Genomic DNA, 144179 nt, shown 5'->3' with positions numbered 1-144179 from the left:
AAAGTGCTTAATCTAGTATATTATTGTTGCTTAATTAGCCAACCTCCAATTTGGTTTTGACCGTCTAAATCAATTCAAAATAATATATTTTTTTTGCATGAATGTTTAAAATTAAAAACAGGATTAAATAAATACTTGTTACACCTTAAAAATGATCGAGTGTCTTCGATCATTGTGTATACGAATCTTAGCTATACGAGTACCGAATAACTTGATGTAGAAACATGCTAATCCATGAGTTGGTTATACTTGAAATCTCCCCAACACGTCTAACTTTTAAGACGTGATATTAATTATTTTTGGCAAGCTATTATACTTCTCGTTTTTGAGTATAAATCCTACCAAAGCCAACCCTAATTAACCACATGTGTAAGTATAAAATTCTACGGAGTTTAAATGTTTACGGGTAAAGTTAAAATAGAAAGGGAGACAAAAATGAGAAGTGTGAGAAATATTTGTAGCTACAAAAAAAATCCATTAAAAATTCAAAAAAATAATAAAAAATCATAACTCAATATATAAATAAAAAAACAAAAAAAATTAAAAACCAAAATGTTTCCCCCGTCATTCTCGTTCCAAAAAAAAAACAAAAAAAAACAAACCGACGAAAAGACACAATGCCAAGAAAAAAGACACAATGACGAAAATGAACAAACAACACAATGATAAACAAAAAAAAGACACAATAGATCGAAAAATATAACACAACGCCGAACAAAATATACCACAATGTTAAGTAATTTAACACAATATCAATAAATAATGCCACAATGTCAAGGAAAAAAAGACACAATCAACGACGAAAATAGGCACAAAACACAATGACAAACAAAAGGCCGCAATGATCTTTTCACTCAACATTGTGTCTTTTTCGATTTTTTTTTTGTTTGAGAACTAGGAAAACGGTGGAAACATTTTTGTGTTTTTACATTTTTCGTTTTTTTATTAAAATTTGTGTTATGATTTTTTTATTAATTTTTCATTATTTTTTTAAAGTTTTTTTATGGCTACAAATCTTTCTTATTTTTGTTCCTTTTTGGAGAATAACCTGACCCAATGTTTACAACATTAGAGAACCTATACAATATGTTTGTTCAAATAAATTTTAGAGTAACTGTCATTTTCATCTCCGTGGCTTGGTTGGTTTCGTCGTTTTCACCCATTTTTTTCACCCCTAAGGTCTTTAAAACTTGTTATTTTCGTCTAATTCACTCTAATTTTTTGTGAGTGCCTAAGAAATAGAAAAAATAAAACAAAATTAAGTGTTGTTAGAGGTAACAATGATGTAGTCATGTATATTATACTAATGAATGCTCTTATATGTTGAATTGGCATGACTATCGTGCAAAGTAGATTATGCAACACCCTAATCGAATAACCCTCATCACATGTATCTAAATTCCGTATTTTGTAAAATGGTCGAAGATATAGCATACATTCCACACAACATGTGTTACACCTTTGAATTTCATGTCATATATATTAGATAATTCAATAATACAACTTGTAAGATGTTCTTAAAAAATCATAAATTTCAAACGAACCTACGAGTTTTTAACAAACTAGTGTAGTTGGTAAAATTATTGATCAAAATAGTGTACTTTAAAACTTAATTACCAAAATGGGTATTTTAGTGGGACCCACCACCCACTTCATCTTCTTCCCTAAACCCATTTTCCCTCTCTCTACCTTGACCATCCCCAACTCCGATCATTAACATATTTTAGTTTGTTTAATAGCTGGATTTCTGACCCAATTGTCTGCTTCATCATTAACACCATCACTTTCTTTCCGCGCGCTTTCTTTTCCGTTTTCATTAACCACACCTAACTAGCTAGCTTCATTCAAATCACTCATACCAACATCCACAAGATTTAACAAAAACCACACACCAACCATGACTCCGGTGGTGGTGACACCTACCTCTAACTACACAGCCGGTCAGTTTGGTGACACAACTTACAGAAAAGCCTTTGTTGGTGGGTTGGCTTGGGAGACACAAAAAGATACCATGAAAACTTACTTTGAGCAGTTTGGTGAGATCTTGGAATCACGGATAAGACCACTGGCATACGAAAACGTACTTTTAAAACGTAGATCGAGATAGTTACCTGTTAATTATCCAAACAAGTATAATACAAATACGTAGATCAAGATAGTTACTTGTTTGGAGAACTTCGGTGACGGACTGACGGTGGCTAACAGAGTATGGTAACCGGGGGAAGATTATTGGTGGTCGCAGGATTATTTAATCGGCGTTGGTGGTGGTCAAGATAGAGAGAGGAAAAATGGGTTTAGAGGCAAGAAAATAAAGTGGGTGGTGGGTCCCATTAAAATACTCATTTTAGTAATTAAGTTTCAAAGTATACTACTTTGGTAAATAATTTTGTCAACTACACTAGTTTAGTAAAAACTAGTGGTAAATTTTTTTTTTTTCAAACGTAAACGAACCTACAACTTAAGTGGTAAATTTCATGTCCCTTTTAAATAAAGCAATTACCCTTTCAAATACATACTTGGATTTGCCTCCTACTTTATAAAAAGAAAAGGAAAAGCGATTCTAATTGGTCAAAACATAATTTTATTTGGCTCCAAATATAGTAGGATGTGTGTTATATGTGGTGAGTGTCATTGTCCACACTTTAATACCTATCACATGGGACAGTCCTTGTCAAATTCTGGCACGTGCCACTAATGGCCCGCAAATAATATACCTTACTCTCAAAAGAAGTAGGTGCTTTTTGCATCTTTAAAAAGTCCATAAGTCATTGTTACATCAAACCCACAATATGTGGCTTTACTCAATATATTTGAATCAAACCAAAATTTAAGGATTTGGTTTTGGGTTTTAAATTAATTATAACTTTTTATTTAGGATTATGACGATATAAAAGATGAATCAAATCAATTGAAATTGATATAGTATTGTGTTTATTAACCAATATAATATGTTAAAGATCGTGATAATAGCATACAGGATGGGGCCAACTTAAGAAGATTTTGAGATATATGATAAATATCGAAGGAAGAAACAACTTAGTCAAAGAATAACGATTATGGGGTTGAAGCAAAAGAGGACACATCATTAAAGAGTACACGGCGGGAATAAACAACTTGCTTGGTGTAAAGATGATTATATGGATAACCAAATAAACACAAGTTTTTTTAAGAGTTAAACTTTATGGTAAACATATATCGATAGAAAATGCATCTAAAGATACGATGGCGGGAGTAAGATAACGTTTTGTTTAATAATATATTGAAGGAAATGTTACTGCCGATTGATGTGGAGGGAATACTGCTAAGAAGATATTTACTCATTGGGTGAAATACGTGCTGGAATTAAAAGTGTTATATCGTATTATTAATGGCGCAAGCAATGTTTTGTAACTTGCTATTTTGTCGCTTCGTATAAGGACACGGAAATGAAATTAAATTCTTCGTCATACAGGATAGCATGTAGATTTTATCCGCCGTATTACGTGGTTTGTTTTACATTTTTGTTTTTAATATTTATATATGTCTATTTGGATTTTAATTTTATTTATTGTAAGAAAGTTAATAATTAATATACTTGAGGTTTGATGATTAAATGGTTTCACAAATAGATTATATATTATAATCCGGTTTAAAAGCTATCTGGGTTTAGTGATACTCATTACCCGTTTATTTTCTTTATTATAAAATTATTTCTTAATTATAAATAATATCTTTTTTTAAATAAAATAGGATATTAATTTTTAGTATATCCCTGTTTTATAGGATTTTCATATTAAATATTTTATGAGATTAATTTTTAATATAATGAAATGTTATAACCTGTTTAAGAGCTATCTGGGTTTGGTGAGACCTTTACACGTGAATTCGGCTCAAATGCGTGAGAAACCTTCATTTACAAATAAAACAATCTGAGAGCTTGAGAGAATGGTTGTTTTACATTTTTCATTTTTTAATATTTATTTTTGGGATTTTAATTTTCTTTATTGTAAGAAAGTTAATAATATACTTATGGTTTGATGATGAAAGAGTTTCATAAATAAATGATATGTTATAACCCGTTTAAAAGTTATCTGGATTTGGTGACCCATGACCCGCTTATGTTTTTTTACTATAAAATCGTTTATTAATTATAAATAATATCTTTTTCTTTTTAAATTGGATATTAAATTTTAGTATATCCCTATTTTATAGGATTTTCACATCAAATAATTGGTAAGATTAATTTTTAATTTAATGAGATGTTATAACCCGTTTAAGAGCTATCTGGATTTGGTAAGACCCATACCCATGAATTTGGGTTAAATCAATGAGAGGTCTCCATTTAAAAATTAAGCAATCTGGTGGCTTCCATAAAAGGAGGGAACGACCACATCGCGACACATAGGATTTTAGGGTTTTGGTTTATATAGATTATGGATATACCAATAATACTTGAAACAGTTATATTATAAGACACTATAAAACGAGGCATCCGATCTCTAACTCCTTTCATTATATGGAGAACACTAAACACGTTAATAAATAATAATTAACAATTATGTAGGATTGTTACTGGTATGATTCAGGAAAAAAAAAGACGAAACAATTAAAAAAGAAAATATGATTAGTAGGCCATTGCCCATTAGTAAGTTTATTGAGTATCCCCAATTGTGGCCTAATAGTAAGAGTGCTTGGGTTCTCCAGTAGAAACTTAAGTTCGAATCCCACTTGTGTCATATTTTGGTGGATATTGGCAATGATGGATTAGAGCTAGGCCTTATGCAAAGGTTGTCAGTTCGAGTTCTGAGCCCACCCGGGTTTTCGTCTCACCGTGTGTTACGCCAGAGAGTTCTGCTCTTGTGGTGGCACAACGGCTGTCAAGTGGCTACCGGCAGTATGGTTTCCCGGGGGAACGCCCAAGCCAAATTCTGAAGCCAGCGTGGACCCGGTTAAGACAACATAGTCTGGCCAGAGTGGGGCATCGAGGCTCTCCAAATTTGAAGAGTGTTGTAACCTAAATATAAGAAAGTCGCTGTCACACCCCGCCTTCGGGCCTAGGCGTGTGACCCGCAGTTGGTACCACTTTTGTCAATTTATCAAAGTTTGCAGCGGAAAATATTATTTTAAAATATTTACTTTCATAACATAGGGAATTGAATACCCATGTTTTACTTGTTTAAAAACACGCCTCAATACAAAATTTGGTGAGCCACCAGGCACCAGCTGTAAACTATGCCTGGTGTTCTTCTATCTTCACTGGCATATCCATCACTATTCCTTACTCCTGATTACCTGAAAATAGTTTCAAAATACGTCAGCTATATGCTGGTGAATACGCTGACTCAATAAAACATTTTCACAATTCATAATGACACAACACCAATAGTGTTCAACGACTCAGTGGGTCTAAATCCCATCTCATCGGAACTAAACATACGCACAAACAATATAATCGGACATCACTCACCCTAGAGACAGTCACTTGCCTCATGGTCAGTACGTCTGTAGTGTGCCCACTACAGTACATATATGTAAGGATCCAGACACATGTGTATTTTAGCCTGAGTGTTTAGTACTACGTTGTATTAAAAAGTTTTAGAGGATTTGAACCAATCCTCATGCAAATATTTCCATAACTCTTTTACATATGGATAACAGTCCATAGTTTCAAAGAGTAAATATCTTTTCAAAATATACAGTACATAGACGTATTCACGTCATAAAACATTTCACACTATAAAAAGGTTTGGACGTATTCACCTTTTGTTGATTTCAAGATTTCTCACCAATAGATGTCTGATCTTTATCTCAGACCTATAGTACGAGAATAACACTCTATAAATAACTAGATCTACAATCTAGCTATAGACTTTAAGTCTATTTGTATAGCCTTTACCTTGATATTCATTTCATTTTGTAAAACATTTATATGATACGTTTCTTCATCATGAAGAAACGTATATATCAAGTTTCTTCTTTCATAAGTAATATCTTTATAAAAATAAAGGCAACATTTCATCAATAATCTTATCTTATGAAAGCTTATATTTCACTTACTTACTTGATCAAGGTATAGACTATACCCTTGACTAGGGTCTAAGCTATATAAAATAATAATAACTTAAGCAGAATCCCTACCTTACGCGGGTATTTTGATTTGTCTAAGCCTTGTTCAAGTAGCACTTCTACTTAAACCGTCAGAACCTTGTTTTAAACTCGCTTAATCACTAGACGAAGCGTCAGAACTTCAATTCATACACGTTTTACGAGAAATCGGGACCACGGAACTTCACAATGGTCGGGCACGTTCCCCAAGGTTATGTTTGTGTAAAGAAAGGTGTTTTTGGGATGAGAATGCTTCAAACCCGTAGCCCCCTTTTATAGGCAAAGTTTTGGGAACCGTCGCGTAGCGCGATGTCGCAATTCACAAGACCTTGCCACATGTTGACACGTGGTTGATCCGGTTACTTAACCGGGTCATCGCGTAGCACGATACCCCATTCCTTCTAGACCATCGCTTAGCGCGACGCCCCTTTTTCTAAACTCATGGGAAACTGCATCGCGTAGCGTGATGATCTAGTCTATATACCCGTCGCGTAGCGCGATGGGTTTGGAAATCAGAATTTTTATTTTTAGTCCTTGAACTTTAGTATCTTGTTACTTCTTGGTCGATCTTCCATAGTTCAAAAATACTAAAGCGGCCCTAATGCGGCTCGCGACGATGCGATCGTGCGAAGTGCGCTATCAAAACGCCACATTACGCCCATCGCCCGAGTCCGAGTCCGTGTCCGAGTCCGAGTCTGTGCGCGTCGAGCACCCTCCGCTAGGACTAGTGAGAGTGGTTAGCCCCATAAGAACATTACCATGGAAAACTCCTTCCTTATAAAGTGTTTTTATTTCTTTCCCACTTTCCATGTAGGATGGAGTTTCCTTACTTAGTCCCTTAACATAATATGGTTTCTTTTCTTTATCAAACTTTTTTCCATTATCTTTCTCATAATTAATTTTTGGTCATTTATCTTTATAAATTTGTCAAAATTGGACCTAAACTTTGTGGGTGTTACATCCTCCCTACCTTGGAATGAATCTCGTCCTCGAGATTCGCTAGAACAGATGTGGATACTTCTTTCTCATTTCCGATTCTAATTCCCAAGTAAATTCTGGTCCTCTTCGGGAGTTCCATCTTATCTTCACTAATTTCAGCTTTCGTTGTTTAAGTCTCTTTACTTGGAAATCTTCAACTTGTAGAGATTGTTCTACAAATTTTAGATTCTCATTGATTTCAACATCCTTTAAAGGCATAGCTAAAGTTTCGTCAGCTAGACACTTTCGTAAGTTAGAAACATGAAATACATCATGTATTCCTTTCATCTCTTCTGGCAGTCGAAAGCGATAAGCAACAATATCGATTCGTTCTAACACTTCAAATGGTCCAACAAAACGCGGACTTAGTTTTCCTTTCTTGCCGAATCGTATAACACCTTTCCAGGGTGAAACTTTTAATAAAACTTTATCGTCTACATGAAATTCTAACGGTTTACGGCGTACATCAGCATAATTCTTTTGTCGGTCTCTTGCCGTCTTAAGTCGTTCACGGATTTGTAATATCTTATCTGTTGTTTCTTGGACTATCTCAGTCCAGACATTTGATTATCTCCAGTTTCAGACCAACACACCGGAGTTCTACATTTCCGCCCATATAATGCTTCAAAAGGTGCGGCTTGAATACTCGTGTGATAGCTATTATTATACGAGAATTCCATCAAAGGAAGATAATCATCCCAACTTCCTCCTAAATCAATCACACAAGCTCGGAGCATATCTTCAAGAGTTTGAATTGTTCTCTCACTGCCTATCAGTTTGAGGATGATAAGCAGTGCTAAGATTCACTTGAGTTCCTAACGCTTGTTGGAAACTTTTCCAAAAATGTGAAGTAAATTTACTATCCCGATCAAATATGATAGATAATGGCACACCATGTAATGATACTATGTTGTTCACGTATATTCATGCAAATCTATCCATCGAGTAAGATTCATTGATAGGTATGAAATGAGCAGACTTGGTTAACCTATCAATTACGACCCAAATAGCATTATGTTGTCGGGTAGTCTTAGGGAGTTTTGTAATAAAATCCATTGTTATCATCTCCCATTTCCATACAGGTAATTCAGGTTGTTGTAGCAACCCTAAAGGTTTCTGATGCTCAGCCTTAACTTGCAAACATGTTAAACAATTGGCTACGAACAAAGCAATATCTTTTTTCATCCCGTTTCACCAGTAGTTTGGTTTAAGATTTTGATACATTTTATCACTACCGGGATGCATCATATACTTTGATCGATGAGCTTCATTCATAATCCTTTCACATAAATCCTCAATCTTTGGTACCCAGATTCTAGTTCCAAGTCTGAGTATCTCATTATCTCCTTTAACTAAAGAGTCGATTGTACCATTCCATTTTTCTTCAGAGATTTGGTTTTCTTCTACTGCTTTCTTTTGAGCCTCCTTGATTTGTGCAATTAAATCTATTTGTAGTTCCAGTCTTAAGGCTCTAACTCTCTTGGGTTTTTCATGTTCTTTACGACTCAATGCGTCAGCTACTACATTTGTTTTTCCTTCATGATAGATGATTTCACAATCATAGTCATTTAGGGTTTCCATCCATCTTCTTTGACGCATGTTAAGTTCCTTTTGATCAAAGATGTGTTTTAAACTTTTATGATCAGTGTACACGATAAACTTTACTCCATATAAATAGTGTCTCCATAACTTCAAGGCGAATATTATGGCACCTAACTCCAAATCATGAGTTGTATAATTCTTTTCATGTACTTTTAATTGTCGAGAAGCATAATCTATTACTTTGTTTCGTTGCTTTAGTACACAACCCATACCTGCATGAGATGCATCACTAAATACAACAAAATCTTCTGTACCTTCTGGCAAGGCCAGTATAGGTGCATTAGTAAGCTTTTGTTTAAGTAAGTCAAATGCTTCTTGTTGTTTGGTTCCCCATTCATACTTAACATTCTTCCGAGTTAAAGAAGTTAAGGGAACTGCTATACGGGAGAAATTTTCGATAAATCTTCTATAGTATCCAGCCAAACCTAGAAAATTTCGAACTTCAGTTGGCGATCTAGGAGTCTCCCATTTAGGTATCGCTTCAATCTTGGCGAGATCTATTTGGATTCCATTTGCATTAATAACATGACGAAGAAATTGTACCTCATGTAACCAAAATTCACACTTAGAAAACTTAGCATACAATTTCTCATTCCGAAGTAGTTCAAGCAAAATCCTGAGATGAACCTTATAATCCTCTTCCGATTTAGAATAAATAAGTATATCGTCGATGAATACGATTGCAAATTTATCTAAATAGGGCTTACAAATTCTGTTCATCATGTCCATGAATGCTGCGGGAGCATTTGTAAGTCCAAATGGCATAACAGTGAATTCAAAATGTCCATATCTGGTTCTAAATGCAGTCTTTGGAATATCTTCTTCTTGGACTTTTAATTGATGATAACCTGAACGTAAATCGATTTTTGAAAAACAACTTTCTCCTTGTAGTTGATCAAACAAATCATCGATTCTTGGGAGCGGGTATTTGTTCTTGATTGTTACTTTATTCAACTCACGATAATCGATGCATATTCTCATCGAACCATCCTTCTTTTTCACAAATAAGATCGGAGCTCCCCAAGGTGAAGAACTCGGTCTTATAAATCATTTCTCTAACAGTTCATCTAACTGTTTCTTTAATTCTTTCATTTCCGTTGGAGCTAGTCTATACGGGGACTTAGCTATTAGAGCGGTTCCAGGTACTAAGTCTATTCTAAATTCAACATCACGCTCCAGTGGTATTCCCGGTAATTCTTCTGGGAAAACATCAGGAAATTCTGAGACAATTGATACGTCTTCTAATTTCTTTTCTTTAGGTTCTTCCGTTACATACACCATGAATCCTAAACATCCTTTACGTAGACATTTATTAGCTTTAATAATCGAGATTAAGTGTAACATCCAACTTTTGTTAAATAAATAACAGAAAGTTTTGTTAATATTTGTGTGTCGTTAAAGTAGTCTTGTGTTAAGTGTTTGGGAAGTAGGAAATTGGGAATGGGTGGTGGGACCCATGAAACCCCCTCTATATATATAACCCAACCACGTCTTCCTTTTCTTTTCCTTTCTCATCCAAACACACACACACTCAAGAAACACACACATACTTTCTCTCTAGCACTCGGATTTAAAATCCAAGCCAAAGAAGGGTGGAATCTCGTATTTAACATCGTCAAGCAACAAGAATCACGTCCAGATCTACGTATTGTCCAGATCTGAACTCGAACCCAAAGCAAAAAGTGGGTTTCGGTTTAAATGGTTAAGTTTTATGGTTAAAATCGTCATGCAAACAGATATAATGATAGATCGGGTTGTAAAATTTAAGAAAAATATAAACTTGGTAAGTTATAACCTCTTGGGTGCACTTTAAGATGAGAAGGTGGCGTTGGGTTATGAGGGATATGGGTTCAGGATCAGGTGCATGGGGTCAGAATGTATCGAAAGATGGCTTTAAAATAGTAAAAACGACGAAAGGCAGGAATTTCGCATCGCACAGCCATGCGAAGCAAAATCAATAATTTCGCATCGCATGACCACGCGAAGCGAAACAGTTTCATGTGAAGCGAAACACTTCCATGCGAAGCGAAACAGTTCCATGCGAAGCGAGACGCTTCCATGCGAAGCGAAACAGTTTTCATACGAAGCGAAACAGTTTTCATGCGAAGCGAAACACTTCTATGCGAAGCGAAACAGTTTCATGCGAAGCGAAATTCTTCCATGCGAAATTTTATAAAATTCATTTTCTGATGCATTTTTTTGTTAAAGGACTGTTAATGAAAATAAAATTTTTCCGAGCTGACCTGGTAGCTCAACCCCAGCCAGGGGCTCTGCCCCTTAGACCCTGCTAGGGGCTGCCGCCCCTAGACCCCGCTACCAGGGGCGCTGCCCCCGGACCCCCGTTAGTTGAGGGTGTCTTTGACTTAGATATAAGCAGTAGTAGTAATGGATATTTGACACTCGTAATGCGTATTACAGTTAGCCGTGCACAACTAAATAAGGGCATTACTATTAACGGCGAGAGAAACCGACTTCAGTGAGTTTCTAGCCCCTTTATCCGTTATGTTTTTGGGACTGTGTGCATACTCCTTTGTGATAGTTGTTAATACACTTAACTTAAGTGGTAAGTGTATGATATGTGTATGTTATATGTATGACTAAGTATTGAATGTTATTATGGAATGTTTATACGAATGAATATGTACATATACGTATACACATGACCAGAAGATATGTATAGTATGCATGAATGAAAATGAATGTATGATCGAGTGACGTGACAGGTATGGTTATTGGAGACAAAGGGACCATACCGTAATAATATCTGAGATAGAAGGGACCAGACCCTGATAATATCTGAGACAGAAGGGACCAGACCCTGATAATATTTGAGACAGAAGGGACCAGACCCTAATAATATATGTGACGGTAGAGATAGAATAGCCTATGGTAAATCACAAGGCCTTACGAAAGAAAGTATGTAAGCGCGTGTGCATATATATAAAGTTTGTATGAAAGAAGTAAGAGTAAATAAGGTATGAATACGTATCTTCGGATGTGTATGAGTAAGGATATGAATGTATTGTGTGTTAAATGATTAACTAGAACTCACTCAGCGTAGCTGACTTTTAGTATGCACGCAGGCAAATAGATTGAGGCAGCTGGCTTGAGGAGGGACACATGGCATGGACAGAAGAGATTGGCATCTACGAAGAAGTGTCAAGATTGATTTAATTAATCACGATTTGTATGTTAAGACAAGAATGAATGTTTTGTAATGTGATGTATGAAGTTTTAAATTATTCCGCGAAAGTTTTTAATTAACTCTGATTTTAGAACTGTATTTATGAGTAAATCCAACACCAAAGTAGGGTTACCGGGAACGGGGCATTACATTAAGCTAACATGACCTCCATCTTTGTCTCCGGCTATTTGAATTGTCTTCCCGTTTGCACGAATTTCAATTGCTTTCTTATCACATAAGATACGGGCTTGATTATCAGATAACCAGTCCATACCTAAGACAATATCAAAGCCTGCCAATTTCATGGGTAACAGCTGGACAGGTATGACATGTCCTGCTAATAGAATTTTACCTCTATTCAAAACTTCAGATATTCTAACTTGATTACCGTCAGCCGTTTCTACCATGAGGGATTTGTCTAACTTAACAAAGGGTTCGTTTAATATGCTACAAAATTTCTTATCTATAAAACTTTGGTTTGCACCTGAGTCAAACAAAACTCTAGCATAAACATTATTAACGAGAAACATACCGGTTATGACTTCCGGCATTTCAGCTGCCTTCTCAGTGTTGAGCACAAAAGCACGTGCATTTCCTTTCCTACCTTCATTCTTGGTGCCACTACCACTTGCACCTTTTCCTCCAGTTTGCTTCTTCGGACATTCATTTTGAAAATGTCCCATTTCACTACAACCATAACAAACAATCTTATTTTTCCAGCAATCGGTTGTTGCATGACCCACTTGTTTACAGTTAGTACAGGTAAGTGACTGATTGAACCTGCACCTTCCAAAGTGTCTTCGGTTACATATCTTACATAACGGGATTGATGATTGAGAACTCTTCTTCTCCCCACGATATGGTTTCTTGTTTTCCCTTTCATTCTTCTTAAACATAACTTCCTTCTTGAATACATTCTCTTTCTTTTCTTCTTCACGGGTTCTGATTAATCCATTCATCATATATCTAGCCAACTCCATGGTTGAATCAATGGTTTGAGGCAAAGATGATCTAACCATGTCTCTAATCTCTTTTGGAAAACCCCAGATATAACGAGTGACCTTGTTATTTTCTGGCGTTACCAAGTGTGGTACTATCCTACAATAATCCAAGAACTTAGAATTGTAGTCCTTAAGATTTGTCCGAACAACTCTATGATTTAAAAACTTAATTTGAATTTCATCTTTTTCGTTCATCGGGCAAAACTTCCTGGTTACAAGATCCTTGAATTCTTCCCAACTCAGCTAGTACATATTTAATCTACCCTTAGCTTGAATAAGGGTATTCCACCATTGTAGAGCTTCGCCTTTGAATGATTGGGAGGAATACTGAATTGCTTCTTCCTCAGAGCACTTACTAATGACATTAATGGCTTCCATTTCTTCAAGCCATCCCAGTGCAGCAATAACACCATCGCTTCCATCAAAATTCTTGGGCTTAAACATCTAGTATGTCTTGTAACTACAACCTTTCTTAGTCTTTTGTTTCTTGGTTTTCTTCTCCTTATAATCGCTATCAGCGTTAGAGCTGACATGTTCTTCTTCTCGCTTAAACTTATCAGATTTCTCATTGCTCGATTTTTCCTTCTTTCTCATAATCTCGAGCATAGCGGGAAAAGCTTCGGCAATTCCTCTTGCAATCAGTTCTTGCATATCTTCTTTTCTCACGAATTGATCATCAGCAGGAGGGGTAACATTCACTTCCTAATTTTCAACAACTTGGTTCTCGACATTTTTCTTCAGTCTCCCTCTCGTGTTTCTTGAGCGTCCACTATTGACTTAAACATTCGAATTTCCTCTTTTCGACATTCTATAGACGAGAAAATAGGAGATAACTATTAGTTACTATTTCTAAGATTTTACCAAAGGCATATATCTTATCCGTACTTTCATGTACTTAAATTGGTTAAAGCCTAAGTACTTTATCAAATACTTAATTCGCTAAAACCGATGGCTCTGATACCAACTTGTCACACCCCGCCTTCGGGCCTAGGCGTGTGACCCACAGTTGGTACCACTTTTGTCAATTTATCAAAGTTTGCAGCGGAAAATGTTATTTTAAAATATTTACTTTCATAACATAGGGAATTAAATACCCATGTTTGTTTTACTTGTTTAAAAACACGCCTCAATACAAAATTTGCTGAGCCACCAGGCACCAGCTATAAACTATGCCTAGTGTTCTTCTATCTTCACTGGCATATCCATCACTATTCCTTACTCCTGATTACCTGAAAACAGTTTCAAAATACGTCAGCTATATGCTGGTGAATACGCTGACTCAATAAAACATTTTCACAATTCGTAATGACACAACACCAATAGTGTTCAACGACTCAGTGGGTCTCAATCCCATCTCATCGGAACTAAACATACGCACAAACAACATAATCGGACTTCACTCACCCTATAGACAGTCACTTGCCTCATGGTCAGTACGTCTGTAGTGTGCCCACTACAGTACATATATGTAAGTATCCAGACACATGTGTATTTTAGCCTGAGTGTTTAGTACTACGTTGTATCAAAAATTTTTAGAGGATTTGAACCAATCCTCATGCAAATATTTCCATAACTCTTTTACATATGGATAACAGTCCATAGTTTCAAAGAGTATATATCTTTTCAAAATATACAGTACATAGACGTATTCACGTCATAAAACATTCACAGTATAAAAAGGTTTGGACGTATTCACCTTTTGTTGATTTCAAGATTTCTTACCAACAGATGTCTGATCTTTATCTCGGACCTACAGTACGAGAATAACATTCTATAAATAACTAGATCTACAATCTAGCTATAGACCTTAAGTCTATTTGTATAACCTTTACCTTGATATTCATTTCATTTTGTAAAACATTTATATGCTACGTTTCTTCATCATGAAGAAACGTATATATCAAGTTTCTTCTTTCATAAGTAATATCTTTATAAAAATAAAGGGCAACATTTCATCAATAATCTTATCTTATGAAAGCTTATATTTCACTTACTTACTTGATCAAGGTATAGACTATACCCTTGACTAGGGTCTAAGCTATATAAAATAATAATAACTTAAGCAGAATCCCTACCTTACGCGGGTATTTTGATTTGCCTAAGCCTTGTACAAGTAGCACTTCTACTTAAACCGTCAGAACCTTGTTTCAAATCGCTTAATCACTCGATGAAGCGTTAGAACTTCAATTCATACACGTTTTACGAGAAATCGGGACCACGGAACTTCACAATGGTCGGGCATATTCCCCAAGGTTATGTGTGTGTAAAGAAAGGTGTTTTTGGGATGAGAATGCTTTAAACCCGTAGCCCTCTTTTATAGGCAAAGTTTTGGGGACCGTCGCGTAGCGCGACGCCCTTTTACTTGGGCCGTCGCGTAGCGTGACGCCGCAATTCACAAGACCTTGCCACATGTTGACACGTGGTTGATCCAGTTACTTAACCGGGTCATCGCGTAGCGCGATACCCCCTTCCTTCTGGACCATCGCGTAGCGCGACGCCCCTTTTTCTAAACTCATGGGAAACTGCATCGCATAGGCGATGATCTAGTCTGTATACCCGTCGCGTAGCGCGATGGGTCTGTAAATCAGAATTTTTATTTTTAGTATCTTGTTACTTCTTGGTCGATCTTCCATAGTTCAAAAATACTAAAGCGGCCCTTATGCGGCTCGCGACGATGCGAGCGTGCGAAGTGCGCCATCAAAACGCCACATTTCGCCCATCGCCTGAGTCCGAGTCCGAGTCCGAGTCTGTGCGCGTCGAGCACCCTCCGCTAGGACTAGTGAGAGTGGTTAGCCCCATAAGAACATTACCATGGAAAACTCATTCCGTATAAAGTGCTTTTATTTTTTTCTCACTTTCCATGTGGGGTAGAGTTTCCTTACTTAGTCCCTTAACATAATATGGTTTCTTTTCTTTATCATACTTTTTCCCATTATCTTTCTCATAATTAAGTTTTGGTCATTTATCTTTGTAAATCTGTCAAAATTTGACCTAAACTTTGTGGGTGTTACAGTCACCGTTCTAAAAAAAAGTTTATTGAGTCTCAAGACCTATTAATGGGCCTGGCCTCATAAATATCACCGATTCACGTCTCTCAAAATTCAAATGACTCCTTTAGCCCTTTTGCAGTTTGCACTATCATATTTTTGGTATTAATTCCTTCAAACACAATTTCATGTAATCTTAGGAAAAAGTGTTTTAAACATTGAGGAGGAATTGAAGATTTTATTTTCTTTCGTCTACTTATATTTCTAATAATACGATGAGTACTTAAAAATGAATAAAGTAGAAGTGAAGAGTTTTGCTTTCTTTTAAAATTTTCAAAAAAATATTATTTGCATTTGTTGATATTGATACTATCGACGACTCACTATTAAGAATGAAGCAAGTTAGTATTATACAAATTTGACCAATTTGATTTGATTACCATCTAAACCAGTAATTTAATAAACTTTATTTCCCTATCAAGTAATGGCCCCAATTAAGAATTGCCGAAGTGGACAGGTCGGACGGTTCTAATTCCAGGTCAATACATGTTCAAGTCAGAAACTTTTAGGTAGTGTTTGTTTTTTCTCTGAAGATCTTCCTGGCCTCTTATATCTGCAGCGCGCATACCACGCGCAGATGTTATGGTCTGAAGATTGTTTGTTTTTCATAAGACATTTCATTAAAAAACGTCTGCGCGCCATTTTCTTGGAGAAGACTTGGACCATCAGCTTCTAACATCTTCCCATATCTTCTCATCAAACCCTTCCATCAACCCTAGCAACTCCTCCACCCCTCTCCTCTCTTCTCCAACATCGCCCCCTTTCCGGCCACCCCACACCTCCGCCGCCCCCTTTCCGGTCACCCCACACCTCCGCTGCCCCCCTTTCCGGCCACCCCACACTTCCGCCGCCACACCCCTGCTGCCGCTATCCCCTATCCAGCCACCCTACACCTTCGTCGTCCCTCCCCTGCCACCGCCGCCTTCTGTCCGACCACCCCATATCTCCACCGCCCTTCGACTGCTGCAGGTCCGCCGTCTCCGCCGCCCACTGCCACACATCCACAACTCTAGTCCGGGTATTATTGTTTTGTTGATTTGTGTACTTTACCTATATTTGTATGATTTGTGATGTAAACGGTTTGAATTTATGTATTGGATTATACTATTGAAAGTTTATAAGATTGGAATTTGTTGAAATCAGGTTTAATTGATGTTCGTCGAGTGATTATTGATGTCGTGTATATCAATTTAGGTTTATTTTGTGTAAACGAGCTTGAGCTTTGCTCGTTTTGACTTACGAGAGCTTGAGAGTTATTTTTCAATTATTGTTGAATTTTTATTAGTTTTTTTTAAAGAAATTGATTTGTAGAATTTGATTTGTTGAATTATTATTAGTTTTTGTTCAATTATTAGTTTGTATAATTGTCCAATTATCATTAGTTTTTTGTTTAAAAAAGTTTGTAGAAAGTTTAGGTTTAATGAAGATCTTGTTACATTATGTTTGCATAAAGTTTAAGTCGTTTGAAGACCTTTTTTATGTTTAAAATTCGGTTTATTTACATTTCTATTAATTTTAACAGTTTGCAGACGTGTTAAAAAACAAACAGTCTTTTTTTTGCAGACTGCAGAGGTTTGGTCCACCTCTTCTGCTACAGATGTCTGTAAATGTGATCCGCAGACTGCAGACATTTTACCTCTTAAAAAACAAACAGCACCTTAGGCAATAACAATTCATATTAGTGGAAAAAAAGAAAGTATTCACCTATTCTCAACCCATTTTTTTAAACGACTATCCTCAACCCATATGGGTTAAAATGATTCATTTTAGGAAAAAAAAACAAAACAAAAAACGCACCCTACCCTAGTTTAAAAAATTGTTGGCGTGGCAATGGTTGTGATGGTGATAATGGAATGTCGTTAACTAATTTAGGTTAATCCAGGTGAACTTTTTTACTAATTTAAGACTGACTCATTTTGACTCATTTAATATATAATCTAAATAAACATATAAATAATATAATTTTACTCAAATTAACTCATTATTTCAACAGATGTAAAAAGTGTGTTTATTGTACTTGGGCGGTCAACTTTATCGTGCAGGGCCATTGATCCTAAGCTCAAATGGTTGAAACGAGGCACTCAAATACTTTATTTTAACGATGAAATGTCTTGACTTCAAGTCCTACCCGAGAAAAAAAAAAACAGGGGGGTTTTCAGATTGGGCCTGTGGGCTTACTCCTAAACGTGGAATGAAAATAATCGGGTCATCCGAGCGGATTCGTGTACCCTAAAACCCTAACCAACAATCAATTAATCCTATAGAATTTGGATTCAATTTGTGACAATAATTTTCATTGGCGATGGCTTCCTGATGCTGCAGGTTCATGAAGAAAGCTTCAATTTCAAATCTGAAATCCGCATTTATTAAGCCCAAATCTCCCGCTTCCTCCCATACTAAATTCCCACTTCCATCCGCCTCCTCACCGCTTCCTCGCTTCTCACTCTCTAGGTATTATTATTCATTTCATATTTACAATTGATGTGTGTAAGCAAAAATAGGCAATTTCAGAAATTAGGTATTGGTTCCTATAAATGTGTACTATTGCTCATATTCATTATGCAACGTTTCACTTTCTTTTTAGTTACGGATTAATATTTTGTTTTGTTATTAATGAGTTTGTTGTAATTTACGCGTTAGGTGCCCGTCGGAACTCGGGTGTGTGCAGTCGATGCTACCGTTACATAACGCTGTTGCTGCTGCGAGATTGACATCTTGCTTGACCACTACTTCAAGGAGTTGCAGATCTCTTTCACAAGGTACACTCTCGGCGTCTAATATGCAAGCTTTGTGAACCTTCCATATGCTGTTTGATTCCATGTGCATGTGAAAGTGTTTGCTTGTTGCTTTACGATTTTGTTTGTACTTTCTTCATGTGCATGTTAATATGTTGTATGAAACTAGTGTATTGCATGATGCCTCGTGTGGTTAAGGACTTAAGTATTAAGCCGAAATGTGCATTATTGTTTGGGCTTCTACTGTGTAAAGTATATGCTTTAGTACTGTTTCTAATAGTATATACGTGTAAGTACTAAGTAAGCTTGTCTCTCTTATCCAAGATAAGCTAACGAGAATATTATGTTATAGGAGTAATTAGTAAGTAATTTCACACTTGGAATATTCTTTCAGAACACGAACACTTAAATTATATCTTAAAACAAATGTAATTAAAATCCATGTTCATAAAATTTTGGAAAACATACTTTTCAGTTGATTCAGGCATTTAGAATCTAGAGTTAGAGGATGCATTAAACAGGTATCTGACTGGAGTTTGGTTCCTGCAGGCACATGATTTTTTTCAATACATGAAAGAAATGAACTGGGATTTACAGGACCTGTCTTCATATCAAGTATGAATACTAATTAAGCGTATAATTATATTTTACAAAAAATTTATAGTGTTGGGTTTATTAGCTACGCAACTTTATCAGTTTATCCTATATATGCATTCGGATTTCATGATAGTTCTTGTGGCTGTTTATGTATTTGATGCGTATTATAGTGTGAACTGTGAAGTGACTGTATACAATTTGTGATTTATCTTAAACTAATCTAAGCAAACTGTCAAAGATTATTAAAGATGTACCGATTGTGTGCTGCATTTAGCTTAAATTAGAGTACATAGTAACAAGAATTCTCCTTTTCCCAGATGCATTTGATGGATCGTGATACGTTTTGCTGTTTGTAGAGGTGGGCACGGGTCATCAAATAACAAGGAACTTTACTTGGAGAATATACATAAATATGCTCAGTTTTCTTGATCTTGAAATGTTCCTTGTTTGTTGAACTCTGAATTTTTATGACACTAGGATCCTTGTTAGTTCACTTGTGTTTAGCAACTAATTTAAATTCAGAACATTTTCATCCATATAGCTCAAGAGTGGAGTATTATAGTAACATGAGATTCTCCTTTTTCCCAGATGAATCTGATGGAACATGAGGCGGGCCCTGCTGCATCATGCTAATAAAACCGAACACTACTTGGATCAAATATAATGATTTTTACTTATCTTTACTCGCTTTTACTAGTAATAGATACACAAAGATTATTAATTTTTTTATGTGTGTGACATCTTGCAAGATTGGTACCACATAGATGGTGGCATGAGTATCTGATATTGGGTCTTTTTTTTTTTTGTTTTTAACTAGAGCTGGGTTTATCGGTTCCAAGGTGACAGACATGTCAGCAGACGTTTGGATTGAGAAACATTATCTTATTATACAAGAAGCCAGGTTCTGTAATTCATCCCAGTTTTTTTGAAGTTCATAAAAGATGCTTGGATCTTTACAAAACAGTATAACAGATTTTGATTATTTTGAATTTATGAAGACATTTGAACAAATGAAGGCATTTTTACTTTTTAGGTAGCGTTTGGTATGCAGAAATGACAGTAGGAATGGAATGATTCATTACGTGGGAATGAAAAAAGTGGTGTTTGGTTGCTCAATGGAATGGAATCATCCATTACACATGGAATCTCATTCCATCAAAACAATTCCTTCTCACCCCCTTCTTTTTTTTCATTTCATTCCTCCTTCACCTTACTTTCTCAACAACACTACCACCTAACAACAACCACCACCACTACCATTGGCACCACCACCAACTGCCAACACCACCGCCGCCGCCACCATCGCCACCATTTTCGTCGCCGGAGCTACCATCGTCGCCATTGTAGTTTCTTTTTTTTCTTTTTTTTTTGGGTTAAAAAGTATTTTGAGATATGAGTGTTTTTATTATTTCTATTTCATTTCTACAATTTTTTTGGATACCAAACAATAAAAATTAATAATTGATTTCATTCCCATAGGTTAACCAAACAAGACAAAGGAATGGAATGATCCATTTCATTCCATTGTCCATTCCATTCCCCCTTTATTCCATTACCTCCAACCAAACATATAAGTTTTATATGTTTGGTTGGAGGTAATGGAATAAAGGGGGAATGAAATGGATCATTCAATTCCTTTGTCTTGTTTGGTTAACCTATGGGAATGAAATGAATTATTACTTATTTTGTTTGGTATCCTAAAAAATTGTATGATTGAAATAGAAATAATAAAAACACTACTATCTCAAAATAATTTTTTTTACAAAAAAAAAATCGCAATGGCGATGGTGGTGGTGTTAGCTCCGGTGACGAAAATGGTGGTGGCAATGGCGACGGTGGTGGGGGTGGCGGTGGTAGCATTGGTAGTGGCGGTGATGGTCAGGTGGTAGCATTGGTAGTGATGGTGATGGCAGGGTGGCGGTGATGGTTAGGCGGCGGCGGTTACAATGTTTTCGGTGGTTACAGCGACAATGGTGGCGACGGCAGTGGCGGTGGTTGCGCTGGTGGTGGTGGCGGTAAGGTGTCGGTGATGGCGATGGTAGTGGTAGTTGTTGTTAGGTGATGATGGTGTTGTTGAGAAAGTAGGGTGAAGGAGGAATGTAATGAAAAAAAAAGAAGGGGAGTAGGAAGGAATGATTTTGATGGAATAGGATTCCATGTGTAATGGATGATTCCATTCCATTGAGCAACCAAACACCACTTTTTTCATTCTTACGTAATGAATCATTCCATTCCCCCTATCATTCATGCATACCAAACGCTACCTTAGAGTTTTAACACCTTTTTGTATTTCATGATTTTTATCATTGGATTGCATCTTTCCACTCACGAAACCGTGCATATATCTGACATCAAAACACAAACAAACCTGCCACCATCTCCAAGGTCATCGATTCTGACATCAAAACACAAACAAACCTGCCACCATCTCCAAGGTCATCGATTCGTAACATAATTGGTTCATAATTTCTGTTAATGGACCAATGTCCCTCAGGTAGAAACAAAGCTGTTTGTCAAAGTTAAAATGACTAGTTAACGTCTCAGTTCTCACTATTTTTAGCCGTTTCACTATAGTCGTCAGTTACATGGAGGTCCAAATTGTTTTTAGAACAAGATCTAAAAGGGTCGATCTAGGCAATGTGATGAACTTTTTTTGTGAAAGAGAAAATAAAAAAAGTATTAGATATGCTTATAATTTTTATAAATCTAGTTACAGGAGAAAACTTTTACATTTTCAGCCAATCATCTTTTATGTAGTTTACTCATGTATCACTGTAGACTCCGTAGTACATAAATCATCAGTCATCTGAGTATTAAAAGCAGATACAATATGGTTCGGGCATCAAATACTGTGGGGGGCATATTTTTAGTGACACTAAATCAGATTCGCGTAAAGTTTATTATCATGTGAATGAAAGTTCATATTACGAGTGAAGTAGCCGTGTCGCCAAATATGTGTATCTTGTGATTGTGAAATTATGGTAAAACATACCTGGTGATTTACATAGTATGATATCTATTTTCTAAAAACTAATATACTTCTCCTCTAGAAAACAAAAGAAGGGGGTTTCTTGTTCTCACTCTTTCATCAAATTTTAACCATAACCTCACTATTCTTATTCCCCATTCATCAAACAATACCTACGATGAAATTCCACCAATTGCTGTAAACCTTTAGCATCACATCAACCTAAAAGAACTCGATGAGGGCTTTAAATTTGATTAGTCTATAGGAAACATAAACACAAATGCACCAAAATCTAAGAATTAGTTGCTAATCCATCAGTGATTACGACGTTAAAGAAGCTATTTTTACTTTATTATTGCGGTTTACTATCCGCTATTGGTTATGTAGTTGATTTTTTGATGATCGAAACTCACTTTTGTAGTAGGGTGTGTTATGTTTGGTTCATATGTTAAGTTATATTTCTTTTATGGCGCATTCGTTTCACAGAATGGAGTGGAATTGGAATTGGAATTTGCATAGAATTTGGAATTTGAGGGAATTTGATTTGGAATCTTGACATTCCAATATGAATTGGAATTTGAAGGAATTGAAATCCAATTCCATTCCTGATGTGTTCGTTTGACATGAATTGGAATCAAGTTTTCTTTCTTTTTTTTTACGAAAATAACGGAGAAAACATTTTTAGTTTTTTTAGATTTTTTGTTTTTTATTTATATTTTGCGTTATGATTTTTTTTATTTTTTATTTTTGAATTTTTTTTAAGGGTTTTCTATTAAGATAAAAAAAAACGTCTCAAAAAAATATTCAAAGATAATACTAAAAAATTAATAACTCAAAATATAAATCAAAAACAAAAAAGCGAAAAAATCAGAATATTTTATTCGTTGTTCTCGTTAAAAAAAATCTCGAGAAAAGATTCCAACGAATTCACTTGAAATCCTCCACATATTGGAAGGATTTAGAATCCCATTATTTAAAGGAATTTAAAGGAATTGGATTCTAATTCCAATTCTAATTCCAATTCCTTGACAACCGAATGCATCAAAAGGAAATCAAGATTCCAATTCCAACGAAACGAACACGCCATGTCATGGGATTTTAATTCCAATTCCTTTGAATTCTTACGAATTCTGTGAAACGAACGCACCCTTATTGTTTTATTAGTTGCAATGTTTCCAATGCAAAGTTGCTGTTATTCTCTGCTGTCGCGATTCACAAACTAATAATGAATATTTTCTGTCGCAACTATGCGATAGTTTCTTCATTGACCTTTATATCTAGAGCACCAAATGCAATACATAATTACAATTGTGACTCATCGAGCTGCACCACAAGAAATTTGAGTTTTAGCGGCGACAAATGTCGCCACTAAAGACCCCAAAAGTCGGTGCTAATGCTTTTAGCGGGGGCATGCCGCTGCTAGTTCTTCACTGATGATACTCCTGTCATTACTGATGCCATGTGTCGCCACTAAAAGCAACACTTTCAGCGGCGACTTTCGTTGTCACTAAACCCTCTGTTTGTCATCGCAAAAAAACTTTGCGGCTAAAACCAATGTCGCAGCTAAAACTATTCAAAATGTTTTTTGTTTTTGACTTGCTGTATTCTTGATATTTCCGGTTTCTAATTTACAGTACCTGTGTAGTCTGATTTTTAATCCGAGGATTACATAAATATTGACATATAAGTTTAGAACATAATGTGTTAGTTAAAATATCCTGAACATAAAACCTAAACAACTAATGTTCATCCTAAATGTAAACATCATAAACACTAAATTACTCTTCATCCTTGTCCTTGCCGGCATCGTCTTTGTCTTCATCCCTACTACATTTCCCCTTTTGCGAATTATTGAACAAGATGAGTTGATTTATGAAATTAGGGTCTTCAAACAAGGCCCTAATTTGTTCCTACAATTTAATAAAGTACATATTATAAGTTAAAAGATGCATACATACATATCAATCTACATGCAAGTTTCAAGCAAAAATACATACAAGTTTTGGGTCATACGAGCAATACGTGCATTTTACATACATATATCAATCTACATATATACAAGTTCAGTTTACACACATATCGATTTGCATGCAAGTTTCGGGTCAAAACGGGCAAAACGTACATACATATTGATCTACGTATATACAAGTTCCGGGTCAAAACAGGCATTTTATATATTGATCTACATATATACAAGTTTCGGGTCAACCTACAAGTTTTGGGTCAAAATTAGCATTTTACATACATATTGATATACATATATACAAATTTCGGGTCAAAACGGGCCTTTTACATACATATGGGTCTACATATATACAAGTTTCGGGTCAAACGAGCAATAAGTGCATTTTACATACATATATCAATCTACATATATACAAGTTCATTTTACACACATATATCGATCTACATGCAAGTTTCGGGTCAAAACCGGAAAAATGGGCATTTTACGTACACGTATTGATCTACATACCGGTGTGAATGCGGGTGCTCTAAAGAAACCGGCGCTTTAGATGAAGAAGGTTTATACCCAGTCCCTTTCATCCAACCGCGCCGAGGAGCAATCTTCTTTAATGTCTTTTTGGCTGCGTAATGCGAAGCAGGGATCTTATTGCCTTCTGGATGTGAAGATTGCAACTCTAAGAGCTCATCAAATGAACTATTAGTCCATTTGTTCTTCCCCTTGATATGCATAAGCTTTGCTAAAACGTTAAGGAAAGAAAACTTAGTACAACTGGGATATAATTCTGACTGGAATACCTTTAATAGGTCTTCGATATCATCACCTTGGTTTAAAAAGTCACGCCTCAGGCGTGTGGCGCTCGAGGCGTTATGGAAAACGTCTTATTTTACGTGAGGTGAGAAAAAACATGAGGCGCCCTGCAGCGACGCATCAACGGGTGAGGCGTGAGGCGTTTGAGGCGGCGCTTCATGTGATGCAGTCTAAATGTAATTAAAAATGTAACTGCTTGGGCCCATCTGTTTAAAATATTAACGTTGGGCCTCATTTGTAAAACATTACCAGCCATATTATATATATTTATCATTCTATCTTCAACTCAAATCACTCTTTAAAATATTAACGTTGGGCCTCATTTGTAAAACATCTGCTCCTCAATTATTACTCTCATCTTTTTAATCGGTTCAACCTTATCTTCTCCTAATTATTACACATCTTTTTATGACTCAAGAAGTATGTTTTCTTCATTATTCTTTTTTACTATACATTTATACTTTCTTTTATTATCAAATGCTTATGTAATACACTTTTTTATATTTAACCAACTCGTTTTTTAAGAATGCATTAAGTGTTTTGCAACTTTTAAGTGCTTTTATAATGTTAAACTACGTATAAAGTATTCATGTTTAGTTTTATAAATATGTTTTATCTTTATGATTGATTAACAAGTAGAATATGTCAAGTATAATTAATTTTTAGTATTCCTTGTATTGAGCGCCTCACGTACGTGAAGCTCTCGCCTAGCGCTTTGCGCTTCAGTTTTTTGGACCAAAACGCCTCGCCTCGCCTCGCCTCGCCTCGCCTCGCCTAACGCTTTTTTAAACCAAGATCATCACAGATATTGGTATCCTTCGTCGAGGTTGGTATCCTTTTCCATAAGATCTTCGAGAACGCCATCCATACCGTTTCCTGATGCAAAGCCGTCTTCAACTACAACTCTAGGAATTAAACTTTCGCCATGATAGATCCAATCCGTGTACGTCTTGCAGAAACCCCAAGCAATCAAATGAAATCTCACTGTTACCAAGGGTAGCATTTCTGTATTCTGACATTTGGTACACGGACAAAAAACAAAGCCTCTTTTGTCGACATGATCTTTGCACATCTCGATAAATGACTCGAGTCCATCATTATACTCAGCTGAGCTACGGTTTGTATTGTTAAGCCAGCTTTTATCTACAACCATGATGCAACTGAAACATAATTTAGGGTATTAACAACAGGACTCCGATGCACCGAAACGCCAACTGATGTGGAGTCCCCGTCCCAGGGATGCGCCGGGGACGGAAACGCCGCCGAAACGTTTCCCAGCCGTTTCCGAAAATTGGGTACGGCGTGCTCAAAGTTTCCGAAACATTTCCTATGATATTTAGGGTTTTATCTTCTCGTTACAACTTACACATTCAATATTCATCACTCATCATTCAAATAGCGAACTTGTAGCAAATTCCGGCGGAGATTCCAGCGCCGGAGCAGTAGGAAGAAGATACTGGCTGAATGTGACGGCTGTTAACTTATTTTAGGTTTTTAGGTTTAAACTAAGTTTAGGTTTTTTTTAACATTTAACCCCTTTATCTTTTAGTTATATGCATCTAATCTCTAAAACTTTTAAAATTTACATAAAAGGTGTTTTTTTTAATCTAGTCTCTCTAGGTTTGTATTTCATTTATAACCCTAGATTTTAACTAACGTATTCAATTCTTAAACAAATATATATATTTTTTGGACTTTGTTTAATATATTTGTATTTTTTTTTATATTTTTTTGTCGTACCGTTGCCGTACCCGTATTTTGGATTTTTTATTTTTGCCGTTTCCTTTACCCGTAACGTCCCCGTACCTGTTCCCGTGCTACTTAGAGGTAAGGGTAGGTTGCTATCAGTGTTGGAAAAATTGTTAGTCGCTAGTTAGGCGATGGGGCGGGGACTAGCGATTAATAATTTTCAGTTTTAGATATACACGCACACATTGTTGTATGTAATTATCAATTTTATGAAATGTGATTGCAAAAAAGTGAAATGTGAAGTTGGGTTTGGGTTCGGCTCGTTTGTAGACATACATATACATACAACTCAAAAAATTAACATGTAATACACCTAAAATTACAGCAATTACCGTCTATTATACCTAAAATAACATGTATAGCCTAAAAGCCCCAAATTTTGAACTTACTTGTACTTTGGTGACGAATCTAAGCAGCGGTGGCTGCTCAACACCGGATGCCGTCGGAAAAGGGGCCGTGGCGGTGGATTTAAGCAGCGACAGTGGCTCGGAGATACCCTCCAGCAGCGTGGAACCAAACGGCGGCCGGCCTGTGGCGTTTGGTGGAGGGAAATGAAGCTATTTTTATTTTGCTATGTTAGAATAATAAAACATCCGCCATCAATCCTCTTTTTAATCAATGGTCAGATCTTACGTTTCTTTTAAGTCATGCGGATCAACCTTTTTAGCGGCGACAATTTTGGCTTCATCGCTAGTTCTTCTTTTTCTTGTAGTGCTGGTCCAAAAACACGACTTCACATTTCAAACTTTTTTGCAATAGCATTTCATAAATCGCTAGTTTGAGCCCCATGCATTACACAGGAATTGATTAAAATTTAAAACTTTAAATATTAAGCAAAATCCAATCAATAATAAAATTATCATATATTGTTAATACAAAACAATTTACATTAGAATTACATGAATTACAAAACAAATATTACACAAATATTTCAAAGTTGATTGAGCATGATAAGTTTGCTGTCACCGACCTATCTATGTATGAAAAAGTAATTGACTTAATCTACTACAAAGTTAAGGTAAATAAGGAATGCAATTACGAGAAACATATTTCTAGACATACTAACATGTTTGTCATCGTTCGGAAAATAACCAGTTGATACCAAAAGATGCAATGAGGTTATATATATTAGTTTAATGTATTATATAAGGAATTTAATTTAATATCAACTAAAAGACAAAACATTTGAAGGTCGGATCTAAATAGGTAGCGACGAGGATGCAATGGTGTTTGGGATGGGAGTGCTTTAAATTGAAAGAAATATGGCCTATTGGGTCGGGTAATAAGTTAATAACCCATGGGGGTAGTCAAGAAATCCATAACAAACTATATATTGAAAATAGGTTTAAAAAAGGTAAGAAGGCTAAGAGAGTGACAAGTGATAAAAATAGGTATTCTTTTATTAGTATAGTAGATTTCCTAGTAATATTGGCTGGGGAGCTTATCATATAATTCTCATATAGATTGTGCCTATTAGGCAAGACAATGAAAAATTTAAGGTAAAAACAAAAGAATTTTAAATTAGGAAATTTTGTTGTAACTAAGGAAAAAGAAAAACAAAAAGCAAAAAAGGTGTAGGACAACATCGATGAACACTTGACATAATCATGGAAAAACATGAACATTTAGTGATGAGGTAACCTATATCCGGCACATAGGCCAAGACCTCGAGAATGTCCACACTAATGAAGAAGATATAAATAGAAGCATGTCAGGCCTCATCCGACCTTGTTAGTATTACAAAATCCTTGATGCTTAAGTTATGGGAAGGCCCAACGCCCTAACTTAGTTCACTGAAACAGATAAATGTCAGGTCATTGAATGCACAGCATATCATCAGATTGAAATTTTCTCTAATAAATGCCATCAATGGATAAAACGCTTTCTCTCAGATAAAGATTGTGACCAATGGATCATAAGGTGTGATGCTGGCCTAAAGCCACAAAGCGTTATGTTTGTCCATGATACGTGAACATACGATCACTCTTCATGATAGCAAAATGTCTCATTCAATACAGAAGGTTTGATGAACATGGCATTTTAGGATTTGAACTTGGTGTGAGAGTAGAAGCATATGAATAATATGCTGCTAACAAGCCATATATAAACGCACAAATTTTATTTTCTTTATTATATAAACTAGCTTTAGAACCCGTGTGATGCACGGGATGCTTAAAAGTTAAAACCATGCAATTAAGCTGTAACACCCCGACCTAGGGCTTAGGCGTATGACCAATAGTTGGTACCTGTTTTGTAAATATATCATAGTTACGTTCTTTTAGCGGAAGACTTTTCGAATAAAATGTCATTATATTGAAAACTTGGGATTCAATACCAGTTTAAATATTTCAAATACCTGTCATTTTAAAATATGATTCTTCACAGTATTTTAAATAAAATATCTGAGCCATCAGATCACCTCTAATGACTATATCCCCAATCTTCTATTCTGTCTTGCTTGTCTGTTCTAACCTTTATTGTTTCCTTGAAATGTGGGGAAAAAAATACGTCAGCTATGTGCTGGTGAATAACGCTGACTCAACAAAAAGGTTTTCATAATTCATTATACATAATCATATACAATTCATCTTCGTTATGACACAACACCAATAGCATTAAACAACTCAGTGGGCCTCATCCCATCTCATCGGAACTAAAAATACCAATAGACCACATAATCGGACTTCACTCGCCCTAGAGACAGTCACTTGCCTCATGGTCAGTATGTTTGTAGTGGCCTACTACAAATCATATATGAATGGATCCAGACACATGTATTTTAGCCTGAGTGTTTAGTACTACCTTGTATCAAAACGTTTTTAGAGGATTTGAACCAACCCTCATGCAAATACTTTCATAACTCTTTACATATGGATAATAGTCCATAGTTTATAAGAGTAAACATTTCATAAACATAGAGGATTTGTACCAATCCTCATATAAAATCTTTCTGACTCTTTATCTATGGATAACCCTCCATAGTAAATAAATATCTTTAAGACAGTACATAGACGTATTCACGTCATAAAACATTCATAAAAGGTTGGACGTATTCACCTTTGTTCTTGATCAGTGTATCTTTCTGATTTATGCATTTTTTCTATCTCGGACCTATAGTACGAGAACAACCTTTGTATAAATATCTAGATCAATGATCTAGCTTCAGACCTATATTCTGTTTCATATAGCTTAACCTTGACAATCATTTCTTTAAAACATTTGGACCTTTAGTCCATTTGTCTATTCATTAATCATATACTATGTTTCTTCTTCAGGAAGAAATATCTATATTGGGCTTCTTCTTCAAGAAGAAACTTTATTTTAACTATAACCTTTGCATATATTTCTTAATTATAGAGAAATATTATTTTATTTCTCACATTTCTTAATCACAAAGAAAACAATACTTTGACTATAACCTTTACTTATGAAAAGGTATATTATGCTTATCAGTAATCAAGGTTCAGGCTATACTTTCGACCATAGTCTAAGCCTTTATAATAATAAAATAATAACTTAAGCAGAACACCTACCTCATGCGGGTATTTTAATTGCCTAAGTTTTGCACGGGCAGCACTTCTACTCCCTTATCACTTATTGAAACTTAAATCGTCAGGATCTCGCTTCCAGCTCGCTTAACACATCTACGGATCGTTAAAACTCCAGTTCTTGCACGAATTACGAGAAATCGGGACCACGGAACCTTATAATGGTCGGGCACGCCTCCCAAGGTTGTGTATATGTGAAGAAAGGTGTTTTTTTGGGATGTGAATGCTTCAAACCTGTAGCCCCCTTTTATAGGCAAAGTTTTGCCCACCATCGCGTAGCGCGATGGGCCTTTCCATAGGCCATCGTGTAGCGCGACGCTGCAATACTTAAGATTGTGCCACGTGTTGACACGTGGTTGGACACGTGGACTGGGTTACTTAACCGGGTCATCGCGTAGCGCGATAGCCCTTTCCTTCTAGACCATCGCGCAGCGCGACGCCCTCTTTTTGTAACTTTCTGGAAAACATCATCGCATAGCGCGATGCTAAACATATCCTACCCACCGCGTAGCACGATGGGTCTAGAAAACTAAAATTTTTATTTTCAGCCCTTTAATTTTCAAAATTTTCGTTTTTAATCCGAAACTTAAATAGGGTATTTTTCGAGATGTTACATAAGCTATAGAAATTAAGTGATTAAATTTAAAAAGAAACCTATATTTTATCAAATTAAATGGTTTTATAAGTTCATATTATCATTATTAATGGAATATTCATACGAATACGTGTTATATTCTCACACTATTTCTTCATAGTCACAAAAAAGTTGCATATGGTTATTTTACAAATTGAAATTATATTTCTTAATAGAATAACGAATTTTAACAAAAGATAATAAGATATCTAACTATATATTAAAGCAACATGATTTTCCACTTGGCATCATTCTAGAGCTTCCACATATGTAACATCCGTATTTTGAGAATTAATAAATAACGGAAAGTTTATTATTATCGGTGTGTCGTTAGTTTGGTTGTGTGAGTGTTTGTATTTGGATAAGATTGGAACGGAGGGGGATGGTGGGGCCCATGGCTCCATATATAAGGTCATTCCCCATCCTTTCACCATTTCTTTACACAACACATACACTAGAAAACACACACTTTCTCTCTAGTAATTCGGATTCGGATCCAAGCAAAAGGAAGGAAGAATCTTGGGTGTAAACACCATAAAACAACAAGAAACACCACCAAGCTCTACGGATTTGTCTAGATCCGAACCCGAGACCAACAAAAGGTGAGTTTTGGTTTTAAAGGTTAAGTTTTAGGTCGGATTCGACATGCAAACCGATAGAAGGATAGATCGGGATATATGATGGAAGAAAAACATGAACTTGATAAGTTATAACCCCACGAGAATTTTATATGGTAAAAATGTGATGTTTGGGCCTTATAAAACGCAAGTATACAAAGTTGGTACAACTCAAAACCCTTAAAAAGGGTAAAATCGGGCCTTAAGGAAGAGTCACGAAGTAAAATGGCCATTAAATGGTAAAAACGAAGAAAAAGAAGAATTTCGCATCGCATAAGCCATGCGAAGCGAAAAAAGCTATTTCGCATCGCATGACCATGCGAAGCGAAAAAGGTAATTTCGCATCGCACAGTCATGCGAAGCGAAACAGGTTCATGCGAAGCGAAACAGCTTCATGCGAAGCGAAAAAGTTCCATGCGAAGCGAAATTCCATGCATGCGAAGCAAAATTCTTCCATGCGAAATTTTATAAAATTCATTTTCTGATACATTTTTTTGTTAAAGGACTGTTAATGAAAATAAAATTTTTCCGAGCTGACCTGGCAGCTCAACCCCAGCCAGGGGCTCTGCCCCTTCGACCCTGCTAGGGGTTGCCGCCCCTAGACCCCGCTACCAGGGGCGCTGCCCCCGGACCCCCGTTAGTTGAGGGTTTCATAAATTTAAATGTAGGAAATAGTGGTAATAGATAATTGACACGCGTAATGTATTGTACAGTTAGCCGTGCTCAACTAAAGAAGGGAATTACCATTAACGGCGAGAAAAATCGACTCCAGGTGAGTTCTAGCCCCATTTCTCTTTGAAATGTTTTCGGGGCTGTGTGCATACTCCTATGTGATAGTTAATACATTTACTTAATTGATAAGTGTATGATACATGTATGACTATGTATTGGATGTTATTACTATATAATGATAGTATGAACGAGCATGCATATATATTTACTATTATATACATGAGACAGGTAAAAAATGCACGTATGATAAATGTATGGTTATTCGAGGTAGTAGGGACCAGACCCTTATAATATCTGGGATGTTAGGGACCAGACCCTTATAATATCTGTGATGTTAGGGACCAGACCCTTATAATATTTGTGATGTTAGGGACCAGACCCTTATAATATATGTGATGATATGGACCAGACCCTTACAATATCTGTGATATTTAATGTAGAATAGCTTATGGTATACCATAGGGTTTTATGGAAGAAAGTATGTAAGTACTTATGCATGTATATAAGATACATATGAAAGGAGTAATAGAAAACTAAGGTATGAATACGTATCTTCGGACGCGTACGAGTAAGGGTATGAATGTATTGTATGTTAATTGATTAACTAGAACTCACTCAGCGTAGCTGACTTTTAGTATGCACGTAGGCAAATAGGTTGAGGCAGCTGGCTTAAGGAGGGACACAGGACATGGACTGAAGAGACTGACATCCATGATGAAGTGTTATGACTGTTTTAATTAATTATTTATGAAAAGACAATTTGTATGTTAAGACAAGAATGAATGTTTTGTAATGTGATGTTTGAAGTTTTTAAATTATTCCGCGAAAGTTTAAATTAACTCTGATTTTAGAACTGTGTTTATGAGTAAATCCAACACCAAAGTAGGGTTATTGGGAACGAGGCCTTACAACATAGGATGCCACATAGATGCCATGTGAGCAGTTTCCTATTTTATCATCTTTTCTTCCAAACACCATATGAAGCATGAACCCGCTTAGTTATGTTATAACACATGACCCGGTTTCTCTTCATTTACAACCATCTTCATATAAAGATAACATTTTGTAAAATTTTGAAAAATAAATTATTGTGTGATACAAGTCTTAAACCCAAGACCTTATGTTTTAAACTAAAGATGCTTACCAACTCCACTTAAGTAGTTATTGTGTTAAATTTCTGACTTCTAAATGATATATTGTTAATTCACTTATAATTTATGTATTACATATAACAATTTTTTTATTTTTATTATATTTTTCATCTGTGTGGAACACGGGCTCTAACCTAGTTTCATTATGAATGCCATACAAAAAGAATATCATATATAACATTATCGTGAATAAAACATGCTTTTGTTTTATAGTTTCAAAAGAGATTGACGAAAACTTTATGGATCCATAAAGGTTGAGTGAATATGAGAGAATAAAATTGATATTTATTCATAATTTTTCTTGTCTTTATTATATTAGACCTATAAATATCGTTTATTTATAAGTTCAGATTATCTTTATTAATGGAATATTCATACGAAAACGTGGGGTATTCTCACACAATTTCTTCATAATCACGAAAAAGATGCAATTAGTGATTTTATAAGGAATATTGGTTTTAAATAATCCCAACCATGGCCTATTGTTAAATATCAGTCCCAACTTTACACTTGCCTGCTGACCGTCCCAACTATTGATGTATTTGTTTTTAACGGGCCGCGACTAACGGATGTTAACTCCATTAGTGATTTGCTGACTGGACCTTCTTCTCCGGCCGGAAACCTGCAACTTGCTTCCATTCTCCCTAATATCGTCACACCGTCTCCCTCCCTCTTCAAAAGACATCGGAAATTGGAAAATGAAGTAGATTTCATCTTCTTTCATGGTCAATCCCTATATACCAAACCCGATTCTATTTTCAAAATTTTGAAATCAATGTTACACGATTTACAAAATAAGCATAGGGCTTTTGTTAAGAGGATAAAAACGAGTCGAATGATGTGTCAATTACCTCATATGGTGCACGATTGATGAGGGTGGACTTCACCGGAAATAATAACGGCGGCACATCGGTTAGGTTTCGAATGAGGGGAAAGATAGAGAGGGATGGTGTAACGATATTAGGGATAATGGAGGCGCGTTGCAGGTTTCCGGCAAGTTTCCGGCCGGAGAAGAAGGTCCACGTCAGCAAAACACTAACGGAGTTAACATCCGTTAGTCGCAGCCCGTTAAAAACAAATACATCAATAGTTGGGACGGTCAGCAGGCAAGTGTAAAATTGAGACTGATATTTACCAATAGGCTATAGTTGGGATTATTTAAAACAAATATTCCATTTTATAAATTGTAATTATTTTTCTTAATGGAATAACGAATTCTAACAAAAGATGATAAGATGTTTCATTATAAATGCCATAAAAAAAGAACATATATAAAATTAGCAATGAATAAAACACGTTTGTGTATTACAGTTTCAAAAAGATTGATGAAAACTCTATGGATCAATGAAGGTTGGATGAAAACGTGAGAATAAAATTGATATTAATTCATAATTTATTCTTGTCTTTATTATCTTATACATATAAATATAATTTATTGAATTTTATAACATTCATATCATACATTCAAAAGTCTATATAAATTGATTTAATTTAAAAATGTAGATTTGATTTCATTAAAAATATAAATATTTTGATTATATTGACATAAATACCAACATATTTTTAATCCGTATAATTTAAGTAATTAATTATTTGATTAAAAGATGAATTTATATGTTTTGATTATACTGATAAAATATGTTTTCATTAAAAACAGAAAAAATAAATTGAACAGGAAATTTAGAATAGGAATAAATCTCTAAATGACATTTCACAAGTTATTTTCTTTTATTAAAATAGATAAATAAGCTAAACATAACCTATTTTGCTAGAATTTTGCTTATAGAATATGTTGTATGTGGTGGGCTCCACCAAACGGTTCCTTTCTATATTATTATTATTATTATTTGTTTGATTTTAAACTTGTATATATATTATTACATGACTGTTGTTGAGTCACCTGGTGCGAAATTTTGGGTTTGTCTCTCGAAATCAATCAATCAATCACCTTCGACTTTGCATCTTCATTTCATTTCCAATATTATTAATCTTCCTTCCTTTTTGCGTTCATCGATTGAGAGTGTTCAAAGGTAAATTCGTCATCAATACGATTCATCCGTTGGTAAAACCCTAGATATTTCATATCAATTTCTTTATGGATTCATTGATTTTGAGACATCGGACGTGTTGAGCCGTTGATCCAATGGAGGATACAGATGAAGATTTCTTCGATAAATTGGTAGATGATGTCGATACATTGAATCATAATAATAATAATAATCCTTCTCATCAGGTTAAACCTAATTCAACCGTCAGCAATGACCCAAATTCCCTCAAACAAGATGATAATGATAATATTAATAATAATAAAGACGGTCAAGTGGACCGCCCTCAGTCCTCAGTGTCGTCTAATTCGAATGCATTTGGTAATGTGAATCAAGAGCCTATGGTTCAGTATCATGGAACCGAGACCGGGGAAAATTCAGGTGTTAAGGAGGTTCAGTGGAGTGCTTTTGCAGCCGAACCTAATAGTAATAATACCAACGCTTTTGGATCGTACTCGGACTTTTTCAATGAATATGATAATACTGCGGTTGATCCGGCTGTTAAACGGGACAGTTATGTTAACAATGAAGCTGATTCATCACATGCTGGGAATGCCGTAGATTATTCGCATCAATATCAAGATGGTCAAGATGTTAACAGCACTCAGTATTGGGAGAATCTTTATCCGGGATGGAAGTACGATGCGAATACTGGACAGTGGTATCAAGTTGCTGAGAGTTACAATGCAGCGTCAAATGCACAAATGGCGGATAATTCATTGACTGTTTCACATGTGAAAACAGAGGTTGCTTATTTGCAGCAAAGTGCTCAGTATTTGGTAGCAGAAAAAGGTGCTAATGAAAGTGTAATAAGTTGGTGTCCCACTTCACAAACTAGTGACAGGCTATCAAATTGGAGTCAAACATCATCACAAGGGAATAACGGGTATCCTTCACATTTTTATTTTGATCCACAATATCCGGGTTGGTATTATGACATGAATGCACAAGAATGGCGGTCTTTAGACGCGTATAATAGTTCTCAGATAATTGATCAAAATAGTTCTTCTGTGAGTAGTAGTTATTATGGGAATCAACAGTTGGATTATAATTGGAACGCATCTTTTGGTAATGCTAACAATGTTAATCAACAGCAATCTTACGGGGCTAATTTTCATGAACATAACAATATTAATGAGCAGCAGTCTTATGATTATGCTGTTTCTGGAGCCCAATCTTTTGGTTCTAGTGGGAATTATAGTCAAACGATGATGGAGCAAAGTCAGACGGTCAATTCTACAAAGGTGTATGAGAGTCAGAATCAAGTCAACTATTCTAATCAAAGTGGTGAACAAAATGGACATCAAAAGTCTTACGGATCAACCGCTGTAAGGTCATCTGCTGGTCAACCGCCTCACGCATTTGTTACTTTCGGTTTTGGTGGAAAGCTAATTGTGATGAAGGATACAAGTTCTATAGTGAATTCATCATACAGAGGCCAGGTGAGCCTGCAAGTAGGGTTGTAAACGAACCGAATGAACACGAAGGGGGTATGTTCGTGTTCGTTTGTTTAACGTTAACCGAACAAACAATCAGACACCAACATTTAATCTAACGGGGTTTCTTGTTCATGTTTCTTCCTTAAGTAAATGAGCGTGTTCGTGTTTGATTATGCTCGTTCGTTAACAGTATAAACGAACGAACATAGACCAATGAAAAATGCGGACATCAATCTATTGGGCCTAAGAAGTTCATAAAACTAGACTAAGTTGTAATTAGAGCGATATTCTAATTTTATAAAACTAGACTAAGTTGTATTTAGAGAGATTATGTTTTCATAAAACACAACTAAACTGTAATAGGCCTAAGGTATTAAATTGAGTTAACAAACACACTTAAACAAAAACGTAAACTCACGAACGTAGACTCACTAACATAATGAAGCCTAAACGAATGAACGTTCACGAACCATAAATGGATGTTTACCATGTTACTTACAAAGGTTTATTTGTCTTATTAAAGGACTGTAATGGTGGTACCATATCCATTCTTAACCTGGTGGAAATTGTAACTAGAGTAGGTGACATGTCAAGCAACGGGACAAGTGTACGCGGTTACTTTTATACTCTTGGCCGCCAGTCGTTTCCAGGCCCGCTAGCCGGTGGAAATGTTGGTGGTAAAGAGTTGATTAGATGGATTGATGAGAGAATCACAAACCCTACCGACACAAATTACAAAAAAGACCAAGTTTTAAGGCTGCTCCTTTCTTTGCTAAAAATAGCCTTACAACACTATGGGAAGTTGCGATCTCCTTTTGGAACAGATACTACATCAAAGGTATATTTGAATTAATTATAATAATTTCTTGTTATATTGTTTAGATTATTTTTTTAGATTTGTAAGTGATAACAGTGTAAATGTTCATACTAGTACTTTGGTACATGATCCAGGAAAATGAAGGTCCAGATGTTGCTGTTGCTAGACTGTTTGCATCTGCAAAGAAAAGCGGTGCAGAGTATGTAGATTATGGTGCTTTCTCTAACTGCTTGCAACGGTTACCTTCAGAAGGACAGACCAGGGTATTCTCGTCTTTTTACAAAAATAATCAATTTATATATTAGTAGGCTCAGCACATTGTTCTTCAGATAACTTTTAACTAGTTTTAGCTCAGTTATGCTTGTTCCTCTATGTTAACTTATGTCCGTTCGTATACATTCGTGAACTGTTTCTTTATACTGTTAATGAACAACATAAACGGACATATTCATTTTCTTAACAAAAGAACCTCGACAAGAAACCATGCTTGTGTTCAATCATTTGTTCGGTTAAAGTTAAATGAACAAACACGAACATGCTTCATTTGTGTTCATTCGGTTTGTTTACAAGCCTTCATATTAGGATATCATCCTTTTAAACTGTGTTTATATCTCAAAACAGATCAAATAATTTTCTGAGCTAAAAAGTAAACACAGTTGTGATTTTTAATGCAATAATCTGGTTTTTTGTAAACACATTTAAAGCTTTAACTATTTGAAATTATTTTTCTGAAAATGACAAAAAGTTGTTTGCGGGTTAACACAACCTGTTTTGACCTCTGCTTTGTACTAAAAAATTACCATTCTGACCTTGACCTGTTTTGACTTAGGCAATTGCTGCTGAAGTGCAAACTCTGCTGGTTTCTGGTAGAAAAATGGAAGCCCTTTATCGTGCGCAAGAGGGTCAATTATGGGGGCTTGCCCTTATTCTTGCTGCACAACTTGGTGATCAGGTTGACTTTTTCAGATTTAGTACATGATGTTTAGTTAATTTTGTTTGCTTATGGGGTCGGGCTGTTTATTGCAGTTTTATGTGGACACTATTAGGAAGATGGCTCTTTTCCAGCTAGTAGCGGGCTCACCTTTGAGGACCTTATGCCTGCTTATTGCGGGTCAACCCGCAGATGTGTTTTCAGTTGACCCGACACCAGGTGATATGTATCAGCAGCCTGCTCAGGTATACTTTTTTATTGCTTTTAATCTTGTCTTATTATTTTAGTTTATCAAAAATGCGAACATGGCCCCTTATTTGTAAACTTACGAGTGAGAACTATGGCTGTGGGCATTTTGGGAAGAATTGACACTTTATGGTGCCCTGCATTCAAGTTTTCTGCTCGTGCACCTAAACAAGGCAATCTCAACTTATTTGTTTTTGAGAAAATGGGTTATATTATTATTGCTGGCGTGCCAAATGAGTAGAGTCAATAAGTTAGAAAAAAGGAGATAAAAACGGGTCAATTTGGGTTAAAAGATTATATCTCTTATCTTGATATTAGTTTTTGACATTTTGTTGTCCATATATTTAATACAGTGAAAGTTGCACAAATGGTCAGTGTGGTTTGACTATATCGTAAGTTAATCTTAAACCCCAAACTTGTTACTGAATTAAAAACCATGCAACCCAAACTTGCAACTTTAAAAGGTTAGTACCCAAAGGTGTTACTTGAGGTCAAACCACAAGGATAATTTGTGTAATTAACTCTATTAGTTATTTATGAACTTCAAAAAGAAGAAAAAACAAACAAAACATATAATGGGTCAACGTTACCCATTTGACCCACCTCCAGTTTCAACCGACCCGTTATGTTTTTTGGTTGTAGGCTCAACTTGGTGCTAATGCTATGCTTGATGATTGGGAAGAAAATTTGGCTATGATTGCTGCTAACAGGACCAAAGATGATGAGCTTGTGCTTATTCATCTTGGTGACTGTTTATGGAAAGAAACAAGTAATGTAAGTTCTGCATATTATAATTCACATAAGCATATTATCATGAATTAACTACTTTTAACAAATGACAGATTATTGCTGCACATATATGCTACTTAGTTGCTGAAGCAAACTTTGAGCCTTATTCAGACAGTGCTAGGCTCTGTCTCATTGGTGCAGATCATTGGAAATATTCAAGAACATACGCCTCTCCAGAAGCCATTCAGGTCCAAACGGGTCGGGTCAACCCACATGTGCTTTTTTGACTTTTTTTTTCTATAAAAAATTATAAAATAGTTTGATATGGCTATATAAACAGAGGACAGAGGTGTATGAATACTCAAAGCTGCTCGGGAACTCACAATTCACCTTGCTACCGTTTCAACCCTATAAGCTTATATATGCATATATGTTGGCTGAAGTAGGAAGAATTTCTGACTCATTAAAGTAAGCATATAAAAATAGTATTGTTTCTTTATTCTTTTCCTCATTAACTTCTTTTTTTTATTTTAAGTTCAGGTATTGTCAAGTTATTTTAAGATCTTTAAAAACTGGTCGAGCCCCAGAAGTGGAAACATGGAGGCATATGGTTTCATCCTTAGAAGACAGAATTAAAACTCACCAACAGGTAAACTGATTTATTAAATAATTATAATAACAATAATAATAATAATAATTATTATTATTATTATTGTTACTATTATTGTTATCATCATGATCATCATCATCATATTTCTTGATTAGTTTATTGTTATTTCTAGGCTTGTAAATGAACCAAACGAACACGAATGGAGCATGTTCGTGTTTGTTCTTTTAACTTTAACTGAACAAACAACCAAACATGAACAATTAAACGAACTATTCACGAATGTAAACAAATGAACTTAACTGAACATAGATGAACAAATATAACTGACCTGAAACCAGTTAAAAGTATGTGTTCGGCCTAAAAAGTTATTTATACTAGACTAAGTAGCAAACACAAACTAAGGAACATAAATGAACGTAAACGAACAAACATAAACGAATTTAAATGAATGAACGTTCATTAACACAACTGAATGAACGAGACGTGTTCATGCTCGTTCATTTGTTAGATAAATAAACATAAATAAACTTCCTGCTGAACGGTTCACTGAACATTTGGTTCATATACTGGCCTAAATTTACATGCCATTATTATTTTTATTTTTTTTTATTTTATTCAGGGTGGGTTTTCTACGAACTTAGCTCCTGGTAAATTGGTTGGAAAATTCCTTAACCTTTTCGACAGTACCACCCATCGTGTGAACCGTGGATTACCGCCACCCGTCCCGCCATCTAGTTCCGTTTCGCAAACTGACCATCACCACCAACCAACTGGGCCCCGGGTACCGTCCAGCCAGTCAACAATGGCCATGTCATCATTAGCACCCTCTACATCCATGGAGCCCATCACTCAGCAATCTGCAGAGGGAAACAACAGAAGAATCATGCATAACCGAAGCGTTTCTGAGCCCGATTTCAGTCGGTCTCCTAGGCAGGTTGTGATATAATTTTGTGTGAATATTATTATTATTGTTATTGTTGTTGTTGTTGTTGTTGTTATCATTATCATAATCATTCAAAAGTTATTATCTGGCGTGGGGAATATGATGTAGGATCAGGTTGATTCATCTAAGGAAAACGTTGCAGATTCACAAGATAAAGATTCTGGTACTTCACGGTTTGGTCGGTTTGGGTCCCGTCTGTTGCAAAAGACTGTGGATTTAGTTCGAATGTGGCCCGACAAACAGGTATCAGATAATCAGTTTCCTTAGCAGTTGGTATCAAAGTTATGTAGAACTGATTGCTTGCCCTCTAAATACTTCGGATAATTAGTACTCTAAACGAACAAAGACGGCTCTGCTAGTTTATTTTAACAAGCTGAAATGTTGGGATCGGGCTCGGATCGTTTAAAGCATGAGCCAGCTTGTATATGTTTTTTAATGTTTCTAAATTGTATTTTTTGCAAATGTAGATACATATAAAAACTAAAAGTGATATGCAACATACCGTATAAGCTATATATATTAGAATTTGGGTATAATTTGTATATGTTAAAATTCGGCTTCTCCTCCAAACGAGCCAAACTAGAATTTAAAATATTAATAGAATTTCAATATTTTGTTTATTTTTTCCATTAGAAAGTGCCATTCAGCTTTAAGTTACACACACCAAGCCAGCTAACGAACAAGCCATGAGCCAACCATGGCTGGGCTTGGCTTGTTACAATCGAGCCGATTTTAATAAGTTTAATGTTGGAAAAAACCTACCAGCTTTCAAACTTTTTAGCACTTAGGTCCGGATCTACATGGCGGACGGCAAACCCAAGACAAGCAAAGTCCACCATTGCGGAGAGAAGTCCTTGGGTGGGAAGTTTGCCCCTGCAAACTTGAAACGAACATGATTTGGCACACTCTTTCTCTCTCTATCTGACATACATAATATATACACACATTATATGCATATAACTTTAATAATTTTTAAATAGGTTTGTTGTTGTGGAAAAAAGTGAGGGCGGTTTGTGAATGTTTGTTGTTGTGAATGCTGTCCCTTTAACCTTTTGTTTTGACCTCTTGAAAATGTCACTTTGACCCTTAGGTTAACTTTTTTTAATCCTTTCAGGCGAAACTGGGAGAGGAAAACAGGTTTTATTATGATGAGAAACTTAAAAGATGGGTGGAGAGAGGTGTCAATCCGCCAGCGGAGGAGGCGGCGCTTGCTCCACCGCCAACAATGCCAACTTTTCAAAATGGAACACCGGAATATTCCTCAAATAATGCTCCAAAAAGTACTGCAAAAAGTGAAGGATCTCTCACAAATGGAACCTCAGAGTTTTCAAGCTCCAAAAGTTCAGGAATCCCACCAATTCCAGCCACCTCGAGCCAATTCTCAGCCCGTGGAAGAACCGCTGTTCGAGCAAGGTAAATGATTCTGTTATTAAAACTTGCTATAGATGGTCCAATCCTAAATAAACAAGTATCCCCTCTAGATGAAAGAAGATTCTCTTTGAAAAGTAATTTTGGTACCATCCGCTAAAGCTTGAAAACAAATTGCTGACGTGGCAATTTGTACTTTTTAATACTTTTCTCAGGTACGTCGACACTTTCAACCAAGGTGGCGGGAACACAGCCAAGTCGTTCCAGTCAATTTCCACCGCCCCGGTCAAACCCGTCACACAGCCAAATCCAAAATTCTTCGTTCTGAAGGCGGCATCATCGGTTGACCAACAAGTTGGCCCGTCTCAAGAAAACCCACAACAACAAACTACAACCGTTGAAGAAAATCACTCACTACCTTCATCACACACCCCGTTTCAACCGCCCTCATATCAGTCTTCCATGCATAGATTTGCAAGCATGGATGATATTTCAAGAGGGAGCGCCATTCCCACAATCCCTAACACATCCGGTTCACCTCACTCGCGAAGAACGGTTTCGTGGGGTGGGGGCATTGATGAGCGGTTTTCGGGTGAAATGAGACTGAATGAGGTTTTAGGTATGGCTTCAAGGTCGTTTGTCTCAGGTGAAGGCCGTTTAGGAAAACCGAGTAATGGTAATGGTAATGGTGACAGGTTTAATGATGATCTTCATGAGGTTGAACTTTGAAACCGTGTGATCTTTTGGGCTATATAGTATTAGTACTTGTGTATAGATATAGGCTTTGGTTTATAATGTGTGGTTATTTTGGTGGAATGGTGAACATGTATAGTTCACTGTTTTGTATATTGTACCACGCTTGAAGCTGTTCATAATAAGTTGGTTGATATGTATATATTTTTTGTTATGTAAAATGCATATCCATTATTTAATTTTATCCCTTTTTTGAATTCAATTATTCTAAATCATGTTCTCATGCAGACGTATCAGATATATGATATGGATTCTAATAATCCAAACTTTGTCTTGTCGGTCAACGTTAAGCCAAACTTTAAAAATGTACCACAACAATCTCAAGTTTTGATTTATTGGTTTCCGACGAGTTTTTCACTAACAGGGTTAGATTCCGTTAGTTTTGATGACGTGGATGATGACGTGTACGATAATGTAGCAAAAATAGTGGCGTCGACTGCTTATGTGGTAAAAAATTATTTTAAATAAAAACTAAAATTTTGTAACAAAAATAACCGAACCGAACCACATTTTTGAAAAAAAAATAAACGATCCGAACTACTTGCGTGTGAAAAGACGACTTTACCCCTAGCCCAGTAATTTTTTAACAATCAAACATAGGTGCATGGTATAGATGCTCAAACTACAAAAATACCACCATTAGTTGGAAAGAAACATGCATGGTACATGTGTTCATCCTACAAAATGATGTTGACTTGTAAGTTGTAACCTACACTTAACTCGTAGTAAAATACCTTTCTCATTAAAATCAACAGTCGCAAATTCTTTCTTTGCTATCAAAGAAATGCGTACGGGAGAAGTCATCACCGTCGACCGTTAGACCTCAAATTCATCTGTAAGTCCAAGCCTAAGTTAAGTTGTTCATATATTATTGTTATTTGAATCATTTCTAACGATGATTGTTTCTTTCTGTTGGATAAATCAGTTGAATTAAACAAACAGATCACTTCGTCGCTTCAGTTAACCAATAATACCGATCAGCATTTCAAGGTCAAAATTAATTCTATGCATTTTGGTTTTTGGATCTTAGTTAGGTACGTGTGATTTGATATTGAAATTTTAATGCAAATTATTATCATTAAGGTTTTTGCAACAAATCCGAAGAATTACAGTGTTCAAGTTATTGGTACCATTTCCCCTAATTCACCTTTTACTTTTGATCATTATGAAATAAACAGTTTTATTCCAAAATGCTTAATAAGCTATCCCAATTATCCCGTAACTGTGCTTATGCTATTAATTAGTTATTTTGTTAAAATTTGGTTTTTATAACAGTAACAATGCAAGCTCAGAAGGAGGCGCCTCCCGACATGCAATGCAATGACAAGTTTCTCATGCAGAGTGCGATTGTAACTCCAAAGGACATCACCTCTGAATTGGTAACACCATGTTTTTTTTCATTTTATTGCTGTATGTTTTCTTTTGTTTGACTGTCCACAGTTGATATTTGTGTTACAGTTACTAAGGAGTCATTGAATGTTGTGGAAGAGTGCAAATTGAGAGTGATATATGTTCCTTCAACCCCGTTACCTTCAACCATTGCACAGCGAGCACAACAAGTGCTTTCGTCTAGTGGTGTTGAGGCACTAAGGCGGCACTTCATGCACTTTTGGGTCAAAGTTGGGCAAAACACATGAAGAAATTATGAAACCTTTACTTGATTGAATAGTTGTGTAACACATATGAGAGGTACAATTTAATTTTGTATTATTTTCTAGCTAAAACATTGGATGCGAAAATTTTGGATATATATGATTCTGTAGCCGTCTTCGATCTCAAGCACCTGAATACTTTATTTATCAATTCGTTTACTCGAAAAATGTTTAACTAAAAAGATTAGAAAATGGTAAGTGTCTTCATAAAAGTATGATACAAAAATACTTTGCCTAGAATCGTTTCACAAAAATATTTGTTCATATTTAAGACGCAATGTAGCATACGGCCTCCATATTTGGGCATACTTTTGGTGTATGAGAGGCGACAACTATGGCTAGCGTACAACATTTTACGTATTATCTGCTACACGTTTGGGCATACGTCTATTACCGGATAACTTAAGGGCTTAGCAATACTCTAATGATTAAGGCAAAACAAAACTTGTACCTGAAAAGTACCTAAAAAGATCAGCTTCTTAAAAAACCCAAATTGAAAAATACCCGAATCTAAGGTTTTTTTAATACTTGAAAATAGGGTATTTAAATATCTGGTTCTATACTCGACCCAAGTATGGCCTATACCCGATTTTCCAATATCTAATCACACCTGAATCTGGTTCTCTACCCAAGACAAGGTATTAGTAAACCCGATTTTTGCACCTCCATTGTCAGATGAGACCAAGATTGTCCAGTTAATTTTGATAAAGAAAAAAATGTCAATTATGTAGTCCGAACAAGTCGGTGGACCGACTCTTGGTTGGGTACTTGGGTTGCTTTCCTGGCATAAAAAACAATAAATTCACTCCACAAAACAATTAATTCACTGATTTCACTCTAAATCTAAATGAACTTGCCACGTAAAGATATAAACTATATGGTTATATAACCATTACTTTTGTAAACTTATCATCTAAAAATTTTAGGGGCATTTACATATTTCTTCTTCTTAAACTTTGAAATTACATATTTTCTCAAACCATGCTTAAAAAGCATTGTACATTTTGCATTAAAAACTTGTATTTTGGGGAAATATGTAATTTCAAAGGTTTAGGAAGGGGAAATATATAAAAATCCCAAAATTTTAATTTTATAGGATTAAAAAAATATATAATAAAAGTACAAAATTGAAAAAAAAATTCTTTATTTATAGAGTATAGACATTAATTTAATTTATGTATTTTCTATTTAAAGTAAATAATTATATTTTTTAAAGGTAAAAAGGTTATTTTTAAAATTTTAAAAATAATCATATTTTATATTTATTTAATAAAAAAATTGTTTGTTGGGTTGTGAATAAGAGTGAAAATTTGAGTTTCGTTGGGTTGTGTATGTGAAAAAGAAAGAAATTAATTTTTTAATGAAAAGTTAAGTTTGGTTGGTTTGTTAATGGGGATAAGGTGGACTGGTTTTGGGTCCCAAAATTTCAAAGGGCCGAAGGCTTCAATAATTTTAATAATAATAATATAATTAATTAATAAACAAAAAGCCACCGTGAAAACCACGCAGAGAATTCGATCATCCGGAGATCAAACAAAGGGTAGCGATCATCGATTGCCAGGCAGGTATGATTTCTATCTTTTTCTATTTGTTTATGTTAGTTGGTGAGTTGAATAATTTCATGCTTGCAAAACTAAGCCTGGAATTTAGGTATTGTGTTAGTCTAAATAGACTAGACGGGTACCCATGCGATGCAGCGGATGTTTGAACGGGGACCCTGCTAATCACGTAACAATTATGAGTGTTTATAGTTCGGTTTAAAACCTTGATATCAGTTAAACTAGTCATCAGTTTGGTTTCATGGCTGGGTTTTTTTTACTTTCGGTCAGTTGGCCAGTTTCAAAAATTTCAAATCGTAGCGAACGGTTTGATTCGCGTTTTATACTGGAAACCGACCATATGAAACCAGACCAGACTGTAAACATTGAATGCATTTTAATTTTTTTTATTAGATATGTTTTGTTACATATAGTTGGATGCCTGCGTGATGCAGCTGAGTATGTACCCAAACATGACATCGAACGCGTAACCGGTGTTACCGTTCCAGTAAGTGCGTGACTTCACAACAGTACGCGCGCAACCTGGCGATAATATGCTCGTAATGCGACATTGGAAGCTTAACCGGTGTTAGTAAGCACGTCGCTTCACGACTGTACGCGCGCAATCAGGTGTCGATGCACACGTTACACTACATTGAACGCGTCTTGATTCGCAACCTTGAACGATTCTTGACCCGCAACCTGTTCTACCTAACACTGTTCTAACACGAAGTTCGTTCTGAGTTGACCCCTTTCGATCCGAACCCGTCCTGACCCAACCAAACTAACCTTTTTTGTATCGGCCCATTCCAACCTTATCTTAAAAGACCCATGACCCTAACGGTCGAACCCGCCCAACCCGTTTGCCGGTCCTTAATGGTAATCATGCAACACATTAAGTTTTTATTATGAAAAAAGTATAGCAATACCATACTCAAATTAAGAGAATAAAATACTCGTTTTTATGGTATAATGTTTTTAAAAAAATATTAAAGTCTGAAAAAGTTATAAGCGTTTAAACATTGTGAGGGTAGTTGGTTTAAAATAAGGAGTATATATGTAACTATTTTATAAATTTACAAAATGTGATTAAAGTTAAAGGACCAAACTTGTAATTATTTTTTAATAAATTAAAATAATCGTACATAATTTTGTTAAAAGACAAAATTGCCCCTAAAATGTCTTAATTTTATGCATTATGGTTTGTACTTAAAACAATAAGTTTGGTACCTGTTAAATTTTAAGAAGTCCTCACTCATGCTTTATATATAGTATAGATATAGATATAGATAAATAAATAAATAAAATGGGTTTTTGATTTCATTTGATGATGAAATTTGTGTGACACTTAAGCGTTGGATTGGAGAATAATGAGTACAGGAAAACTCGTAAGCATTGACCCTTTGTTGTGTATTCAAATTGACACAACGAAAGAGAAAGAACAGATTATGCAATAACTAGTTAATTAGATTGATTCAATAGAACTATTACAATGAGAAATCAAACAATAACAAGAAGGAGATGAGAAACAGATTCAAAGAAAGAGAGATGAGAAGACGAGAGACGACCATTTTATAACATTTTTCATAATCCCCTTCACTCTCCAAGCTCCCTTGTTATATCCGACTAGGTTTCGTTTAACGTTCAAAGTGATCCATCATCTTTTTAGTCTTCTTGGATGGGCCACAAAGTTGGGCCTAGAGTTGTCCAAACTGTTCATAACACCCTTCATAGATTAAGTTTCCTTGTAAGACTTTCAAACCTACCTTATTACTATACTAGGTTAATAACCCGTGTAATACACGGGCTGAATAAAGAATATAACATCAATAAAAAAGATGTTTATATACATGTTATAATTTAGGAATGTATAGCAATTTCTCATATATGAAATTAAATATTACATTATATATAAATTTGAAAAAAGATTAAATACAAAAATTGTTCATAAAACCTTCAAATATCTCATTGTACATAACATATGTGGTTTTCCCATATTAATTATTCAATGGTACAAAAGGATAACTTTAAAGTTTTAAAATGGTAAAATAAATCAAGAGTTAAGTCAAGTTTAACTAATTTTCATATAACGCAAATTCTGGATATTTAGATATACACACGCTCGAAAAAAGACTTTTAATAGTTTAGACATATGTTAGTTGTTTTATCCAAATCAAAACAATCTTTATAATAATAATATTTTAAAATAAAGTATTTACAAAATTAGTTTAAAAGACGTAATAAATAAATAAACAGTAAACGTTTTTTTTTTTACTTTTGAAAATCACATTAAAAGAGAGTTAATGAAAATTTAGTTTAGGAATTTTAAAAAATAATAATAGTATATATAGCAAATTAAATACATAGATTTAAATACTGAGAAAGTCGTCGTTCAAAAAATAGGGTTTAATTTTGAAAATAACTTATGTGTCATTCTATGTGGACACTTTAGAAAGATGTCATGTATCCACAATAATTTGATTTGCTTTAATATATTAGTAAGATGTTTTGACTATTATTTCAATCTTAATAATTAATTAATGATGACTTTTTGTTTTTCTAATTAGTTGAATTAATGAAGACTTGGAATGCTCGCTTAAGTTAACGAATCACACCGATAAACATGTCGCTTTCAAGGTAAAATTTATGAATCAGGCTTTTCAAGTGTTGTATGATTACATTGCGACCTGGTAGTCGAATTATAGTACTTGATCTTTTTATATTAATCTTTGTCGATTTATATATGGATCATGGATTTCAATTTTGATTTTTGGATCTTTGGTGTGGTGTAAAAACATCTTATTTTTGATGCAAATTATTTAGGTTAAAACGACGGATCCAAAGAAGTATCGTGGTTGTCTCACCGGTGAAGTTGTTTTGCCTCAGTCAACATCTAACTAATATATTAAAGTAACATAATTTTGTCTACATGTTCTTCACCTAGGTTGTCCATATAGGCTTCCATGTCATCAACCTTTCATAAATCTAATTTTCACATATTCACAATAAAATTTTAATCAATGATATTGACTTTTATATTTTTGTAACTTATTAATATAATTATGATATTAATTATTCTAATTATTGTTAGAATTAAAAAAACTTATTAAATTTACTAGGTTTAAATTGTTTATCGTTTATTCTTTAAAAGGCACATGCTTCGTTCAAAAATCATAACGCTCCACATCGTTTGTAACCAGGTTCTTCGCCTCATCTATAACCGGTTCTTCATGATTTGTCGGTTTCTTAATCCAAACAACATCAAATATGTTCATCGTTTGCAATTATCAGGTATGAATTATATTTTAGTGTTTAATCGATTTTTGTGAAGAACAAAATTCACTGTTATTGGATTTAGGGTTTAACTGCATGATTTTTTTATACTAACGGTTAATAGATTTGATATTTAATCTATTCCTATTAATCGATTTATGTTTTTTGTTCTCATGTTATAAGTTATAAAGATGTTTTAACTTTTTATTTATCTTTGTTAGTATTTGTATGGTTTTGTATTTGAATTAAAGTAACAATTTAATGTCTCATAATTTATGTAAAGGTATCATTTTTTTATATAAATATGACATTTGCAATTTACTAGATTTATAATATATACATCTATATTACGTTTTATATATGTTATACCCGTGTGTAACATGAGCACTATCCTAGTGTGAAATTTTAGGTAAAACATGAATCCAAAATTAAATTGGTGTGAAATAAGCCATTCAAGCTCTTATTTAGGCCATTGGAGTGCTTTTCCAAGTATGATGAGTCAAATAAGCAGTTTTGCATAACGTATTTGAATTTGTTGTTTCAAACTTCTTAATATAATTTAAATCTACAAATAAACGTATAAACACTTACGATAAGCAGTCGCAGTCGCAGTCACAGTCACAGGATAAGTAGCAAAGATATGAAGTGCCATGGTATATTATGTATGAGCATTCACTTATTATTGTTTTTATCATGAGTTAATGACCATTTTCGTCCATGTGGTTTGCTACTTTCGTCACTTTAATCCAAAATTTGAAATTTTGTCAATTTAGTTCTTATAGTTTTAAACATTAGCCAATTACGCCCCCTTGTCTAACGGCATCCAACTATGCTGTTAATTTAAAGGGTATTTTTGTCTTTCTCCTACTTATTTTTAGTTAATGGTCATTTTTGTTCCTGTGGTTTGATACTTTTGCTACTTCAGTCTAAAGTTTGAAATTTTATCAATTTAATGATTAATTTAATTCAGTTTTTTGGTCAAATGCATACCCGTGAATTTGGTCAAATGCATAGAAAACCACTATTTACAAATAGGGAGACCTATACCTGTGAATTTTTGGTCAAATGCATAGAAAACCACTATTTACAAATAAAACAATCTGGTGACTAGAGAGAAAATAGGGAGGTTTCGTTTATATATATTTAAGATTTATACGACTTTCATGTCTATCTTCGTTGAAATAATCTCGGTTTGTTCTTATGGATCAGGGGCTGCTTGGTAATTTAACTAAATTAAATTAGTTATTTATTTTTCTTTAATATATCTCTCTGAGTCTTGATAATCTGTAAGGTTTGGTCTAGGACTAGGTTTATGATAATGAAATTGCCTTGGCGTCATCGATCACTCCGATTCAAATTTCTAATCGTTTATTTTATATTTTTAACGCCACTTTAAAACAATGAAATTGATAAGTACGCTCTTTTGTCCTACTAAAGTCAACTATTAGAATATTATGTTTATTTATATAGTGACATAACATAATATATATTTAATATTATTATACAAATCAGAAAATTTGATAACAACATTCATCAACAAACCAGATTTTCGATTTGTCAATCCTTTCTTATTTGGAATCGAATTCTGCATATTGATTGAAGAATGAATACGGGTACACTACTAAGCGCTGATCCTTTGGAACTCAAGTTTCCTTGTAAGAATTCCAAACCTAAGTTTTAAATTTTTATATGTTGTTGTTATTTGAATCTTAAAGATGAGTTTTTTGTTTTGTTCCATGGATTAGTTGAATTAAATAAACAGTTGTATTGCTCGGTTCGTTTAACGAATGAGACCGATCAACATGTGGCTTTCCAGGTAAAAATTTGCAGCTTTCGGTTTTAATGTTGTATGATTGCGTTACAATTAGAACGACAAAGACAAACACGCATACCCCCTTTAATTAATCCTACTTTTAAATAACCTGTAAGCTTTCTTTATTTTCAAGTGTAACATGTTACATATGTCATGGTTTTTCAATTGACCTTTGAGATTTTTAACTTCGGCTCTGAGTTTTTTTAACTTAGTTAGAAAACATCAATCTATATATGCTGCTTTTGAGAAACAATGTGGAAATAAGAAGAATCAGTTTAAATTCGCATTAACTATTTCAGTTATTATTTCTAAATAGTTATCGAACATTTTATTACCTTTTCATGGTCATTATTAAATCATTATTGTCTTAAAACCTCATTGTATCTCTTACTTTATCTCTTGCAATGATAAGATACCAATATTAAAAAGAAATTCGTACATGGGGTTAAAAGACACATGAGCATAACCAACAGGTTTAGAGAACCCCGAGCATATAAAACTACTCTAATAGGAAAAAGTAATAGCTCAACCACCATTATGACCTGATTGTGGAAATTTGCTTCTTAATTTTTTTATATATTTTCGGAGTTTCATGGATTAGGTGGGGTGTATACACGATCTTGTTTTGGAACTTCTAAATTTTAAGGCATATTATTCAGGTTAAAACCACCAACACGAAGAAGTATGTTGCCCGTCCCAAATTAATTTGGGCCGAGAGGATTAAGCATGATTTGCTAGATTTGCACATCTCCGAGGACATGGTTGAGGATAGGAATTCTTGGAGACGTAGGATTAAGGCTAGGGACTTTAGGAGAAACGTTGAGTTTTGATTATAATTCTTTCATATGGGGCGTTTCTTTACCTAATTCCGAGTGAAAAATGATATATTACTATAATACCCTATCCTCAAATTAGTATTTATAATACATATTTAGTATTTTTTTACTAATATCACTATTATTATTGATCTATTTTCATATTTAGTACAACTATTATTACTATAACACATATTTAGTATTCATTACTAATATCACTATTATTACTGTAACACATATTTAGTATTGATCTATTCCATTATAATATCACTATCATTGATCTATTCATTACTAATATCACTATTATTACTATAACACATATTTAGTATTCATTACTAATATCACTATTATTATTGATCCCATGCATATGGTTTTCGAGCTGGGGGTCTCTTTGGAAGCAACCTCTCTATCCTTTGGGATGGAGGTACGGTTTGTCTACATCTCATCCTCCCAAACCCTGCTAACAACTTTGCTATTTGTGGGATTTATACTGGGTATGGTTGTTGTATTGTTGCTGTTATTTTATAAGTATTCTCAAAATTACTATTTTTGTTAATATTTCTATCTTTTTATTAACTATTACGACTATAAATAATAGTATTATTATTTTAGGTTTCAACGCAGTAACAATGAAAGCTCAGAAGGAGACTCCCCTTAACATGCAATGTCAAGACAAATTTCTCATTCAGAGTGTAATTGCAAACCAAGAAGCAATCCTAAAGGGTGTCACTGCTGAAACGGTAAGAACATGCTCCTGTTTTATTGTTGCGCACGTACTTGCATGCTTTTCTTTGTTTGCCTGGTTATAGTTGAGGTTTAAGTAATGATCTATAGTGAACTAATCTACATTTTTATTTGTACCATTAAGTGTTTAAACACAGGTTATAACCATAAAAAAACATTAAATTAGCCACTGTGATCCATGGTTTAAAAAGGCAGCCTGAGGCTATTTTATATATTTGAATAACGAAGATCAAATTAGAAATTAAGGAAAAGTAAGTTGCTATTTTTTTATATTTGCTCACAGTGTTCTTTATATTAGTTTAAGCATATATACTGACATATATTGCCATATTGGTTTGTGTAACAGTTTACTAAAGAGTCACAAAATGAAGTTCATGAATGCAAATTGAGAGTGGTATATAATGCATCCACGAAACTCGTCAGTGTTGATCCTTTAGAGCTAAAATTCCCTTGTAAGTCGATCCGATTGCATCACCTAATTTGAAACCTAAGTTGTTCATGTCTTTTCATTGTTTGAACCTAAATAATGAGTTTTTTTCTTTTTCTTTTTCTTTTTGTGTTTTCGTTTGCATAATTAGTTGAATTATACAAACAGACGCAATTGTTGCTTCGGTTAACGAATAAGATCGATAAACATGTGGCTTTTAAGGTAAAATTTTGAAGCTTTTCTAGTGTTTAATGTCTTAACTCTTATGATTACATTGCGATCTGTTCATCGAATTCTAGTAGTTCTTGATTTTTTTATTAATCTTTGGCGGTTTATATATCATAGATTTCAATTTTGATTTTGGATCTTTTGTGTGGTGTATATTAGCATCTTATATTTTATTTTTTTTGAAATTACAATGCAAATTATTCAGGTTAAGACTACAGATCCGAAGAAGTATTGTGTTCGTCCCAACGTTGGAGTTATTTTGCCTCGATCAACATGTGAAATTACAGGTGCCACAGTCTTTCCTAATTTAGCTTTCGCCATGTTTTTTTTCCACAAAACAATAATTCAAATCTGGTGTGAAATCTGCCATTCAATGAACCAAACGTTCAACTAACTATTCATGAACTGTTAAGCGATCAAATTGTTTGTTTATGCTCGTTCGTTTTATAAATGAACGAGCATGGACAAGGAATTTGTTACTTATTATTATTATTATTATCATCATTTTTATTATTAATTACATTACTATTATTATTATTATTTAATGTTTTGGTTTTAACGCAGTTACAATACAAGCTCAAAAGGAAACTCCTCTTGACCTTCAATGTAAAGACAAATTTCTCATTCAGAATGCAATCTTAAAGCAAGAAGCTATTAAAAAGGGCATCACTGGTGAAATGGTAAGAACATGTTATTCCTAAAAGACATATGCTTGATAAAATAACTTAAAACAATTTTTTAAACAGAAAGGCAAATATAAACGTTACATTCAGAAAAATAAACAAATAAAAGATAGAACGTTTTTATGATAACATTAAAGTTTTATACTTTTTAAAACATGTTATGAAGATAAAAACAAATATAAAAGAATAATTTCTTAAATAATAAGTTTTTAAATATCAAATATTTTGGATGCATATCAAAACACAATAGCAATAATTAAAAGTTGTCAGGAGATTATTCTATTTCAGAAAAAAAAAAAAGAAGATAAATTTGTTGCATACTATAAATTTTAGATATGCTAAGTTAATATTAGTTTGTGTAACAGTTTGTTAAGGATTCACGGAACGTAGTGGAAGAGTGCAAGTTGAGAGTGGTATATGATCATCCCTGCAGCTCATTAAGTACTTCAGCCATTGCACAAAAAGTGTTTCCATCTAATGCATCAAGGAAACTAGTCAGCATAGATCCTTTAGAGCTAAAATTCCCTTGTAAGTCTATTCCTGTCACGTAACTCAGTTAGAAACCTAACTTATATATATGTTTTCATTATTCAAACCTAAATGATGAGTGTTTTTCTTTTCCAATGAATTAGTTGTATTAGAAAAACAAATGGCATCCTCAGTTCAGTTAACTAATAAGACCGATAAGCATGTGGCTTTCAAGGTAAAATTTTGCAGTGTTTTGATCTATTGCGGAATTTTACACGATTTTTAAATTAATCTTTATGGATTATCAAATTCGATATTATTTTTCGATTTTTGGAAATTCTAATACAAATTATTCAGCTTTACACGACGGAACCGAAGAAGTATTTCGTTCGTCCCAACATTGGAGTTGTTTTGCCTCAATCAAAATGTGAAATTATAGGTATCATACTTTTTCTGATTTAACATTTCCTTTGATGAGTTTGATCCTACGTGGTATACCATTTGTAAACCTTAAAGTAAAACAATATTCCAATACGATTATTTTCCCCTCAAAACATGAGTCCAAAACTAGCGGGTAGTGGGAATCATCCATACATGCTCTTAGTTGGGCCCTAGAGTGCTTTTCTAATTATAACGAGTCATTAAGCATTTTTCACATGGTGAGTTTGAAGTTGTTTATTTTAAACCCCTTAATTTAATTTGAATCTTAAAGTTGCATATAAATAATTACAATAAACAGCCACATCTATCCTGTAATTGATTTTAAGCTACCAGTAACATAGCTAAAATGAAGTGCCATGGGCATTTATAATACTAATTTACAAGTATATATTTATTTTGAAAGGCCAATATATTAAGAACAAAAAGAGGGCAACTCACAAGTAGTAAGAGATCCAAAGAAAAGAGAAGATTACAAAAGAAAAAAAAAATACAAAATTTGAGACAACATACAAAGAGTAGCTCTCTTTTTTTGCTGTGAAGAGCATGATGATCTCAGCCATCTCCATGTCCAGCTCCATACAATATTATTCACTTCAATATAACAATCTTAATTTAGTAGGAATATCCCTTTTTATCCCTTTCTAATGCAAATAACAAAGGTAAAAGGTTGTTTATAAGCCCATTTATCAAGCCGAAAAAGAGTTTTTCTCCCTTTCCTAACTAAACTTGCATCCTCCTGTTACAATTTCATAATTTGCGTTCATGTTCCCCCTACTAGCATTCTCTTAATCCTGAAACATATGGGGCTTAGTTTTTGTATCATACTTAAGTATCTCAAAAGACCATATAAGTGGAGATTATTACGGTTGTTATTATATTTTATATTAGTTATTATTATAATTGCCACTATTACTATTAATGTTTGTAGTGTCATTACTATTTTATAATTATTTCAAATATAATTGTGGTTATTGTTATTATTTTTAATATTTTCTTTTTTATTTATGTTATTGCTATTACTTATTTTTTATAACTGTTACTAGTATTATTGTTAGTTATATTTTTGGTTTTAACACAGTGTATTCGCAAGCTCAGAAGACGGCTCCTCTTGACATGCAATGTCACGACAAGTTTCTCATTCGGAGTGTAATTGCAACGCAAGAGGATATCAAAAAGGGCATTACTGGTGAAATGGTAAGAACATGCTCCTGTTTTATTGTTGCATACTTGCGTGTTTTTTGTTGGATGTGGTAGTCTTCCACTAATCTTTTCTAAATCAAATATTCAAAGAAAAGTCATGGAAAAAAGGACAATGCCAATATATGTATTTGTGCTTGTCTAACATGTCCATATTGATGATACTCTCTTCAAATTATAACTAGTACAACTGTTTTAATACGACGTTCAAATTATAAATTAAGGAAAAGCATGCTTACTCGTAATAATATTTTGATTTGTTGAAGTATATGTTGATTTTATAATGGTTTGTGTTACAGTTTACTAAAGAGTCGGGGAATGTAGTGGAAGAGTGCAAATTGAAAGCGGTATATGTTCCTTCTACCCCGTTAACTTCGACATTTGCACAAGGAGTGCAAGTAGTGTTATCGTTTAATGCGTTAGAGAAATATAGGAGAAATTTCAGTGGCATTGAGGCACTAAGGCTGCGCTTCATGCAGTTTTGGGTCAAAATTGGCCAAAACAACCAAAAGGATGAAGAAATTCTGAATTTACTTGATAAAAAAGTTGTGTAAACGAGATAAGAGGCACGATTTTTGTATATATATATATATATATATTTATCATACAATGATTCATCATTTATAGAAGTATTTAGCCGAAACATTTTATACAAATATGGTTGTAAGAATTACATACAAGCCTAGTTCAAGAGCGGGCTTGTGAGTAGGTACGCCACATTTACATGATTTGGATAACTCATAAGTTAGAGCATCCACAACAAGCTACATATTCCAAGGTTTGAATCTATGTGGCATATGGACTTGAGGGTCAAGAGCCTCATTGTTGTTGAGTGAGGTTTGTGAAGAAGAGCTCTTGTCTACAGACTTGATAAGGACTCCATGGTGGCCCCACTTTCTCTCTCCTCTCGCATACATATATACGTACACACATTATATCTATGCAGTTAATGCGGAAAAATATCGGATATCGGTCAATGACCGATATACGAGATATCGATTTTCACAGTGATATATTGGTAATTTATATATATGTATATAATGTTTATTTTATACTTTTTATGTATGAATATATTTAAGTTTATAGACCAAATATAAACTAATGAATGCAAAGGGGGTTAATTGTTAAAATATACAAACTAATTTTACACTTACTTTTTATGTAAAGTTTATATAAATTTTAGGTATTAAATGTAAACTAGTGAAAAAGAGAGGGGTTAAATGATAAATGCCTAAAGTTTATTAAACCCTAAAAAATCCAACGCACTGTACATCTTCTTCCCCCCTTCCAGATTCTGCCGATCTCTCCTTTCTCATTTCCGGCCAAATGCCATCGGAATTAATAGCCAGAGTTCGCTATTTTATCGATAACATGACGCCAAGTACGATTGAAGAAACCAGAAAATTGGATTTTGAAAGCCTTTCCAAGTTTTGGATATAAAAATGGCCAAATCGAGATAATGGCGATATAACCGATATTATTGAGCAAAATATCGGTGATATATCGGCCATTATCGCCGATAATATCGGGACCGATATTATGACCGGTATTTTGAACCGATATTTTCCCGAGGTCTGATAACCGATATATCGGCGATATATCACCGATATATCGCCAATATTAACTGCATAGCATTATATATATCTATAATATATATAAACGAAACCCCTAAAATCCTACGTGTCGCGATGTGGTCGCTCCCCCCTTTTATGGAAGCCATCAGATTGCTTGATTTTAAGGAGTTCTCTTATTGATTTAACCCAAATTCATGGGCATTGGTCTTACCAAAATCAGATATCTCTTAAACGGGTTATAACATCTCATTAAATTAAAAATTAATATTACCAATTATTTGATATGAAAATCCTATAAAATAGGGATATACTAAAATTTAATATACAATTTAAAAAGAAAAATATATTATTTATAATTAATAAACAATTTTATAGTAGAAAGCATAAATGGGTCATGGGTTACCAAATCCAGATAGCTTTTAAACGGGTTATAACTGTTAGACTCGTTATGCCCAAGACACATATTTTTATTGATGTGGCTAGTACGTCATGATCCAAGTCAGGTCATACCTAATAACAAGCTAGACAAACACCAATAATATTTGTTTATATATGATATGATCATAACAAATGAATATTAACACTTGAGTTATTTGGAAAGGGGTTCCAAAATAAAATGTACTTGTGAAATAAATAAATCATATGGATGATTTATGCTTTGAGAAAGAGCATTCCATATTGTTGTTTAAGAGGGTTAAGTAACAATATGTTGAGCATGTTACCTATAATGTGTCATTGTGTATGACACAATACAATGTATGACACAATACAAGTTATGTTACACAATGGTATATCTGGAAACATTGCAAATAATAAAAACAAGAAAGGAAAGAAAAGCCCCCCCTCCCCTCTCACCTTGTCTTATTTTATTATTATAACAAACTTAGTGGGTTCATGCAAGAGATGTGATTGAATGCCTTAGGTGGTGCCTTTCATAACTCACCCAACTCTCTTTCTCTCACACAATAGACTATTACACACAAGACACAAAACTCTCTCAACTCTTCCTCTCTTCTCTCTTGGATTCGGCCAAGATCAAAGGCAATGAAGAGAAGTTTTTCAAGTGAAAATCCTAGCTAGAAGTGGTGTATTGTCGGAGGCTTGGGGTATGCAAGCTTGAGGATCTTCCCTTTTAAGTTCTTGCCCTTTCATCATCTCCTTCTTCACCCAGATTTGTTCTCTTGAAATGTATCCTTACATGCATGGACTTATAGTGACATGCATGTGTTTGATAGTATGTATTTCGTATTTGGATCCGGGCTTGGGTTTGCATGTGTAAAATTGGTTTTATACATATCAAATTAACAAGATTTAAAACTTATATCCACTGCGTTTTTGGTAAAATAGGGATTTTATCACTTTGATAATCTTGTTAAAACCCAACAATAACATATCATTTATTTATGAAACTCTTTCATCATCAAACTCTAAGTGTATTATTAATTTTCTTACAATAAAGAAAATTAAAATCTAAAAAATAAGTATTAAAAAACGAAAATGTAAAACAACCATTCTCTCAAGCCATCAGATTGCTTTATTTGTAAATAAAGGCTTCTCACGCATATAACCCGAATTCACGAGTAAAAGTCTCACCAAATCCAGATAGCTCTTAAACAGGTTATAACATCTCATTATATTAAAAAAATAATCTCAGCAAATATTTGATATGAAAATCATATAAAATAGGGATATACTAAAAATTAATATCCTATTAATATTTTAAAAAAATGTTATTTATAATTAAGAAACAATTTTATAATAAAGAAAATAAATGGGTATCACCAAACCCAGATAGCTTTTAAATCGGATTATAACATATCATTTATTTATAAAACCATTTCATCATCAAACCTCAAGTATATTAATTATTAATTTTTTACAATAAATAATTAAAATCCAAATATACATATATAAATATTAAAAAGAATAATGTAAAACAACCCCGTAATACGGAGGATAAAATCTAGTATATATATATATATATGTGTGTGTGTGTGTGTGTGTGTGTGTGTGTGTATAGATATATATAGTTTAAATATTTTTAATGGGTTTTGTGGGTGTTTGTTGTCGTGGAAAAAAGTTGGGTTTTTAAAAAAAATTGGAATTTAAAGTGGCGATGATTTGACGGTTTGTATGGGTTTGTTGTTGTAGATGCTCTTATAAAGGCTAACCCCAGAATATACAGTTGTCTTCGATTTCAAGAAACTCAATAGCTTATCCATCAATTTGCGTACCTGAAAACTGTTTAACTAAAAAGATTAGGATTTATATGAGGAACGACTAAACTCAGAACTTGTTGTCATTGCTCTTTAGTTTTCTACTGAGGTCCATCTGATAAATGATTTCATAAAAGTGTTAAACACAAATGGATTGTTTTTGTAAAAAAAAAACACTTTAACGATGTGTTCTATAGAGCCACTGTTTAAACACAAAACTCTATAGAGCCACTGTTTAAAAGTGTTAAACACAAAAGATTTGTTCAGTTTTCTGTTGAGGTCTATCTGATATGCTATTCTATAGAGCCACTATTTAACAACCGAATCTAATTGTTCCTATGAAGCCGACCTCTAGTGCATGCCTTTATCAATAGAAGCGGTGGTTGTGGTTTTAGGTTTAACGATGTGTTCTAAGACCTAGAAGACGGTGCAATGAATTGTAAACAACTTTACCCATGATGTATATTCGTTGTTTTTAAGTTCAAAGGTGAGGGGTATGAAGTTGCATATGTTGGAGACAATGAGAGTTGGGTGTTACCTTGGGAAGATTTCCGGCTCGCTTTTCCAATCGCCTTCTTCGATTTATGGTATCTTGTTTCAACGCTGTGGTCTGTCTTGAATCATGTGGATGTTCAAATCCTGGATTTGCTTTCTGGGCGGACCTTAATGTAACATTCGTTACTTTTCAAACCCGAAAACCCGACCCGTTTTGAATTTTCGGATTTTTGTTTCAAGTATATATATATATATATATATATATATATATATATATATATATATATATATAAAGGTATTATTAAATTCCCAAGATTTGTTTGACGTTCGGCATTGTTTTCCCGACTCGTTTATAGTTCAATGTATTTTTGTTCATCATTTACTAATAATAAAGTATTGTCGACGTTTAATGTTCAACGTTGTTCATTTATTACTATATTTGATTTGTTTATAAAAACCCGAGTCTTATCGTTAATCGAGCCTTACGGGTTAATGCGTAACTATCCAAAATCATGAATATTCAACATAAATTCTAATATCATTAAAGTTCAAGGTTTAAAATGAAAATACATTATTATTCTTTTTGTTTTAAAGAAACTTGAAATTTGAGGGACCGGCGTTGTAATTTACCCAAACTTATAATAATTATACAAAATTAACCCAACCCACCCCCTGTTCCCCTCGTTTTCCTGATGAGATTCCGGTAGTCGGAATCCGGCGCCGGAGAGTCCATTTTGGCCGTAAAACCCGTTAGTTGACCATCTTGATTATATCAACGACCATAAACGTCCAAATTATACACTAACTAATATATTAATTATGTTATAACGACCACTAATCACCATAAAACCCGTAATCATCGCCGGATTACTAGCCGCGATCAAAGCACTGGAATTAACTCGTATTTGACCCAATTGATAGTATAAATAGGTTAACCCCGTAAGCCTAAACTCACACCAAACACCAATTAACATCTAAATACACTTAGTAGAAATAACCATGAAGTTTCCGATCGTTTTTCCGGCCAGGTTCATTCTCCTTCATTCCGGCGTCATTAGAGGTAATACATATATGCTTATAATTCACGATCAACAGATTAATCAAACCCTAACTTAATAGAACATGGAACCATATCAGAGAATCAAAAACCTAGGTTTTTAACCTTGACGATGAACTGGGATGTTTCTTTATAATTAATCGTTTTCTTGAATGTTATCTACTGAATGTTATCTTGGTCCAGTGGTTAATGCTCACTAGAGGTGCACAAATCGGTTTTTTTTAAAAAAACCGGTTCGGTTATTAACCGGACCGGTTTTTTTTGGCCCGAAAAAAAACCGGTTCGGTTAATAACCGGACCGGTTAATAACCGGTTTTTGTATGTCAAAACCCTAACCGGTCTAACCGGTTAGGACCGGTTTAGAAACCGGTTAGAACCGGTTAATAACCGGTTAACCGGTTTTTTTTTTTTAAATAACCGGTTAATAACCGGTTTTTTTCATAATAACCGGTTTTAAAAAAAACCGGTTTTTCCATTAACCGGTTTGTTAACCGGTTTTGGCTCTAAAACTTGTAACTGAAATACGAACCGGCGGTTTGTAAACCGGTCAAACCGGTTTTTAAAAAACCGGTTTTCGTAAAAACCGGTTTCCTGTTTAAACCGGCAAACCGGTTCCCGGACCGGTTTTTTTGACCATCTCTAATGCTCACACGTATAGACGGCCATACCCGGTTCGAAACCCAGGGTCCACGTTTTTTGTTATTAATATGTATTTATAATGTTTTGAATAAGTTAATATATTTAATAAAAACGATACTTTAAATGAATATATCATCTAGTCCAACTGGTTAACTCTATTGAATGATAAAATTCAGACCTGGGTTCGAAACCCGGGTCAACCCTTTACTTATTTATTTTTGATAACCTTTTAATATAATTTATTATTATTTGAATCTTTTAAATAATTATTCGAAACCCGGAAGCAGCCTCTCTATCCCTATGGGATAGAGGTAAGGCTGTCTACTTCTTACCCTCCTCAGACCCTACCATAGCATTGCTATTGGTGGGATATACTGAGTACGATGATGATGATGATGATGAATCTTTTAAATCTTTTTTTTAAATCCTAATAAAATCATAAAGATCATTTTAAATTAAATAAAAATTATATAAATTATATTTCACCCTTCCTATCTAAAAACCAACTTTCTTAATCGTTAAAACCGTTAAGTTAGTTTCATAATAATACATTTCGTTATACCGTTTTAAAACTAATTTATGTTTTCTTTACTTTAATTTATTAGCTTTAATGCGCTAAACGTTAAGTAGATAATTTTAGTCGTTACGCTTTAAATCACATGTTTTAATTCGATAACTTATATTTCGCTAACCATAAACCGGTTGTTAATTCATAATAATTCATTAATCTCTTTTTGTTAACTTAAATTCGTTATCTCTTAATTTGTTAAACTATAGTTCGTTAAAATTCTGTTAAAACAATATTACATCAAAATGCCTTAAAACACTATATAATATATTAAAATAATTTAAATCCCTTTAAACTAAATTATCCTCTTTAACTTTAATAATCTCGTTAGTTAGTCTTTAAATATCATAATTGTTTTATTTAGAGCTCGAGAAGTTCAATCGTTCTGGATTCCTTAACGCAGTTTTGGTTGCTTTGGTTTCGTTATCATGCTTTCGGTTTTCATTGCAATGTTTATCTTCAATTTCAATGTGAGTTTCTCACACCCCCTTTTTCAACGCTTTTATTACTTGTGGGGGTAGCATATGTATCCTATCACTCAATGATTTATCGAGTCATTTACAAAACTAAAATTCATTACATGGACTTGTGTGTTTACTTGATTACTTGCTCAATGGTTGGCTCAATAAGTATGATCATACGCCCCCCTTTGCACTCAGGTCCATTTGTATCGAGTGAAAAAGGGACCTCATTATCCAAGTACGTTGGTAGCCCCAACTGGAAAGGACATTCGTCAGGTCCATTGCATCGAGTGTAAAGAACCCTTATGTGGTCATTTCACAAGTTTCATGGAATTGTATGATTTTTACGTATTATATCAAACTGTGGGAATCTCACTAGCTATGTTCACAGCTGACTTTATTTTATACATATGTTACAGGTGTAGAGCTACGAGGATGAAAGTTAGAAGACACATAGCATGCATATATGATATTCAAAGAAACAAATTATCATTTTGATTATTTATTTGTTATAACTTGTAATTATTTGATAAACTTGTGTTACATGAAGATTTTTAAATGAAATAATGTTATTATGGTCACCTAATAGTGTCACGTGTGGTTGAGCAATCTGTACATCACACTAAGGCGTTTCCGCCTTAGCCGGGGTGTTACAGATTGGTATCAGAGTCGTGGCTATAAGATAGGACATTAGACGTAGTGTTCTTGGTAGCTATAGCTTATTTGTTAAATGTCTAGGTTGCATGATAGAATTATGTGAGCCTTTACTTGATTGTTTAAACGCACTTACTATTATTGGATTATTGTACTGTTGATTTTATTAACGCCTCATGAACACAAGTACACACACACACAAGTCTAAGGCTTAGGCCTAAAACAAGTTTTCTCAATCGCACATTCAAGTAATTTTCAAAATCGGTTTTCCGACATTTCTTCCTCATAAAGATGGTTCTACGTGGCGGGTATGTAGTAACTGGAAGGGGGACGTGCTTGTTTTCCGAACTCTTGACACCAAGGTTATTGAAACCTAAGGATAAGCAATGCGCATATATCCAATTAGATGTCAGACCTGGTTGCTTACCTGGAGAGTTCGGGAAGGGCATGAAACTTATTAGGCCAAAACTTACCACACCAAACGCCATAAAAATGACAACTTTATGTTTTCAACCGTGACCATGTCCTCTTGTGATATGGATATGGTTGCACTCCTTAGGATGTCACACCAGTCATGGTGGTTCATGCGACGTGTGACTCCGACCCTTAATGTTTTACAATGTGTTTTAACTAAAAGTCTGACAAGTCGTGGTGATACACGAATAACCAGCTTTTGGTTTGATTTGATTATGCATTTTGATTTATACGTTTTAACTGAAAGTCTGTCAAGTCGTGGTGATACACGAATACCCAACTTTCGGTTCGATTTGATTACACATTTTTATTTTTTTCGGAACATACAAATTATGATGATTCATACAACGTGTGATTCCAAATACTCAATCGTTTATATTGTGGTTTTGACAAATCATTGGGATATGTGAATACTCGAGTTTTAATTCGTTTTCTGTGTTTATATTCCTAAAAGTCATGCTAGTACATAAATTGTTGAATTTCAACCCGTTTTCTTAATTTATAAATTCAATTATTATTATAATTTGAAAAATTCGAAAGGTCATTGTGATACATGAATAGTTGAGTTTCAATTCGCTTTATTTATTTGTGTATATTCAATACTCATTTTCTTGTGTGTTTTAAATTGAGAATTCGAAAAGTCATGGTGATACATGAATAGTCGATTTTTCAATAATCGTTTTCTCGTGTGTTTTAAATTGAGAATTCGAAAAATCATGGCGATGCATGAATTGTCGATTTTCAATTTATTTTCTTTATGTAATTCATTTATTTAATTGGAAATTCGAAAAGTTAGGGTGGTACATAAACACTCGATTTTCAATTCAATTTCATACTTATATTAAGTTGGTACTAATTCCATGTTTTTATTTCAAAATTTGATATGTTTATTCCAAGATTAATTAGATTATTATTGAAATGCGAAAACTCATGAGCATTTCAATTTTGATTTCAAACTTTGCTTCATGCGATTTCATTTTTTTATGATTTATTAAGATTGATTTCGATTTTAGGAATCTTTTATGTAATATTTCTTTTGATTTTGATATGAATTTCATATTTACGTCCAATTCCACGCGAATTGTTCACACTTCATGTCTTCTCGTCCTACTCGACGCTGCCCTCGAAACTCAACTCAAACCATCAAGCAATTGACCATCGCAATCCCGACCATGACAAACCAAGATTCATTACCAACCACAACAATACATTCAAACCTCAAAACTATACCTAAGTAAATCCAAACCCAACGTAACTCTTGGATACTCAAACCCAACCCAACCAAGATATTTACACGAGAACCCATTCTTTATATAACACGGATGATTCCCCCACTACGCTACCGTGATGTAGAAATTTTCCAAATGGTGTTAAAATCGGCTAACTCGTCAACTTTTGTCTCATAACTATACCTACCTTTATTTCCACGACCTGTACCCAACCATTTATCCCCCACCTTCTGCCTTACCTCATGCTTGAACTTCAAACTCGCTACTATTGCAGTAACTTGAGCACACCCGTTATAAGGCCTAACTTGTTTCCGCCATACAAAACCTTACCCCGCGTTCCTTGACTTCTCAAAGATTTATTTGATTTTCGACTTAAATACTTCGCCTTTCCAAACCTATTTTTATTTCTTACACTCTTTTTCCACATTTAGTTCTTTTACAAACATTCTCTTTAATGAAATTTCAAATCTTTATTATTTTTAATAAACCATTAATAAGTATATATTCTGTATACGAAATATATTTAAGTAGTTTTTGCATCAAGAAGAATTTTTATGAAAATTCAAATTGTTCATTTTTATCAACATTATTATTATTACTACTACTATCAATACCTTATTACTGTTATTATTACTATTACCCTTAATATTATTAATACCATTACTATTATTAATATTAATATTATTACTACTACTACTACTACTACTACAATAAAACTATTAAAGTAAAATAAAATATGTCGCTTTAAACAATTCCTAAGCCGTGAGACTATTATATTACCATCAACGAGTTACTTTATCTAACGACTTCCATTTCCTTAAAACGTCACCCACCCGGAAAATCCTTACATCGAAAGTTTTCCAAAGTTTTCTAAACTAGTTAAGTATATATGCGAAATTGTTATCATAAATTTCCTTTGAGTTTTAAACATCGTGTCCCTTCAAACGATTTTCACAAACAATGTCATCAATCATTTCTTTTCACTTATTTGTCAACACCGGCAAGTTTCGGATTAGTAAACCATACCACCGCACCATAATAACCTTCATACCGCAAAACCCATTTCGAGAAGACGGGCATCGCAAGTTACCTTTTTGTTTTCCTTTCTTTCACATGTTATATTTTTCTGTTTTGGCATGTTCATGAAGTTCTACGTATCAAGTTCTTTTCAAAAGGTTGTCTACGAAGTTAATATCGAGCGTGATTATTTGTTAATCAGTGAACTATTCCCATTCATAGGTACATTCTGAAGCGGTTTACCTTGTTATTCCAATCTCGTGGTCTATAACCGATTTCCCATAAACATAATCGTTTAGTGGAAGTTGGAGACTATGAGCATGGTTATACACATGTTGAGTTTATTACACGAAGTGTTTGGTCATATTGTTCTATTTCCATTCAACGTTTTGTTCGGATCATTTCGTTACTCATAATCCCAATGTTTTACCATTTTGAGATCAATATTTTAATTCGATCTTAAAGTTTCGATTATTTTGTTCTCAATGTTTTACCAATTTAAGGTGAACGTTTTACTTTAATCTCGAAGTTGCAATTATTTATTAGTCTCAAATGTAGTCCTTATTTATGTGATATTTTCGTCATTGAAAATTTTCATATATTTAACAAGTCATTATTGACTCCAAAGAACTTACTCGATTATGTTATTTAAGTTTCGTTTAGCTATCTTATTCTCGGACCCAATGCTTATCGACTTACGTGTTTACATTTTGTAGATCAATGCTACGTTTACTTAACATGTTATTCTCAACTTTATTATCTCATGATCATGATTTCAATTGATGTCATCCATTATTCTAATTATTTCATACTACTCAAGAGTTTTGCGCATTTTCTTTGGTAAGCATGTTTGTATCTTTAAAACTTTATTGATTTCATACTCTCATTGACCTTAAGGATTGATTTCTATATGTTATTGAATTTTGATCTATATATTTCACTGTTGTTGAATTCTAAAGTTTTCGCATGAGGACTTATTATATTTTTAAACCCGCACAATAGGACGGATTATGTGGACCATCTGACGATAACGGTAATTATGGGTCGACACGTAATTATCCAAGTCCTCGCATGGAAGACATAATAAGTACGTTGTGTGCAATAACTCGAAACCTGGAATGATTTTGAAAGACGGGACAAATGAAATATGATATGGGCATGGTGGATACGCCGCTGGTACATCCTATACATAAGTGTCCTTGCCATATTCCCATTTGTGGCGTCTTTCGGGTCATCCAAAGATTGACGTTATTGTTTTTTATTTAAAGATGTATATAAAAAAAATCGTTAAAACTTTCAAACAACTCCTCCTATGAGTCGTTTTCTTTTAAAATTTTATTTTCATTTTAATTTTGGGACGAAATTTCTAAAAGTTGTGAATGTTGTAACATTTGTTACTTTTCAAACCCGAAAACCCGACCCGTTTCGAATTTTCGGATTTTTGTTTCAAGTATATATATATATAAAGGTATTATTAAATTCCCAAGATTTGATAGACGTTCGTCAATGTTTTCCCGACTCGTTTATAGTTCAATGAATTTTGTTCATCATTAACTAATAATAAATTATTGTCGACGTTTAATGTTCAATGTTGTTCATTTATTACTATATTCGATTTGTTTATAAAAACCCGAGTCTTATCGTTAATCGAGGCTTACGGGTTAATGCGTAACTATCCAAAATCATGAATATTCAACATAAATTCTAATATCATTAAAGTTCAAGGTTTAAAATGAAAATGCATTATTATTCTTTTTGTTTTAAAGAAACTTGAAAGTTGAGGGATCAGCGTTGTAATTTACCCAAACTTATAATAATTATACAAAATTAACCCAACACACCCCCCTATTCCCCCTCGTTTTCCTGATGAGATTCCGGTAGTCGGAATCCGGCGCCGGAGAGTCCATTTTGGCCGTAAAACCCGTTAGTTGACCATCTTGATTATATCAACGACCATAAACGTCCAAATTATACACTAACTAATATATTAATTATGTTATAACGACCACTAATCACCATAAAACCCGTAATCATCGCCGGATTACTAGCCGCGATCAGAGCACTGGAATTAACTCGTATTTGACCCAATTGATAGTATAAATAGGTTAACCCCTTAAGCATAAACTCACACCAAACACCAATTAACATCTTAATACACTCAGTAGAAATAACCATGAGGTTTCCGATCGTTTTTCCGGCCAGGTTCATTCTCCTTCATTCCGACGTCATTAGAGGTAATACATATATGCTTATAATTCACGATTAACAGATTAATCAAACCCCTAACATAATTTAATAGAACATTGAACCATATCAGAGAATCAAAAACCTAGGGTTTTAACCTTGAAGATGAACTGGGATGTTTCTTTATAATTAATCGTTTTCATAATATCAACTCAATGTTATCTTGGTCCAGTGGTTAATGCTCACACGTATAGACGGCCATACCCGGTTCGAAACCCAGGGTCTGCGTTTTTTGTTATTAATATGTATTTATAATGTTTTGAATAAGTTAATATATTTAATAAAAACCATACTTTAAATGAATATATCATCTAGTCCAACTGGTTAACTCTATCGAATGATAACACTCAGACCCGGGTCAACCCTTTATTTATTTATTTTTGATAACCTTTTAATATAATTTATTATTATTTGAATATTTTAAATCTTTTTTTTAAATCCTAATAAAATCATAAAGATCATTTTAAATTAAATAAAAATTATATTTCACCCTTCCCATCTAAAAACCAACTTTCTTAATCGTTAAAACCGTTAAGTTAGTTTCATAATAATACATTTCGTTATACCGTTTTAAAACTAATTTATGTTTTCGTTACTTTAATTTATTAGCTTTAATGCACTAAACGTTAAGTAGATAATTTTAGTCGTTACGCTTTAAATCACATGTTTTAATTCGATAACTTTTATTTCGTTAACCATAAACCGGTTGTTAATTCATAATAATTCATTAATCTCGTTTTGTTAACTTAAATTCGTTATCTCTTAATTTGATAAACTATAGTTCGTTAAAATTCTGTTAAAACAATATTACATCAAAATGCCTTAAAACCCTTTAGAATATATTAAAATAATTTAAATCCCTTTAAACTAAATTATCCTCTTTAACTTTAATAATCTCGTTAGTTAGTCTTTAAATATTCATATTTGTTTTATTTAGAGCTCGAGAAGTTCAATCGTTTCAGATTCCTTAACGCAGTTTTGGTTGCTTTGGTTTCGTTATCATGCTTTCGGTTTTCATTGCAATGTTTATCTTCAATTTCAAGGTGATTTTCTCACACCCCCTTTTTTAACCTCATTTATTACTTTTGAGGGTAGCATATGTATCCTATCACTCAATGATTTATCGAGTCATATACAAAACTACAATTCATTACATGGACTTGTGTGTTTACTTGATTACTTGCTCAGTGGTTGCCTCAATAAGTATGATCATACGCCCCCCTTTGTACTCAGGTCCATTTGTGTAACACCCCGACAAAAGCGACCGTTTTTGTTTCTGTATTCCTGATTTATCCACTAGGTCAGTCTGGTTGGTTCTTTGCGCCTAGTTGAAAACGCCTAAGTGTGACGTACAGATTGCTTAAACACACGTGACACTATTAGGTGACCATAATAACATTATTTCATTTAAATCTTCATGTAACACAAGTTTATCAAATAATATAAGTTGTAACAAATAAATAAACAAATGATAAGTTTTTCTTTGAATATCCTATAGGCATGCTATGTTTCTTCTAACTTTCATCCTCGTAACTTTATACCTGTAACATATGTATAAAATACGGTCAACTATAAATATAGCTGGTGAGATTTCCACAATTTGATATATATTATACAAAAACCATACAATTCCACAAACTCATAAAATGCGTAAGTAAGGGTTCTTTACACTCGATGCAAAGGACCTGAGTGTAAAGAACAAACGAAAGTCCTTCCAGTTGGGGCTACCAACGTACTTGGATATGAGGTCCCTTTTCCACTCGATACAAATGGACCTGGGTGCAAAGGGGGGCATATGATCATACTTATTGAGGCAACCACTTGAAATCCACGTATATAACAAATAAGTAAGTAAGCATACAAGTCCATGATATGAATTGTAGTTTGTAAGCAAAGTTGCAAATCTCGAAGTTTGATATTAAATACATATGCCACCCCAAAATATGAAAGCGTTTAAAAAGGGGTTATGAAAACTCACCTCGAAATGCGAAGATAAACTTGTAATATAAACCGAAAGCACAATAACGAAACCGAATCAACCGGAAGTACTTTAAAGAATCTGAAATGATTGAACTTCTCCGACTATAAATAAAATAAATACGAGTATTTAAAGACCAAACTAACGGGATTGATAAAGTTACAGAATAATTTAGATAAAGGGAGTTTGCATTATTTTAATGTATTTTACGGGATAATATTATTTTAACTTTAACGGAATTTTTAACGAACTAAATATTATTTAAATAATTTTGATTAGTAATTAACACAATTATACGGAATATAATGTTTGCGAATTACGGATTTTAATGATAGTTTTAACTCGAAAATGATTATGTTAACGAATTATAATGGTTAACGAAATCGAATTATAAAGTTATCTTTAAATGGTTTTAACGATTTTTAAGCTAACGATTTAGAGTTTAGCGAATTAAAGTTAACTAAACTAATATTATTCAAATATTATTTCTACTAATAATTAATATGAGAATTTTATTATATTTACGAAGCATCGGTTTTAAAATATACTTTATTTCCGATTAAGTTAGCGTATTAACGAAAGAAAAAGTTAACGCAACGAAATTAATATACAATATTATATTTTTTTAACGAGTTTTACAAGACTTTAACGGATATGAAAAAGGCTGGTTTTTAAAGGAAATTGACAACATTAATTTGCTATTAATTTATTTAACTTAAAAGGATTTATTTGTTTTTAAATGATTTTTAATATATTAATTTTGATTTAATATAAAAGAAAAAGGTTTAAAAGAAACAAAATACCAAAAATTAGACATTGACCAAGGTTTGAACCTGGGTCTCTGTGCTTTCACTTTAGTGTCTTAACCACCAGACTAGATTAATTATTTGGTAAAATGGCAGAAAGAGAAACTTATAAGTTAATAATACATGTTCATCTCCTTCTCTAGCAAACCCTAGATTCAATTCTCTCAAATGGTTCCATGTTTGTCAATTTTATGTTAGGGGTTTTAATCGTCTCCTAAAACTAAATAAAAATCATATACTAATTAGCTGGAAATATCCTTGGTTGATGAAGAACGAGTCTCGCCGGAAAACGGATTCTAAATACCGATTATATGATTATAGAGAGAATTTTAGTTTTGATTGGAGGCTGAGACAAGTATAGACGAAGATTGGCATCCTTTTTATAGGCTTAATTGCAACGTAAATCGTTTAATTGGTTTTTAATTCATAGCCGGCGGTTCCGGAATAAAATCACGAAGATTGCGGTGATTTATGCGTTGTTATACGGTATAAAAGATGTTAACGGCTTTGACATTGGAGTCTACGGCCATTACGCTAATTAATTTGAGTCAAAAAGTGAGTTTAGGGAGTGTAATACGGGCTGTCGGAGCTGCTGTTGCATTGCCGAAATATCACGGCCGGAAAAACGAGATTGTAGGGGAAAGGGTGGCTGATTGGTTTTATATTATTATTATAATATAAATTAAATATAAGTTACATCTTTAGCCCTCATAGTTTCTAGTTGTTTTAAGAACTATTTTAAAGTATAATTACAATTTGAACCTTATACTTTAGATTAAGATAAAACTTGGAACATGAATTATAAGGCTTGGATAATTTTCGTATTATACCCGAAAAGTTTGGAAATTGAATAAATATAAACTTTAAATCCTCGGAGGTTCGTTATTTGAACAATGAATAAAAAAACGAACGAGCAATAACCGTAAACCATTGTGAATATTAACTTAACGACGAACGTTAAACACGAAAACAATAAAATGATGAAACAGTTCGGTTTAATGAATACGAACACGTATACAAATAAAAATGACGAATGCCACATAGAATATACGAAACAAAACTTGAGGTTATTAATTAATAACATTATAATATATATATATATATATATATAAACAAAACCAAAAATTTAAAATGGTCGGGTTTGAAAAGTAACGAATGTTAAAATTAGTATCGAGTGGAAAATGGACCTCATTATCCAAGTACGTTGGTAGCCCCAACTAGAAAGGACATTCGTTTGTTCTTTACATTCAGGTCCATTGCATCGAGTGTAAAGAACCCTTATGTGCTCATGTCACAAGTTTCATGGAATTGTATGATTTTTACGTATTATATCAAACTGTGGGAATCTCACCAGCTATGTTCACAACTGACTTTATTTTATACATATGTTACAGGTGTAGAGCTACGAGGATGAAAGTTAGAAGACACATAGCATGCATATATGATATTCAAAGAAACAAATTATCATTTTGATTATTTATTTGTTACAACCTGTAATTATTTGATAAACTTGTGTTACATGAAGATTTTTAAATGAAATAATGTTATTATGGTCACCTAATAGTGTCACGTGTGTTTGAGCAATATGTACGTCACACTCAAGCGTTTCCGCTTTAACCGGGGTGTTACACTTTATCCACCTGAGCTGTCAGTTTCCGCGCACCTTGATGAACGTTTATTAACAAATGTTCGAGTTTTCTTGACTTGATTGCTGCCTATATCTCGCTCCTCAAACTTACACAATCATCGGTGTTATGTCCGATGTCTTCATGAAACAAGCAGTGTTTTTTGGATTCAAGTGCGCCCACCGATTCATCGGTTGTGGTTTTTTAAACTCAATGTTCTCTGTTGTGAGGATCTCAGATGGAGTTCTCCTCAAATGAGTCCACTTCTGGTCTTGATTTCCTTGCGTGCAGTCTTTTTGATTCTGCCCGATTAGAGATCTGGCGTCGAACTTTTTAGAAGACTCTTCAGGCGGTTGGATCCTCGACCATATCGAACCCTTCTCTTCCTTTTTGGGGAGAGCGTTCTTAAACTCTGTTTTAGCGGGTTATTTCGGCGTTTCCCGCCCCAAGAGCTTCTCAGTAGCTGCAAATACCTTAGCTACCGACATAATGGCATCCCATGTCCTGGGCATTCCACCTCGTCCAGTTAAGCAATGAATCAGATCATTGCTTCTCACGTTCTATCTAAACGCGCCCCTTATGTCCTAGCTAATTCCAACAATATTCAAACTTTCGTTGTTAAAACGGGTGATGAAATTTTCGATGGATTCATTGTCGCGGCGGACAACGTTTAGAATTTCCGAGCAATCACGCCTATGCTTACGCTGTTGGCTGAAATGCAGTGAGAATTTTGTAACTAAGTCATCCCAACTTTTAATTTATCCGTCTAGGAGTTTCTCAAATCATTTGTGTGCTGCTCCAGTCAGGGTCAGGGCAAACATGTGACACCAGTAAGGTAGCGTCCAACCACTGACTCCTCCTACCGTGTTAAAATTTAACAGGTGATCACTTGGATCAGTCATCCTGTTGTATTTACCAAGGTTGCTTGGAATCTTTACATTCATCAGGAAGGGAGCAGTAGCTATTAGTGGGATGAACTTTGATTTCTCGGCAAACGCAGCCGACCGGTAAGGTTTTGTGAAATCTTCTTCAGCATCACTGCAGTACTCAGTGTGCTTTACTAACGTCCGCATCCGACTAATTCCTTCCTTACCATATGCACGCCTGTCATCGCTTGTGTATCCCTCTTCTTGATGTGTGAAGTTTTTATGCCTTTAAGAAGCATGACTCTGATCATACACAATCCTGCTGGATAAGACCCGCTGGGTTGGATGACCTCTGTCACGACTTCCACCCTGTTGGTGATCACCTGATTGTTCCACATCCTCCATTTCTGGAGTAACTTGACTTCGCCGTATGACCGATGGAAGTGAAGGAGATTCTGAATCATCATAAACTAGAGTTCTCGCCTGCAATTGATTGTTTTTCACTATCCTGTTATACTCCAATTTCAATTTTTGTTGTTCTTATTGATACCACTCGTATGGGGTCAACATTGCTTTTCCAGATCTGGATTGATGACGAAATCGTGTTTCATCAGCATCGAATCTGGGGAATTCTCCGACCCTGTCTTCCAGAACCGGAGTTCGAGTACTCCGACGAGATTCTACCAAGATCTGCTTGGTGTCTTCTAAAACCGGTCCTCCGGAAACTTCAGTCCGTCTCCCTCTCGCCGGAGTAATCGTAGGAAACTATTGGTTCTGTCTCATCGTTACAGACCACAAAAACTTCAAAAAACCTCCAAAAAACCGTGAAATCTAGCTCCGAAAACGGATGGAGCCAATGAAGAAGCACAAATCCAAACTGGATAGTCCGGATTTATATTTCCACCAGTATTATACACTAACTGCCCGATGAGAACAGATTCCACCCAATTTCCTGCAAAACAGATGTAAGGCCCCGAACCCGGTAGCCCTACTTTAGCGTCGGATTTACTCATAAACACAGTCCTTCAATTCAGAGTTTATTAAAACTTTTCGCGGAATATAAAACATCAATCATTTGTTACAAAACATTAAATCTTTTCTTTGATACCATAACACAAAACTTTATATTTAAAACATCTTTACTTCTTTCTTCAGATGCCAGCCGTTCAATCCATGCCGTGCGTCATCCTCTTGCTAGCTCTGTAATCGGCTCACCTGCGTGCATACTAAAAGTCAGCTACGCTGAGTGAGTTCTAGTTAATCAGGCAACATACAATCTATTCCCATATATTACTTCCCGTATCCGAAGACACATATTACTACCTTAACCTTGTATAAATATCCATAGGAGGATCGTCACGTAATATCTATTAAAAGAACCATTACCATTACCCTACCATATATAATTTCCATAGGAGGAACACTATACTATCCATAGAAGGAACACTTTACTATCCATAAAAGGGACACTATACCTTCCATAAAAGGAACACTATACCTTCCATAAAAGGAACACTATACTTTATTATTTAATATCCATGTAAGGAGCTAGTCACTTCCCTTGACGATACGTGCAATATCCGAAGATCGTTCACGTACCGTCAAGCAATCAATCGTATCGATCACATATACCATACACGGCATACACATAAAATTATATCCTTTCGTTCATACTTTCTTACTTTCTTTTGTATTATCTTACTTTCATATCTTACGTTATAAAGAGCATTACGCCCTACATTCCTCGAGTATTACTAGGGCTCGGTACCCTCTTCGTAACCATACAACCATACGTTATCATTTCTTTCTTCTATTATCTCTATCATGTTCATACACATAAACATACATAACATACTTACCTTATTCTTAGCGCTGCAACCTGACAGTACGTGCAATATCCGAAGATCGTTCACGTACCATCAAGCAATCATTCATATATTTCACATTATCCATATAAGGCATACACTTATCTCTTAGGATAAGTGTATTAACAAACATATTGAGTATGCACACAGCCCCGAAAACGTAACACATAAATGGGGCTAGAAACTCACCTGAATTCTGCTTCTTTTTCTGATAGTTGTAAATCCCTTCTCTATCAGAGCTCGGCTGACTGTACAAGTTACACGTATCAATACTCGCCTGATCTAATCTGGTGGCCTAGTAGTGGCTTACTTAACTTATCGCTTTTTAATTTATTTTCTAATCAAACTTAGCTCTAGGCGAAGTTAACCTTAGGCGAACTTAGCTGTAGGCGAAGTTACCAGCTAGGCGAACTTAGCTTTACAGCGAAGTTGCCATCAGGCGAACTTGGCTTCAGGCGAAGTTGTCATCAGGCGAACTTGGCCTCAGGCGAAGTTACCAGTTAGGCGAACTTAACTTTACAGCGAAGTTGCCATTAGGCGAACTTAGCTTGCAGGCGAAGTTCATCAGGCGAACTTAGCTTGCAGGCGAAGTTCATCGCGTTGAAGGCGAAGTTGCCCAGATGCAGGCGAAGTTACCCAGACAGCCGCTGTTCGGTTTCTTTCCAGCATTTTGAGCGTTTTTAACATCCTTGCTATGGTTCAATATCACCCACTACGCTTCCCGACCATCTTCGGTCGCTTATACACTAAAAAGCTTGGATCTTTAAACCTTAAAGGTCAAGAATCATACATTTTTGAGCTTGTTTGGATCTTTTTTAACTTGTTAACACAACTAATCGCTCTCTCTCGGACCTGCCCGATTCTTCCCTTGGCTCAGCCGGTTCCGGCGAAGTTAGTGGGTATGTGTGTGTTAGGGAGTTTGGTGAAATATGAAAGATATTTTGGGGTTTATGGGATATTTATATCCCTGAAATCCCATGGACCTAAGGCCCATTCTTATTTAACCCATCTCTATTAATCCAAATCCATAACCAACGTCCATTACCCGACACTAGCCCGACCCATACCAACTCCTATTCTTTTATTTATTTCCTGATAACCCGAGTAAACTTTCCCTCTATTATTAAGTAATATAATTAATATTATCTTGAAATTTCGGGATGTTACAACAGATGGGGGTCTTTCCGTAACCACCCTCCGGCGCTAGAATAAGTACTGAACTGTGAATGAAGAAGTCCGAAGTACAAGTAATTGCTCTGGTTAAGTGTGAGTGAATGAATACCTTAAGAAGATGATTCAAGTATTTATTGCTGAGGATGGGGGAAGGTGATTGGTGGAGTTGTCACTGTCAAGATATTCCACATCTACATGAATAGACATGTGTCGCACGCTTATAGGGTACAACAGCCTGGCTCCGTTTGGGACGGTTATCAGGTGTTCAGCTGTCTCCCTTTCATTGGCTGATGTCGCTATTAGGGAATATTGGAAAAATTTTCTAGAAGTGGTTTGTTACAACTACTCTTCCATGTCACGTGAAAACCTTGCTCGCATAGAGTTCCCTATACGTCCCGCGGATATACCGAGTGGGGTTGGGAACCCACGGGGTAATTTTCTTGATTCGCGGGTAGCTTTAGTACCTTATATATCTATAATAAACCATTATAATAATGAAATTAGTGGAAGAAATACTTACGTTAAAAGTCAGCCTCCACCAGCACCCTCGATCTCTCCGTTTCATATTAAACAGCCTTTTCGCTTCACACACCCGATTTCTCTTTCTTTCTTTCCCAACAAAACCAAATCATCTTTCCTAATTAATAATCCAAATTCTGCATCGATCCAAGAAAATGAGTCCAGGCGAACTCATCACCGTCGATCCTCTAGACCTCAAATTCATCTGTAAGTCCATCGCATCACCTAATTCCCATTCATTTCTAACTCATTCATATTTATTCCTCTTCAGTTGAATTAAACAAACAGATCAATTCATCGCTTCACTTAACCAATAACACCGATCAACATGTCGGTTTCAAGGTAAAAATTTTCATCCTGAAGAGGTAGGTCCCAGCAGAGCCCAGTTGGACCCGCAAGACTCACCTTAAACAGGGACGTCTGCGCAGAGACCAACTGGATCCGCAGGACCAACCATACTCAGAGAAGTGACGTCCTTACGCGCAGTATGCAAGCTGGTCCCGCAGGAAATGCCTCCCATGGTGAAGGACTCCGCCTGTTCCCGCAGCCTCGGATACAAGCCATGAGTGAAGGCCACCCGCACAGCATGGCTACACGCACTAGGCACTTAACTCTCCCCAGTGTCACCTGAAGGAATGAGCAAAGGCGGGAGGGGGAAAACTCCCGCCTAAATGAGCCAGTCCGTATGATGGAGGATCTTTTGTGTGATACCTGACGAGGTACAGACAAAAGATCTGACCAAGAATGCGACAGCTCACTGACAGCAGCATGGCAGACAGCACGCCACAGCACTGTGACCAATAGCCGCCGCCTACCCACCAACTCCTGCCATACCACGTGCCTAGCCTGTTGTTGGCAGAAGAGGAAGAGTGCACGACACGCCTGCTCTGTGTCAGCCGCTACCTATCCACCACTCACAGGCAGGGCACGTGCATAGGTTACAGTTGGTAGCGTGTTGGGCCGGCTAAACCCCTTGGAAACCTACCTTCGGCTATAAATACCCCAAAGGGTATGACCATCTCATCTTATCATATTATCATCATATATACCTGATATCTGCTCTAGCAATCTCTTAATATACTTTTATATTTAAAGAGCAATCTAGTCTGATTCTCACGCCGGAGGGTGGTCACAAGGAGGAACCCCCCCCTTCTCAGTGACGAGCTCACGGTGTCTGTTTTGCAGGTTATCAGAAGAACCATCTTCCAAGGGTCTAACCCCTCGTGGGAAACAGCTCTCCAACCCCTAGGTTACCAGTAATCGGTCGGGGTTCGACTGGTGTTTCTTCATTGGCGCCATCCGTGCATAAAGCTAGAACTTCATTTTTCTCCAGTTTTTTCAAACTTCTAGAAAGATGGTTAAAGAGACTCCGGTAACCACAACCCCAGCTACTGGAGGGAATACTGGCAACACAGTTTTTACAAACACTACCCCGGTTACCCAAGCCGGGGCAAGTGAAGTAAATTTTACGAACACTACCCCAGTTACCCAAGCTGGGGCAAGTGCAGTAAATAATCGCCCACTGGGATTCACCGATACCCAGTTTAAAAAACGAACAAGACTCCCCCGCCAAACTCTCGAGGAAGTTAAGACATGGGCGGAGGCACGACAAAAGGAATTCCAAGCTGAGTTGGACGAACGCTTGCGTTCCGTCCAACAGGCCGACGAATTCGAAGAATACTTGGACAATGACTCGGAGGAATCCGACTCCGACGCGAACCCTCGCCATAGGGCAAAAGGGAAGCGTAAGGAAACGGATTCCCAACCGAGAAGGCATTTTGGACAAGCCTTCAAACCAAAAAGCACAGGTGGAAGTCCACGAGACTTCTCCAAAACGTACAGACCGAACGTTGCAAATGCGGGAACGTCCAAATTTGCAAGGGACATTGCGGAAGCAATTGCCCCAAAAAGTGCCAAACAAATGCCCAACATAGGCACTTATGATGGTATGTCCGACCCAGACGACCATTTGAACAGGTTCATAGCAGGGGCAACCGTCAGCAACTGGACGGAACCCACGTGGTGTTACATGTTTCAAATGACGCTGGTGGGGGCTGCTAGGGTTTGGTTTGATCGTTTACCGGTTAACCACATTTACGACTGGGCAGACTTCCAGCAGAAGTTTAGCCAACACTTCAGCCAGCAACGAAAGTATACCGAGGAGCAATGGACAATCCTCAAATGCATACGGGAAGAAGATGAATCTCTACCAAACTTCATCACTCGCTTCAACTCAAAGAAGTTAAGTTTGGGCAATATCAGCGAGGATCTTGTTCGCGCAGCCTTCATCCAGGGCGCGCAGGACCCAGAGCTTATCCGCACCCTAACGGGTAAAGATGGAATGCCATCCACATGGGATGGCATCATGACAGCAGCTAAACGCTATGCGGAAACGGAGAAGCAACTGGGTAGAGACCTTCCGCAGAGCACAAACCTTTACACCCAGAGGACGAGAGAGGACAACATCCTCACCGCCCGATTGAACAAAAAACGGAAGCAAGGCATTTGGCAGTCAAGGGTAAACTTTGACACCTCATCCGGCTTACAGCATCGATTGGGTGAAAGGGATAATGTAAAGCTGCACCGGAACTCCAGATGGACGCCACTTACCAAAAGCGTCACTGACATATTTGCTACTGAAGAGCTCCCATGGCCAAAGCCTCCAGTAATCCGACATCGTCACGATGCTGATCGGAGCAAGTACTGTGACTATCACAGAACAAAAGGCCACAACACTGAAGAATGCATAGACGTAAAAGACATGGTCGAAACATTCGTCAGAGATGGGACGCTCGCACACCTCGTGGCGAAATAAAAGCTAAGCAGGCAGGTGCGTGTGGAACCATGGCTGGGGTAAACATGAATAAAAAATCAGCTTCAATATGGAGACTACATGCTGCATAAAGAACGAGATCCCGAAACAGGTGCGTGTCGGCTCGATGGCACTCCTGTCCCAACATGGAAGGGAGTTCAATTACACAGTTTGCATGTAATCAATTCCAATTTGTACAGAAAAGGCCAAGAGCCACTTCTAATGGAAATGATTCTCTTTCAAACGTCGAAGCTGATGATTTACATTTATACTTTTGTACACACTAATATGCCGGTTTTCACCGCATAATTACAAAAAACGTCATTGCATGGGAAGGCGGTCCTACCCGCACGAACCCAAAAAGCATGATAAACCTTCACGCAGGTCAGTTGAAGGAGAAAAAAGTTACCATATGAAAGTGCTGGCCTATCCGCATGAATCATTCGAGGGAACTGCACCAACCTATCAACAACCGCGCGTGGGACAATTCAAAATTCTTAAGAGGAAAAGGTAAACCTATACGCAGGTCAGATATGGGTGAAGTTATGCCATCCTACTAAGTGCAAGTGACGGGTCTACCCGCACAATCACGAAAGAGGAAGCAAAACTTCACACCTATTATCAGCCACGTTCAAAGGTTAACTTATCCTCAACAGGCAAACCTTCACGCAGGTCAGTTGAAGGAGTTCAATTATTCCATTAAATGAAAGTGCCGGTCTATCCGCACGAATCATGAAAGGAAGATGAACACTAACCTATCAACAACCGCGCGTCGAACGGTTAAAACTATCCAACACTGGTGACGGCATTCACATTACGTGAAGTCGTTGCATGGGAAGGCGGTCTTACCCGCACGAACCCAATAACGTGGCAAACCTTCACGCAGGTCAGTTGAAGGAGTTCAATTATTCCATTAAATGAAAGTGCCGGTCTATCCGCACGAATCATGAAAGGAAGATGAACACTAACCTATCGACAGCCGCGCGTCGAACGGTTCAAAACAAAATTCTTAAAAAGGTAAGAAAAACCTACACGCAGGTCAGGTATGGGTAAAAGTTTTGCCATCCTACCAAGTGCAAGTGACGGTTCTACCCGCGCTATCACGAAAGAGGAAGCAAAACTTCACACCTATTATCAACCACGTTCAAAGGTTAACTTATCCTCAAAAAGTAAGAAAAACCTACACGCAGGTTAGATAAAAGTTAAAGTTTAGCCATCCTACCAAGTGCAAGTGACGGTTCTACCCGCACAATCACGAAGGAGGAAGCGAAACTTTAACCCACTATCAACCACGTTCGAAGGTTCTTATTCTAAACACTTGGAAAATTGCTATTTTAAACTAAGTATGCAAGTCATAAGTTTATAAAGCAAAGAATCCAATGAAAGGAATAACAATCGTATATTTCAATGATATATTACAACAGTGGCCGGGTAACTACCCGCCTAAAAGAAATCTATACAAAGCTAAGTCTATCCTAGCAGTGGGAAGGGATCTTCAGGATCAGGCTTCAGGGCCACCTCCGCTTGGACCAGCACCGTCAGAGCGCGGCTGCCCAAGGAAAGCCTTAAGGATGTTTAGCCCATCATCAGCAGCAGCAGCTTCGTTCACCTTCTCCACCACTGGATGCGGGAAGGCAGCGTACTGGTTCACAGCTTGGTCATAAGCAGCTTCAGTATTAACATTGAATAAAGGGAAGTTGGAGGGCGGAAAGCCTCTCTCAGCAAACCCTAGACCAAGCAGGAAGCCAGTCTTCTCCCCATCCTCATGAGAAGCGTTGAGGGCTGTGCTCATCGCATCGTCATAAGAGGTCTCCGAAAGGACCCGACGCACAACCTACAAGAGAATACAAGTTAGAACATTTTCTAATTACGAACAGAAAGCGTAAAGAAAAAGTTAAAGATACCTGAGGCAACGCTTCTCGAAGCAGCCATTGGAGGGTAGCTTGACTTTCTTTGTAAGCACGTTCGGCTCCGCTCTTATCAAGGTTGGCAAGTTGAACTTCCTTGGCGGCAGCCTCTTCGACGCTTTTGAGTTTCCTTTCAGTGCGGTCAAGCACCCCCCTCTGGTCAAGGATCTCCTGCAGCTTCTTGGCATCTTCCATTGCCAAGGCGTCATGAGCATGCTGAAGAGCCTTTAATTTGCATTTAAGCTGCTCATTCTCTTCGCGAAGCGGCTCAGCAACAGCTTCAGCCTTGGCAGCCCTCTCAGTTGAGTTTCGCGCAGTCTCCTTGGCCAGCCGAAGCTGTTCATTCACAGCTTGGGCAGCCTTGGAGCGGGCCTCGAGTCGCGCCTGGACTTCAACCTCGAGGGCCTTGAATGCCTTCTCCTTCTCGGCTGCGGCAGCGGCCAACTGCCGGTTCTCCTCCCGAAGAGCCCGCGCTTCAGATACATCTTTGGCGCGAGCTGCTTTTAACTTGTCGTTTTCACGACAAAGCAGCTCGACGCGGGGCTGCGTCCGGGCCTGGAGAACCCGAAGCTCATTGGTTAGCCTACCCTCCTGGTAGCTAGCCATGGCTTCCCCCAACGCACCATGAGGAGCAGCGTGGCGAGCCCAATCCACGCACTCCACAGGGGTGCGAAGGGTTGTTCCTCGGCGTATGTTCCATCTTGGAACATACACTTCATTGGAATCCGACACTGCAAAAGAAACAAAGGCAGTTAGGAAAAGATGACAAAAATATACAAAGGAAAAAGAACCCTACGTACCTGTAGGGTCAATAACAGGCCGATAGCCGCCAAACCCATCACCTGAACCTAAAGGAAATCCATCCAACAGGTCAGGCAGACGGGAAGGTGGCATAGATCGGCGGGAAGCCCGGCGCGTACCTGATGGTCCGGCCGTCGGTGCCGGTGGCGCAGGTATAGTGGCAGCCGCTGTGGTAGCCATTGTTGGCGTCGCCTCCTCAGCAACAGTAACCACCGGCTCCGTGAAAGATGCTGTAAAAATTGCACTCACGGCCGGCGGAGACACCTTCTCAGCTGGAACAGCCTTAGGAAGGCTGGAACCAACGGAAGCAGGCGCAGACGCCTGGGTCGACGCCTCGGGAAGGCTGACCGAGCCTTCCCTCATTGGCGGAGGAATACTTGCTCCAACTCCACCCTGGAATGCGTCAACATCCACACCTGCACAAGCAAAAGTGTTAGAAATTTATTTGAAACAACAAATCTAGACAAGACTTATGGGGGCACTTACGGGGTTTCTTGAGCTTGAACGTACGGACGAGCGGGGGCGAACCCGATGGAGCCGGCCTCTTGACACCGGTAACCGTCGTCGTCGCTACAGCCTCCGGAGCGGTGGTCTCCTCACCACCGGGCTCCCCCGCCACCTCTGCACTATCTGACTCCGAGTCAGATAGGACTACCGGGTCGGGCGTAGAGGCCACCTTCTCCTTGCCTTTCCCGACGGCAGCCTTTTTCTTCCGCACCAGTGGAGGACCTTCTGCGGATTCCTCAGAAGAAGAAATGTCAACTCCAGCAGCAGGCACAGCATTGAGAGGTTCAGGGTAGAAGATAGGCTTACCTGGCCGTCGGTGGCTCAGGATCTCTTGGCCTGGCGGGTAAACCTCCACGAACCGACCCGCGGTCTGCTCTAAGATGGGCAACTCGTTCTCGTCCAGAGCACGAGTACCCATCCGCGCGGGACCATCTTCCTCCCGCGGGTTCAGGAGCGACTGAAGATCGTTCCCCTCTGAAATCAACAAGAAAGTTAGAAAAAATCGAAGTCAGCAAAATGAAACAAGACGTACCATAAGGGACAGAGTTCGAACCATATTCAAGGACGATCGGAACCTTATCCGCATTCGCCGCCTTCCACACCCGGCTCATCCCCAGCATCACCATCGCCGACTCCGGAAAACGGAAAACCGGGGAATGGACCCGGGATATCTTCGAGAACCATTCCGCCTCCTCGTAGTTGAGGGCGGGAAGGTTCGGAAGCGCCTGGCCATTCTTGAACTTCATGGCGATGGGGATGGCGCGAGCGGATATGAAGAAGAACTCTCTTCTCCACGAGCGAAGACTCCGCTCGGTGGTACAAATCTTTAAACCCTTGATACGGGTTGTAAGAGTGTACCACCCCTGGATGCACCTCCAAGTGTAGAAGGTCATCAGACGGTCAACGAGGGGCTCAAGGCCCAGTATCCGGCACACCCACTCAAAGTGCCGGACCTTGGCAATGGCCATGGGGTGCACCTCTGTCAGGTGCACACCGTGCCTCTCCAGAACACGGTACACAAACTTTGTCAACGGAAACCTAAGGTTTCCGTAGACAAAGAATGCAGCATAAACCCCGATCTTGCCACTAGGGGCATCGTACACAGTATGGTGGGGTTCAGGAAACTCAGGCTCGAGAGACTCGAGCATGAACTTCCTGACGATATACTGGTACAGATCGACAGGAAGAGAGCACTGGCATTCGCCAGCAGTCTTCTGGTCATCAGCATCATGAGAAGGCATAGTGGAAGAAAGATGAAAAGAGATTTCAGGGTAATGCTTTACTGAACAGAAAAATTCACCGGAAATTACTTGAGAAGAAGAGATGAAAGTGAAAAGTGTGAATTGCAAATAACCCTCTCCCCCTTTATATACTAATCGCAATTAATGCGGTGAATTTAATGCGAAGGAGAGAGAAATCGAAGGTGCAATGAAACTATGACACGTGGCAAAAAGCAGACTGGCAACAGCTGTTGACAGGACGTGTGCCAGTAATTTCGAGGCCACGCGCCCGAAAAATCGCGCCCACGCGCCTGAAAAAGCGTCTGGAATGACCATATAATGTCACGTCACCATAACTTCCTGCACGTCCTGACAGTCAGAAGAAACCGTCGCGCGACGTTTCAGAGGTTTGGACTGTTCCTATCTTTCCACCAACCTTTCGAATTTCAAAATTCAAAATTTAAAAAGAAGCGGGAAAATACCCCCTTACCTTGGCAAACAAGTAACCATAAGACGGATGCGGGTACAGTGTTAAGGCAAAACCCTTCACATACCTAGCACCCGCAAGGAATTGAAGCCAAGAAAACCTTGGCGAACAGGTAACCATAAGACGGATGCGGGTACAGTGTAAAGGCAAAACCCTTCACATACCTAGCACCCGCAGGGAATTGAAGCCAAGAAAACCTTGGCGAACAAGTAACCATAAGACGGATGCGGGTACAGTGTTAAGGCAAAACCCTTCACATACCTAGCACCCGCAGGGAATTGAAGCCAAGTACCTCGGCAACCAACTATAAGACAGGTGCGGGTACAGTGTAAAGGCAAAACCCTTCACATACCTAGCACCCGCAGGGAATTGACGCCAGGAATACCTTGGAAGTAAAGTAACCGTAAGACGAGCGCAGGTACAGTGTTAAGGCAAAACCCTTCACATACCTAGCGCTCCGCTGGGAATTGAAACCAAGAAGGATCTTCTGGGCAATGCTTGCGGAAAAGGAAATAACATCCCCGCATAGCGGGAACGTCGAGAACTACGTTGTTTAAAGCTCCAGGATGGAATTGGTGGTTTTAACATAATTGATCACTATGTTCAAAACTACCAAAACCTCATGGAGAATCCACACAACTGGGACTCAATGCTCCTGACTTGCGAGGAGGTTACAGACCTACCCGCATCATACCCAAAGACCAAGCAGGAAACTCGGGCATTTCTGCAAGTGACAAGGACTTCCCATGGAAAACCTTACAAAACCCTTTTCAAAACCCCTTTTAAGTCCAAAAGTTCACCTCACTTTATTAAACACGCATGAGAAGAACATTGGACTGGGGGGACTTGAAGAGGTAGGTCCCAGCAGAGCCCAGTTGGACCCGCAAGACTCACCTTAAACAGGGACGTCTGCGCAGAGACCAACTGGATCCGCAGGACCAACCATGCTCAGAGAAGTGACGTCCTTACGCGCAGTATGCAAGCTGGTCCCGCAGGAAATGCCTCCCATGGTGAAGGACTCCGCCTGTTCCCGCAGCCTCGGATACAAGCCATGAGTGAAGGCCACCCGCGCAGCATGGCTACACGCACTAGGCACTTAACTCTCCCCAGTGTCACCTGAAGGAATGAGCAAAGGCGGGAGGGGGAAAACTCCCGCCTAAATGAGCCAGTCCGTATGATGGAGGATCTTTTGTGTGATACCTGACGAGGTACAGACAAAAGATCTGACCAAGAATGCGACAGCTCACTGACAGCAGCATGGCAGACAGCACGCCACAGCACTGTGACCAATAGCCGCCGCCTACCCACCAACTCCTGCCATACCACGTGCCTAGCCTGTTGTTGGCAGAAGAGGAAGAGTGCACGACACGCCTGCTCTGTGTCAGCCGCTACCTATCCACCACTCACAGGCAGGGCACGTGCATAGGTTACAGTTGGTAGCGTGTTGGGCCGGCTAAACCCCTTGGAAACCTACCTTCGGCTATAAATACCCCAAAGGGTATGACCATCTCATCTTATCATATTATCATCATATATACCTGATATCTGCTCTAGCAATCTCTTAATATACTTTTATATTTAAAGAGCAATCTAGTCTGATTCTCACGCCGGAGGGTGGTCACAAGGAGGAACCCCCCCCTTCTCAGTGACGAGCTCACGGTGTCTGTTTTGCAGGTTATCAGAAGAACCATCTTCCAAGGGTCTAACCCCTCGTGGGAAACAGCTCTCCAACCCCTAGGTTACCAGTAATCGGTCGGGGTTCGACTGGTGTTTCTTCACATCCTTTTTGGGGTTTGATCAATTACGTTACAGTTAACGATCTGATTGTGGAGTTTAGTTCTTGGGTTTTGATTAATTCTATGGATTGTGGGTTTTGGATCTGATATTGAGTTTTTGAAATTTGATGCAAATTATTATTATTTAGGTTATAACAACGAATCCGAAGAAGTATTGTGTTCGCCCCAACACCGGAGTTGTTTCGCCAAGTCCACATGTGAAATTATTGGTAATTTAGCTTTTAATTTTGATCATTATGAAATAATCTGTTTCTATTCCAAAATGCTTGATTTATAATGCTGCGCTAACCATATAATATAAACTGTTATAATAAGCTATCCGAATTATCCCGTAATTGAGTTTACGCCATTAGTTGCATAATAGATAAAGTGAAGTTGTATAGATAGAATTATTATTATTGTTTTGTTAAAATTTGGTTTTATAACAGTAACAATGCAAGCTCAGAAGGAGGCGCCTCCCGACATGCAATGTAAGGACAAGTTTCTCCTTCAGAGCGTCACTGTAAGCCCGGGAACAACTCCAAAGGACATCACCCCTGATTTGGTAACAATGTTTTTTTTGTTTGATGAGTCAATTGTTGAGATCTAAGTATGATAAGAGCATCACATGTGTGAACTTTTTTATTTGTTCTATGAAAATGTAAATTAATAAGTTTTAATTGATATTTGCTCATAATAGTATTTTGATTGGTTTATGTAATAATGGTTCGTGTGACAGTTTAGTAGAGACTCGAATGCAGTCAACGAGTGCAAATTGAGAGTAGTGTATCTTCCCTCAACTTCAGCCGTTGCTAAAGGACCAGAGCAAGTGCTTCCGTCTAATGGTTTAGGGGTACATAAGGGAAATTCGCGTGGCATCGAGGTTGCTTTCTATTCATCAAAATTATTAATGTTAATGTTTTTTATTCTTTTTGTTATTTTTTATCATGTTATTAATTTATTATATAAATGTTTATTTCTCTCTATTATTTTTATGCTTTTAGGCTTCAAGAACAAATGCGGATTCTAATGACAAGTCCTCGGAGGTGAGTTATATATGCATACATTTTTTTGTAGGGAGTCCTTAATGCTTTTTTATTTACGAGTCCTACATATATATTGGAACGTGATTGTGGGTCCCGTTGGTGTTTAGGCGAGAGCTCTAATTTTGAAGTTAACTGAAGAGAAGAATGCTGCGATTGCGCAAACTAAAAGAATTCATATGGAATTGGTGAGATGATTTGACCCCTTCTATTTTGTAATTACTTGCAGAAGTTTTGACCTGCGTACTTATTAATGGGCCCGACAATCTTACATTTTGGTTGCAATGTGCAGGACCTTTTGAGGCGCGGAAGCAACAGGAAACAAGGGGGTGGTGCGTCATTGATGTTTGTGATTGTTGTTGGCTTGATTGGTTGATTCTTGGGTATATGCTGAAGAAATAACGACATTTTTTTTAGTTGGATTTATGTTTTTTTATTTTATTTTTTATTTGATGATCATAATTGATCTAGGAAAGGGAGGAGATTCATTAGTGGTTTGTTTTAACTTTTTATTATTTCCCTTGAAGGTAGTGTAATGACAATAGAAGAGAAACTTATAGTTGCAATTTGGTAAACATGCATTTGATGTTATTATCAATTCCTTTTTTAAAGTTAAAGACAATTGGTTTGTGTTTTCATGAAGGCATCCTGAATTTGAAGCTTTTCCTATTTGTAACGAATTACCGACCCGTTTAAATCAGAGCCCATGTAACAAATAAACACGCGAATTTTGTTATGTTTTGTGGAGCTCGTCTCGTCTGTGGGCAAGGATTTTATATGGCCCCTTGTTAACATACATGTAACACCCCAACCCGGAACAGGCTAACGTGTTACTATTACAGATATCAAATCAACGCCACAATCCAAAATACAACAAAAATTAATGCAACCTACGTCATATTATTAAACAAAATGAATTAACTTTTAGAAGCTTGAACTTCATTTTTATCTCTCATCACTAAATTCCCTGAATCCCGGATTACCTGAAAACAAAATAAGAAAAACAAAACAAGAAAACACGGTTGAGCCAAAAATTGCCCAGTAACGGAAAGAACAATAGTATAGGTAAGGACAGACGTAAGAGAATAAATATACGAACTTCAATTCAAACTCGAAACCAACCCTTTTTACCGAAACATATACTTAACAAAATTCGGATGTATGATCCGACACTTGGCCAGAACATGGTCAAACGCATGCGGAAATATATCAGAACTATAACAAAAACACCCAGAGCCAGAAACATATAACTTGTAACATATAATGTGTGACGTGTAACATATAACGTGTAACATTTAACTGAACTATAATTAAATGCGAAACATAATACACGATCGGGACGTAATCTGAATATACTCAAATTTAATCAAATACATATACACATATCAAAACGGACCAGAAATATAGCGAAACAAAATATAATTACTAAAATACACGACGATGATGTTAAAATAAATAGGTCGTGTAATACGGAAGCACCCAGAGCCTAAACAGAGGGGTACACAGCTAGCTAGTCCATGCACCAAGGAGACGGTGTGGGTGGCGTGCACACATTGTTCCATCTCAAACAGAAGTCAGGAGTCAGGAGTCAGGAGTCGGAGCTAAGATCGATCTATACGCCTCTAAGTGGCCAAGGTACTACATGAGTACTTTCAGAGACGCCGTGAACTTTGATTACGCACTGTCACGATAAGTGCCATGTCAGGAGTCAGGAGTCAGGAGTCGGAGCTAAGATCGATCTATACGCCTCTAAGTGGCCAAGGTACTACATGAGTACTTTCAGAGACGCCGTGAACTTTGATTACGCACTGTCACGATAAGTGCCATGTCGTTGACGCCCCAACGACAAGTCAGAAATGCTCGGGTAACAGAGTACTGAACTAAAGTCGTATAACTAAAATATATTATATAAAATAACTGAACTCAAAATATAACCGACGCGTAACGAAAATCCGTACTACAAAGTAACGGAATAGAGTCAATACTAAAAGTGAACAAAAACAGAATCCGTACTCTGAAGTAACGAAATATAATTAATACTAAGAGGAAACAAAAACAGAATCCGTACAACGAAGTAACGGAATGTATATATAATACTAAGAGTAAATGATAGCAGATTCCGTACTACCGAGTAACAAGAAACAGAATCCGTACTACAAGGTAACGGAATAGATTCAATACTATAAGTAACTGAAAACAGAAACCGTAATGAAGTAACGGAATATAATTTATACTATGAGTGACAGAAACCAGAAACCGTACTACGAAGTAACAAGAAACAGAATCCGTACAACAAAGTAGCGGACTATAATTAATACTAAAAATAGCAAAAACAGGAAACCGTACTAACGAAATATAATTAATACTTCGAGTGAAGAAAAACAGAATCCGTACTTGATCCGATGAACAAGGACACACTAAGTATAAACAGTCCCGGTCCTTAGCTCGTACGCGAACCTATAATATTATGGTAGTTTAATTTATAGTTGTGATGCTCACGTTTATTCTATCATTTTCGGTATTTGCAAATAAGTTCCATATATGTGTGTGTATAGATCACCATTAATAATTAAATAATAATTATTGTTGAATTGAACTTTCATATTCATCGTAACCTTTCAGAGTTATTTTCATATTTAGTTATCAAACCATATTATATTATACTCTTTAATATTATCTAATAAAATAATTTGTAAAAGGATAAAACTATTTTGAGACCCTTAAATCAGATTCTGTTTCTAAACGTTTAGTTTTATAAAATAAGAAGGTGAGGAAAGACCAGTAGGTCACCTTTATTGATCACAGATTTAAGTGTTTATCAATTTAACCCAACAATAACTTAACCCTTAATTAACAATCACTTCTTGACTTGAATCAACATAATGGTTTTCGGTTTTAAGGATCATAACAAAGATAGTTTTAATATCCGAATAAAATTGTTACTAACGGAACATGCAATGACGAGTACAAAATATATAATCTATTGCATGGTACAAAAACAAATATAAAACATACCAAATAAATAAACCGAACTCAAACTGAAAAGTCCGCGCTACAAAGTGACGGATGCCGAATATAAAATGGAATATAATTTATACTACGAGTAAACAAAAACAGAAACCGTACTCTAAAGTAACGAAATATAATTAATACTAAGAGGAAACAAAAACAGAAACCGTACTACAAAGTAACAGAATATAATTAATACCAAGAGTAACAAAAATAGAAACCGTACCTTATAAGCGAGTAGCAATAATCGTAAAATGACTTAAGCTTGATTAAACGTCAAGAGAACCTTAGATCGTAGCTACAACGACGTAGGCGGTTTTTGACTTTCGGCAACAACAGGTTGCCGCGGTGGTGAAGACCTCACGTGTACGAGCAGGGAGCGGAAGTTAGCGTTGGTTGTCTGGCTACCACCGGCGACGGCGAGAACCCGTGTAGCGGTGGCTGTGATGTCAGCGGTTTCTCGGGCTAGTTGCAGGGCGGCGGCGGCGGTGTATACGGCAGAGAGAAAAGGCTAAGATTTAAGGTTTTTGGATCCATGAAAATCGTTGGAATGTTATCGTATATATATATTAAACGAGTTTGAAACAAAATCAAATCCTGATATAATCATATCGTTTGTTGTTCACGTTTTCACCTGAAAGAATACGTAAGTGTTTATGCTTCAATATGTGTTTTAGGAATTGTTAAAACTGGTCCTTGAACTTATCTCAACTAATTCAAACATTTACAATTTAACTCATTGTGTTTAACCATCTTGAACATCTTATTATTATTTGATATTAAATATAGCATTATTATGTAACTCATGATTTTTCGTTTATTAACAGTTTATCGGTTTATCAATTTTCTAACAATCGACATTTATTATTTTATTGTTTCGAATTTTAGTATATTACAATACATGTACTTAAGAAACATTTAAAATATATGGTATATTTCTTTAAAGCTAAATCTTTATAGTACATGCATGATACAAGTTACAAGCAAATTCCTCCATCTTCTTTAGTTCTAATAAAAGGAATTGGATTACAACGAGTGTTATTTTATTTTTTAATATGACTATGTTGTACAATTTTTAAAAATAATTGCGTTTAATTGGGTAATGTCCTTTTTTTTCAAATACAATATTAAAAATCTTCAACCTACGTGTTGTGTTCCCCGCTACATCTTATGAACACCTATTTATATAAATATACAAATGTATTTACAATATATAAATGATGTAGTTTAAAAGTAGTGTAGTTTGGTGTTAAAAGTAATTATTAGAAAAGCAGGGGAGGTACAAATGAAAAAAAAATTATCAGAACAATACAAAGTCTTTAAAAAAAAGGGCACAATGACAATATTCTTAAAACTGTATAGGGTAAACAAGTAGAGTAATAATAATTACGTTATACTTTACAAGTAGAGTAATTTATTATTACTCTAGCTACTTGTAATTTTGTTGTTGAGTAATTATTATATTAAAAGTAAGAAATATTGGTTTTAAATAATCCCAACTATGTCAAATCGGTAAATAACAGTCCCAACTTCAAAATTCCCTGGTGGCGGTACAAACTAAAGGGGTATTTGTTTTAATGGACCGTGACTAACAGAGGGTAACTCCGTTAGTGATTTTCTGACGTGGCACGCCTACTTGTAAAAAATTGCTTATGTGACGAATACGTGGATGCTTATGTGGAAAAAGTTGAGGGTGGTTTTGGTTTTCTTTCAAGGTTCAAGTGTGTGAAATGAAACATTGAATTATAACTTCCATCTTCATCATTTCATTCACGTTTTTCCGGCCGATGCTTCCGACATCTAATCCGGCGAGCTTTTAACACCAAATTAATGACTGAAATGACCAGTTAACTACATCTTTTGATTCGTAACCCCAATCCGAGATGGACGCAACCTCTATTATGCTTATACAGGCTATAGATCATTTCCTAAATGAGTCTTAAATAACCGACAGAATCACGAAATTTACCCTATGAAAGCATGGCTATAGATCGTTTCCTAAATGAGTCTTAAATAACCGACGGAATCACGAAATTTACCCTATGAAAGCATGCGTTGTCACTTGTTTTCAAACATAGCAAATTTCACTCGCCATCCACTTTCCCCCCCACTCAAATGGCCATTGATTTGCCCTCTGTTGATACGTCGTCAACATCGGAACTCCGACGAGCCATAAATTCTTCGATTCATTTTCAATCGGGTAAACATTTTTATGTATTCTAATCATCTTCATTCCCTTATCAAAAACACTTTGTCAATTAAAATTTACAGAGGCTTTTGATCCATTGATTTTGGGTTTGAATAATTAGGGTTTATATTGATTGTGATTGTTGACTAATGTATAAAAATGATGTGCCTACTCATCATCATTATCAGATGCCAAGTAAGTTGCTTATGTAATCAATTTTAAATAACTAGGCGTGCGACGTCAGAAAATTACTAACGGAGTTAACTTCCGTTAGTCGCGGTCCGTTTAAAACAAATACCCCTTTAGTTGGTACTGTCACCAGGCAACTTTGAAGTTAGGACCGTTATTTATTAATAGGACATAATTGGGATTATTTAAAACCAATATTCCTAAGAGTAATTACAAAAATATAAAGATGTCAAATTTTTGTTCAATTCGTATTATCCTAGAAAAGTTGATAGTTTATTGATAGAAATAATTTTACTTCTACACTTAAATGGTACATAAATTGGGTTATGGGCCCAAATTGGTTGGGACGACACCTCGGTTTGGGTTGTGTTAATAAAAATCAAAATTGTGTTGGGGTACGTGGTACAGGTGTTAAAAAAAACCGGTTTGGGACCGGTTTTAGGCGAACCGAACCGAACCGGTTTAGGTTTAAAACCGGTTTCACCCAAACCGGTTCTCAAACCGATCCAAACCGCCAGTTTCAGGACCGGTTCCCCTTAAGATCGATCAAACCGGTTTATAAACCGAACCGGTTTGAGGAAAACCGGTTTAAAACCGGCTAAAACCGGTTTATAAACCGAACCGAACCAACGTGACCAGGTCGACCTATCTTGTGTCTAAACCGGTTTATAAACCGAACCGGTTTATAAACCGAACCGGTTTGAGTCAAACCGGTTTTGACCAGGCGTTGACCAAACCAGTTCGGTTTACAACCCGGTTCGGTTTGGATTTAAAACCGGTTTTGTACACCTCTTGTACGTGGAACTGGTTTTTGTAGGGGAAATGTTTGGTTGACCCTTTTTAACCCAGGTTTTAGTTGGTTTAAGATAACCCAATTTCAACCTTATGGGTAGGGCTGGTATATTGTGTATACCTGTACACGACAAGACACAAACACGAAACATGTATACATGTGCATGACACGATAACCTATCATATACATGTATGCCAGACCCGAACCCGAAACCTGCTAATACCAGATATACACGATAAGACATGGACCTGTTAATATCAATGGCGCCGCTGCAACTGCGAGGAAGCCGAACTGACGGAGAATCGGAGATGTGGAGAGGTAGACCGGAGAATCGTAGGGCTGAGACTACTAAAGATGTGGAGGGAAACCACTGGACTACTGGAGATTCGGAGAGGGAGAATCAAAGAAGGGTTTGTGCGTCGTCTGCTTGATGTTGGATTAGAATGACGTGTGTCGTGTTCAATTGTTTGATATAAAAATTTAGGGTTAACTATTTAGGGTATATAACATATTATAATCTTATATATATAAGGGTGAGCTAAAATTAAAATAGATAGCTTTTTAGGAAGAGTAAGAATAGATCATAGCCATTGGATCATGTTACAATGGTTGAGATTTAAATTTACCAAAAACCAACATAGTTTCCTAGAAGGCTAGAATTACTCTTTCACCATTATAACCGACATAGTTTCCTAGAATTATTCTTTCACCATAGGTTATAATGCCACATGTCAAAAATTTATTGGTTCTTACCATTCTTAGGAAACTCCTTATTCTTATTTGAACCCTTTTCTATATATATATATATATATATATATATATATATATATATATATATATGAGAAGTATAGTTTGAAAACCCTCTTGAATTGAGAAAACCTATGAAAACCCTATGTAACATCGTTTTTTTTTGTTACATGTAATATATGTTGTTATATTTAATACAAAACATCTAAAACATAAAAAAAAATGTTTTGTTTACATTTTTTAGTAATTTTTATATATGTTTTCAGGAGAGAGAAATGTAAATAAACTTTTACATTTTTTATTAACTTTAATAGTGGACCACAAGATTTAATCTTTAATTAAAAACATGTAGTTGAAAATGGGTTTATAGAGTTTTCACAACTCAAGTGGGTTTTTATTCTAACCTAACCATATATATATAGGGGAGATTTCAAATGAGAATCCCTTTGAGTTTTAAGAACTCGAAAGAACTCAGTGCAACGATTTTTTTTCGAATTTTTTTTACATATGCGTAATATATGTAGGTTACATACACATAAAAAAATTATAAAATTTTTTACGCACTGAGTCGACTTTTTACACATGTGTAACGGACGTAAAAGTTAGTGTAACCACTTACATCTTTATTCTCTCTCATACTTTGACTTTTTGTCAGATTTAATCTCAACCACATATTGCAATCAATTTAATTAAATGTGTGGCACAGAATGTAGTTCTTAAGTTCTTAAAACTCAACATGGTTCTCAAAAGATCCCTCCCATATATATATATATATATATATATATATATATATAGAAAAATGTTTAAATAAGAATAAAGAGTTTCATAGGAATGGTAAGAACCAATAGATTTTTGACATTTGGCATTAAAATTTATGGTAAAAGAATAATTCTAGGAAACTATGTCCTATGTCGGTTATACGGTGAAAGAGTAATTCTAGAAAACTATTTCGGTTTTTGGTAATTTTAAATCTCAACCATTGATTAACATGATCTAATGGCTATGATTTATTCCTAGTATCCTAGAAAACTATATATATATATATATATATATATATAAGGTTAGGTTAGAATAAAAACCCACTTGAGTTGTGAAAATTCTAGAAACCCATTCTTAACCACATGTTTTTAATTAAAGATTAAATCTTGTGTTCTATAATTAAAGTTAATAAAAAATGTAAAAGTTTATTTACATTTTCTCTCTCCTGAAAACATATATAAAAATTACTAAAAAAATGTAAAAAAAATAGCAAAACATTTTTTTTTCGATGTTTTGTATTAAATGTAACAACATATATTACATGTAACAAAAAAAAACGATGTTACATAGGGTTTTCACAGATTTTCTCAACTCAAGAGGGTTTTCAAACTATACTTCTCCTATATATATAATCGGGTATTAACATGTAATCGGGTATTTTAGCTATTTAGACACGAAAATTAACAGGTTGATTCGTGTCTGTTAAGGTCATACCCGATACCTCTTAAAGTTGTGTAGGTTTTTGTTGTTTATTTGTGTATCGTGTCTAAATTGTCAGCTCTACTTGTGGGTCGAATCGGTTCCATCAGTATCGGTTTCAGTTCCCAACAGGGGCGAATGCTAGAAGGGACCGGGGGTGGCCCCGGTCTCTACCGTTTCCTCCGTTAATAGGGTAAATTTCGTGATTTTTTATGAAAATATTTATAGGTATTAAGTGCAGTCACTGCTAAATAATTTTTCCAAAAAGCTACCGGTCACCACCAATTTTTTTTAAATATAATATCCTATCGTTTGATTATTTTTATAAAACCTCAGGGTTTTTATAAACAAAAGTTATAAAAATTATAAAAAACTTAGTTTTTAATAACACTTAAATTTGGAGGGGCTTGTTGTAAATTTTTACATAACATAACTTAAAAAAAAAACAAACGGGAATTCTTTCACAACAATCGCCCTACCTCCTGCTTCTCTTCTACCCTGCCTTTTGCCTTCTGAGTTCACCACCGCCCCACCGCTGTCCGCCGGTCATCCGCCGTCGCCGCTCATCTCCGCCCATCCTCTACCTTTGTGTTGTTAAATCAAGGATTATAAAATTAGGGTTTGTAATTATGAATTGGGGATTTAGGGAAATTAGTCAAATAAGCTTGTAATTGGTATTGTATGGTGAAATTTTACTCTAACTATTGATCCTTTTTAATTTGGTAAATCATGAAAAAGCAAGATACAATTTTTCTTTTTTCAAAAAAAGGATGATGAATAAACGAGTAAATCTTCTTCTAAGGTACTCACCCTCCTCTCAGCTATCGTATTATTATCATATTATATATGGATATTTTAGGTCTTTTTTTTTTATTGTAAGAACAATCGTTTTGAATGATTGAAAAAAAAATAGATATATAGATGTCACGTTTGATCCGACCCGAACAACCGACACGACCCGAACCACCGACACAAACCGAATCGCCGAGCTGAAAAATTTTTGGGTCCGTGACTTCGGTCAACGCCATGGCGAAGCCTAGGCTTCGCCATTGGTTCCCAAAATATGTGTTTTCTTTTTTTCCTTTCTTTTCTTTTTTTTTTTGCATATCTACTTATAAAATACATGAGATTTTGTCGTACATGTTTATGCTCGTATACCATGAAAAATATTTTTAAGGTATTGTTTTAACATTTCAAAACACTTTTTAGGCCATACGGCGTGAGAATCGGGATGGTGCTTCATAATTAATAGAGCGTAGTATTTATCCTATACTGTTGAGAAAAACATCCGCATTATTATATCTTATTGTTCCAATTCTTTCCCTAAATAGGTGAATTGTATTATAAATGCCGGTGATCAATTAGAAAGAATCATGTTTTTACCGATATCTTTTGATGAATTTCTCAAGTGGTATTGAATGGCTCGTAATGCGTATCCCAACCATCCTCGTCCATTTTATCCCATTACCCTATATATCTTTTGATGAATTTCTCAAGTGGTGTTGAATTGGTACTAACGTGAACATATTTTCTTGAAAAGAGGAAGATATTATTGGGATGCAAGGGAATCGAGAGAGTGGGATCATATTGAGAAAAACGCTCAGGAGTTTGGAATGATGTTATCCATACTTTGTAGCTATATAATGCACACATTGACAAACACAAAATTGATAAAACTAAATTTGTATTTTCTATAAACAATAATTATATAAAGAGGATAATAGAAAACAGACGGAAGTTAGTTATACATTAAAAAGATTATTATATATATGTTCACTGATAAGAAATCTTCTATAATAACATGTTAACAACTATAATTTTATTTTAAGGAATTTGGCACTTTATACAACCGAAAACATAAATATTGACTGAACTATAGATTTGAAAGTTTTGAAATTGGGGTGAGGGACGGTATGTATGTATGTATGATTGTGTGTTTCAATGCTGAAGTAATTGGATATTCATAATGAAGAATTTTAAACCATACACAATCTATTAATTTATTTAAGGGAATGGGATGAGAACCTTACTACACCAACTACTTCAAATATGGACTGTAAGGTATGATGTAGGTTATTTGATTATTCATTTGAAAGACCTAGTAACTGTGTTGATTTGAAAAGAGATAAAGGTGGAGTATAGTAATTACTAATTAGTAAAGAAATGAAACTCTGATATAGCAATGGAGATGTGCCATGGGATAGGAGGGGGTATGGAATGGTGATCTTTGTTTGAAAAGTTAGTAAACAACCAAGATACGAATGAATGTCATTAAGGTCCTGCTCGTTTCAGAGATTTGAAAGGAATTCTAAGAAATGAGATTTTAAATCCCATGAATTGACATGTTTGTTTCATTAAATGAAAGAATGGGATGGAAACTAAAACCCATCAAATCCCACATTTCATAGGATTTTAAAATCCCATTTATTGTATAAGGATTGTTATGGAAAATAAAAGATTGTTTTATTAAACCTAATAACTAGGGGTGACAAATGGGTTGGGTTGGGTTGGGTCGAAACGAGTCATGGGTCGGAACGGGTCAACTAAAAAAGGGTTGTTTTGGTTCGGTTGGAATGGGTTCGGGTCAGAATGGGTCCGGGTCGAAATGGGTCAAGGTTGGAACGGGTCAAAACGGGTTTTGGGCCGTTTTTTTTTTTGAAGAATGAGGGCAAAGGCGGAAACGTTTTAGTTTTTTTACATTTTTCGTTTTTGATTTATATTTTGAGTTATGATTTTTCTATTAATTTTTTTTGAAGGGGTTTTTATTGTTAATCCCTCCAAAAAAATTTTGAAAAAAATAAATAAAAAAATCATAAGTCAAAATATAAATTAAAAACAAAAAATGTAAAAAAACTAAAACGTTTTCTTCGTTGCCCTCGTTCTTAAAAAAAAACCCCCCCGAGAATGAAGAAGATTCCAATTCTAATACATATTAACCAACCAAACACATGATAGGGATTCTCAAACATTCCATTCCAATTCCAAATCCAAATCCTTTAAAAAAAGTTCGTGAAACGAACGCGCCCTAATAGTATTTTGACGTAAGTCTTTTGAAAATCAATTAGGGGTTTCGTTTTCATGATTTCCATGTCACGTCATGTGAGAGTTGTTTAAAAAAAAAGATGGAGCTGTGTCTCCGCTCGACACTAACACTGCATTCTCGGGTTTAAAATACAAGTAAAAGAAATGATAGGATTGGATGGGGGAAGAAAGGAAAAGAAATTATATATTTAAAAGACATTCTCGAGTTAAAAAGAAAGAATAGAAAAGAAAGTGTTAATTACATTCTTGAGTTAGATAGAAAGGAAAAGATAAGAAAAAATTGTAACTTTACAATTATGTCCTCATTATTGAGTTAGATAGAAAGAAAAAGATATGGTAAATTAGTAACATTATACATGACTATAAACTTTCCTTCAGAATCCGGCCATATTTGACTGGAAAGTTTTGGAGGAAAAAAACACTAACTTTTCTTTCCATTCCCTTTCTTTTCTTTTAACGAAGAAACTCAAGAATAAAAAAAAAAAATTTTCTTATCTTTTCTTTTCCAAACTTTTAAATAAAAAACTCAAGAATAGAGTATAAATGAGAAATGCTTCAAGAGGTATAATATAAAATTGCATTTATCACATAAGTATTGGTATGCGATTGAGTTAATAGTGGTGAAATATACTACAAACTAGTGTTTTACTCGGCACGTTGCGCCGGGCATGTCGGATATGTTCGTGTACATATCGTGTTGCAGCGGTGTATTAATGTGGGTTCGGTTGGTATCATAATTAAACCCAAAAACTAACATGTAAAAAATTAAAATATTTAAACATTTATTCGGTTGTTAAACTCGAGCATTGAAACTTGAACGTTGGCAAAACCTTGGAGGGTAAAAACGAGAGTTACGATAGCGAGTTGATGCGAATTCGGTCAAGAATTCGTTACGGTGTAAATAACGTTGGCAAAACCTGGGCGTTAAAAACTAAGTAAATTTGTCAAATTCACATATAAAAAGCATATGAACAAATAAAATATCAAAACGACATTAATTCGATCTGTTAAACTCAGACCGTTGGTAAAACCTAGCGTTGTAGGTCTCGAGCGTTACGACGGTGAGTCGATGCGAATTTGGACAGTCTCAGTTGAGTTCTTTACGGTACGATATTGGCAACATTGGTGAAATCCAAGCATTAAAAGTCAAAAAATAAATGCGTCCAATTAGCATATAAAAAATAAATTTAAAACGACGCTTTTTGGTCGGTAAAACCCAGACGTTGGTAAAACCGAGTGTTGTCATTCCCAGGCATGGCGGCAGTGAGTTGGTAAATCCCGGGTGTTCGTAAAACCCGAGTGTTGCCGGTCCCGGGCGTCGCGGCGGTGAGTCAACACGAATTCGGTTGGTTCAGTCATGCTTGTTATGGTCGAAGGTTACTTTCGTTACGGTAATGGAACTAAATAAAAAAGTCGGTAAAATCCGGGCGTTACGGTGATGAGTCGGTAAAACCTGAGTGTTGTCAGTTTTGGGTGTTGTGATGGTGAGTCAACACGAATTCATTTGGTTTCAATTACGTTGGTTCCGATTACGAAACTAAATAACAAAAAATAAATAGCAAAAACAAAACAAAAAAACCACCGTGACCCAATACCAGACCGTCACTTAGTCCAATAGAATTCCTAGCGACGCCAAACTTTCATTTTATATATATTAGATAATAATATGGTTAGGGCAAACATATAACTGACAAACTAAATTTGTGTTTCATTACTATATGAATGAACACCATCTTATACATATACTTAGAGCATTCTCATCCAACCCCTCATATTATGTGAGGGATGTTTTTATATATTAGAGAGTGATTTAGGGTATTGTGAGTGAAAAGTTTTTATATTTTAGAAAAAGTAGTGATTTTTCTGTATATTTAAAAAGTTATTGTTCATCCCCTATAATTTTTTAATATATTTTGAAAGTTGCTGTGAGTGAAGGAAAGAGAAAAGGTAATGATAAAAGGTATAAAAAGTATTATTTAATTGAAATAGAGAAAGAAAATAAAGTGAGTTTTAGTGTAATTTTTGGTTTGGAGATAGAGAGTGGGATGAGAATGCTCTTACATAATAACCATTTATATGGTTTTCAATAAACAATAATACATGCTTAAAAAGAAGGTGGGGAACGGGGAGGGTACTAGATTTTGGGAGGATGTGTGGTTAAGTGATTCAGCGTTTTGTTCTAAGTATGATAGATTGTATCGCTTAGAAATGGATAAGAGATGTTCCATTGCCTCTAAACGTGGAATTGTCGGGTGGAGTTGGTCATGGCGGAGACCAATCAGGGGAGGTGTGGAAAAGGAGCAATTTGATCTTTTATTGGCGGAGATTTCTCAGATCGAGTTCTTTAAACATCCGGACTCGTGGTTTTGGGATTTTGATGTAGATAATAAGTTTTCAGTCAAAACTATTAGGAAGCATATTGATGCCATGACACTACCTGACTGGGGCTCTGTAATGCGATGGAATAGATTGGTTCCCATAAAGGTAAATATTTTAGGTTGGCGCATTTATCATAATCGGATGCCTTTACGAATCAATTTAGTGAATAAGGGCATAGATGTCCCTTCGGTTCTTTGTCCTTTTTGCCTTAACTCGGAGGAGTCTTCAGATCATGTTTTTGGTGCATGTGGGGTAGCGACTAGAGTATGGAACAAAATATATAAGTGGCTTGATTTGCCTTTGATACAAGACTTTTCAGTTATGGGGATCTTGATATGGCTCGATACGCTTTTAGTTAATAGTAAGAAGCAGAAACTAATTCATGGTATTATTCTCTCAGCGTGGTGGATCATCTGGCGGGCTCGAAATGAAGTTGTTTTTCAAACAGAAGTTAGTAGAAAAGACCTCATTTTCGACTCTCTTCTTATTTATTTGTTTTCATGGATTACAAATAGAGATAGTAAAAATACTATTGGCTGGACCGAGTGACTTAAAAATCCTCTTCTTGTAATGTAACTGTTTGGTTTTTGTTTCTAGCTTTTGCTAGTTTTGTTTTAATAAAAGTAGTACAAAAAAATAATACAAAGAGGATAATAGAAAGGATTGAAATTAATTATACATCAAAAACATTGCACTAGTAAGAAACCTTCTATAATAACATGTTAGCAACTATATATTTTTTAGATTTTCTGAGATGAAAATTGTGACTACTGCTGAACTTAATGGGATCGAACAGCACGAGTAATATCGATAACTTTGTGCTAACTCACCATAACTCTTTCAATATCTTTAAGAATGAAAATTTACACAAAATACAGTGATTCTACACATCATTTTATACTAACCCAAACTCGTTTCTTACTCTGACTCTAATTCTTAATAATAATCAAACACATAATAAATATTACACTTTATTTCTAACTCTAATGATTATCTCCTAACGATAAATTAAATATGTGATAATTGGAGCCCACTTCTATTTTCTCATAGACCGAACCCCACCGGCGATGAATTCCATGTTCACAATTCAAGAAACACAATTTAGATTAAAGATTGTAAATCCAATTTGTTTCTCCAACAACAATCAACTTTTTTTAACGGTTAATTTTATTGAAACCAAATACAACACGACACCACTAACTACAAAACAGCATTATAAGAATAAACCTAACTAATACTTTACAAGCACGCCTTTGAATTAATCTTTGTTTTAACAAAAAAAAAAAAAAAAAAAAAAAGAATCTACCTTGATCACCGCCACCACTTTATGCGCAAAATACTCTCTGTTATTGAATACGTCGTCATTTCTTCACTTCCAAATATTCAAACGTCACCAAGAATAACCAAATTGCAATTGTCTTTATAAAGATGGAGACTTTGATGTTCATAGATCATATGAAGTGTTCATTAGAATTGGAATTTCAAGCCGCATACAAATTCGCCACCAAATAAACCTTGCCTCCATATATGTCACAAGAAGGTGCTTTAACGATTCCGGCATAAAACCATAATCGATACAAAGCGTTTCCAATCGATCTACCATACACAGATATTTTACTCATCTCTACTCTCTTAACATAAGTAATAAAAAGTGTAACTCAATTATTTGCCATGCTTATTTCCAAATCCAACCTTATAATTTTAGTATGATTATTCTAAAAAATAAAACTTTTCCATCAACACATCATCCTTTCCTCCACCAATTTGGTCTCATTTACGCTATTTTGTCCGGTAGTGACCAGTAAATTAAAATTCAAAAATAAATTACCATCTCAGTCGTATCCATTTCAAAAAAGATTCATTTTTCTGGAAACGTCTAGAATCTTCTAGAAGCTTACTCGCTCGTGCTATTGCACACTGGTCACTACCACCTCTCCACGTATAAAATCTTACCGTACCCTGAGTGCTGACCATCATTACCACTACCAACAACAACCATTTGAATTCAAACATGTCTACCTACAACCGACTTTTCACCGGAGCAGCACTCTTCTTCAACCAAGCTATTTCCTCCTCCTGTTCGTTCCAACGCCTCACGCGTCTGCTTACCATGAGGACTTCCGTCGTCACTCCGTTCCACGCGTCTGTTGCCTCCCTAACAACGGTGTCTGCTCAGGTGACCTTACTTTCTACTATATCCTTTGTTTGATGCTTTTAATCCCTAGATCTAGATGTATTTCGTGTTGTTTCTCTGTATTTGTTCGTTAATATCACGTATTTCGCCTAGTGTTTTAGTTTAGTAAGCTTTGAATCGCTAGATCTAGATGTATTTGATGTTCTTCGTCCACTATTTGCTTTGTTTATCTTACTGTTTGATTATTTAAGCTTTGTTGATGATTTGTTTTACGTGATTGCTTCGTTTCAAGTTCTGAATCGTTAGATCTAGACGTATTTGGAGTTCTTCATCCAATAATACGGTCTACTTTTTGATTATTTTAGTTTTCTTGATGATTTATTCTCCGTGATTACAGCAAAATGTTTGCTATCGTACGCTTATTTTCTGTACTAGTGTCAAGTATTTGCTATCATACGCTTGTTTTCTGTACGAATGCCAAGTTTTTGCTATCTACGCATCGGTTGCGGTGTTAAACGTCTTGTATTTGCTATCATGCGCATGTTTTTCTGTATTAGCGTCCTGTGTTTGCTATCATAAGCATGTGTATTGTATTAACGTCCTGTATTTGTTATCATACGCATGTGTTCTGATTATCGTTCTGTATTTGCTATCATACGCCTTTTTTTCCGGTATTAACTTCCTGAATTTGCTATAATACGCACCTGTTTATGTACTAAGTATCATCTTTTATTTGCTATAATACGCACCTGTTTATGTACTAACATCTTGTATGTGCCATGATCATAGACATGCTCATTCCGATTGGTCCACCGCGGTGCATGAGGCAGGCCCGCAACATGCCGCACCAGTCCCCAAACACTCCATCCATGGCAGCATCTGATGTTGGAGAGACAATAGGCACAAGGGAAGCATGGAACGCCAAGGAAAACAGCGAGTCTCTCACTTTTCGGTTCGACATGCCAGGGTTGGACAAAGATAAGGTCAAGGTGCGGGCGGAGGATGACACATTCTTCATCGAAGCAGAACCGGTGAAGGAGTTCGAAGAGGACGAGCTGCCGCCGCAGGGGTATTGTGGCCGATTTAATTTGCCGGTTGGTGTTTATAAGATGAAGGAGATCAAAGCGGAGATTAAGAATGGTGTGTTGAAGGTTTTCGTTCCGAAGGTGAAGACGGAGGAGATCAGGAAAGATGTGTGGGAGATTGAGGTGAAATGAAGTGAAGGTGGTTGGTGATGGTGCAAATAAATTTAGGTTTATGAGTAAATCTTATATGGTTAGAAAATGTTATGTGGTACTGGTTTTTGTTTCTTGATGATGTGAACTTTTATGATATGCAGTAGACTTATGATCATTATGGTATTAACTGCTAATGTTGAATATTAATCACCCTGTTTACTATTTTGGATTGCTTTTACTTTTTTAGTACCAAGTTTGTTAAAAGGAATTACAGGAAGCTCATCACAATTGTCTAAATTCATGAGGGAAATCAAGATCAAGTTGATCTAAGATTAAAAGCAAATATGCATGTTTTATTTTGCACTCAAAAGTAATACGTGCCTAAGATGAAAAAGGGTAATATTCGATTAAGAAAAAATCGAATCCCCTCGATGATCATCATCCTACCACACGCTAATGAGTAATGACAATTAAGATCCTCCTGAAAATGGTAGAAACTTAGGAAATCAAGCCAACAGAAAACAAAAGTTTACTAAAGAAATAATGTTGTAAAAAATATAAGGTTTATTTATAAATAGCAACTTTTGTCATGGTTTGTACCTTGAGTTTAATGGGTTGTACCCACTTTTTTTTTCTTTTTCATTTTTTTTATTTAATATTTTTGTTTTAACCCAATACTTCAATATCTTTTACAATTTAATCCTAACACTTTTCATTTTAAACTTTGGTCAACTAAACTTTTTATATTTTACAAATTTACATTTTATCTTTCGGTCTAAACTTTGCGAGTTAACACGCTGCAACTCGTATGCATGATAACGTTTTTACGCCTATTTTTTCCCGTTTCACGAGCCCGTCGTAACACGCGTCTCCTAGATCGACTTAGTTATTGTTTCTTATGTTTTACGTTTCGCGTGCGTGGTTAAATGTTTTACGTATACTGTCGTTTGGTTTAACCTTTTTGAATTTTATTTCTTTCTTTATACGAGTTTTTTCCGTGTTGGTTGTTGTTGGCGGTGTGGTGACATGGATGCTACTTGGCACGATTTTACACCCCCACCGCAACGCGGGGGCATAATTCTAGCTTATAAATTAAAGATGAAGGGTTACAAAATCAAAATAATCTTGAATGCTAGAAACAATAAGAGAGAACTAGTAATGAAAAGATGGTTGAATTAGCCCACAGGAGAATAATAGTTTGAATTAGCCCAGAGAAGAAACGAGAAACCCAAATGATTTAGTTAGCCCAAACATGAAATATAAAACAAAAGCTAACATTTGAAAAGATAAAGGTGGAGGATTAGCTTGAATAATAATTTTAACAATAGCGAATACCCGGATCATACAAAGTAGAGGTTGTATAAACACCCAACTATTAAAAATCTTGAAATCAATTTTGACCCGGCTTCTTTCGACCCAAACCAAATTAAGCATTCCAATGCTTTTTTGAACTTTCCTTTTGAAAGTAGACGGAATTTTGAATTCCAATGAACATGATATTTGATTGGAATTAGTTTCAAATTCCAATTTCTCTAAATTCCTACGAACTCCATGAAATGTGTGCACTTTTAGACTTGTGAAAACGTAAATGACCGAAAGTTTTTACCGGTTGGCCTTATTTATTAAATCGACCTATTTACGGTTTTGCATTTCTTTTTATAACTTGGTTTACAACCAGCATCTTCAACTGAACCACACTTGAACTACACTTTTGAAGTAACTTTGTAACCAAATTAGTCATAAAATTATATATACCCATTAAAGCATAAATGGAACCAAATTAATTGCTTGAACTTTACTCATACGTTTTTTTTTCCAAGTGGGCAACAACACAACTTGATCACGTTTACTTATCTCACAAACTCAGCCAAGCATTCAACAGCAGCAATCACCGTATTTACAACAATATAATGAGTGTCACATGGACTTGTGACCGTCGCAGGTGGTATTCAATAATTTCAACCTAATCAATTAGTCAGCAAAATATATGTAACATATAAATTATATGTGGACTACATATTTTCATATACGCACTTAATCCCCATTACATGCACACCCTTACAAATTGTGTGTTAACGACTTTGATTAAACTCAGGGCCGGCTCTGAAAAAGCAAAAAAAAAAATTTGGGCCGAATGCGGAAATTTTTTTGGGCCTTAAGTAAAAAGAGTATTTTGTTAGGTTTAAACAATTTAATTTTGATATAGGCTTATTTGGTTATAATTTTGGTTATGTAAAAAAGTTTTGTACAAAAATAAGAATAAATATGTCTCAAATGAGACTAGAACCCACAACCTTTGGATTGAGAGTAATACCCCTTTGTCACTAGACCAAACTAGTGGTTATAAAATTGAGTTTAAACACTAAATATATATTGCTTTAATAAAAATACATATAATTTTAAAAAAAAATTCGGGCCTAGCGGGGTGTCGGGCCTATGGCCGTCGACCACCCTGCCACCCCTCAAGGCCGGCCCTGATTAAACTCCACTTTTAACCGAAACCCGACCCCAAAAAAATTGTACCCGAATCTGAAATAACCTGACCCGAAAAACTGGAACCCGAGAAAAGACTAACCCGAACCCGAACTGAAGTAATTCGGGTTGGTTCTTGGGTCTAATTAATGGGTTTCGGGTCAATCCGAAAAACCTGAGTAAACTTTTAATTTAAAAATCAAATATATTTAATTATAATAGGCTAAGCCTTAGCCAGTAAAGTTATCAGAATCTGGCTTAACTGACTTTTGCCATTTCACATATTATGAATCGACTGCGTATTGTTAATTTATGTTTTCTGTTTATGACTAATAACAACCGTAATCGAACAACCAAATCACGCCTAATTGAAGACGATTATGGTTGGATTTTGTTTTACCTTTTCTTTTGAATTGTTTTATCAGGTTATGCTATGCTGGTTTATTATTTTGTTATTTACATTACGAGCAGAAAAGAATATGTTATTTTAATTTTATTATTGTAGTTTTTTAATTTTTTTTGTTTTTCTTTTTTATTTTCTAGGATACTCGAATCCACTTAACCCAACTCAAACCCGAATTATACAAACCCGAAAAACTCATGAGAGATTTCGGTTGGGTTTTGGGTCAAGTTATAAAATTTTGAAACCTGAAAAACTCAAAAAACAAGGAAGAACACCCCTACTCGGATATAATCGTTCTACTGCAATGCTAATTAAGATGCAATAAACTTTGTTCATTAATAAAATCACAATAATATATAGGGAAAATTACAAAATTAGGTACTATGCTATTTTTTTCAATATACTACTTTTTATGTTTAGGTATATAATTATGCATGCTATTTGATTTGTTTTAGTTTTAGTATTAGTTATATTCACTGAATGTGATTTTATTTGGACGTGGATTACAACTTAAAAAATTAAAGTAATTTGATTATTTTAATTAGTTTTTGTTTGAAAAATTAAAGTAATTTGAAGATTATCTTATTTTAATTATTTTTTTGTTTGATAAACCTTAAAGATCGAATCCCCTCCTGCAATGGTTAATCAGAACATAAAACATACGTGTCTATTGTCTTCTCTAACTCACACACGATCTCCTTCTCTAATTCTTTATTATATCCTTTCATCATCGTATCTTGTTTCACTTTTTCATCCATCATAATAATTGTCATTTGAACTCTTGATACGCTCCCATGTGAGTAAGCCACCAACATCCTTGTCATTTTGTTCTTTGTGTACATGGTGGAGGATGGTTACTTCAAGAAACTAGGTACCTTTGGTAGAGAAGTTTACTTCGAAGGTGACGCTACGATCGAGGAAGAAGGTTCCTTTAGGGAAGATATGAGCTTCTAAGGAAGGGCGTTCCATTAAGGAAGAAGGTTCTTACGGGAAGGAAGTACCTTTAATATGACCACATTTGTTGATTCCTCTTTACGTGTTTGTTCTACCTTTGTCTTTGATACAAGTGGTTCTTTTGGTAGGCAAAATAGTTATTCGTTTTTTTCCCTAGGTGAAGATATATAGGTTTTGCTTCCTTCGATGTGTTGCACCAATATCACGTTGCCAAGATCTGCCCAAATGGACACGAAAGGCGTTAATATCAACCACATCAATATAGTCCCCAATTGAGATAGGACGTAAATAGATCATAGTCACTTTGGTGGGTTCTTCCCTGCTCCAACCGCTATGATGAGGTCTCGGTGAAATGTATAGAGTGAGTTTGATTGTTTAAATAGTTTGTGTGGTAAAGCCATTATTCTCAAAGTTCTTAAAATGTGGTTGCACAATGTCATGGGAAAAATTACTTGGGAGGTCGTGACTGTAGTCACACAATGGTGGTGGGAGGATACAGCCAAGGAGGCAATTGATGCAAGTCAAGTTTGTAGGTCCCGACACCGGATTCGACAAACAAACGGATTTTGTTTTTGATAAGCGATCAAGACGGGTGCGGTGAAATCAAACGATCGATGAATAATATAGAGATAATTTTAGATAACGAGCGACCCCGTAATCTGTAAAATGGATGAATATATTAAAGGAATACCGACCCCACCCAAGGTGAGCTTCTCTTTGGTGGGTGAAAACACCATACAAAGCACACCCATACGTATGACTACAAGTCCCTATTTATAGCTAAACACAAGTATTCTAACATTCTTGGAGATATCCTCCTCGTTGAAGCTAAATGCGTGCACCGAAGTTCTAGTCTCGTATCCGGATTTCTCGTCCACTTTAATTATTTGCTTGACCATAATATATTTAACGGGTTTCGTTATAACAAGTCACATTTTTGGCCTTGCAATCACTCCATTGACTTGTGATATCAAAACTTTTTTTTTCATTATTATTTTCGACGAAAAAACCCGGTCAATACTGACTTTATTTAGTCAACCTGAAGACCAATTACTTTCTTGACCCAAGTAGTGCTGTTCTCTAATTCAACAAAATCAATTTTGACATTAATATAGCCAAATCCATTAATACCAGCATGAACCGGCACAATATGAACTGGCTTAGTAGGTATGATTAGACGAAGGTTCAAACATAATAGCTAGGTCCAGTGGGCTTACTAACCTCATTTGTACGTAGGTCAGATTCATCTGTTGTATCATTTTTAATCCCAGCTACTAGACCCAATATTCTTAGGCCCAACTTAAGCCCAGTTCCGTTTACCATTAGATTAGGGCACGTTGAAAACAAAACATTTGTTGCTTTAATGTGAGCCGCCATTAATCAATCTGCCATTAACCTTCGCTGGAAAAATAATCGCTGAAAAAAACGAGCTCCCGGATAGTCGGTCTGTTTGTATATAGTTAAGTGCGCTTATTTATTAGTTTCATTTCGGTTTTTGCATGAACTTCGGTACTTCATACGTGTTTGTTATATTTCATGTAACCGGTAACTAAAGCAGCTATTTTAGACATGTATGAGCACAGAATGAAGACCCGGGATGACCAGCACGCATTACGAGACACTAAAATTTGCTGGAGATGGGACCCGTCGCGATACACTAAGGGGATGGAGATAGTCCATCGCGTATCGCGATGGACCCCTGAAGTCCCCATCGCGTAACGCGATGGGTGGCAGAATCATGAAAGTTAGGGTTTTGATTTATATTACGTTTTGACGAACCTATTATGTTTTATCACGTTCCAAAGCATTTTTGAGGAGACAATAGACCATTTCCATCATCCCAATATACCTAGAGATCATCTACATGGCATACGTTAGCTTAATCGAATATCCTTTGATGTCAATGCTCGGATAATCGTCTCGAATCATACCTGGGGATGTAGTGTTTGTAACTTTTAAGTTTTCTCATGTATTTAAGAACAACTAATTTGAGTATTGATGTCTAATATTGTTGTGCATTCAGTCGGTTTAGGTTTATTTCGATAAGAACGATTAGTTTGCCAGTTTTTATGATAATTGCTTATAGGGTTGTTTGGTATAATTTGAATACAATGAAGCATACATTTGCCTTTAGTTGAATCACACTAGCAGTGACTGTTTGATAATCAGTGAAGCGTGTTAGCGATTGTTGATGCCTAAGGTTTGCCTAGTTAATCAACCTGTATTCTTGTAATTGATCTTTGTTAATTAATCTGTTATGTTACTATGAGATTACTGTTATTTCCTTACTTGAATTTCTGGGTGTGATTTGTCTTTGTTAATTGTTTGAACTTGCTTAAGTTATTTGTTTAGTTTGTTTAGTATTAAATCAATTCCTTTGCTACTGTGATCAGCACTTTGGACATTCACTTCATAATTCTAGAAATTAATTACACATACACTTACCACATACTCCTCGTGATTCGACACCCTACTTACCCTAGCTTGCTTAGGTGATTAGGGAACACTGATTTAATTGTTTTTGACTAAATAGCGACAATCTAGTATCACTCCTTGCCAGAAAACCATGCATCATCGGAGAGAACTCTACTAGTCACTCGAAACAACTGACTTGCTTAACTTAGATCCGCCATCACCACTTCTGATCATTAAATCGTCACAGACACCGCCATAACAAATCCACTGGTTACCCACGTGCTGGAAAAACGATCTGGAGCTACGGCACTCATTACCAGCCACCAACCTTCAACTCCACCACTCTAGAGCCAGCGCCGCAGCTGCTGTTTCTGGCTCACCATTCACCAGAATACCGATCTCCCATAACAATCAAAGATAATCGACGCTTACAGGATACAAACAGAATATCTGAGTTTGATTTATACATCTCCAATATCTGGAATCGTCGCCGGAGAAGAACCTAGGCTCGCCGGAATTTCGGCTCATGACGGAATTGTAACCAACCACCTGTAGGCCCTGAAACATCGGATCTACAAGGACGAACTTCTAGCACGATTGTTTCCAACTTTATTTCCAAGATCTTCAAACTTTATTTTCAAAATTTCAACGGGTCTTGAAGAAATTAACGTCTCTAGGTTCGGGTAATCACGAAAATAGAACCCAAATATCAAGAGCAAAGTTGAATACGTTGATTCAAACCCGCGCTGATACCATTTGTAGGTCCCGACACCGGATCCGACAAACAAACGGATTTTGTTCTTGATAAGCGATCGAGACGGGTGCGATGAAATCAAATGATAGATGAATAATATAGATAACGAGCGATTCCGTAATCGGTAAAATGGATAAATATATTAAAGGAATACGACCCCACCCAAGGTGAGCTCTCCTTGGGTGGGTGAAAACACCATACAAAGCACACCCATATGTATGACTACAAGTCCCTATTTATAGCTAAACAAAAATATTCTAACATTTTAGAAGATATCCTCCCCATTGAAACTAAATGCGTGCACCGAAGCTCTAGTCTCGTATCCGGATTTCTCGCCTACTTTAATTATTTGCTTGATCATAATATATTTAACGGGTTTTGTCCTTTTGATATCATAAGTCACATTTTTGGTCTTACAAAGTTGATGGGAAGTATCAGTTTCCCGTGATTAGTGGGAAGTTGTGGTCCACTAGAGTTCCAAAAGAACTGGAAAAAAGAGAGAGAGATTAATGTTCGATGGATTTAACCATTAACCGAAAGTGGGATGGTGGTGAGATGCTAAAGTTAAAGAAACAATATGTTTATCGACTAAAAAACTGCAATTATATCATCTAAATCTGAAGGAAATCAGATATTATTTTGCTAAAGCATACATGCAACCGTATTCCTAAGAAAAAAATAAGGTAGTGTGTGATATATAGGAATGACAGACGGAATAAAAACAAGCATTATGAATGAAAAACAAAGTATAAATTGGTTGGTTAATATAATGAAATCACCTATTACAATAAAAATCTTATTCCATTTATATACATCAAAACGGAGCATCACCTATGGAATTATTAATAGATGTATTATGATACCCGTATATTCTCTAGTAGTGATATCATACTTCTTCCTTGCCGTTCCAAAATATAAGGCACCAAACATGATTGATCTTCATCGTTACCTCTAATTTTCCATTATTTATGCACATCATATATCTAATTTGTCATTCTAAAACCAGCGTTGCTCCCTCAAGTTACAATATACGAAGTACATAAAAATCACATGCCTCAAAATTACTACATAATCCAAAAGGCTACAAGAAATGCAAAATTTTTCCATTTGGTCGGTTTTATGCTAGTATAAATTAACACACGTACTGTATCTTAAGCTTTAAAGAAGGTGTTAATATATATATCAACTAGGATAGAGCCCGTGCGATACACGGATGGTTAAAAAATAAAAAACCGAGTCACGGGTTATAACACAATTAAAAGGGTTCGTGTCTCATATTGTGTTTAGAAGAAGAGATGATAAAATAAGAAGCTGCTTACATGACATTTACATGGCATTTTATGTAGATGCCCTAGAATGATGCCATGTGGAAAAATCATCTTGTTTTTTTATTAGATTATACACTTTTGACTCGTAAGCTCGTAATACCTCTGTAAAAAAATTCAACAAATTGATCAAAATGTGGAAACCAGTTATTATTTCTTAGGTAATAACTAACTTGAAATAATAAGAAATTGTTAATAATATAATTATAAGAAAGTCAATTTGAGTTAATTAATAAATATTAAATATTAATAAATGCATTAATTGTCAAATGATTTAACATAAAAATGTATTAAATTGAAGGAGTGGTAATTAAAAAATTAGTTAATTAGGTGAAATATGTATAAATAGAAATTGATTAGTTGGCATCCCATGTGGATGGCATATTTAAAGGACATGTGTAACATGTATTGCTTTAATATATTAGTTAGATAGATGGGCAAATTATCAAAAAGCATGTAATAATTCAGTTAAATCTAAGATAATTACAATATTGAGATAATAACAACATACGTAACGTAAATGAGTGAAATATTGTTTTTATTGTCAAAGTCGATTAAGGAATTATATATATGGTTACCATAGAGTGGGATTTGAAACTGACACTTGGATCAAAATCCAAGATTTAATATTAACTGTCTGATAAGGGCATCCAAGATTGAATATTAACCGTCCGATAAGAAGATTGAATATTAACTGTTTGATAAGGATTAAAAACTAACTCTTTTCCACACATGTTTGAATATCCAACTACCCACTTTATTTGAAAATTCAACTATTGATATTGATATTGATATTGATATTGAATATTGCAGGTGATATAATCATTAAATTATTTTTATATGCTATCTTTTTATCCTAATTATATAATACTTATACATATATAAAAAATTATATATAAAGTTGAGTAAACCATACCCTAAGAATGGGAACATAGAGATTATATTAATAAGAGTTACATTATAATGTGTATGTCTAAAGTTACTGACAAAGACATTTTTTGGCTTAAACAAAACTTAATTTTCACCTACTTTTCCAGCAAGAGACGTCATATACAAAAAAAAAAAAAAAAGAATACAATGCAAAGCAAATTGAATCAACTATAGTCCAATGTCTACTTTCAAGGTGCTTCCACAAAAGGTTCATGGGCTTAGGTATAAACTTTTGTGGAACATTATTCAATTAGAATGGTGGCTTAAATATGCTCAATTTTTTTTAAATTTTAATTTGAGTTAGTGTCTTAAGAATATTACATCTATTTTGTTTTATCTTCTTTGAAATTAACTTTTAGCATTTGTATTATTGTGAAAACAAAAATAATAAACATAGACTGATTGAATAATATTTAAATATGCTTATTGTTATTTAAGTTTTAATTAAAAACATTTGGTTTTGAAGATGTTTATTAGTAACGTGCTTTATAAATGGTTAGTGAGAAATATAAGGTGATCATGGGTAGTGGTAAGTTATCACTAACTTAGTTGCATACCCTTTTTTAGGTGGTTCATTTTGATTTAATTTTATAGTTTTACTTTCATTATTTGCATTTAGGAGGGAAATTTAAACCTTTTTTATAATGGTTATGAGATACATAATTTTCAATGGTTATGAAATTTAAATATATAATAATAATAATATGAATAACGATAATAATATTTTTTTAACAGTATGATTTAATTATGCATTTGGTCCTAATTTGAAATGGTTAGTCAAACGAAGTAATTACTAGCTTTTATAAGTTTATGCTATTTTATAATCATATGGATCCGGTAAAATCCTAAATATATGCATTACCGTTAATTATATGATAAGTTATGATGCAACTAATAATTGTTTAATGAATAGTAAGGTGACTTAGGGTATAGTAACTCAAAATTTTTGGTTCATTTGCAAGTAACATTTATGTATTAACACATTTTATTTAATGTGAAGATTTAATTTAAATTTGTTTCAAAACTATATTGCAAAGTTAAGGGGTGGTTATTTTCCACTAAATATATAACACTTGAGGATGTGGGTTAGTGGGGTTGTGGTTTATGAGAGGGAACAAGTTTTTAAACAACATTTTTAAAATTTACTACTTATAATTGCTTTATTTTCATTTATATATAAGGAAGTAAACTATTCTTTTACACATATTTTCAACACAAACAAACATACAGAAAACCTTGGAAGACATCTTAATCTCAAGGGATTTCCTTCATGGCAATGTAAATGTATGAATGTTTCATTTTTCCCTTATAGTTTCTATACTACCATTCTTATTAAAAGATATCAATATCTTTAATTGTATAACAGGTTCAACCGAAAATTATGCCAGCTACTGATAAACCACAGGTTTTTTCATCTATTACATTATCCTAAATTCGTCACTACAAACTTTTATTACCAAATCATAGCTAATATTATAAATTTTGTACTTACAACTTAGACGGTGAACTTAAATACCAAACATGATGAAACTGAGTATGAGAAAACACCACCTTCTCTTGATACAGCAAGGTATCTATAACTTAAGTCAATTTCAATCAAATCAATTGTTTATTAGTTTAAAATACACTAATCCTATTACATTTGTTAATATCAGGAAAATAGTGACAGTGTTTAGATAATTGACTTCAGTCCACACTTTAGTCCATACAAATCTCAACTTCAACATGAATTCAGCGAAGAGGTACGTTCGTATTTTTGTCTTAAATTTAATGTTCTTCACTAGACTAACTTATTTTTTTAATAGGATCGCGAATTTGAAAAACAAAGCAAAAGGAGAAGAGTACTTATTCAATGGAAATGGGATGAGGTAATTGATGTTTCGAGTTCCGAGGATGAAAACCAGCACGAGATAATTGAAGTGCCTAACGATGACGAGGAGAATGAAGAAGATGATACCGGAGACTCAGATTCAAGTTCCCTTCCAAATTCCAATATTCCAAGAATTAGGGTCCTCAGCCGCAACCGGGTTGTTCGGGTTTGACTGGTTTTTATAATAAGTCGTAGAACGCATGCATGTTTTGAATAAGTCTATGCTACGTTTTTTAAGTTTTTTATTTCAAGTCTATGTTACGTTTTTTATGTTTGTTATTTCAAGTTTTATCTAAATGTGTGTTACAATTGTTTTGATATATATATATATATATATATATATATATATATATATATATATATATATATATAGGGTAATGATCCTAAGAGAACCATTGGCAAATTGAGAACTTTGAGAACCATTTTGGACCACTAAAAAAACCCTCTAAAAAATATTAAAAAAATTATAAAACAAACAAAACCGAAAATTTTAAAAAAGTAAAAAAACCAAAATTCTTATATTTCATTCCGGTTTCATAAAAAAAAACCGAACTTTTTTTTTAATTCGTATTATACCTATACACGTATGTATACTTTCACTTAATCTCTAGTTACGTAATATACACATATGTACATTATCATTTACCTTAAATTATACATATGTGTATAGGAAAAAAACATGTGTGTACATATTATACATATATGTATAATAAAAAAAACCGGTTTTTTTCTTTTAATTCGTATTATACTTATACACATATGTATACTTTCATTTAATCTCTAGTTATGTAATATACACATATGTATATTATCATTTATCTTAAATTATACACATATGTATAGGAAAAAAACATATGTGTACATATATGTACATATTATACATATATGTATATGTATAATTTAGCTAAACCGAGAATTTTTTTTACGTTTTTTTTAGAAATCGGGATGATAAATAAGAACTTTGGTTTTTTACTTTTTTTATTTTTGTGTTTTTTTTGTTTTATAATTTTTTTATTTTTGGGTTTTTTTTGTGATCCAAAATAGTTCTTATAGTTCTCAATTCTCAAAAAGTTCTCACATGATCCTGATCATATATATATATATATGTATGTATTAAGGTTTAAACATGTTACGAATAGTTAAACGAGTGTATTAATTTCGTGTCATATACTAATGTAAAATATATTTATGCATATTTACATGAATCTCTTAATGTGAAACATAGGTTGACAAATGTCTAATTAAATCGGTGTATCAAAAAATGTGGGCGCTCTTTTGTTCCAACACATAAATATATACATAGGCATGAAGTAATACACTTCTATTTGCAATTCCTGTGAATCCGTATATCTCAAAATGTATTGTACCACAACTAAACCGTTGCATATGTTATTGACTTAATGTTAGTATCACATTACTGCGTTTATATTCCCGTCCACCGGACGGGTAAACTGCTAGTTCTACGTGTGTGGATACGGTGTTCTATACTTCTATCTATTATGTGAAAATGTACGAGTAGTACAATTAGAGGAGGCAGCACGCCTCATGATGGTGTCTGCTGTGAAGTTGGCATCGCTTAAAAGGAAAACAATTTATGAAACCAAAAAATCATATTGCGATCAAACAAAGTAAGATATCTTATTATTATTATACTTGTTCTTGTTTCTTAGATTCATTACAGAATCATCCACTCATGCCATTCTTTGTCTTTCCTTTTCTCAAGATTTTATAAACAACATCTCCAGATCCCATATATTCCCTCAAACTTCATTATCAAATGCATATACATGAATACTCTCTTAGATTCCTTCGTGAATTCCTAGGTTATATCGCGAAATCCATCTTCTTTTCATGGTAAGCCATACGGTTTTTCCTACAACATCAAACTTACCATTATAACGTAGGCTTCTATATGATCTTGTTTCAACATTTATTGTTCTTTCTACTTATTAATTAGGATAGCTTTCGTAGTTCTTTTTATGCATTTTGGTTCAACATCTAAATAGGTGCTTGGAATGCGGCTACCACAAAACGGCCTCTACTTTTCATCTTATATTTATTCTTAATTTTATGACGCATATAGAAACGGTTGGCCGAACATACCTGGTCCTACCCTCCCTTGAAAATATAAAATCTCAAGTTTGTTTTGCCTTTTCGATTAAAAAGAAAAAGAAATATTACTGATTTGACAAATTAAACAAGAGAGTAACAAGTAAAACGAGAGGGAGTGAGGATTTCTCGATATATTTTTCTATCTTTTATGATGTGTGGTTTTAAAAGTAGAAAAGACTCCCCATTATGCAATTTTTGGTCTGTTCTTTTTTTTTTCTTCCTTTATCTTTCGATTCTTATGTATATGTGATATAAACATAGTGTCCATGATCCCTTGATTCGTAAGCTAACCACCGAATTTAAGTAAACCATCAAGTGCTGGTTTGGCACAACTCCACTAGTCAATCTTTTACATCTTTTTGATTTTACACAACTACATGTTTGCACATGCTATAAAAGATATTGTCCTGTCTGCCTTATATTTTACATATATGCCGCTTCTTGTTTGTATAGAAATTTCTATCTACGGTGCAAATTAAGAGGTTGCCCTTTTTTTTCACAAAACAAAGAATGAAAGGTATCCATCTATTTATCTATATTTGGAGCTTATATATATTTTTTCCCTTTTCCTTGATGGCATGCATGGCTTATTGAGTAAAAGTTTTTTCTTATTTTCAATAGTCACATTATATCTTTGAAGCCAAAAGGTTATTTAAATTGGGCGTCTCTTTTTTAGGGTGCGTGGTATTTGGATTTTGGTTTATAGGAGTTCTATCGGTATGCTTTTTGGTTTCAATTTTACAGGAGTCGTCTTCGTCACAATATAAGCTATTATGCATTATTAATTAATCAAATATTATAGAGGGATACAATGATGATATTAGCAAAGGAAATCTAATCAACATACAATGACGATAATTGTAAATAATCTTATCCAAATCATATTTCCTAATTATCACCAGACGGGATTCATTGCATTATCACCGAAGACGTCAGTGGTTTCCACTAGAAGTGCTAGAAGTGTTAAATTTGTACTCTTTAACATCAATATAATTCTCTGATTTGGGTTTTCGTTTCCTTAGCTCTAGAAATCCATAAATCTGAATGATTGTTATTTCGTAAACAATGAAGTTTAGCTTATATATTTGATACTTAGCTGTTTATTTGGATGTTATCTTGTAATAATTAGCAATACTGATGTTGATTGTTAAAATTTATTGTTTATATATAACTGCAGCTAGTATTTAACCTCATTCTAGCATTAACAGTACAGGATCCAGGATATATATGTATTGACCTATGCATATCATTACAAAAAAAAGTTTTTCTGAGGAATTGAGGATTCACTATAGTCGGCCACTTTTCATTTTTCATTATTTTGCATTCTATTTTCCCAAGTATAAACCTGCATGTACAACTTGTCTTTTATGTAGATCCGCCCTAGACCTTAAAACACATGATCAAGAAGAATATACGCAAGAAAATAAATGTAACAATGAAAAATTAACCAACACAGAAGAACCTATATATATGTACGACATACAATTGATGATAGGATTAGAAATTTTTGGATAGTAGGTGGTTTATTCAACTAAATATTTCTAAATAAGCATTTTCTAGAAATTCGTGTTCTTCTAGATAGTTCGCTATCTTTATTAATTAACAAACTTGGCAAGTTCGCTTGAATGGCAAGCGGACTCCATAGATAAGCAATGCGTTAAGCTTGGTGAAAAACTCTATGGATTTCACTTATCGGTTGTCGCCTAATCGTAGGAGCTATAGAGAATTGCTTAGAAGTACAAGAACTTTCTGAGGACGCCTAAAACTACTAGGTGGAATCCTAAACCACTTGCTAATCCAAAAGATTGTCAGGATTAGGAAAAAAAGGCGTTACTAAAATGAAAATCTAGAAGTACTTCCCTTGTTACTTTATCTTAACAAATTATTAAAATCAAAATAATTTTTAGACATAGCTTAGTACAACAAATTTGATAGAGTTGCTTCATCATATTAACTTTATTATGTACAGCAACCAGATCAAAAGTTTGATATTAGTACATACATTTTAGTCACTATAATATGCCTCATATAACCTTTGATGAACAAGAATTCAAAGTACTCATTTGATAATTACTTCCAAAGAACAATTTGGCAAGTGGATGTGGATATTGAGGCACCTTCTGAAGCCATCTCATCACTCTTTGAGTCGCTTAAAAGCATGTTAATATGTTCAGCCATTTGAAATGATGATGAAGGATGATTCAAATAATTATTGTCCTTGGTGGCAACATTTTGTTCATTACTGAGCTGAGAAGCAACAAAGTTATCAAGTACTCGCCAATCAGTTGGTTGAAGATCTTGTTCACTATTATTATTGTTATTGTTTCCATAAAGCAAGTTGGATTGCTGAGTTGGGGGCTGTAAAGTTCTTGTGCAAGAGGCGTTTATTCCGGCTGCTGCTGGCTGCGGAAATCTGAGTGATTCTAACTGCGGAAGCTGGAGGAATGAGTGCTCAAGAGGCAAGTTGTAATGCATTTCATCAAGCTCAGATTTTGGAGGAAGTTGAGGTTGGAATGAGTTACTAGAAGTGTAAGGATGAGATATGCAGTTCGGGGATTCATAATCGGGCATGCATGAGACTTGGTCAGTATACCAACACAAAGAATCATGTGCATCCATTCTACGAACCGTTGTCATGCGCTTCTTGAAAACCCTACACACAACCCATCCTTCTTCCTGTTGAAAACAAAGCATTAAAGATGTGATACCTCAGAATCAAAACATATATTTTGTTTATTATTCATCATGTTATTCCAATAACGTCTTGGTTTTAAAGGTTCCAGAACTTAATAAACAAAATGAAGCTTCACATGTGAAACACTTTACAAATGAAACACTTTACAAAGCCATTAACCAACCCTTCACTATTTCATATTGTACGTTTTGGCAAATTTAAGGATTTTGTGCATTAAATAGTGTTAATTCGTCGAAAATAGGTTCTTTACTTTTACCACAATTGATGATAATAGCTTCCCCAAACAATGAACACTAAAATAGAGTTATCTAAGGAGAAACGAAATCTGAAAATAGTGATATCCCAAGGGACGTAACTAGGAGCTTTTAGACCACATACCATATCACATCACATCAGTTTTTATATACATATAATTTATTTCTAAGAGTAACCTCAGCAATTCTTACTATTATACACAATTGTCCTACCTTTTACATTAATATTTCGCAATTAAACTATTTACTTTAATAAACTATTTAGTTTTTAAATAATATAATAAATTATATATATATATATATATACAGAAACTATTATTTTTATTTATAAATTTCTTCGTAATTGGAAATGAGGCCTACTATATTCCGTCCTTGTTCAAGGATGAATGCCCAAAAACATAACAAAAACAAATGCATTGCGACGCAATGAAAGGAAGGCCATCCGTGTGCCCACGGAAGACTGCAAACATTACAATTGCTATGCTCTTATCATGATATAAACAATGGTTGTAATCTGCTACTACACTGGAAGGATGAAAAATATACAAGTTACTAACCTGAGTCATGGCGTTTTCATTTGTTTCTAGTCTATACTCATGCATGATCCAATCTGATTTCTGTCCATTAGGAGCTCGGCCCTTGTAAAACACCAAAGTTTTTCTCATGCCAACCAAGTTATTCTTAGAGTATATGGCCTTGTCTCTTCCAGTAGCTTTCCAAAAGCCAATTTTTGTAGCCCGATTAGTGCGAGTTCCTGTTGGATATTTTTTATCCTTGTGGCTAAAGAAATACCACTCATTTTGCTCTTCGGTTCCTAGATTGCACAACTCTGACATGATATTAAAAAAAGAGTCGATGTATAAATTATATTAGCGCAAGTGATTTAATTAAAGCATTGATAATCTTGCATCCATGAGATGCTTAACTAATGCTTTGTTAAGTTGTATTGCACAACTCATAACGTCATTTATATAAAAGCTGGTTCGTGTTGAATTTCTACCTTGAAGATCCCATGGTTCAATTCTGTAGAGATCAACATCTTTGATAACATCAAGATCAATCCTTTTCGATGCGACTTTTTTCCTAAGGTAGTAATCCACGAGTTCTTCATCCGTTGGGTGGAATCTAAAACCAGGAGGAACATGTGAAAAGGTATTCATTCTCTCAAAGGTGTATGATCTCAAACCTGCAATCTGCAAATGATCACAACATTGTCAGCGATTATTGTTAAAGAAGGGGTATTATGCCAATATAGTCTCAATCAGCACGTGTTAAAAGATCATCCAATAAGTTATATTGATATCTTGATCGATCAGGCCACAAGTAGAATAAAAAACCAATGCAGGCAGTTGTTTTGATGATAACTTCTGGCATGAAATGATAGTCTGTTACTAAACCAAAAGGCAAATATGAAGCTAATAAGTGATTTGAATTAGCTCCTTATTATAGTCCACAACTAATTATCACTTAATGTGAAGAAATTGGAGCTAGGAGATTGTCAATTGTTTTTGGAATGCCTCGACTTATGCCACATCATACACCAGTTTTGCATTTCATGGGGCTATATTATCCTGTGCCGTTAACTACCGTGATCGACGTCTAAATTGCTTAATTTTTTCAAAAATAGTTATATAAATAGAAAAGTTCAATACATAAGCAAATGCAAATACAGAAAGAGGAAATGAATATATTTGTTTGGTGCTAGCTTGATTAACAAGAACAGATAAATTTGCTTCATGCCATTCCAAATAAAGATGAATTTGTTTCATGGTTGCAAGTATTTAGAGTTTGCAGTAACTTCAGGTTTTATACAAAGAACCATTTAAAGGAAACCAAAACTTACTTCTTAACTATGTCATGAGTTGATGTCTTTGAGTTTCTAGTGGCATCTTATAAACTCGTGGCCTATATGAAGCTCAAACGTTAGCTCAAATTAAACGAAAGACATCCTATTGCATTAACTGTATGTCTATATATAGGTGCTTTCATTATTATGCATGCACTAGAAACTGCTAACTTAGCATACAAAGAAACAAGTAAATAAAAGCAAAGAGAGCAACCTACATTCTATAAATTCTCATAAAGTACATAACTTAATATAAAGATCATATCATATTATGAACTCTCATGGAACCTAATACCTTGAGGGGAATCAGTATAACCAAAAAGGTTCTTAATTTTCACACTCACATCAAGCCGTACATATACTTGGTAAGTAACAAAAACACTATAATCTGGTGTTTACAAAAGGGCGCGCAAGCTCCTAGGAATGGAAGTTTTAACAGATACTCTCCGAGATACAAACCCTTGACATTATTGCGGAAGACTTATGATCAACCTCACTATATGTTATCCTATGAGTATTTTAATTTTATAAATTGATCAAATACATGTTTAATTAGTGAGGGAAATTATATCTTGTTTAATATAGAAAGTATTTTTAACATAGAAGAAGATGAATCAAATACATCATTAAATGAGGGGCATTCTTGTTTAATGGTATATAGGAGAAAAGATGGTGTAGGGTAGAATGTAAATGATGTGAACAAAATGAAATGACATGTGTGGACAATGTTTCTGCCATGCATTCGCATGGGAGAAGCACCCTTTTCTTACTTGATTATCAAGAAAAAAACTACTCAAGTTTGCTTTTTCTTGAGGAAAACCACTCAAGTTTTGCACCACTCAAACAAAAGTTAATACCTGAAAATAATGCATAAAAATTATACAACTTAACATTGATAACATACTAAAACGCCCCAAATTAAACATATAGTAGTGCATAGATCAATCAAGAAGTTTTTTTTTCTTCTCAGGCGTCAATCTTGAAAGATCTAGCTAGAAGATCAAGCTCAAATCAGAAATTACACACACACACACACACAATCCATCAAGACTAAAAGGAAAACATATTGATTCGTTTTGAACAGGTTATATATTGCCAACTACAAGTTAATCACTTTTTTTAATCTATATTTTTCTACAACCAAATCTGGTATGATAAAACGTAGATTGAAAACCAAATCAAAACATGAATTGATATTCCTAGGAAACACATACATAAATAAAAAGACTCTTTAAACAAAGAAGATCAAGAAGAAGATGAAGCATATAGATAAAAACAAAACCTTCTAAATAGATCTGGTTGTTATTCTAGCAGTGGATGATGATTATAGAGAAAGAAAAGGCAGAGAACAAAAGGAATGTTTGAGATCCAAAAGGGTGTTAATTTACTCGGGAATTGAAGGAAAAAAACTTTTTGTTTTTTGCTGTCTTAATAACACATCAGATCCCGAGGAATCTAATGACAACAAAAACACAAGGCACGAAAAGTTGTTTTTTGGTTGTTTGAAGAACATAAACAGAAAGAGTGGAAAACACAAAAGGGCATCTTACTTAATTCTAGAGATACCTTTATTGTGTATATGAAGACCTTGATTGCCGGTAAAGCTTCCTGCTAAAAAAAGGGAGGAAGATGATGCGGAAAAAAGGTGGCGGTCATATACTAATACTCCACCACCGGCCACCAGCTACTGATAGAGACCACACCAACTCATACATACATGCAAACATGGATATACATATATATTGACATACAAACACACATAAAATACCAGAATATTATCTCTTCCTTTCAGCTTTTTTAAGACATTTTGTGTGTGCGTGTATGTGAGAGAGATAGAGAGAGAGAGATGGGTAAGGTTTAAGAATGTGAAGGCATGATATAACTTAAAGGGCACCCACATACCCTTGTTTGGGAAGATTTCCACTTTGGGGTCTTTGGTCTCTCTTAAGACACTTATATTCTATGAATATTAATCAAGTACAATTATCTAACATTATTAAATGATACATACCGAATGTAAGAAATACTTTTTTTCTCGATTTTACGCCCCTTCTCAAATCAAAATATTTCTCGATTTTACGCCCCTTCTCAAATCAAAATTAATTTCCTCTTTTCCTCAAGATCGGAAAACATCGGGGGTGAATTGCATATTTTACCCTACTTATGACTTATAACTTTTCTAAAAAGTTATAAGGTGTTTGGGGTAAGTTAAAAATTATGAGAACAATAAGTTATAAATTATACTTTTGTAACTTATGACTTATAGTCATAAGTTATAAAGAGGTTGAAATAAGGAATTCCAAACACCCCCTTCATATTGGATCGTTAATTAATGATGCAAATTATAGCTAATGAAACACTTCTATGCTTTCTTATAGCCTTTTTATGGATTTTTATATATATCCCCTCATTAAGCCTCTTAATTGCATATCTCCCCAATGTTAAAATCTTAATTACATATTTCCCCTTTTAGCATGCAATTACCCTTTTACTTTTATTATATGATAAAATTTGTTTATACGCCACCCATATTAGAAATATTTAGCTTATTAACTATGTAAAAAATATTTTTGATATTTGCTAATGATTAAAAAGTTGAATCCAATAATATGTTAATAATAATAGTATTAATAAAGGGATTAAAAGTTTTATAAAAGTTAGAAACATTTGAGATGAATTTCAACTTGTATCATTTAAGATTTCAGTGCGTTGAGTGATATTTCGAAAATAATATCCATAAATTTAAATTATTAAATCTAGACATATGTCCATTTGAGTAAATCCAAGTAAATAACTCAGACTATAGTTCTTATATTAAATAATATTCATTTCACTTTTGTAACATTAGCTACACCTAAGTACTAGCAATAATAATAATAATAATAATAATAATAATAATAAAAGAAACTTTTACATATGGCTCCGCCTTAAGCCTTTTAGTAGCTTTGATATGTTTGTCTTAGCGGACTCACTTTGGGCTAAATTGGGGATATATGTAATTATTTTTGTTAGAAAGAGATATATGTAAATAAGTCTTTAACTAGGTCATTAAGTGTAAAATAGTTATTTTTTAGTTAATTTTAATGAAATGGGGAAATATGTGATATATGTGGTGAAGGGAAAATATGTAATTGATTTTTAAGGGTTGGGTAAATATGTAATAAAGGAACTTAGGAAGTGGATATATGTAAATGCCCCTAATTTTTATGGATAAATAGTTTTTCAAGATCGTGTCCGAATAGTTTATAAACATCAACAAGCTGGAATCTAATACACTAGTGGGCATATTATACCCTCCATGAGGGTCAATTGGTAATTTTTCAACATTTCCGCTTGCATATATCTTTACATGTCATTCCCATACAATCATACATGGTATCTCATAGTCTCACACGCACAATCCAACACAATCCAAGTTATAAGTCGCCATCTCATTTAGAACCACTATGATCAAACAAAACGTCAATATTTTCTTACTCATACGGGTCTCATTACTACAAGTAAGGTGTCATATAAGTCTAATGACTACCTTTTATGACACTTATGGGTCCCAATACACATCAATCCCACCCTTCTATCACTTATGGTCCACCACTAGAAAACTGGGCATTTGCAACCGCCGTTCGGTCGCAAATCGGTTGCGAATGCCCTTTGCGACCGAATTGCTACCGGTTTTGACGGTCGGTTAAACCTTGGTCGGCAATTATTTTGCGACCGAAAATATTGTTGCGTCCGATTTTGCCACTGGAGTTTCGGTGGCAAATTTAGCAACCGAATTTGCGACCGGATTTTTTTTGCAACTGATTTTGTGACCGAACTTTTTACGAACGAGATTGCGACCGCATTTGCGACGAAATCTTTTCTGTGGCCAATTTTGTGACCAAACTTTTACGACGGAGATTGCAACGACACCAAACTGTTTGCGACCACAATCGACTGAACTATTAGCGACCACAATCGCAACCGAACTGATTTAGCCATCGGGTTCTTTGCGACCGATTTAGCTACCATGCTTTGCTTCAAAATTTCTATCATTTCGGTCAAAGAAAATTCGATAGAATCAAAAGAATAATTATTTTTGATTTTACATTGTTTATTTACTTTAATACTATAATCAAATAGTTGTATAGATAAACACAACCATATACCAAATCATAAAACATAATCAAATAGTTGTATATGTTAACACCACTATACCAAATCATAAAACTAACTAGTCTCACAACTATCAGCCTTTCACAAGTAGTTTCAAGTAGTTCTAATGATCATAACACACACATACATACATATATATATATATATAGGGGATGGTTCAGGCGAGAAACAATATTACTGCAAGAAATGAATATGGACCACTAATTTTATTTTAGGTTTTAAATGCATAAATATAAATGAAGAAAGTATAAATGCATTCTTTCTCTTTAATTAATATAACTAATAAACCATAATAGTTATCTATTCAATTAATATGACTAATTAAATTATTATAATTGGAAAATATAAAAAATTCATTTATTTTTATAACTTATTTTTTCTTTCTTGAATTTTTATCCAACACGGGTATAATTTATTTATACATTAAAATTTTTTTCTATCCAAAACCAATTTCTTCCAACTCAATATATAAATATCCATCAACACGTAGTTACATTGTGATGAATAGTATGAAAAACTATCTTACACATGTTTGCATTAAATATCAACAAAAAAATATAAAACCTACACAAAAACATATAACCTAAAATTGTTCTAAAAATAAGAAAACATATAACCTACATACGAAAAACATATAACTTACACACAAAATTCAGCATCAATAAAATGCACACGCACATGAAAACGTATAACCTACACACGAAAAACATATAACAAACATACGAAAATTTTATCCTACACAAATACATTTTATTCGTATATTAACATTTCTTTCTATCCAAAACCAATTTATTCCAACTCAATATATCAATATCCATCAACGCGTAGTTACATTATGATGAATAATACAAAAACTCTCTTACACATGTTTGCATTAAATGTCAATAAAAAATATACAACCTACACAAAAACATATAGCCCACACTTGTTCTAAGAATAAGAAAACATATAACCTACACGTGAAAAATATATAACATACACACATATAGGATATGTGTATCTTAGTGTAGTTTATATAATTGTTGATGTCGAATTACATATGTAAGTTGTATGTATGTTGTACGTTTTTATTGCTCAAAACAAGCGTAGGTTATATAATTTTGTGTATGTTGTATATTTATTGTTTATATTTAATGGACACATTTTTATGATATTTTTTATTATTATTTATCACAATAATTTTTCTAGGTATATCAATTGAAAAAAATATTATGTTTTGATATTTATTGTTAAAAATTATGCGTTGATACATGCTAATAAATTGAGTGGAAAGAAAATGTTTTTTTTAATATAAAGAAATATTATTATATGAATAAATTATATTTTTGTTGGATAAAATGAAGAGGAGATAAATAAATTATAAAACTAAATTAGTGTTTTTATCTTTTTAATTATTATAGTTAAATTAGTTAAGTATATTAATTAGTGAGAAATTTATTATGATTATATTAATTGTATTAATTGAAGAGAGAATGTGCATTTATTATTGCATTTACATCTTTTTCATTTATTTTTAAGAAAATTAAAATCTAAAATAAAACTAGTGGCTTATATTAATTTCTCGCAGTAATGTCATTTCTCGTCTGAACTTAAACATATATATATAATAAAATTGTTTAAATAATAGGCTCCTCCGGCTAACTAGCTTACTAGAGGTTGATAAGTAAAGATTAGGCTTATCTTATCAAATGAGCTTATTTTTAGTCGTTTTACCTTAGTTTGGTTCGAGCTTTTAGCAAAAAAAGCTCGAGAAGCTCATGCACAACTTCACTCGTTTACACCCCTAGGACCACGTTTATTCGTAGGGTATACACATACCTAATACTCGACAGGTATTCCCAATACGATATGTGTATACCCGATAGCGGATGACTAGTAGATTGTAGCCCCTTCGAGAATCAGAAAGATCCTTTTCAAGTTTGAATTTGTTCAATTAAAAGTTTTAGCTCTTCTACTTCATTTTTATCCAATAGATAGGGGATGAGTATTATCACAATCGTCCTTAATTGTATAGCAAGTATTGGATTATAGGGAGTAACGATGGCTGATCTAAGAAATACCATAAAAGTCTGAGGTGATCGAAAAGGTAAACCCCAAAATAACTTCACGTGACCTGGTGTTTGGTCGACTAAATTTTTTATTATTATTCATTTTCTCACATGCCCACACATTCTTCGAATAAATATACATCGGTTTACTATTGAATACTGTATTGATTTCATGATATCGTAATGGGAAAATTCCAAAAATATGCTAAATTATGATAGATAAACTCAAAATAGACCAAATTTAAAAAAAAAATCCAAAAATAATCAAACCAAAACCATTTGGTTTCCCGCCGAAGAATTTTAACTGCCCCTAAAATGCTGACTCATGTAAAGAGTCTGACCCCACTCGATAAATTTTATGATCAAATCCATCTCTCCCGTTATTTTTGGTGTGAAAATCGTCTATGCGAAAACCATTTCCTACGTGATGTTTGGTCATGTTTCATCTCCGCCGTGAGTTTTCAAAAAAAGTTGAAAATTGTGTTTTTTTTTTAAATTCGTCTGACAAAATGAATTTCACGTGAATTTCATCTTTTCACATAAAACCCACCAAATCATCATCTTCATCTTCTTCACATAATCCACCAACAACCTCCTCCCTCCGTAGCCGCCACCACCCATCTCTAGGGATGACAATGGGTCGGGTCTGAGACGGGTCTAGGTATTCCCAGACCCGGACCCGTTTATAAGACCCTGTCCTAGACCCGTCGGGTATTTATCGGGTAATTATCCATCGGGTCTCGGGCATACTCATGGGTTTTGGGTATACCCGTTAGTTTATTAAAAATACCCATCGATTTTTGACAATATATAACTGGTCAATATGTTTTTTTAATTGATTGCTTGTTGATATATATATGTACACACACAATATCCTTTAATAATCTTGAACATTACCATAATGTAAAAAACTTAATAAAACACTTAACACAAATTAGAAATACTATATTATATATATATATATATATATGTGTGTGTGTGTGTGTGTGTATGTATGTATATAGATAGATAGATATATACAGTTATCGGGTAATCGGGTCGGACAATCGGGTATATTAGAAATCCTAGACCCGTCCCAAACCTACGAAAAATTTAAAAATTAATCCCAGACCCGTCCCAAACCCTAATGGGACGGGTAAGACCCGTCCCAATTATGTCGGGTTTCAGGTAGGTTTTGCTGCCATCCCTACCCATCTCCTTCCCTGACGAACTCCAAGACCTCACCCTTTTCCGGCGAATCCGTATGAATTTCCGGTGGTGGCGGTGGCTCGCCGGAAAAGGGTGAGGTCTTGGAGTTTGTCGAGGAAGGAGATGGGTGGCGGCGGTGGTGGAGGGAGGAGGTTGTTGGTAGATTATGTGAAGAAGATAAAGATGAAGATGATGATTAGGTGGGTTTTATGTGAAAAGACAAATTCACGTGAATACGTCTGGTCAAACGAATATAAAAAAAACACGATTTTCAACTTTTTTGGAAAACTCACGGTGGGGATGAAAACATGACCAAACATCACGGAGGAGATGGTTTTCGCGGAGACGATTTTCACACCAAAAATAACGAAGGAAATGGATTTGCTCAGGGGGGTGGGGGTGGTTTAAAAACCATCACTTGCTCCCACCAATACAAGTGTGCCACCTTACCTCACCACTTTCCATCACTAGTGATGGAATTTTGGTAGGGGTGGTGGTGTGGTGTGATGGAAATTTTTTTTTTTTGGATAGTTTTTACAACTTAAAAATTAAAAACAATAGTAAATTAAAAAAAATAAAAGTTACATTAAACAATCTACTCCTCGTCCGAATTCGGAAATTCCAAACCTAAAGAACCTACAAGTTCAACTAGATCATATCTCAACCGATGGTGAATATCTTCGTTCCGCAAGCCTAATTGCACGTTCTCAGGAACAGGAACTTGAGTAGGAGGATCCGGCATCCAATTTGGAGAAATTGCACGTCCGTCTTCTTTTATTAGCATATTGTGCAATATGATGCATGCATATAACATGCTAGAGATCATGGGTTTTTTCATTGCACGAACCGGTCGACTAAGTATGCACCATCTACCCTTTAAGACACCGAAAGCTCTCTCGACATCTTTTCTTGCCGATTCTTGCAACTTCTTGAATGCCTTTTCCTTGATCTCGACAGGAAACGAAAAGGCTTTCACAAAAACAGACCATGCCGGGTAGATACCATCGACAAGAAAGTAGCCACGTCTGTAATATCTCCCGTTGACAAAATACGGACAGAAGGGTGCGGTACCATTTGTCACGCTTTGAAACAACGGTGATGTGTATAGAACACTGATGTCGTTGTTTGAGTCAGGAACACCAAAATAAGAACGCCAAATCCATAAATCATTTGACGCAACCGCTTCAAGTACGATAGTCGGTCGTTTGATATCACCCCTAACATACGCCCCTCGAAACTCCTGTGGACAATTCCTCCATTCGATATGTGTACAGTCGATACTACCGAGCATTCCTGGAAAATGCCTTCTAGTCTCATGCGTGGCGTAAAGACGTGTAATGTCGTGTCTTGTTGGTTTTTGTAGAAATTCTTTGCCATACAATTTAATAATCGCATTACAAAAGAATTGCAGACATTCACGTGAAGTTCTCTGAGACATTTGTAAGTATTCATCGAATTGATCGGGTGGGTTACCTGTCGCTAATTGACGAATAGCGGATGTGCATTTTTGAAGCGCTGTAAAACTTCGTTTGCCCCTCGCGTCGTAAGATTCTTGAAACCATTCTTCGCTTGCTTCGACGTCCGCTACAATCTTTAAAAATAAAGATTTCGGCAAACGAAACCGATCCCTGAACGTCTCGTCATTGTATTTCGGCTCCTCCACAAAATAGTCGTTCATTAGCACTTCGTGGGCATGTATACGATCACGATCCACCATTTTTTTCTTTGGACGGCTCGGGCCTTCAAGTTCGTTATATAACAACGGGAACCATTCAACAATGTCATCGTCCGAAGACGAAGAGCTATCGGTGTCTAGCGGAAACGAGTTGCTCGGAAAATCTATATTTTTTTGTTTTGAATTGAAGTGGTGAAGAAATAGGTTTTTGTAGTAGAAGATTAAGAGTGTTTTGAGTTGGATTTGATTTTGAGTTGGATTGAAATGATTGTTAATTTATATTGTTTAAATTTTTATTTTTTTTTAATTCCCCAACCCCAACGGTCAGCCCCCTCCCCAACGTTCAAATTTCTTGGTATTCACCACGTGATGGCCATCACGTTCGGACCCCCATCACGCGTGATGGGGGGACCGGCGGCGGTGTTCGTGAGGCCATCACGTTCGGACCCCCATCACGCGTGATGGGGGGACCGGCGGCGGTGTTCGTGAGGCCATCACGCGTGATGGCCGGTGTATAACGGACCAACCCCACTTCCCTCAGAACATTATCAGGTGAAGTCATACTATTTACACATGTCAGTATTTTAGTGGCGGCTGAAATCCATTAACGGGAAATCAAATGCATTGGCACCGATGGTTTTGATTGGATTAGTTTTAATTTTTTTTTTGAAATTTAGCCTATTTTAAGTTTATTTCTTCTCATTTGGCTTATTTGAGAATTATCCATCATAGTTGGTAGTGGAATGTGGACCCCAGAAAGAGTAGGTAAATGATGTCATATCAGACCGGGGATGAATTCTTAACGTGACGACTGCGAACTGGGTGTGGACTAATCTTCGATCATGGTGTTGGTCCTTTTATTCCACGTGGCATAATTAAGGATGATTGTTTAACTATTATGTCTAATTAATTAGTTTATGGGTTAGTGGATTCCTGTGCTTCTGCGTGCAGATAAGTTAATGAAACGCTTTTACTTTTTCGTTTGGTCCATGGATTAAGGGAGGATAGGCATCTTTCCTTCAATTCCTTTTTCCTTTGTCAATCCGTAAAGTTATCACATTTTTTTTGTTATGATCCTTTCTTTATATTCAACCCATAATATTATTATTATTATTATTATTATTATTATTATTATTATCTATAAGAAGTAAAAGTGAAATTGTCGGCGCCAAAAGACATTTTTATATTTATTTATTTATTTATTTATTTATTTTTGCCTTTCAATCACAAGACTGACTTCTGACTATTTTATTGTTTTTTTAACCTTTTAAAAAATGTTTGCTTTTTTGTTTAAATGTTTTTTGTTTTTGTTTTTTCCTAGATTTGTAACAACCGTTATTTTTTTCGTTTTACTGAAATCGTTTTGATTTATCGCCACAACGTCTGGGGCTAACAATGCTCGGGTTTTAATGACTCATAGCGCAACGTGGAGTACCGAAAACACTTGGGTTTTATCAACGTCCGGGTTTTGCCAAACTTTATTCTAATTCCAATACCATTACAAACATAGACGAAATCTATGAAATTCGCGTTGACACACCGCCGAAAAGCTCGGCTTTTTACCAACACCCTAGTTTTGCCGACTCACCACTATTTTATTGTTTTCTTTTTTAACCTTTTAAAAAATGTTTGCTTTTTTGTTTAAATGTTTTCTGTTTTTGTTTTTTTCCTAGATTTGTAACAACCGTTATTTTTTTTCGTTTTATTGAAATCGTTTTGATTTATTGCCACAACGTTCGGGGCTAACAATGCTCGGGTTTTAACGACTCATAGCGCAACGTGGAGTACCGACAGCGCTAGGTTTTACCAATGTTCGGGTTTTGCCAAACTTTATTCTAACTCCGATACCGTAACAAATGCATACGAAATCTATGAAATTCGCGTTGACACACCGCCAAAAAGCTCGGTTTTTTACTAGCGCCCCAGATTTGCCGACTCACCACCACAAACGCCCGAATACGAGTCGGCTCGACGTTTCGTACAGAGGTCAACTAGACATGTCGGTGCCACAAGATTCATTTTTGATTATTTTACTTTTTTTTTTCTACCAAAATATGTTTGTTTGTTTTTTTTCTTTTTGTTTTTTTCTGGCATTCGTAAGTTTTTTGTTTTACTGAAATCGTGTTGATTTACCGCCACAACGTCCGGGGCTAACAATGCTCAGCTTTAACTGACTCATCGCGCAACGTCCAGTACTGGGTTTTGCCAAACTTTATTTTAGTTCCAATACCATAACAAATGTAAACGACAACTATGAAAATCGCGTTGACCCGCAGCCGAAAAGTTCGGTTTTTTACCAGCGCCCGCAGCCGAAAACTTTATTTTAGTTCCAATACCATAACAAATGTAAACAAAAACTATGAAAATCGCGTTGATCCGCAGCCGAAAAGTTTGGTTTTTTACCATCGTCCCAGTTTTACCGACTCACCACCACAAAAGCCCGAATACGAGTCGACTCGACGTTTCGATGATCAGCTTTTACCAACGCTTGGGTTTACTGATCAAATAAACATTGCTTGAAATATGGTAAGGAAAAAAGGTATAATGTGTTATACGAGTGTCCTAGAGTTATTGCCTTAGCGTCAGGGACTGACCGCAACGTCACCCCATTAGCTCACCTTACTTTTATTTTTTATTTTTTATTTTTTGTTGTCGTTTTGTTTTAGTTCCAGTACCATAGCGAACGCAGTTAATGCTGACTAAATTCGCATTGATTAATGGCTGTCGTCCGGGACCAACCAATGCTGCCCCATTGGACTACCTCAACTTTTATTCTTATTTTTTTGTTTCAATTTTGTTTTAGTTCCGACACTGTAACGGTCATAAGTACTATTGACTAAATTCGCGTTGATTCGTCACTGCAGCACTCGGGTTCTGCTGACCGATTTTACTGCGCAACGCGCGGGTAACTCACTAGTTATTATTATAAAAGAAAACTTTGGTGATGCAAGTGCCGGGCCACTTGGCGGCACCTTAGTGGTCGACGGCACTTTTTTTTGTTGTTTTTAGTTTCGGTACCGTAACAAACATAACGTAAATCGATCAAATACCAATTTTATTTTTTATTTTTTCTTTTAGTTTCGGTATCGAATGTGAGGTAAACCGACCGAATTCACGTAGACCCACCGCATTTTGTTTTAATTCTGGTACGTACCTTAACGAACATAACAAAATCCAATCAAATGCCAAATTTGTTTTTGTATTCATTTTTGTTTTCTTTTGTTTTATTTTTGATACCAAAACAAACGTAACTTAGACCGACCGAATTTGCATATACTTACTACCTCAAAACCCAGGATTGACAACGTTCGACGCTCGAGTTTTAGTTCCGATACTGTTACGCACGTACTGAAACCGACGAATTCGTGTCAACTTACCACCTAAATGTCTGGGGACCGACAACTCTTGTGTTTTAATTACCACCTCCGAGGTTTACCAACTTGTCCCCGCGCAACGCGCTGGGTGTAACACTGGTTCAATACAACTAGTGCAATTAAACTCGCATGTAGCATCGTGGACATCGTAGAAATTCAGTTGGTATTGGTTCAATTTGTTATGATACGACCATTAGGGTAACTACATATGCAATAACAGTCGGAAAGAAAATCTCAAAAAATAAAGTCATAATATATATAAAATGATCTAAAAAAATCATGATATAAAAGGTTTGCCAAACGTTTGTAATTAGTTTTTATCTTATTTTAATAAAATAGAAAACAAATCAAACCATATAATTAATTTTTTTAAAAGAATAGTAGATAAAAATATTATTAGCCTTAACTGAGAGTTTTTCCTGGATCGAAAGACGAATATATCAAGATGTGATAAATTTAACAAGTAGCTGATTGGAGAATTCGTTAGCCATTAAAAAAAAGTTATTGTTCTTAATAAAATTATTTATTATTAGTTTATTTAAGAAATATAGTTAATCTAACTTAAATATTATTCTTATTAAATATAAATACTTAATTCAACTTTATGAGGGATTTAACCGAATTGTAAAACTTAGGGGGCTTAAATGCGCCAAATGAACAAACTTTAAAAAAACAACAAAAAGGAAAAAAAAACAAAAATAAAATAAAATGTTGCTACGAGTCAGACTCGAATCTAAGTGTTCTACGAAAGAAAGATCATCCAAAGGTTTAGTTGTTTAAAGTTCAAGTGCTAAGTGAGCTCTACTACCACCTCTTTACTTGTTTAGGGGTGGTACGCGTCTTTGACATAGTACGAGAAAGTAATGTATGTTTTTAAAGTAAAGAAATAATATGACAAAAGTGAAATGTTATAAAGAATGAATAGTTGTGTTTAAAGAAAGATAAAATGAAAGTTATGAAAGGAACATAAAATGGACAGGGACAGTTTGATAGGCTTCTTTGGAAGCAGTACGACAGATTACTTTGAGAACACATGGTACAGTAGTGTAGTGCATTTGTGGTTTGCTAGAGTATAGTAGGTAGATGTTGGATTTAAGATTCCAAATAGTGTCTGATAGTTGCAAAACCTAGTCATCACAATGTTTTGACTTATTATGTATGATTTAATATACGATAAGCCGTGCAATTTTGATAGTTATGTATCCATGATGCATACGTGTGCTGAAATTTTACATGATAGTTGTACATAGTATTAGAATTTATGAATGCTATAACTCACTCAGCAATGCTTAAGTCTAGTATGCACATCACGTAAAGTATGGATTCCCGTGAGGGTAGTTGGGCATGTCATATTTTCGACTCTTGCTCATTGATGAGACAAATCATCTTTGAATTTTTTTTTTACTCTTGCTCGTTAGCGAGACAAATAGTTATGTTTATGTGTATGTTTTAAGACAAGATGTTCAGTTATGGATCTGTGATCAAGACATTTATGGAACTTTTTTGTATGTTTGAATGTTTATCGCCGCAATGTAAATGAGACTATTTAGTTTTAAGAGCTACAACGCATGTGTAAATCCAATCACTGAGACCCCCGAGTTTGGGGCATTTCAATTGGACGATTATGCAATCTACTCCTTGTGTTATTCTCCGTTAAAGAGGTTAAAACTTGAAAAGTGGAGATTAGATTTCAAAACTGCAGCAACCACATGGAGATTACTGGAACCGAAAACGGGGACCAAGAGCGGCAAGGACTTATCAGAACTACTTCAATGCATCAACTCTGCTAAGAATGCTAATATCTCGGCATGAATGACTCGAGGCTATGGATGGACGATATATTAAAGGAGTTCACGATTAAAGGGATTTGGTGTAAGAAAGAGGCTAGTTGATTCAATCATGAGAGTTATATATGCAATTAGACATGTTGGAATCCTTTGTGTTTTAGTTTTTCGATTAGAGAGTGCCTATAGAAAGTTACCCACTCTCGTAGCTCTCTCCAAATGACAAATTGACAACACGTCAACATCATGCAAATTATGCAGCTCACTGCCCTAATCAACATCATGCAAATTATGAAGATTATTAATATCAAAGTTACAAAAATATAACTTTTAAATATTGTATTAAATGAAGTTTTTAAATATTTATGAATTATAAAATTTTATTTATCATTATTTATATCTTATAAATCCATAGTTATGCTATTATGTATATTTTTTGAATTTTAATTTTATTTATTGTAAGGAAATTAATAATATACGTAGGTTTTAATGATGAAAGAGTTTCACAAATAAATGAGATATTATAACCCGGTTTAAAAGTCATCTGGGTTTGGTGAAACCCATGACCCACTTATTTTTTTATTATAAAATTGTTTCTTAACTATAAATAACATCTTTTTAAAGAAAATCGGATATTAATTTTTTAGTATATCCCTATTTTATAGGAATTTGAGATTAATTTTTAATTTAAGGAGATGTTATACCCCGTTTAAGGGCTATTTGGGCTTGGTAGACCCATACCCCTGATTTCAGGTCAAATGCATGTGAAGCCTTCATTTACAAATAAAACAATTTTGTGGCTTAAGACAATGCAGTGAGCAACCAGAGAGCTTTTAAAAGTTTCGTTTATATATAATTATGATATATTTAGATTTTAATTTTATTTATTGTAAAACAGTTAATAATATACTTAGGGTGTGACGATGAAAGAGTTTCACAAATAAATAACCTGGTTTAAAAGTTGCACCCATGACCCGCTTATTTTTTTTACTATAAATTTCTTTCTTAATTATAAATAAGCTCTTTTTATAAAAAAAAATCGGATATTAACTTTTAATATATTCATATTTTATAAGATTTTCATATCAATATTTAGTAAGATTGATTTTTAATTTAATGAGATGTTATAACTCGTTTAATGGCTATCTGGGTTTGGTGAGACCCACAACAATAAATTCGGGTCAAATGCATGAGAAACATTTATTTACAAATAAAACAATCTTGTGACTTGAGAGATTTATAAGAAACAACCAAAGAGCTTTTAAATGTTTCGATTATATATATTTAAGATAAGATTTAAGATATATTTTTCATTAATTCTACCAATTAATGTTAAAGGTATGACTTATGAGTGAGACAATCTTCTTTACGACTTATTTGTTTCATATTTTAATTTACCAATAAATACGGACAGTTGTTACTCATAAGCCATTGTGTCATTTTAATGCATCAACGTAAAAACCACTTAATATGAACATGTAACTTTTCTCCTCTTTTTGAACCATAATTAGCAATAGACAAGAAAATAGAAAATAATAATAATAATTGACCACAGAACATTGATTAAAGGCGACCTCTAATCCTCTATAGTTAACTTTGGCTCAATTGTTTCATTTCATGCATTTACAGTTAAACACCTTTAAGTTTCATCAATAATTCTCTACAAACCAAAGAATTACTTGGATCTAGCTTAGCTTAACACTTCAAAAAGTATGTCACACTCATCTAGCAAAATTAGATTTAAATAATCTTATTTATGAACTATTGACAAATAATTGTCTCAACTACTGAGTTGGCGGTCTCATCTTTTATCACATTTGTTCTCAACGAGCTGCGACTAACGGAAGCGAACGCCGTTAGTCTCTTGTTGACGGAAAAATGCTTTTGACTTAAAAAACTCATTTTTCACCAGAACACTCAACATGAACATTATTATCACTTGAACACCAACACTGACCACCACCACTGTTACCGCCATCGACAACCACCACCTGAACACCACCATCGTTGATCACTATTACCTGAACATCACCACCACTACCTGAACACCACCAACAATGATAGATCTAGGGTTTCGTCGACCTCAATTATTTGGGATTTTACTAAAAAAAAGTTCATATAAATCCAATATTGTAACATTTGCTATTTTTCAAACCCGAAAACCCGACCCGTTTTAATTTTTTAACTTTCATGAAAGATTATTTTTTTATTATGATATTTATCATTGATTTGTATTTGTTAAGTTACAACATTGATTTCAATGCGAAATTGTTATTATTATTGAATTATAAATTATTCATTTCAAGTTTTTAATATTATTCTCATATGTGCAAATACTTGAATTTATGTTCATTGCATTGTTTATATGTTTAATTATTAATTTGACACGCTGAACCGAGTATGTCTAGATTAATATTTTAGCATGTAACATAAATAATTATGGTTATTTTAAATTAATTTTTATCCTAAGTATTTTTACTTGGCATCTTTTATTAAAAGAAAAACATTTTTTTAGCATTTTTCAAACACAACTTTCTCTCAATACTTACATACTTAACCCGTTATAATCACAACTATAGATACCCCTCATTTTCATCTTATTTTCTTTGCCCATTCGTCTTCCTCTCTCCCTAATAATAATTATTCCAGTGGAGTTTTTAATTTATATTTTCTTGTGTTTGTTCATCTCAAGATCACAAGGTAGGTACAAAGTTTTGTTCTTCTTACATTCTTGAGGTTTTTGTTTGATTTATTTATTTTGATTCAAGAACCATTAGGATATTGATGATACATGACTAAACACATTGTATTTATCATACCACATGTGGTTCATAATTTTTCTTTATCAAAATCCATTCCAAAGCATCAAAAATATTATTGTTTACGGTGTTCCAAATTAGATAGCAGAATTATTCGACAAAGGTTGAGCAATAACTTGGTCATAACAAGTTATAGCAATGCAAGGCAAACGCATATCGTTAACTTTATTGAGTTACGGTTCTAAAGATTATATTTGTACTTTTATTCTTTCATATGGCTTCACAATTGTTATTTTAAAATCAGTGCGTAGATTTGTACCCTTTGTGAAAATCAACTTTTTTGGCTATCTCGGGTCCTAATCTGGGAAAACTTTCTAAATAAAATTTGTTCCTTACATATTAATTTAGTTGACTGGATATTTTTATAATTTTTGAGAAGTCATTGATATTTTTAACATTTATGCAATCGGTGACAGAAATATTTCCAAAACTGATTTCGTTTTTTGTTTCTTTAACTTCTAATTGTGATGTTTTAATACATATATGTTTTTTGACCTTTATTTTTCCAACACTATCTAAAGAAGCCTTAATTACTTGGATTTAGGGATTACTCGTTATGCCTCACCCAAGCTTAACCAAAGAACCGAGCTTTTCATTCACCAATCAAGGTAAGTAATCACACTCCCTTTTTTACTATTTTATATTTTGGGGGCTTTATGCGTACACAACATTGTTATTTATTTATTTATTATACAAGTATATACTCAAACACAATTCCACAATTTGCGTAGTTGTGATATTGCCCGATTAGTTGCTAAATGTTATATGACTATGCGTTTAGAGTTTTTATGGTTAGTTGGTAGACTCATCCTCGTCCTCATAGTATGATCATACGCCGCCCGAGTAAACATGTCTGAATCTAGTGGCTTGTTGAAAAGACACTTTTATTTTATGTTATGCTAGTTGATGTAATGCACATTATCATAAGGAATTGTCATTTTTATCATTATATATATTTCAAATTGTGATTACTTGCTCAACATTATTGCTGACAAAATACATCTATTTTTACACATATCATAGGTAGCTATTTGGGATGGTTGAAGATGCAAGACTTAGTTGGATCTTAGGTTTTATTAAAAAAAAGAAAAGTTTATTGTTTTTAATTTGATGTAATAGTTTTGGATGGTTCTGATTTGTGAAACTCTTGTGTACTTTGTTGAATAAATAAAATTAGATATTGGCACTTTATATTTATATTAGTGTCTTTGAGCTATGATACAAATACTGTCGTACCCCGGCATATTCTCTGTTAGATTGGGGTGCGACAAATATAAGGTTACAAAGAGGTCTGGGACAATAAGATTGAGTTTTCCGGTTAAAAAGGAGTTTCCAAGACAAAAACGTTATCCCGAAGACCGGAGACTAACGGAGTTACGCTTCTGTTAGTAGCAGCTCGTTGAAAATTTTGACAACAATAGTTAATATGAAATAGTAATGAAACCTGAGTATTTCTATCATTATGATAGAGATAGGGTCCCAGACCCTTCCGCAGAACCAAAAAGACCACAAGATGGCCCTTGGCGCGACCTGCGAGGTAATGATAATTATCCGTAGAACACATTCCGCAGTCCGCGGAATAACCCTTATTACATGGCAAGAAGCCCGCGAGCATAAGACCTGCCACTCGTGGAGGAGACTAGTATATAACAGCTAGTCCTTAGGCCAATCACTGTACAAGATTCCTTTATGCGACAACTAGTACAAAAAGGACAACAAGCATACGGTGAGCCTATCAACGGACGCCAACATTGAATCTCCATGTGGTAACCATCCTTATCCACCAGCTGTCACAACCAATTAGAGGCCTTATACATGCTCACCCACGAGAATATAAGGCCCTCCTAATAGTGACAACCTTAAGCATCCTCACTCTCTCACTCTTACAATTATTCTCTAAATACTCATACCGATTGACACGTCCGAGGGTGGTTACGAGAAGACACCCTATGTTCCCCTTTTCGTAAAGAGCTCACGGTGTTCTGTTTTGTAGGTTGAATCGGGACCTACTCATAGAGATCGAATTAGACATAACTCCCAGTCAATGTATTAGACGTTACATTTCCTCTCTCCCTCATTCACGACCACTTTAAAAAAAATATTAAAAATTATAGATGATGAATAATGTTTCTCCAAATTTACTCATGAACAGTAATATTTTCTCCTTTACTCACAAATTCTTTATAAAATATAGAGAACACACGTACATATCTGTGGAGTAGTTGTGGATGTTCATATATTTACGTGAAGGATGGAATGAATATATATAGTAAAATGTTAAAAAGAAAAAAAAAGCTTCCAATATTACATATTTCTAATGCATTCTCATCATATTGGAATCTTATACACCTTTTATAAATAATTGGTGTATTGGTTTTTAATGATTCCAATTAGTGTCTTTTGGTTATTGTTGGTCCCAACTAATGAATTAGCTACTAATGGTCCCAACTTTTAAAGTATTTGTTCATAACGGTCCGCCACTAACAGAATCCTAACGTCGTTAGTTTCAGGTCGCCGGAAAAACGGTTTTGGCCAGAAAACTCAATTTTTTTCTCGAAAACTCAACATTTTCATCCCAAAAATCTTGGTAACTTCGTATCGGACCTTTAGGAACATTTTTCTAGTAAAAACCCTGATTATTGAGGCGTCGGAAACCTTAGAACCATCGTCGGAATCGGTTGATGGTGTTTAGGTGATGGTAGTTGGTTAGCGGTGAGTCAATTGGCGGTGGTTGCGGTATTTAGGTGGTGTTTTCTCGGCAACAAATTTTAATTTTCCGGCCAAAAACGTTTTCCCGGCGACCTGAAACTAACGGCGTTAGAATTCTGTTAGTCGTGGACAATTAGAAACAAATACTTTAAAAGTTGGGACCATCAGTAGCCAATTTATTAGTTGGGACCAGCAGTAACCAAAAGACGATAGTTGAGACCATTAAAAACCAATATATCTAAATAATTTACCTAGAATCAGTTGCTTGGAAAATTTATAAGATCAATCAATTATAATATTGATCAGTTACTTTTCAAAAAATTATAATATTGATCATGCGGAAAGTAATTCAAAATTGGTAATTAATATAATAATCAATTTTTATATGGGGACCGTTTTTCCATTGTCAAAGACAAATGTTGGAATGACCATGGACAAGCATGCATATTGATTAAGAAATTTTAATATGATGGCATGAGAAGCATATGATCATTGTGTTTTGGCTTATATGTCCCCTCTAATATTATAGATTAATATATCAAGTAATAATATGATTAAGGAAAAAAGGCCTGGGAAAGTGTAATGGGGTGGAGTTTGGAATCATTAACGTCACTTCCAGTGGCGGATCTTGAGCATTTAGTATGACTGGTCCGAAAGTTACAACAATCAAATATTTTTTTCTACTTCTAAGTATCGGGTCGGCAATCC

At 35.1% G+C, this 144179-nt stretch overlaps 4 protein-coding genes and 2 pseudogenes across 6 annotated transcripts; 4 read left to right on the top strand and 2 right to left on the bottom strand.

Moving 5' to 3' along the window:
* The first annotated feature begins 18198 nt into the window (after positions 1-18198).
* LOC143536772 (protein NONRESPONDING TO OXYLIPINS 2, mitochondrial-like) lies at positions 18199-20239 on the top strand (annotated as a pseudogene). Its single transcript, XR_013135937.1, has 3 exons — positions 18199-18347; positions 18537-18655; positions 20046-20239. The product of XR_013135937.1 is annotated as a protein NONRESPONDING TO OXYLIPINS 2, mitochondrial-like (transcript).
* A 15304-nt stretch (positions 20240-35543) lies between these two features.
* Positions 35544-43373, top strand: LOC143536771 (protein transport protein SEC16B homolog). The gene is made up of 13 exons (XM_077030688.1): positions 35544-36887; positions 37408-37722; positions 37836-37964; positions 38531-38653; positions 38728-38877; positions 39521-39652; positions 39721-39855; positions 39948-40075; positions 40148-40256; positions 40837-41151; positions 41269-41403; positions 42275-42573; positions 42744-43373. Exons 1-13 carry the CDS (start codon positions 35544-35546, stop codon positions 43255-43257), a joined length of 3828 nt encoding a protein of 1275 aa, XP_076886803.1. The 3' UTR covers positions 43258-43373.
* A 7974-nt stretch (positions 43374-51347) lies between these two features.
* Positions 51348-89135, top strand: LOC143536770 (vesicle-associated protein 1-2-like; annotated as a pseudogene). The gene is made up of 8 exons (XR_013135936.1): positions 51348-51399; positions 51490-51560; positions 53977-54058; positions 87979-88094; positions 88269-88412; positions 88534-88575; positions 88683-88760; positions 88865-89135. The product of XR_013135936.1 is annotated as a vesicle-associated protein 1-2-like (transcript).
* On the top strand, positions 54222-57114 carry LOC143536754 (vesicle-associated protein 1-4-like). The gene is made up of 7 exons (XM_077030676.1): positions 54222-54246; positions 54336-54451; positions 54820-54982; positions 55087-55157; positions 55280-55361; positions 56442-56557; positions 56860-57114. Exons 1-7 carry the CDS (start codon positions 54222-54224, stop codon positions 57112-57114), a joined length of 828 nt encoding a protein of 275 aa, XP_076886791.1.
* A 31661-nt stretch (positions 89136-120796) lies between the features above and the next one.
* LOC143536769 (NAC domain-containing protein 7-like) lies at positions 120797-123443 on the bottom strand. The gene is made up of 3 exons (XM_077030687.1): positions 122874-123443; positions 122431-122702; positions 120797-121600 (listed from the first exon to the last, which is right to left on the bottom strand). Exons 1-3 carry the CDS (start codon positions 123031-123033, stop codon positions 120995-120997), a joined length of 1038 nt encoding a protein of 345 aa, XP_076886802.1. The 5' UTR covers positions 123034-123443; the 3' UTR covers positions 120797-120994.
* Positions 123444-131705: 8262 nt separating this feature from the next.
* LOC143536768 (uncharacterized) lies at positions 131706-132788 on the bottom strand. The gene has a single exon (XM_077030686.1). It carries the CDS (start codon positions 132786-132788, stop codon positions 131706-131708), a length of 1083 nt encoding a protein of 360 aa, XP_076886801.1.
* Positions 132789-144179: the final 11391 nt, after the last annotated feature.

Source organism: Bidens hawaiensis, unplaced genomic scaffold, assembly GCF_021521415.1.
Source record: "Bidens hawaiensis isolate Kalapana, Puna unplaced genomic scaffold, B.hawaiensis_p1.1 tig00010926_1, whole genome shotgun sequence".
NCBI classification, from domain to species: Eukaryota; Viridiplantae; Streptophyta; class Magnoliopsida; order Asterales; family Asteraceae; genus Bidens; species Bidens hawaiensis.
This window is presented reverse-complemented; position numbering and strand designations above follow the sequence as displayed.

What these genes read in the sequence shown, in the direction of transcription:
- LOC143536771 (XM_077030688.1), top strand. Translation starts at nt 35,544, where the DNA reads ATGGAGGATACAGATGAAGATTTCTTCGATAAATTGGTAGATGATGTC. An exon ending in CTTCAGAAGGACAGACCAGG is followed by an intron (nt 37,965 to 38,530) that starts GTATTCTCGTCT and finishes GTTTTGACTTAG; the next exon opens with GCAATTGCTGCTGAAGTGCA. An exon ending in GAATTAAAACTCACCAACAG is followed by an intron (nt 40,257 to 40,836) that starts GTAAACTGATTT and finishes TATTTTATTCAG; the next exon opens with GGTGGGTTTTCTACGAACTT.
- LOC143536754 (XM_077030676.1), top strand. Translation starts at nt 54,222, where the DNA reads ATGAACGAGCATGGACAAGGAATTT. An exon ending in ATCAAAATGTGAAATTATAG is followed by an intron (nt 55,362 to 56,441) that starts GTATCATACTTT and finishes GTTTTAACACAG; the next exon opens with TGTATTCGCAAGCTCAGAAG. An exon ending in AGGGCATTACTGGTGAAATG is followed by an intron (nt 56,558 to 56,859) that starts GTAAGAACATGC and finishes TTTGTGTTACAG; the next exon opens with TTTACTAAAGAGTCGGGGAA.
- LOC143536769 (XM_077030687.1), bottom strand. Translation starts at nt 123,033, where the DNA reads ATGAATACCTTTTCACATGTTCCTCCTGGTTTTAGATTCCACCCAACG. An exon ending in TGAACCATGGGATCTTCAAG is followed by an intron (nt 122,703 to 122,873) that starts GTAGAAATTCAA and finishes ATATCATGTCAG; the next exon opens with AGTTGTGCAATCTAGGAACC. An exon ending in ATGAAAACGCCATGACTCAG is followed by an intron (nt 121,601 to 122,430) that starts GTTAGTAACTTG and finishes TGTTTTCAACAG; the next exon opens with GAAGAAGGATGGGTTGTGTG.
- LOC143536768 (XM_077030686.1), bottom strand. Translation starts at nt 132,788, where the DNA reads ATGAACGACTATTTTGTGGAGGAGCCGAAATACAATGACGAGACGTTC.